General features: G+C 37.6%; 1 protein-coding gene across 2 annotated transcripts; it reads right to left on the bottom strand.

Moving 5' to 3' along the window:
* Positions 1–1,239: 1,239 nt before the first annotated feature.
* TBC1D15 (TBC1 domain family member 15) lies at positions 1,240–81,057 on the bottom strand. 2 transcript variants are annotated; one of them, XM_005896795.3, is made up of 18 exons: positions 80,988–81,057; positions 59,081–59,179; positions 58,457–58,531; positions 53,441–53,579; positions 48,233–48,443; positions 41,116–41,218; positions 40,044–40,094; positions 39,533–39,730; positions 37,981–38,109; positions 36,890–36,993; positions 35,225–35,319; positions 18,564–18,680; positions 12,480–12,580; positions 8,206–8,305; positions 7,249–7,346; positions 5,207–5,323; positions 3,831–3,917; positions 1,240–2,562 (listed from the first exon to the last, which is right to left on the bottom strand). In XM_005896795.3, the coding sequence occupies exons 1-18, from the start codon at positions 81,015–81,017 to the stop codon at positions 2,341–2,343; spliced, it is 2,076 nt and encodes a 691-aa protein (XP_005896857.1). In that variant the 5' UTR covers positions 81,018–81,057; the 3' UTR covers positions 1,240–2,340. The 2 variants fall into 2 exon arrangements, with proteins under 2 accessions (XP_005896857.1, XP_070227110.1); XM_070371009.1 differs by lacking the exon at positions 40,044–40,094 and having other exon boundaries at positions 80,988–81,055.
* Between the last annotated feature and the right edge of the window lie 38,203 nt (positions 81,058–119,260).

A 119,260-nucleotide genomic window follows, 5' to 3' on the forward strand; every position in this document is an offset into this window, starting at 1 on the left:
TAAAGAATCCACCAGCAATGCAGGAGACCCTGATTCGATTCCTGGGTCGGGAAGATCTGCTGGAGAAGGGATAGGCTACCCACTCCAGTATTCTTGGGCTTCCCTCGTGGCTCAGCTGGTGAAGAATCCGCGTGCAATCCGGATAGACCTGGGTTCAATTCCTGGGTTGAGAAAATCCCCTGAAGTGAAAGGCTACCCACTCCAGTATTATGGTCTGGAGAATTCCATGGACTATCCATGGGGTTGCAAAGAGTCGGACACGACTGAGCGACTTGCACTTTCACTTTCAGTATTTTATGTGTTATTGGCAAGGACAGAGCACCTTGTGAAAATTAAAACAAACAATTCTTTTAAAAGTCAGACTAAGATACTTACCTGAACTATATCTATCTTAGCAATATCAACAGTTCAAGTTTACATGGTTATTTGCTAGCTGGTTCTGAGGAGCAGGATTAAGTCAGACTTTACTTAGCACTGTATTATTATTATTATTTACATATAAAAAATGGTCCAAAGAGAAATATTACATGTTTAGTAAAAATGTTTTTAACAAGTAGTTTTAAAAATAAAACTTCACAAAAGTTAAACTTACTAAATGTCTTAAGATTTTTTAAAACTCTGAAGTAGACATTATATTACATAGTTGGGGGAAAAAAAAAATCTCCCCAAAAGTCCCTGTCCAGGAAGAACAAGGACATCAAGATGTTCTCAGCAATTTCCTGAACAGCAGGAAATGAAAGGCTGGAGATACTGAGCTTTGATCCGTTTACTTTTTTTTCTGAATAGACTTACTCATTATTAACTGATGAAAGATAACACACATATGATATTAAAAACTACAATCTAATGGTTCTACTGTCATGATTGTCAGTTAAAGCTCAAGTAAGAAAAGTTCATTTGGTTCCCTAGTTCTCTGGGGTCGGAGGCAGGGTGCTGGGAATCTATCTAGTGGACCATTTTAGAACTATGTAACTTTTGTTTTACATTATTAACTTCACTTGTAGGAAGTTGCTTTACTGATTCAGATAATTATATCCTCCAAGGCAATACTATACTCAATTTCATGCTAATAAAAAGTTTCTTTATAAAAGAGTCATGTTTCTCACTTCTTTCCACAACTCATTCAAATGACTGTTTCAATCATATAAAAACACAAGATGCACTAGGGTCTATCTTAGGGTTTTCTTTTTCTGATGAAGAACCAGCAGATTATTTCCAAGTGCAATTTAACTGAAAACACCATTTCAACTTCAGATTTATTTTAATGATATGTACAGAAGTAAACAAATTACAATTAAAATGGAATCAGTTATGTTCATTACACATAACTTAAATCATGCAACACTGCATGGTAAAAACAACAGCTTCATTCATATACAAAAGAGCATTATTTTGAGACTCGTTATAGTATAGTGAAATTTTTGACGTAAGCTTTTGGTAAAGAGTATTTCATAAAAATTTAAAGACCTGATTAATCAGTTAATGCATTATTAGGAAAGATAGTAAACATTATTAGTAAAATGAGACTATAAGCAATTAACTTGAAAATTACACCAGGTATGGGGTTGAATGTAGTCTCCTGAAATAAATGTTTGGTTAAGAAAATAGCTTTGAAAAAGATCTCATACTGAAGCTATGTATTTACTTTGTGAAATCAGGTTATATAAATCAATAGTCAAGTTTATTCAGTTAAAGAAAATATGCCTATCCTTTCTTACACTCATAAATAAGTACTTATACAGTCTTTATATACAAGTGAAGAAAAGTTCAATGTAAAAAATATACTGCCAATCCACTTATTATGGTTGAAATAGCTCTTTATCTACACATTAAATTGCATTGATGAAAATGTCCAATTTAAATCACATTCAACCAGTGTAAATATTTAAGCTAAGTATTTTTGTAAACAAGAGAGAAAAATAAATTCTTTCATTTCATCACTGGGCCACAATCTACTTCTCAGCTTAGAAAGCTATAGAAAGGCTCAGCATTTCATCAAATCCAAACCTGCTAAACTTGGAGTAAACAAAGTGAATGTTTTCAAAGTGCATAATTTCCAACTCATCCACTTGTACTATTTTTCCAATTCCAGTTCATCAGCAAGAAAATAAAATGTACTTAGCTATAAAAAATACTAAGGAATGTTATTGAAAAGGAAAGGCTATTTGGTAGAAGTAACTACAAAAATAATTAGTTTAAATCTCTGTAAAGCTTTAATGCAAGAACATCAGTACACATTCTTTCCATAAACCTTAAAGCATGATCAATACCAAGATTTCAAATTTCCACCTTTCAAGTACTTGAAAAAGAGTTGTAACAAAGTGTCTCTTCAAAGAATGATCATGCAGGTGTTAATCTGCTGACATTTGGGGACATGGATATCTCTGTTGGGTTGTCATCTCTGCCTCCACTGGCAGTAAGGACAGGTAACAAGTTACTCTGAAATGCAGATGCAGGACAAATAGTCATGCCAGTATTTTCATCTTCCCCATTGTCTGAATCCGGTGTTGTAACTTCACTATCCTGAAGCCCCAGGATCTCACAAACTGCTTGTGGCAACTCCTGAATAAGAAGAACCAAATACAAAATCATTCACCATTGAGGAAAAGTAATCACAAATTAACACTTACTTTTTAAGATAACATCAAACATTTGTTCTAACAGTGCAATTGTTATGCACCTTCTCAGACCTTCCTTCTCCACTCGAAATGAAATCCAAATCACTCTTTTTAATAAGTGGTTTTCTGATCTTCTATTCTTAATTAGCCACTCCCCACTCTACCCCCACCCCACCACTCCCACAAACATACTGTTTTCTAACATTTTGCATTTATTTCATTCTCTTTCATTCTTTTCCCTCAATACACACACATTCCTTAAACTTGAAAAGTAGCACTGACAAGTTTTTAACAGAATAGCCATCAAATAAGTGAACTAAAATAGGGCTTCCCTGCTGCTTCAGTGGTAAATAATCCACCTGCCAATGTAGAAGCCATGGATTCGATCCCTGATCCGGATGCCATGGAGCAACTAAGCCTGTGCGCCTCAAGTACTGAGCCCGGGAGCCTCAATTACCGAGCCCATGTGCTGCAGCCACAGAAGTCCGAGAGCCTGAGCTCCCCAAACAGAGGAGCCCCTGCAGGGAGGAGCCTGCGAGCCGCAAGGAAGAGCAGCTGCCACTGTCCTCAACCAGAAAAGCCCAGGCAGCAATGAAGTCCCAGTGCAGCCGTTAAGTATATAAATATGTACAATTGTAAAGAAAAAAACTGAGCCAAAATAAATATTTGGAACCATGAACAAATGACACAAAGACTAAATAAGAATTCTCTTAAAAATCTGAAAACCAAAATACACCAAAAGTATAATACTTTGGTTTAAATTCAGGACACAACACCTCAAACTTGCCTTGTTTTTAGAGATAATTAAGAGCTTGACTGATATAAATGTAATAACACTGACCAAATAATATTCATTTAATTATTTCTGATTAGCATCTGTCTTTACTTGAAGACATTATATATTTAATATGAGGTCCTATTCTGTGTTCACTAATTTGATAATATATCAATGCTTCTACAGCCTCTTGTTGTTGCCAAAGTGTTTTCATTACTTTTATCATTCCGTCTTATTACTGTTTGTCTCCTAGCATAATTATTCAATTGTTTTCAATTAAGTGCTGTAAATCTATAATGGTAAACAAATGTTAGCCAATACTTTGTGTCTGCCATCAACTTACTAATTTAACTTCTTTTAAAAAGAAAAATTTTATGACCTCAATCCACCAAAATCATAGACAAAAAAATCTTTCCATTACTTAAAATACTGTATACCTTGCATTTTACCATCTGTAGTGAAATTGCTTCTGCCTTGCATAATACATCTTCCACATCAATTTTCATGGACAATTCATTGATATGCTAGAATAAATCAATAAAATAATTGAAACTGAAACACTATTATACTCTATTACACAATTTATTACTAGTTATATTCAGTCAGTTCAGTTGCTCAGTCATGTCCAACTCTGCAACCCCATGAACTACAGCATGCCAGGCTTCCCTGTCCATCACCAACTCCCAGAGTTTACTCAAACTCATGTCCATTGAGTTGGTGATGCCATCCAACCATCTCATCCTCTGTCATCCCCTTCTCCTCCCTCCTTCAATCTTTCCCAGCATCAGGGTCTTTTCTAATGAGTCAGTACTTCGCATCAGGTGGCCAAAGTATTGGACTTTCAACGTCAACATCAGTCCTTCCAATGAACACCCAGGACTGATCTCCTTTAGAATGAACTGGTTGGATCTCCTTGCAGTCCAAGGGACTCTCAAGAGTCTTCTCCAACACCACAGTTCAAAAGCATCAATTCTTTGGTGCTCAGCTTTCTTTATAGTCCAACTCTCACATCCATACATGACTACTGGAAAAATCATAGCTTTGACTAGATGGACCTTAACTGGCAAAGTAATGTCTCTGCTTTTTAATAAGCTGTCTAGGTTGGTCATAACTTTTCTTCCAAGGAGCAAGCGTCTTTTAATTTCATGGCTGCAGTCACCATCTGCAGTGATTTTCAAGCCCCCAAAAATAAAGTCAGCCAGCTTCCCCATCTATTTGCTATGACGTGATGGGACCAGATGCCATGATCTTAGTTTTCTGAATGTTGAATTTTAGCCAACTTTTTCACTCTCCTCTTTTACTTTCATCAAGAGGCTCCTTAGTTCTTCTTAGCTTTCTTCCATAAGGGTGGTGTCATACTAGTTATATTACACTGCAGATAAAATCCTCAAAACAAAATACCCTCAGACTACAAGTAAACAGGTAATTTAATATATCCCTCATTAGATCATTTCAAGTTTTAAAGCTAAGGAACAGCTATTAATAATAAGCTTATGGAACATTAAATCCAGCAGCTGTCCCAAGTTTACTATCTCAAAGTTATAAGCAAAAGTATTACTTTGTTTAGAAAAGTAAACAACATAAAAGAGCATTTGTTGACTTTGTTTCTCTAATTAGCAAGGAAAAAAAATAATTGGCCAACATGTTCAACTTGCTGAACTGTCATTCTCAGAGAACTGGTCCTAGTATTGATTACTACTGATAAAATTTTAAGTCACTCAAGAGATTCAACAACACTCCAAGGAAATGTTTGTTTTCCAACAAAAAGAGGAAAGAGTCAAAATATTAAAATCTAAATTAAAAGAAAAACTACCTTAAGTATTTCATTAAAGCCATAATGTTTTTCCATTATTTGTTGTTTTTCTGACTCCAGAATAGCACAACAGAGAAGAAGATGAAAATTTTTACATGGTAGTTCAGTCCACATTACCTATAGAAAACAGAACACATATTTAGTAAACTCTATCAATTCTAAAATATTTTCTTCATAGATATGATGCTCAATTCTGAATGACTTCTATGCAAAGCAGAAGTTGCCTAGATGGAGTAGTTCATTCTTTTTCTACTTAAGAAATGAGGTGTGGGGAATGAAAGTCTTACCTTTTTACCCACAAACAATAAATGAATTATGATGAATTTCAAACACATCTCTTTAGGTGACTACAGTTAGCACTGAGCCTAATCAATACTATAAATGGCTAAGGTGTAAGGGTTAGAGGTATTTTCAATATTTTCTGAATCTTCAGTTTTTCATTTTTAAATCATCTTCAGTCTCTGGGGGTGGAGGGAAAAGCTACATCATAGGAATAAAAATTATACACTACATGGAATCAAAAACATCCAGAGGTAGCTCTATATTCTAAAACAACATATTATATAATAAATCAGAATATCTCTAATTGTGACAAAAACTGAATCAACCACCCAAAATTTATACCCAAATGTGTACAACATTTGATCATTTCTTCCTAATCAATGTCCTAAAACTTAAAGTCTTAATTTCCTCTGGTTAATGTACTTACTATCTTTTTTAGAAAGATCAAAGTCTCATGTAAACAATATTATTAAAGTACCAGAAATGTTCTTACTTCTTTTACTAAAAATAAACCAAGTAGAATCATTTTCAGACTAAATCCATTTTTGAAAGTTTAATTATAATGCAATTAACCTCAAAGAGTTCATTAAAAGTCCTAATTTATTTGGTAAACACAGATTAAGGAGTTATTACAATTATTGAAAACTTTTAAAAAGAAGCTGAGATACTAATTTAATGAAATTGATAAACTTTAAAGTACAATTCTAGATCAAGAACATGTAAGTTTTCCTTCTAATTTCAAACAAAGTGCTCCTCCACAAAGCAAGGATCCTTCAGTTAGTGGATCACCTTCTCTAATGGGAGCGTAGCCTCCAAAAGTATAGGAATCAACCTCCAGGTGTAAAAGCCTCATGATACTCACTGCATATTAAGTTTACTTATTATTCAAACAGAGTATTTCCCCCATTCTTTCCTTGGCAAAGTTTCTGTCACCTTTACTTTTATAAAGATAAGGTAGTGGATGGTCATTATGCCAATAGTCTATTTCGAAAGCACTACAATCTGTTAACAATTAACAGATATATGAGAAGAAAATAATACTCTCTTGCTTTTCATCATGAGTTGCCCTGGGTACAAAATGGAATAAAAAGATACAAACCAAAAACATGATCATGAATACTCTCTAGAGTGAGGAAAAGGGTAATGGGGCTTGGGGTGGTGATTAAAGATCTAAGCTATATCTTTCAATATTTTTTGCCTTGGAAAGAAAGAGAAAAGACTACTGGATTGGCCAAAAAGTTCATTCGAACAAACTTTCTGGCCAACTCGATAGAAGTAAATAAGGCAAAATTATTACATACGTTGAATGCAGATAGTAGCATGTTTGTTACATTATTCTTAGTATTTTGCTCTAACTTAAATTTCTTTAAAAAGCAGAACAAAAGTCAGTTCCCTCCCAATACTCCAGACTACAAATAAAGTACCATCTTAACTGACTGGCCTGCCAAAACTTCCTTAACTATATTTAAATCTACACCCAAATTCAGCACAGTCTCACATAAAGTATCCCAAGGTCAAATGGTCTACACAACTGGTTCTGGGAAATCTCCTGGCCCCCAGTCTCACAAGGATGTGATCTACAGAAAAAAGCTCCCAAGACCACATATTCAGTTCAACATAGTTTTTAAGGAGAGACCAAAAACATCAGAATTTCAAAACTGCTTTAGAAATTTCAGCCAGGATACTATAATCCGTTTATAAAAACAAAATGGTTATTTCCATAAAAAGTGTTACATTTTTACAATAATTTAAGAACTTACCTCCCATAATCGAAGAATATCTAGAAAACTAAATTCCCTTTTAAATCTGATTAAAAGCCATCTGAAGCAAAAATAAAGGTATCCAGAGTCCTGGGACTCTACAAAAAAAACAAAAACAAAACACCTTACTTCCTCTTAAATTATCTCAGAATAGGGTACCTATTTCAAACTCAAATTTTTCTGTTCATCTTAGGCTTAGAAGTCCTATAAATTTAATTGTCTTCTACTAATTCAAGGAAACGATTCAGAATTGCAGCCTAACTTCTTTAAAAGCAAACCACCAAGTAATAGCTGACTCTCCATATCTCTTCAGGTCTGTGTCTGTGGATTCAACCAATCGTGAATGGAAAATATTTGGGGGAAAAACAAAATTCTAGGAAGTTCCAAAATGCAAAGCTTGAATTTGCTGTACTTGGCAACTATTTAAAAAGGATTTACATTGTATTTACAACTATTTACACAGCAATTATGTTGTGTGAGGTATGATAAATAATCTAGAGATGATCTAAAGTATACAGGAGGATGTGCATAGGCTATATGCAAATACTATGCCATTTTATGTAAGAGACTTGAGTCTCCTCGGATTTTGATATGGGGGTGAGAGTGTATGTGTGTTCAGTCACTCAGTCAGGCCCAACTCTTTTCAACTCTGGACCGTAGCCCGTCAGGCTCCTGTCTATGGAATTTTTCAGGTAAGAATACTGTAGTGGATTGCCATTTCTTCCTCCAAAAGATCTTCCCAACCCAGGGACAGTCCTCACAAATGAGAGATGACTCGTATTTCATAGTATGATTAAACTGTTTTAAGGCCGAACTGTACAAGGGGGACAGTTTGGTCCCAGTTTTATTCCTCAGAGGAACCCAGGCAACATTGGTGGGTTATACAGTCTTTACATTTTTTCTCTCTGCATATTACCCCACAATTTGCTGAGTATAGCTTTGTTTCACTCAACTCACCCAAGTAACTGCAAAATCCACTGTCCAACAACCGAAGTAAGGTACTCAGCTGAATAAGCTGGGTCTTCATGCCTTGCATCTGCTCTTCGAAATTTTGATGCTTTAAAAAAAAATATTCAGTAATAATAAATATTTTACAATACATAACCACTGATAACTGTGCCATTAAAATAAGGACAAATGTTGGACTTACACCATATTGATTATATTATAAAATCACAACTAATTAAAATGCTAAAAGATTATTTTTTCCCACTATTCAATTTTTTAAGATAAAGAATAATGCAGACAACAGCAGCTGTAGACTGACTGATATACTATTCTTATATCAAATAAGAAACCTGGGTGAAAGGAACATACATTTGGGATACAGACTTTTATCAAATCACTTTACTGCTAAGTATTTCTTCAAATTAACATAGGAAATAAAATTAATTTTAGCCTTAATATGTGTCCAGTGTTAAAGAATTAACTAATTATTTCTTATGATTTGATGACATTAAGGGATCTATGAAGTCAAAACCATTTTCATGACAACAGCAATACTAAAACAATCTATGCATTTTGCACTTTAAACTCTCCCATAATTGTAAAGGCTATAAAAAGGCTATATATTGCAATAGACTGCATACAGGAACAGATGTGAAAGTCAGCTGTCTCCTATTAAACTAAATACTACACATTAAAAGAAAATGAAAACTGGAAGATAATCCCTCTTTTCAGTAAATTCTGTTTTAGAAAAGTTATTTTTCATTTTTTAAAAATGTATGTAAAATTTCAGAAGGTTTATCTTTAAATGAATCTTATCTTTAAATGAATGTTATCTTTAAATGAATAAATAAATAAACATCTGGGCTTCCCAGGTAGCTCAGTGGTAAAGAATCCACCTGCCAATGTAGGAGATACAGGTTCCATCCCTAGATTGGAAAGATCTTCTGGTGAAGGAAATGGCAACCCACTCCAGTATTCTTGCCTGGGAAATCCCATGGACAGATGAGCCTGGTGGGCTATAGTCCATGGGGTTGCAAGAGTTGGATACAACTTAGCAACTAAACAACAAGATATTTATAAATTTCCTAGAACTTTTCATAACAAACTTCAACAGATATAACCCACATAAACAAAAGCTCTTAGAATCTGCAATAATATTTGAGTGTGGAGAGGTCCTAAGATCATAAAGTTTGAGAACTACTGTGGTTTAAATGTTTTAATCTCTGAAAGTGAGTAGATTTGCTACCAAAAGTTCAGTCAAGGTTTGGGGATGGGGAGAGCACCAAAATAAATGAAAGGTTTCTTATGATTATGATCCCTTTAACCCGCACGTTCTAACCCCTTTATGGTGAACTACTGCCCTAATCTTTGTGAAAAGCCTAAGAATAACATCCTTTCCCTCTCACATTTCTTTTAGTCTTTGAGACAATAATAGTGCTTTATTAGAAGTATCTATCAGATTAGTTGGTTAAAAAAAAATTTAAGGCTACTGATTCTCAATAAACTGGCTTCTCTTTAGTGATCTGAATAGTTTAATTAGTGAATGAAATGCTTTAATAGACGAACACAAGTTTTTGGGATATAGTTTCTTCACATTTCCCACAGAAAAATAAAAGGGAAAGGCAGTACGAACTCTTTGATTAACAGTATAATTTTTGCTGCGACATGGCCAAAAGCTTCCATTGTATTGGAAGTAACAACGTGGCACAGCCACTGCTACAAAAAGTAGTATTCCCAAAATGATAGAAGCCAACTTCAGAAAAGTAGCTATTCCTGCAGAAAGGAAAAGGAGGTCGACAATGGATACACAAAGGGCTTCAAGTCGAACTATAAATAAATGTGTATGTACATTACATATGTATGTACATGTGTGCATTATACACGTATGTATATGTACATATATACAGTTATGGGTAGTGTATATGGAAAGGGGTAAGAAGGAAGGGCAAGTGAAAACTATATGGCAAAATGAACGCTGGCTCTAAGGAAGTTCATTAGATCATTTTGCAGTTGCTTCTATAATATGGTGGTAACAGACAGAAGTCTATGCCTAGACCAACACTAGATGTGAATAAATACCAACAAAAGTGAATCTACAGATATTGGATTCAGCCTCCATAAAGTAGTAAAAACTTACATGAAATAAAGCTGTAAAACAAAAAGAAGGAATCAAACAGCAGAACAGATTCAAGAACACGAAAACAGTAACAATGCAGTGGAAATAATTGTGCAGACTATTTTGATTGTAACTTACTGCCCTTTCATATTATGAAATGTTTCATGTTGTGTTTCATATTATGAAACAAAAGGTGTTAGTAGACATTAAGAAATCTTTTTAGAATAAAGACTAGGAATATCCCCAGACCGTTGTCAATGAAAAAGGCAAACAGACAACATCTACTGTGAAAAAGACAGAACAAAGAACTTGAACCTCCATACACAAAAATGACAAATAGACTGTGAAATGTGTATTAAAGATGTTCAGAAAGTGGTCTTTACATCTGAGGCCTAAGTACACGCACACATATGCATGTATATACGTCTCTGGCACACAAGATAATGTATTTGAACATGCCGGTTTTAGCTCTTTATGAAAACTACTTCTGTAATGAGATGGTTAGATAGCATCACTGATTCAATGGACATGAATTTGAGCAAACTCCAGGAGCCAAAGGAATCTGGAGTGCTACAGTCCATGGGGTCACAGAGTCAGACACGACTTAGCAAATGAACAACAACAGAAAAAGTAAATGCCATACGTTTGTACTAATTCTGAGAAAATCTACTATAAGCTGAGATCTAAACTAAGCACTGGGGAAATATTCATGTATTTATTTTACAAAACTCTGTTGAACACCTCATGTCAAGCATTGGGAAAATTCTGGAAGCGTATCACAAAACGAGTTAAACAAAGACATGACCTCTTTATCATATTAGCTCTAGTGAAAAGAGGATAAACAACAAAAACACAAGGAAAACTTGTTTAAACAACAGTTTTTATACAATTTTTATCAGTTGTACAGACCTTCTTAACAAATGCCTCAGGTTTCTAGAACGCTTATGGAACTAAGTATATGGAACTAAGAAGGCAGGTAAAAATCAACCAATCAAAAAGGTAAGGAAGACAAACTATGATATTACCAGATTACTGCAATTAATCATCTTTCTAAATAATCCAAAAACATTAATTCATGATAAAGAACTATATAATTTGAATATTTATTACTTTAATAGTAAGAAAATATTTGAAAACTATCAAATCTTATTAAGTATGGAAAAGAACTAGGGGAAGTAACGATGAGTTGGAACCATGGAGGAGAGACTTGAGAAAACAGATAAAACTGAGACAAATTAGAAGGGGAAATAAAAACAGGCAAGCAAGAAAGGAAGAACAGAAGTCATCAAAAAACAGAAGCAATCAAAAAGTTTCACATCTGTATCCCAGACTCTATATTACAAGAAATCATTGCATATGATTACAGATTTGAAATCTTTATCCCCTTACAAGCAAGCCATTTCAATATCCGACCATCAAGGGCCAGCATTAAGAATATTAATTTTATTTTGAACAAGTACAGAGACCTATGTAGTCAGGTCTTTGGATTTCATACGCTTTTATCTGCTCTTAGCCCCTTTGCTTTTTTTCCCCTTCCACTTTCTAAAGATTACTTGAGAAGACTGTTCTATTTTATTTTCCTGTTAATACTCTCTGTGTACTATTGTCCTAGAACTCTGTCTCTAAGATATATCAATGATAATAGATAAAATGTTCTTTGTAATAATATGTATATAGACAGTTCAACTCTAATAATCACATGCTTATGAAAAAACTAAGAAAGTGTCAATGTTACAAATAGTTCAAAAACATCTGGAGAAAAATCAGTCACTATAATGATAAAATCTAAAATGTTCACAAAAGGTAAGGATATTACTTGGCATGACTAAGCTTTATCTCTGAAACAGATGAAATGAAACTACCTCACAAGAACTGAATCATCTACTTCATCAATATTCTATGATTCATTACCCGTCTGCAGATCATAAGCATTTACCAATATTAAATCCTGATTATTCCTATTCTATAGGCACTTACTACCTACTTTTTATATTAAAAACATTACCAGCATTTCCAAGCCTCTTGAAAAGAAACAAACAACTGAGCAATTTTTTTTAAGTTCTACCATGACTGCCTAAATATAAACATCTATTTTATATAATAAGATTATTATATAACTAAAATATTCAAAATTAGTTTGATTAACAGAAGGAATCTCTGTTCTTACCATTTGGTCCATGTAGGAGGCAAAGCACCAAAAGGCATCCACTTCATTTTCCATCACATATAACAGAGGTGAAAGTAAGTCACTCATTCCTTGCACATAGCCTTAAAAAAAAAAAAAAAAACAAGAAAAACTAATCTTACCTCTAAAAACCTAAACTTTCTGTATCCATCTATGCATATCTCCACCAACTCACTTAAAATTACACCTTTTTCAGGTTTCACAAACTTGTGTATACTGATGTTCTTAAACAATGAGGAGGAAATCTAGCAACCAGGTGAGAAATGGGAGGTGCTTGAGAGGTCAAAGCAGATAAGTAACTGCTGTGTGTCTCAGTGTAGGTATCACTATCAGGAGAGGATAATACTAAAAAATTATGCGCAAAAGCATTATGATAAAGAGGGATGATGGGAAACCCAGAGAAACATCAAACTGAAAAGAACACAGTCAAAGAAGATTTGTGAAAGAACAGTCAAGAGGAAAGGGGGGCGGAAAGCAAGGGAGAAGAATGTTGGAAAAGTTAAGGGGAAGGAAGCTGCAAGGTCAGAGTAGACACTACCACCAAACTGCCATGAATAAGCCAAGTGAAATAAGAACTAAAAGGGGTCCAACTGATTTAGCAACCAGATATTGGTAATCCACACAAAAATAACCACAACAAAATTAACTCTTTTAATTTCTCTTTTTTTTTTCTCCTTTTGCTGTTACTCTAACCCAACCAATGCTAGCAAATGGGCTTAAATCCGATCAATATTTTGTATCTAAAACTGCCATTTCAGCCATCTTTCTCTTGATGCTCTTACAGTTTCTCAATCATGAGACTAATTTAAAACCCTTGATTAAAAGAAAAATTGGAAAGTTAAAGAATCAGGTCCTCCCTTAAAAAACAGAAAGTCTGTTCTATACATCAGTGTCTCTTTTGCTGATTCTTGCCAGGCTTATGGACTCTGTGGGAGAGGGAGAGGGTGGGAAGATTTGGGAGAATGGCATTGAAACATGTGAAATGTTATGTATGAAACGAGATGCCAGTCCAGGTTCAATGCACGATGCTGGATGCTTGGGGCTGGTGCACTGGGACGACCCAGAGGGATGGTATGGGGAGGGAGCAGGGAGGAGGGTTCAGGATGGGGAACACATGTATAATTTTTTTTAATTAAAATTGAAAAAAAATAAAAGAAAAGAAAAGAAAAAAAAAAAAACAAAAACAGAAAGTCTTAGCTTTGCTTTTCACCAGACCATGTCAAAAGTCTTAAAAATCCTCAATTTTCTTAACTATTTTACAATTAGATTTCAAACTTAAAATACAGAGACCTGAATGAGCCAAGGGACAAGAGCTCTTACAAAGCCTTTTCACATACATATTATCATTCAACTTTGGTAACTTGTGTATTTGTTAAAGTTACACAGAGAAGTTTTTCCCCCAATGACAGTCTGAGGAAAACAGGCTTTCATTTACAGAACCAAAACTTACATTCTTATCATTCACCAAAATCTATGTGCACTGAAGTCATTTAAAACAGTATGCATATTTTTAAAGGAGAGGGGATATTTCTGAAGAAATTATGCATAATTTTACATCATTCTTCCTATTTTGGAAGAAAGCTTTAAAAATGACCCCAGGAAGCAGGTAAGCCAAAGTCTCTTAAGAAAACTTGGGTTAAAACTGTAATAAAGACACCCAGTTCACTTCGGGATCTCCCTACAAACAGAAGTCTAGTTCTGTCTGCTGTTAGCCTCTCCCTGTCATCTGCTGCTATGCCTAATCCCCATAACCTCACTATGCCTGCACTACACCCCGTGGGAAAGTACAGCTCCATGCACATTAGTGCACACGCACGCACACACAAACTTGGGTCCCTTATTACAGTGCTGAGCAATGCAGTAGCCAAGACATTTAGAGAAAAGAGCTAGAAAAAACGGCGTATGACGTGATACCTAAATGTAAGCATTCAAACAAATTTATTGCAGATGCTTTTAAAAAAAATAATACACACTTGTGATGATGAATCTTGTATGTCAACTTGAGTGAGCCACAGGATGCCCAGATGTCTGGTTAAACATTATTTCTGGGAGTATCTGCAAAGGTTTTTCTAGAAGAGATTAGCACTTGAATTGGTGAACTGATTAAAGCAGATGGCTTTCAGAAATGTGAGTGGGCATCATCCAATCCACTGAGGCCTGAATAGAACAAACAATGGAGGAAGACTGAATCTGCTCTCTGCCTGGTTGCCTGACCTGAGACATCTACCTGCCCTCAGTGCTCCTGGTTCTCATCCCTTCAGACTCAGGAATGAGACCTATACCACGGCTCTCCTGCTCTCAGAAGGCTTTAAACTACACCACTAGCTTTCCTGGGTCTGCAGCTTCTAGATGGCAAACTGTGGACCTGTTCGTCTCCATAATTACATAAGCCAGTATCTTATAAGCGATCTTTTTTTCTTTCTTTCTTTCCCTGGCTAATACAACATTTTTCTTAAGAAAAAAAGTAGGTTAGAAGGAAGACTAGGCTGTTATCACCAAAACTTTCCTACATAGCAATGACACAATGAAAGCAATGACAAACATAAAGGTTAAACCAATCAAAGCATGAAGGAAATTTATCTGAATTCAACAAAGTGCAAAAGAGTACCACTTTACTGGGTCTGACTATCTATAGTCTATAATAGAAGTATTTCAAAGTGTGCTATTCAAAAGATTTACAAAGCACCTTTCTTCTGGGGGAAAACGAGTTTTATTATAAAGTTATAATGAATAAAAATTTCTAAGAAGCTAATTTAATCCTTTAAGTCTTCAGCTTTCATACCAGATCAGTACTATATTTCTTCTGTAAGTTTTAGTTAACCCAACTAGTCAAATTATTCCTCATACTCTTGTTGCTTTTAATCTATTTTATTGTATACATGATGTTCTTTGGGGTATGTCATGAATTGTGGGGGTGGAATTAATGCACAAATTCCTTTTAATTAAAGAAAGATTAAAGCTGTTTAAATTAGCATTCAGTGGTGTTCAGACTCTGCACTAGTGCTGACTGATGCACATCTTAATCATCAGTGTCTGAAGAAGTTCCCCTATTTTCATAACAAAGTTGTTTCCATTGGGAGGTGTTAGAAATGAACTCATCATCCTAATGTACACATTCTTAAAGGAAAAAAGATTTCATCTTTACATAGGTCAATTTTCCAGGTTAATGAAGCTTATTCAGTTATTAGAGAATAAAACTTAAAAAAAAAAATCTTAAGCGTTGGAAATCATTTTTTTTCTACTGGACACACTCCTGCCTTCTTACATACAGTATTCTGAGTATAATTTAACCTTCTGTTGATTATTCAGGATTATGATTATAAACATACATTGTAGAAAAAAAATAGGTACCTCCCACAGAAACACCTTAGGTGTTCCATCTACACTAAGTAAAAGCTACTCTTCCTTGAGTTCTTCTGTCTGCTTTTGGTAATGTTTGTCTTCTGTCTGCTTTTGATGGTTTTTGCCTTCCTCCTCACTACTAATGAGATTGTATTAAATGCAAACACACCGATACCTCATCTGTGGGCTAAGAAGCCAAACAACTCAATAGGACAAAATCAACTACAAAAGTAAACGTACAGCCCAGGTTACTTTACTGTGAGTAAATAGTAAGAAGGTGGGGGGCATCCACCTGCCCAATGCATGAGACGCAAGAGATGCAGGTTAAATCCCTGGGTCAGCAAGACCCCTCGATGAGGAAATGGCAACCTTCTCTAGTATTCCTGCCTAGAAAATTCCATGGACAGAGGAATATGGCAGGCTACAATCCACAGAGTTGCAAAGAGTCAGACGTGACTGTCTGCTATTTCAAATCCATGTCAAACAGCAAGCAATTTGGTCCAGGGCTTTACGAAAACTACCCTGGCTTCTTTCAATGCCAGAGTTCTTAATAAAATCCCTGGGTATGTTTCAGATAACTTAAGAATGTGGGGTTAATATAGACAAATGGAAACAGCAATTTATCCAAATAGCCTGTCTGGGACTCAATGCCTGGAAAAACTGAGCACTCAGGAACGACTCCTGAGAATATACATTAATCCCTACCTCACAATTACCTTTGGAGAGGATGCCTCTTTTTTATCTCTACGATAAAAGCCCTATTTCCAACAGTGGTTAACAGAAACTGAAATGGCAATGGGTCGGGGTGCTGAACATGTGGAGGTAAGAATGCAGCCTGGAAAATGCCCTGGTGGTCCAGTGGCTAAGACCCTGCGCTCCCAAAGCAGGGGGGGGGCTGGGTTCAATCCATGGTCAGCGAACTAGATCCCATATGCCACAACAGCCAAATAAATAAATAAAAATATTTTAAAAAATGCCAGCCTGAAATAAAGAGCTGGGCCTCTACACCCAGTCCAGTATTTACTACTTATGCAGCCCTGAGTCACTCTCTAAATCAATATAACTTTATTCATACAACTGGGATTATTACTCCACTTCTTAAAAGAGAATGCTAATACAATCAAAATTGAGCAGGACAACACTCGGTCACCTGAGAAGCATTCCAGTCCCTAGTATTTTCAGTGATCCAATCTGGGGTTCATTATAACTGTGACCCAACAGGACTGGGCACATTTCACATTTTAAAGAGAAATCTGTGATATTCACTTACTGTCATAAGAGGCTGATGCTGCAAGATCCTCAAGGGTTTACATCTTTCCCTAACCCACATATAAGAAGCCAAGAAGAATTCTCGGTTCATAGACACAAACAGTGAAGAAAATATACTCACAGTTCAAGGTTCATTTGGGTTTAATACGACAAATACCCAACTGCCTTCTCCAAAAGAAAGTCTTAAGTTCTATTAAGGTAATCTGGAAACAGCTACCCTCACTATCCTCTACTTGGGAGTCACTAACATCAGTAGGTAACTGAGAAACTTGTCCACTCTTTATACTCACTTAAAGGTGGATGCTTAGGAGTTTGTTGGTTCCTTAAAGAAACAGTTCAAATCCTCTCGTCCCTTAAAATACTGTTTCCTCAGGTTTTCTAGCCCTTAGCATCACTTTTCCCATGCAATGCCCCAATCCAACCTCCAGCCCCAATCTTTCCAACCCATTCCTGGTAGAAAGCAGACTAACCAAGAAAAAAGAGTAAAGTTTCACATGCCCTAGGTAATTATCTGCACCTCTTATCTATGCTGTCAAATCAGCATTTTTCTTCACAAGGGAGAAAGTCTTATCAAAAAAAGGTTTCCAAACTTTCTCAGGTCACAGTACGCCTCAGGAATTTTTTTCCAAGGCATCCCAGGTTCAAAAATATTAATAACATTTCCATTTATTAAACATATCCAAACAACTAACGGAGAAGGCAATGGCACCCCACTCCAGTACTCTTGCCTGGAAAATCCCATGGACGGAAGAGCCTGGTAGGCTCCAGTCCATGGGGTCGCTAAGAGTCGGGCATGACTGAGCGACTTCACTTTAACTTTTCACTTTCATGCATTGGAGAAGGAAATGGCAACCCACTCCAGTATTCTTGCCTGGAGAATCCCAGGGACAGGGGAGCCTGGTGGGCTGCCGTCTATGGGGTCGCACAGAGTCGGACACGACTGAAGTGACTTAGCAGTAGCAGTAGCAAACGACTAAATAAATATGTATATCCTATGAACTTTAGGACCTGTTGGGCACCACACTACATCTCAAACTTTGGAATCCAATTGGATGCCACCATCCTCATCTATTTTCTCACAGTACTTGCTTATCACAGCAAAGTCAAAAACTCTCCTTTGTAAACACAACTTCATCAGAAGGAAGGAATGTGGTGATCTAGCGCTGAAACCCGGAACAACTCCAGCTAGTAGTTAGGGCAGCATCCTACAGATGTCCCTCTGTCTCCCTCACACATGGAGAACACCCGACACTGGTCCTGTCAGCCTGCTGCAGCGGCCCAGTGCTCTCTGCAGCACGGTCTGGGAACCACAGCCTTTTAAGTTTCCAGCCCCCAGGAGAACAACCCCTATAAAAACTAGGTCACAGAGCTTCTTACATACGTCTAGCAGTTTAAGAAATTTAAATTCTAAATTAAACATACATTTTTAAATGAAGGTATCAGAGGAGAACTTACCTAAATCAAAATCATACATACAGTAGGTCATCAAAATGTCATGAAGCAAAATCAACCCTGGATTATCTTGGCCTTCATAAAACTTGTTTGTTCGATCTGTTCTGTTAACATCTTTTTCTGAGAAAGAAAATCACATATTTGAAAACTTTTAGAATAACAGATTTTTATAAAGCTCATATCATACAAGTAGTTATTTTTCTTGTTATTAATTTTACTCTCTTACTAAGCTTTTACTTAACGAAAAAGTTCATCAAATTCCATTTCAGATAAGCAATAAAGCTAACATTTTGAAATTTTTTTCCCAAGTCAGTCCACCTCCTCTTGGGTATATTTTAAAATATTTTTCAATTTTTATCTAAACAGAAACCTTTCAATTGAATAGCAGGAAATATTTTTAATTAATTAAAACCAACACCAAGTAGTAACAGTTCACATTAGTTAGCAATAAAAACGCCAATCATGAATACATGTGATAGGCAGTAGTATTCGAAAACAGTAATGAAAAAAGTTAATATGCAGCCAAGTGTAATCAAAGAGATTTGTTTTCATAATTGCTTCATTCATTATAAGAAGTATTATCAATTTCTTTGTCATGTTCCATAATCATCTTTAGGACAAACTACTTCCGTATTCTCATATATACATTATTCAGTTTATATGAGCAATCTATTTTAATTCTGAAAAAATGAAAATCCATTTTTCTGGAAATGATTTTAAGACACTAAAAAAAGATCTGGAAACATCACCAGGAGGGTATCTCAACTACCTACTAGATGCATACTGCTGTGAAACACAATTAAAAAGGCATTCCTCAAACTTGAATCCCTCAGTAAATTAAGAAAAAATAACGTAAAGAAATTTACAGTGATTAACCTACTCTATAATCAGTTTTGTTTAAAAGTTATAACTGTTCTCTTCCCCATCCCTGCCCCAGTAAATGGAATAATCTGAAAACATTCTCAATTAACTGTTGTGAAGAGATGAGGAGGTATTTTACAACAAAGCAGAATCTAACATAGCATGAATTTAGACTCTGTAAGAGTGTTTAAAAAATCATAAGGACAATAGTCTAGCTTTCTGCTAAAAGATACTACACTTGATTCAATAAATATAAGCACCTATCTATAGAACACTGTGAATACACGTTCAAACAAGGAAAAGCAACACCAAACAAATCATGCTATAAATGTCAAATTTCATTTAAAAACAGCTTTCATTCTCGTATCATGGTTGATAAAGAGGCACATGGTAAGTTATTTTTATTAACTCAAGTGCAATTTACATAGTCATAATGCCAACATAGAATTTCTTCCCTTACAGGTTTTTAAACACAGTAAAAAATTATTTGTGCCCTCAAGAACTATCTGTATTTCGTTCCTCTTGTGTATTTAGTAGACATGCCAGGCAGAAAACAAAAAGGTATCAAAAATGATACAAGGGAAGTGTTTCTAGAAAGCAAATGAGCACTGAATTTTTTTTTAAAGTCCTCATTAAATCCAACTCTCTAACTTGATGCAGCGAAGACTGAAGAAAAGCACAACTACGCAGACTGCTCCGTTTTACATTCATCGTTACCGGCGTCGAGCGGACCCTGCCTGGCAATCATGCTCTACTTCTCTCATGTGCTCCCTTTCTTTTTGTATTATTTTACATCTTCTCCTCTCCCAAGCCGCCAGTATATTATCCTCCCCCTACACCTTATCTCTGAGGATCTTGCTTCCTATCTCTGAGAAAATGAAAGTTATCTGAAGAGAACTCCATAGATTCCTACTACTTTAACTACACAGCAGCCTCTGTCTTCCTCCTCTATCATATTGCTACAAAGCTTCCATGATTGTAGTTACAACTAAATGCCTCCTCTTGTGCATAAAAGCCATGCCCTATTGGCTACTCAAAGATAAGGTCCTAGTTAATTCTTGCTTCCTTCTCTAGTTTCATCCGGCATTCAACCAATTGCTTCTATCATCATAAAAATCTTTCTTAACCTCAGTCTTCCCTCTAATTGCGGCCCCATTTATTCTGGTTACAGCAAAACTTCCTGAAAGAACTGTATATATTGTCTCCATGTCCTCTCTTCCCATTTCCTCTGGAACTCACCTCCAATCAGGCTGTCACATCCACCACTCCACCAAAATTCCTTTTCCATCAAAATTTTTAGGGATCTCTTTATCACTCTGCTCAACAGTCAATCCAAGTTTTCATCTTACTTAACATCCCAGTCACTCCTTCTTGAAACGCTTTCAGCTAACCTCAGGACAAATTCTCACGTCTTCTCTCCTTTTTCTCTGGTTGTTTTCTCACCCTCTTTTACTGATTTCTCCTAATTGTTCCCTGGTGGCTCTGCTGGTAAGAACCCGCCTGCAATGTGGGAGAACTGGGTTCGATCCCTGGGTTGAGAAGATCCCCTGGAGAGGGAATGGCTACCCACTCCAGTACTCTGGGCTGGAGAATTTCACGGAGAGAGGAGCCTGGCGGGCTACAGTCCATGGGACGGCAGAGAGTCAGACACAACTGAGCAACTAACTCTCTCACTTTTCTTCAATCACGTACTTAACAAGAGGCAGTCTTGGTAAGACTCTACATAACTGTGCAGTCCATGGGGTCACAAACAGTCAGACACGACTGAGCAACCTTCTCTACAAGTTAAAGTGCCTCAGGGCTGTTATCAGACCCCTTCTTCTCTAAATGCATCCACACCCTTGGTAATTTCATCTAGTCTCCTACCAACAGTATGTTGCTGCTGCTGCTAAGTCACTTCAGTTGTGCCCGACTCTGTGCAACCCCATAGATGGCAGCCCTTCAGGCTCCCCCGTCCCTGGGATTCTCCAGGCAAGAACACTGGAGTGGGTTGCCATTTCCTTCTCCAAAGCATGAAAGTGAAAAGTGAAAGTGAAGTCTCTCAGTTGGGGCCGACTCTTAGCTACCCCATGGACTGCAGCCTACCCGGCTCTTCCGTCCATGGGATTTTCCAGGCAAGAGTACTGGAGTGGGGTGCCATTGCCTTCTCCAATCGATATGTTGATGATCTCTAAATTTCTATCCCCAGCCCCTAGCTCTTCCCTGAATTCCACACCTAATATATCCACTTTGGAGATTTGGTACTTACTAAAGATATAAGCATCTGAATGCAGAGTTCCAAAGAATAGCAAGGAGAGATAAGAAAGCCTTCCTCAGCGATCAATGCAAAGAAATAGAGGAAAACAACAGAATGGGAAAGACTAGAGATCTCTTCAAGAAAATTAGAGATACCAAGGGAACATTTCATGCAAAGATGGGTTCAATAATGGACAGAAATGGTATGGACCTAACAGAAGCAGAAGATATTAAGAAGAGGTGGCAAGAATACACAGAAGAACTGTACAAAAAAGATCTTCATGACCCAGATAATCACGATGGTGTGATCACTCACCTAAGACATCCTGGAATGTGAAGTCAAGTGGGCCTTAGGAAGCATCACTAAGAACAAAGCTACTGGTGGTGATGGAATTCCAGTTGAGCTCTTTCAAATCCTGAAAGATGATGCTGTGAAACTGCTACACTCAATATGTCAGCAAATTTGGAAAACTCAGCAGTAGCCACGGGACTGGGAATGGTCAGTTTTCATTCCAATCCCAAAGAAAGGCAATGCCAAAGAATGCTGAAACTACCCCATAATTGCACTCATCTCACATGCTAGTAATAGGCACTAAGTAGATATTTATTAAATCAATGAATATATGATTGTCTAAAATAATATGATTTCTAAAAAGACCCCTGGTGATTCTAACATGCAGTCAAAGTTAGGAAACAATGCTCTAAAGACTCATATTCCGGAGGGAGGAGCCAAGATGGCGGAGGAGTAGGACAGGGAGAACACTTTCTCCCCCACAAATTCATCAAAAGAGCATTTAAACGTTGAGTAAATTCCACAAAACAACTTCTGAATACCGGCAGAGGACATCAGGCACCCAGAAAAGCAATCCAACTCTTCGAAAGGAGCGTGACTGAACAAAGAGAAGAAATACAGCTCCACCCATCAGAACACCGACACAAGCTTCCCTAACCAGGAAACCTTGACAAGCCACCTGTACAAACCCACACACAGCGAGGAAAAGCCACAATAAAGAGAACTCCACAAACTGCCAGAATACAGAAAGGACACCCCAAACTCAGCAATTTAAACAAGATGAAGAGACAGAGGAATAGCCAGCAGATAAAGGAACAGGATAAATGCCCACCAAACCAAACAAAAGAGGAAGAGATAGGGAATCTACCTGATAAAGAATTCGAATAATGATAGTGAAATTGATCCAAAATCTTGAAATTAAAGTGGAATCACAGATAAATAGCTTGAGAGACAAGGATTGAGGAGATGCAAGAAAGGTTTAACAAGGACCTAGAAGAAATAAAAAGAGTCAATATATAATGAATAATGCAATAAATGAAATTAAAAACACTCTGGAGGCAAACAAATAGTAGAATAACAGAGGCAGAAGATAGGATTAGTGAATTAGAAGATAGAATGGTAGAAATAAATGAATCAGAGAGAATAAAAGAAAAACAAATTAAAAGAAATGAGGACAATCTCAGAGACCTCCAGGACAATATTAAACGCTACAACATTCAAATCATAGGGTTCCAGAAGAAGAAGACAAAAAGAAAGACCATGAGAAAATACTTGAGGAGATAATAGTTGAAAACTTCCCTAAACTGGGGAAGGAAATAATCACCCAAGTCCAAGAAACCCAGAGAATCCCAAACAGGATAAACCCAAGGTGAAACACCCCAAGACACATATTAATCAAATTAACAAAGATCAAACACAAAGAACAAATATTAAAAGCAGCAAGGGAAAAACAACAAATAACACACAAGGAAATCCCATAAGGATAACAGCTGATCTTTCAATAGAAACTCTTCAAGCCAGGAGGGAATGGCAAGACATACTTAAAATGATGAAAGAAAATAACCTACAGCCCAGATTATTGTACCCAGCAAGGATTTCATTCAAGTATGAAGGAGAAATCAAAAGCTTCTCAGACAAGCAAAAGCTGAGAGAATTCTGCACCACCAAACCAGCTCTACAACAAATACTAAAGGATATTCTCTAGACAGGAAACACAAAAATGGTGTATAAATTCAACCCCAAACAATAAAGTAAATGGCAACGGATCATACTTATCAGTAATTACCTTAAACGTAAATGGGTTGAATGCCCCAACCAAAAGACAAAGACTGGCTGAATGGATACAAAAACAAGACCCCTACATATGTTGTCTACAGGAGACCCACCTCAAAACAGGGGACACATACAGACTGAAAGTGAAGGGCTGGAAAAAGATTTTCCATGCAAATAGGGACCAAAAAAGAAAGCAGGAGTAGCAATACTCATATCAGATAAAATAGACTTTAAAACAAAGGCTGTGAAAAGAGACAAAGAAGGTCACTACATAATGATCAAAGGATCAATCCAAGAAGAAGATATAACAATTATAAATATATATGCACCCAACACGGGAGCACCGCAGTATGTAAGACAAATGCTAACAAGTATGAAAGGAGAAATTAACAATAGCACAATAATAGTGGGAGACTTTAATACCCCACTCACACCTATGGATAGATCAACTAAACAGAAAATTAACAAGGAAACACAAACTTTTAAACGATACAATAGACCAGTTAGACCTAATTGATATCTATAGGACATTTCATCCCAAAACAATGAATTTCACCTTTTTCTCAAGTGCACATGGAACCTTCTCCAGGATAGATCACATCCTGGGCCATAAAGCTAGCCTTCGTAAATTCAAAAAATAGAAATCATTCCAAGCATCTTTTCTGACCATAATGCAGTAAGATTAGATCTCAATTACAGGAGAAAAACTATTAAAAATTCCAACATATGGAGGCTGAACAACACGCTGCTGAATAACCAACAAATCACAGAAGAAATCAAAAAAGAAATCAAAATTTGCATAGAAACGAATGAAAATGAAAACACAACAACCCAAAACCTGTGGGACACAGTAAAAGCAGTCCTAAGGGGAAAGTTCATAGCAATACAGGCACACCTCAAGAAACAAGAAAAAGTCAAATAAATAACCTAACTCTACACCTAAAGCAACTAGAAAAGGAAGAAATGAAGAACCCCAGGGTTAGTAGAAGGAAAGAAATCTTAAAAATTAGAGCAGAAATAAATGCAAAAGAAACAAAAGAGACCATAGCAAAAATCAACAAAGCCAAAAGCTGGTTCTTTGAAAGGATAAATAAAATTGACAAACCATTAGCCAGACTCATCAAGAAACAAAGGAGAAAAATCAAATCAATAAAATTAGAAACGAAAATGGAGAGATCACAACAGACAACACAGAAATACAAAGGATCATAAGAGACTATTATCAACAATTATATGCCAATAAAATGGACAACGAGGAAGAAATGGACAAATTCTTAGAAAAGTACAACTTTCCAAAACTCAACCAGGAAGAAATAGAAAACCTTAACAGACCCATCACAAGCACGGAAATTGAAACTGTAATCAAAAATCTTCCAGCAAACAAAAGCCCAGGTCCAGACGGCTTCACAGCTGAATTCTACCAAAAATTTAGAGAAGAGCTAACACCTATCCTGCTCAAACTCTTCCAGAAAATTGCAGAGGAAGGTAAACTTCCAAACTCATTCTATGAGGCCACCATCACCCTAATACCAAAACCTGACAAAGATGCCACAAAAAAAAGAAAACTACAGGCCAATATCACTGATGAACATAGATGCAAAAATCCTAAACAAAATTCTAGCAATCAGAATCCAACAACACATTAAAAAGATCATACACCATGACCAAGTGGGCTTTATCCCAGGGATGCAAGGATTCTTCAATATCATAAATCAATCAATGTAATACACCACATTAACAAATTGAAAAACAAAAACCATATGATTATCTCAATAGATGCAGAGAAAGCCTTTGACAAAATTCAACACCCATTTATGATAAAAACTCTCCAGAAAGCAGGAATAGAAGGAACATACCTCAACATAATAAAAGCTATATATGACAAACCCACAGCAAACATTATCCTCAATGGTGAAAAATTGGAAGCATTTCCTCTAAAGTCAGGAACAAGACAAGGGTGCCCACTTTCACCATTACTATTCAAACATAGTTTTGGAAGTTTTGGCTACAGCAATCAGAGCAGAAAAAGAAATAAAAGGAATCCAAATTGGAAAAGAAGAAGTAAAACTCTCACTATTTGCAGATGACATGATCCTCTACATAGAAAACCCTAAAGACTCCACCAGAAAATTACTAGAACTAATCAATGATTATAATAAAGTTGCAGGATATAAAATCAACACACAGAAATCCCTTGCATTCCTATACACTAATAATGAGAAAACAGAAAGAGAAATTAAGGAAACAATTCCATTCCCCATTGCAATGGAAAGAATAAAATACTTAGGAATATATCTACCTAAACAAACTAAAGACCTATATATATAAAAAACTATAAAACACTGGTGAAAGAAATCAAAGAGGACACTAATAGATGGAGAAATATACCATGTTCATGGATTGGAAGAATCAATATAGTGAAAATGAGTATACTACCCAAAGCAATTTATAGATTCAATGCAATCCCTATCAAGTTACCAACAGTATTCTTCACAGAGCTAGAACAAATAATTTCACAATTTGTATGGAAACACAAAAACCTCAAATAGCCAAAGCGATCTTGAGAAAGAAAAATGGAACTGGAGGAATCAACCTACCTGACTTCAGGCTCTACTACAAAGCCACAGTTATCAAGACAGTATGGTACTGGCACAAAGACAGAAATATAGATCAATGGAACAAAACAGAAAGCCCAGAGATAAATCCACGCACATATGGACAGCTTATCTTTGACAAAGGAGGCAAGAATATACAGTGGATTAAAGACAATCTCTTTAACAAGTGGTGCTGGGAAATCTGGTCAACCACTTGTAAAAAGAATGAAACTAGAACACTTTCTAACACCATATACAAAAATAAACTCAAAATGGATTAAAGATCTCAACGTAAGACCAGAAACTATAAAACTCCTAGAGGAGAACATAGGCAAAACACTCTCTGACATACATCACAGCAGGATCGTCTATGACCCACCTCCCAGAATATTGGAAATAAAAAAAAAAATAAACAAATGGGACCTAATTAAACTTAAAAGCTTCTGCACATCAAAGGAAACTATTAGCAAGGTGAAAAGACAGCCTTCAGAATGGGAGAAAATAATAGCAAATGAAGCAACCGACAAACAACTAATCTCAAAAATATACAAGCAACTCCTACAGCTCAACTCCAGAAAAATAAATGACCCAATCAAAAAATGGGCCAAAGATCTAAATAGACATTTCTCCAAAGAAGACATACAGATGGCTAACAAACACATGAAAAGATGCTCAACATCACTCATTATCAGAGAAATGCAAATCAAAACCACTATGAGGTACCATTTCACGCCAGTCAGAATGGCTGCGATCCAAAAGTCTACAAATAATAAATGCTGGAGAGGGTGTGGAGAAAAGGGAACCCTCTTACACTGTTGGTGGGAATGCAAACTAGTACAGCCACTATGGAGAACAGTGTGGAGATTCCTTAAAAAACTGGAAATAGAACTGCCTTATGATCCAGCAATCCCACTGCTTGGCATACACACTGAGGAAACCAGAAGGGAAAGAGACACGTGTACCCCAATGTTCATCGTGAGCACTGTTTATAATAGCCAGGACATGGAAGCTACCTAGATGTCCATCAGCAGATGAATGGATAAGAAAGCTGTGGTACATATACACAATGGAGTATTACTCAGCCATTAAAAAGAATACATTTGAATCAGTTCTAATGAGGTGGATGAAACTGGAGCCTATTATACAGAGTGAAGTAAGCCAGAAGGAAAAACATAAATACAGTATACTAACACATATATATGGAATTTAGAAAGATGGTAATGATAACCCTGTATACGAGACAGCAAAAGAGACACTGATGTATGGAGCAGTCTTATGGACTCTGGGAGAGAGAGAGGGTGGGAAGATTTGGGAGAATGGCATTGAAACACGTGAAATGTCATATATGAAACGAGATGCCAGTCCAGGTTCAGTGCACGATGCTGGATGCTTGGGGCTGGTGTGCTGGGACGGCCCAGGGGATGGTATGGGGGAGGGGAGGGAGGAGGGTTCAGGATGGGGAGCACGTGTATACCTGAAATTTTTTAATTTTAAAAAAAAAAAAAAAAAAAAAAAAAGACTCGTATTCCTGCCTCTCTTTTTTCCCTAGGCGATATCTTCCATTACCATGGATATTTACATTAACAATAACCAAATTTATATAACCTATCCAGACTACTGCAGATTACTGCCACTTGACATTCCATTTGTATATCCTACCTTAAGATATATATGTAACATCTAATTCAATTTCACTATACTCCATGCCAACAACAACACTATACTTTGCCAACAAAGGTCTGTCTAGTCAAAGCTATGGTTTTTCCAGTAGTCATGTATGGATGTGAGGGTTGGACTATAAAGAAAGCTGCAAGCCAAGAACTGTGGTGTTGGAGAAGACTCTTGAGAGTCCCTTGGACTGCAAGGAGATCCAACCAGTCTATCTTAAAGGAGATCAGTCCTGGGTGTTCATTGGAAGGATTGATGTTGAAGCTGAAACTCCAATACTTTGGCCACCTGATGCAAAGAGGTGACTCATTTGAAAAGACCCTGATGCTGGGAAAGATTGAAGGTGGGAGGAGAAGGGGACGACAGAGGATGAGACAGTTGGATGGCATCACCAACTCAATGGACATGAGTTTGAGTAAGCTCTGGGAGTTGGTGATGGACAGGGAAGCCTGGCGTGCTGCAGTCCATGGGATCAGAGTCAGACACGACTGAGTGACTGAACTGAACTGATACTCCATGCATCTCAGTAAGTAGCACCACCAAATGATCAATTTCTCAAGCCAAGAAACACAGTCCCATCCCTCATTTCTCACAAAGTCTTACCAATTTTATCACAAAATATAACCTGTATCAATCTACCTCTCTACATCTCCACCACCACCATCTCTTGTTTTGGAGTCATTCCTACTAAGTGGTCTCCTTGTTCCTACTCTTATCTTGATTCAATCCAATTTACATACAGCAGAAAAAATGACTTTAAAATATAAATAGGGTTTTACTTCAAATACTTCAACAGTTCCTCTTCATATTTAAAATAAAAGTCACCTTCTTGCCATGATCCACAAGGCCTACAGCTTATCTGCATTTTTTTTTTTTTAATACAGAGAATTCAGGGCTTCCCTGGTGGTCAAGTGGTTATGAATCTGCTTTCCAATTCAGGAACACAGGTTCGCAGGAACACAGGTTCGATCTCTGGTCCAGGAGGATCGCACATGCCACAGAGCAGCTGCTCTGTGCCACATCTACTGATTTCATGCTCTAAAGCCCGAGAGCCGCAACTACGGAAGCCCGTCCACCTAGAGCCTGTACTCGGCGACCAGACAAGCCAGCATGGTGAGAAGCCCACACCCAACAACAGAGAAGAGCCCCACTCCCCACAACTAGAAAGAGCCCACGCGCAGCACCGAAGGCCCAGTGCAACAAAAAGGAGTACATTTAAAAATAATACTTACAGAAAATTTATACCAAACAACAACAAAGAGCTTTTGGTAATTTTTTCTAAAGTCCTAAGGAATATTTTTGGGAAAAGGTATGACAGGAAAAAAAATGCTTTTAAACGAATGCATTATATACTTGTATTTGTAAAAAGCACAGTATAGTTGAAAGATCTGATTAGGAAAGAGTCTATGCTATGCAACGATCCAGATAGATGACTTAAGATAATTTACTAACCTTTTCTGAGCTTCCATTTCATTATCTGCTAAAAATGAGAAAATTACAGTAAATTTTGTCTCAATTCAAATTACGTAACAGGCATTTAAAACATCTAAATTTTTCTTTCAATTTCATGGAAACTGAAAACAGGACACAGGAAAGAGTGAGATCAGTCATCACCGCTGCTGCTTGACAAAGGGAAGAAAGGACGGCATGTGGAAGGAAAGGGCTTAAAACACTGGGTTCGTTTTTCTCTAAGATCCCTTTCACTCCCAATGTTTCTAAGCAGAAGGAAGAGTACATTATCGTTTTCCTACTGAAACAGAAAATAGCAGGAGGCTTCAGGTGGAAACTTCAGATAACCCCATTCCTCAAGATCTCCAAACTTTTGCCTTAACCACAGGAAGGATGTGGTTTCCTCTGGTCTAATTTATTTTTCAGGAAAATAAAGATTTTTTTCAATCAAACAAAGATCTCAGCATTTGTCTTTATGTATACAAAAGCTGCCAAATCAGTCTTTTACGCTGGGATTCCTATGATTTAGAGAAATTTTTCTTTCATGGGATGATAGTGATGATCATGGTGGTCAAAAGCATCCCTCAAATCTTTATTTATAAAGCTTACAGATACACAAAACCAAATATAAGAATTTTACAAGTAAGTTTCACTACTATCAAAAACTATCCTAAAATTATATAGAGGCCAGGCAACAAACAGTAAGCGTTAAAACTGGGTACTGCTCTTATTAACTACATGACATTTATGCTCTCAATGCTTCAGTTTTCTTTATCTGTAAAATGGAAGTTATGAACTGAACTTTTCAGGTAAACATGTATAACAGTAACTACACACCTTCAGTAACTTATACCAACCTGGCCTTTATCATAAGAGCCAGACAATCCAGTAACTATTTGGTAAAAGTAATTCTTTTAATGTAAAATTCTATCAAGTATCTCTTCTTCAGAGAATAAATATTCCCAGATGAAGTTACGCAGTTCTTAAATACTGATAAAGATTTACTATCTGGAGTCATTTATTTGATTAAAAAACAAAATATATGTATATTTAAAGAAGGTCTTGAAGGATGTAAGCCAAAGCCTCTTAACCATTGCTGTTTTCTTTGAATGACAGAAACAAGATTTTTATCTCATTCTCTTAGGCTCATCTATAGTTTCTAATTTTTCTATAATAAACAAGGTATTTCTGTAAGGAGGAATACGATCATTTTTTAATGAAATTAACAAGCAAATAAAGTTAAACATTTCTTTAATTCATTTCTGGAACTCAAAATATATTAGTACTTATACTGGCTGCACTCATATTCCTATTGGAAGAGACAACCAAAAATATTCAACACACATTTTAAAACATTTTCCATTCTGATTTCTTTTTTTAAACTATAATTGACTTACAGTATTAGTTTCAGGTATGTAACATAGTGATACTATTTTTATATATTATACTCCATTTAAAATTACTACAGAATAACAGCCACATTTCTCTGTACTGTACAGTATATCCTTTTGCTTATCTATCTTATGCATAGTAGTGTGTATCTCTTAACACCGTACTCCTATCTTGGCCCATCCCTCTTCCCTCTTCCCACTGATAACCACGAGTTTGTTTTCTACATCTATTATTCCGTTTCTGTTTTCTCATATACATTTGGTTCACTGTATTTTTTTATATTTCATATATAATTGGTAATAGATTATTCATCTTTCACCTTTCTCTTATTTGACCATACATAATACTCTCTAGGTCCACCCGCACCATTGCAAATGGGAGAAATTCATTCTTTTTTTATGGCTGAGTAAGGTCAGTTTTCATTCTAATCCCAAAGAAAGGCAATGCCAAGTAATGCTCAAACTATCACATAACTACACTCATCTCACACGCTAGTAAAGTAATGCTCAAAATTTTCCAAGCCAGGCTTCAGCAACACAAGACCTATGAACTTCCAGATGTTCAAGCTGGTTTTAGAAAAGGCAGAGGAACCAGAGATCAAATTGCCAACACCCGCTGGATTATCGAAAAAGCAAGAGAGTTCCAGAAAAACATCCATTTCTGCTTTACTGACTATGTCAAAGCCTTTAACTGTGTGGATCACAATAAACTGTGGAACATTCTGAAAGAGATGGGAATACCAGACCACCTGACCTGCCTCTTGAGAAACCTAGATGCAGGTCAGGAAGCCAGTTAGAACTGGACATGGAACAGACTGGTTCCTAATAGGAAAAGGAGTTCGTCAAGGCTGTATATTGTCACCCTGCTTATTTAACTTCTATGCAGAGTACATCATGAGAAATGCTGGGTTGGAAGAAGCACAAGCTGGAATCAAGATTGCTGGGAGAAATATCAATAACCTCAGATAAGCAGATGACACCACCCTTATGGAGGAAAGCAAAGAGGAACTAAAGAGCCTCTTGATGAAAGTGAAAAAGGAGAGTGAAAAAGTTGGCTTAAAGCTCAACATTCAGAAAACGAAGATCATGGCATCTGGTCCCATCACTTCATGGGAAATAGATGTGGAAACAGTGGAAACAGTGCCAGACTTTATTTTTGGGGGCTCCAAAATCACTGCAGATGGTGACTGCAACCATGAAATTAAAAGACACTTACTCCTTGGAAGAAAAGTTATGACCAACCTAGATAGCATATTCAAAAGCAGAGATACTACTTTGCCAACAAAGGTCCGTCTAGTCAAGGCTATGGTTTTTCTAGTGGTCATGTATGGATGTGAGAGTTGGACTGTGAAGAAAGCTGAGCACTGAAGAATTGATGCTTTTGAACTGTGGTGTTGGAGAAGACTCTTGAGAGTCCCTTGGACTGCAAGGAGATCCAACCAGTCCATTCTAAGGCAATCAGTCCTGGGTGTTCTTTGGAAGGAATGATGCTGAAGCTGAAACTCCAATACTTTGGCCACCTCATGCGAAGAGTTGACTCATTGGAAAAGACTCTGATGCTGGGAGGGACGGGGGCAAGGAGGAGAAAGGGACGACAGAGAATGAGATGGCTGGATGGGATCACCGACTCGATGGACATGAGTTTGGGTGGACTCCGGGAGTTGGTGATGGACAGGGAGGCCTGGCGTGCTGCAATTCATGGGGTCACTAAGAGTCGGACACGACTGAGCGACTGGACTGAACTGAATGGTAGTTCTATTTTTAGTATTCTGAAGGCCCTCCATACTGTTTTTTATAGTGGCTGCACCAACTTACATTTCCCATCAAAAATGTACAAGGATTCCTTTTTAATCACATCACCAACATTAGTTATCTGTCTTTTTAAGTGATAGCCTTCTGTCAGGTATGAGGTAACATCTGTGGTTTTGATTTGCATTTCTCCACTGGTTAGTACTGCTGAGCATCTTCCCATGTGCCTGTTGGCCACTGGATGTCTTCATTGGAAAGTATCTTATTCAGGTCTTCTGTCTATTTTTTAATTGATTTTTTTGAGCCGTTTATGTATTTTTGGGTGCTAACCATTTAAAGGTCCTATCATTTACAAATATTTTCTCCCATCCAGAAACAGGCTTTCATTTTGTCAATGGTTTTCTTCTGCTGTGAAATAGCTTTTAAGTTTTTATTAGTTCCATTTGGTTACTTTTGCTTTAGTTTCCTTTGCCTTAGGAGACAAATCCAAAAAAAACAATGCTATGATTTACGTCAAAGAGTACCTTGCCTAAGTTCTCTTCTAGGAATTTTATGGTTTCACGCCTCACATTTAGGTATTTAATCCATTTTTAGTTTACACTTTTATATACGGTGTGAGGAAATGTTCTAATCTGTTTTATACACAGCTCTTCAGTTTTCCCAGCACCATTTAATGAAGAGACTATCTTTTCTGTATTATATATTCTTTCCTCCTTTGTTGTAGATTAAATAACCGTAAGTATGTGAGTTTGTTTCTGGGCTCTCTATTCCGTCCCACTGGGACCTATGTATGTTTTTGTTTCAGTACCATGCTGTATCCATAACTGTAGCTTTGTAGTATAGTCTGAAGTCAAGAAAGCATAATACCTCCAGCTTTTTTTTGTCTCAAGATTACTTTGGCATTTTGGGGGTCTTCTGCAGTTACATTATTAATTTTAAGATTATCTGTTCTAGTTTTGTGGAAAATGTCATCCATTTTCAACCTCCGCCCCTTCTCCTTCTGGGACTCCCATAATGCAAATGTTGGTATAGTTCATGTTGTCCCAGTGGTCCCTTACACTGTTCCTTTTTTTTTCTTTTTGCTGTTCTGGTTAGATGATTTCCATTATTCTATCTTCCAGACCATTTATGTGCTCTGGATCATCCAGTCTACTATTAATTCCTTACAGTGTGTTTTTCATTTCAGTCTGTATTTTACAGTTCTTTTTTCTATTTTCTGTGTTATTACTCATAAAAACGCTTTGAATTCTTTATCTGGTAAACTGCTTATTTCTGTTTCATTAGCTGTTTTTTCAGGGGTTTTCTCTTACTCTTTCAGTTGAAACAAATTCCTCTGTCTTCTTGTTTTGTTTAACCTTTACCTAATTTCATAGAGAAACAGTTTATGGGTGTCATTACGTGGGGAAATCCCTATACAGTCAGCATGTGCCCATGGCTTTGGAGGGAAAGCTGGATTAATCCTGAACACAGGTCACATTTTCCCTGAGAGCATGATGGTAGCTATCACCTTGGTAGGAGGTGTGGCTCAAGATGGAGGGGCTAGGGCCAGAGCCGGCTATGAGCTGGCTGTCTGACCCTCTGCTGTCATCTCCCTTTCAGGGACAGGGTCAGGACTCAAATTCCTGGAGCACAAGGCCCAGGGGTCAGTCTGAGTGGGTTCTCTTCCCTCTAAGTATGTACCCTATACACCTCTCCCAGTGGGAACACTGGTAGAACAAGAGGTGCTAATCTGGGCACTCCAAGTGTGGGGGCATGGGCTATGGGTCCTGCAAAGGCCATAGATCCAGACTGCTTCTGATATTCTGCCTGTAATGGGTGCCCCCTACCCTGTTCATATGCTGCTTCAGGCCTGAGTTGCTTCTGTATCTCACAGCCTGTCTCCTAAACAGGACTACAGAGTGTCTGTTTAGCTCAGGCCAGGACGGTGCAAGGGTGGTTAGCTTTCGATCCACCCTCTCCACCCCGCCTCAGGTAAGTATGTGCACCCTCCTCAAGAGCAGAGTTCAGGCTTCCTACAAGCCTCCTGTTAGGCCCACTCGCCCTCCAACCAGCCAAGGAGGCTCATTTTTCATGTCCTGGACCCCATGACTGTGGTACCTAGTATGTGGCTCAACCCACTCAGTCCTCAAGGAGGACCTCTACCCATGTAATTTCCTGAGTCCTCTCCCAGCGACACAAGTCCCAACCTCATCACTTGTCTTCCTTTCCTATTTAATATCATGTATATCTTTCTCTCAGCTTTGACTGTGCAGGACTCTCTTCGCTAGTCTCCAGTTAGTTTTCAGTGAAAATTGTTCCACGTGTAGATTTCTGATGTGTTTAGGGGGAAAGGTAAGTTTTGCATCCTCTACTCCATCTTCTCTCTCTGAGACACAGCTTTATGACCTTATTATCTGGCCCAAGTTCACAACAATGTTAGTTTCCTCAGAAGGCTACAGAGCCAGAGAGAGGCTTGCAGCTAGAAAGAGCACCTAAATCATATTCCAAAGGCTGTCCTAGGAGGTTTGAGGTATTTTCATGGTAAGAATCTTTACCATAAGCTTCTGATTTTTTATTTGGGCCCTAACTCTCACTATATATCTTCATTTCTTAAATCTCATCAAAACTTCCATGCAATCCTTTCAAACATTTCCAAAATTAAGAAAAAATTACCGATAAGACTTCTATAATCTCTTAACCTCGAATTTCTTTTCTCTTGTTCCTCGCTGACAGATTTCCACTGCAGTTTCATTCTGAAGTATTCATCACTGCAAAAAACAATTTTACACCAAAAAAAAAGTTACTTGAACACCTAAAAAAAATTCTAATGTATCAAAGCATTTATGATGCTGCTGCCGCTGCTAAGTTGCTTCAGTTGTGTCCGACTCTCGGCAACCCCATAGACGGCAGCCCACCAGGCTCCCCCGTCCCTGGGATTCTCCAGGCAAGAACACTGGAATGGGTTGCCATTTCCTTCTCCAGTGCATGAAAGTGAAAAGTGAAAGTGAAGTCGCTCAGGAATTTGCCAGGCAAGAGTATTGGAGTGGGCTGCCATGCTAATGAGATATAAACTTACAAACGACAGTGAATGTTTCAAGTTATGATAAATTAGTAAAAACAAAGGAAAAATAAAATAACCTTATGTCATAAGCTTTGTTTAAACTACGTGATTAATTTACGTGAGATTTTAAGGAAACATTATTTAAATCCTTAATATCAGACCTAAACTTATTCCTGTCATTAAATACTTTATAACCACTAGAGTTTCTGAATAATGACAAATATTCGGTTGGCCAAAAAGCTTGTTTGGCCAACCCAATATAAACTTTTTGGCCAACCCAATATAAACCTAAGGAAAAAAAAATTCTCTTTTCTTTAATGTAACATAAGAGTGCCATTTTCCAACCAGTTAACTGCAGAAATTTGTTGATGTGAAAATGTCTAAGAAGTTCTGGCAAACATATTGAGATGAGAAAGGACTGTGTGAGTTTGAATATATATATAATGACTGAAAATGAGCTTTAAATTAAAGGTTAGACTGACAAACTGGGAATAAGTAAAACTGGACAGTTGGTCTGTGTTTCTTTTTAAGTTTTTTTCTAATTAAGTTTTAACTACTTAAAAATAGAAACACACTTCCCAAAAAAAGAATCAAAGACCAGTTTATAAGAGCACCAGGAAAATAATTTAAAGGCAATTAACCTAAATATCAAATACTCTAATGAACCATTTTTATAATTTCATAATAAACTATAAAAATGAATCAAGATAAATGAGATATATTTAAAAATCTATATCTAAGTTTGTTTAAAATGTAGATACAAAGGAACTAGAATTTTTTAAACCATCTTTCAATATATTCACCAATGTAATTGCAATAAAATCTCTCTAATAAGCATTTCTGGTTTGAAATTAACTACTGCACTCATAACAGAGAAGGCAATGGCAACCCACTCTAGTACTCTTGCCTGGAAAATCCCATGGATGGAGGAGCCTGGTAGGCTGCAGTCCATGGGGTCGCTAGGAGTCAGACACGACTGAGAGACTTCACTTTCACTTTTCACTTTCATGCACTGGAGAAGGAAATAGCAACCCATTCCAGTGTTCTTGCCTGGAGAATCCCAGGAACGGGGGAGCCTGATGGGCTGCTGTCTGTGGGGTTGCCCAGAGTTGGACATGACTGAAGCGACTTCACAGCAGCAGCAGCAGCACTGCACTCATAATATTTAAATTAAAAAAATGAAAATAAGAACATACTCCCATATCCCAGTATATTACACTTTATATGGGTAAGTTACTTGGGTTTCTTTAGTAAGCATACAAAAGACCATTACTTACGTCTTTTGTTTTTGTAACTGAGTTCTTTCCTCTTTGGTACTGTCCCAAGGAAAATAACCCAGAAGAAATTTCCATGCTTGTTTTCTCAATGCATGACTAAGTCCCTGAAGAAAATATGCATATTAAACACACTTGTAAAAAATGAATGCAATATTTTATCTTACAAAACTCGCATATAAACAGAAAAACTAATGATTAAGAGATAGTTTTATACAGGCATATCTCATTTTACTGCACTTTGTTTCACTGCATTTCTCAAATATTGCATTTTTGAATTCAATTAAACATCTGTGACAAGCCTGTGTCAAACAAATCTATCTTTGCAATAATTTTTTAACAGCATTTGTCATTTCATGTCTCTGAGTTGCAATCTGGTAGTTCTTGCAATATTTCAAGCTGTTTCATTATTATTTGTTATGGTGATTTGTGATCAGTGATCTCTGATGTTACTGTTATTAAATCTTTTTGTTTTGTATTTTTTTAATTAAAATATGTACATTTTTCCTTAGACATGACACTGTTGAACAATTAATCAACTAAATACAGTACACAGCATAAGTGTAATTTTTATATGCATTGGGAAATCAAAAAATTTGAGTGACTTGCTTATCTACAATATTCACTTTACTGCAGCAGTCTAGAACGCACCCACAATATCTCCAAGGTACGTATATATATATATGAAAATAGCTCAATTCAGTGAATACTACCTTGTTTTTGACTTTGAGATTCTAAAGATGTAAGCAGCTGCCAGAAAACAAACAATGAAGAGTATACAGGAGACTATACAGCTGACAGTGGAACTGATTAGTCTTCCTAAACCCAAACCCTACTGGAAAAGGCAGCTACCACAGAGAAACACATCACCTCCTTCATATCACCCACAGAACTTCCAAGTAAGAAAGAGTGCCTTTCCACAGGCTTAACAGTATATCCCTCCAACCCAACCCTCAAGGACATCACAAGCACCTCACTCTGTCCTACTGATGATATTTGAAAATATCATTCATCAAAATGGAGTTCATCTCTCCAACATTTCAAAGAAAAAAGAAAACTCAAATACCAACAATTTAAAATACTAAAGTAATTACCCCTCTAAATATCATCTGCTTCATATTATCTACATTTAAAATTCTTCCTTCAGAATCAACGTTCTTAGTCCATTCTTCCAATGATACTGGCTCTCTCCTTTGAACAACAGGTCTTTCGCCCAAATCAATCTAAAATAAGATAAGCAAAAAGGACACCTTTCACAAGTGAAATGAAATCAAAGTATATAGCAACTAAAACTAAAATACTATTACTCACACATAAGTTCCAACATTTCTAATATTTTCCCTTAGTTTCCAATATTTAGTTTATAAACTGCAATAACACTACATACATTTTTCTCTCCTACTAAACACACAAATAACTGAGTGATAAATTCAGAAACAGAAAAACATTGGCTACTTTGGGTTTCAATTACCTAAGTATAGAATATTCAACATATAAATTCTAAAACAAACCCTTCAAACTAAATGGTATGCTATATTATTTTTAAAAAATAGAGTACTATTCCATTCATATTCTAAAATTAACTTTTCTTCCAAACTAAAATTGGTAGCTCTCAGAATTGATTCATGATTCATTAGCTTCACACTGCATTTTATACAGTTTTTTATTCAATTAATGTTGGTAATTTTTAAATGCCATTTGTAAGATAAGTTCTTTAAGTGTATGTGTGTGTTGGTTGCTCAATTGTATCCAACTCTTTGCAACCCCATGGATTGTAGCCCGCCAGGCTCCTCTGTCCATGGGATTCTCCACACAAGAGTACTGGAGTGGGTTGCCATTTCCTTCTCTGTTAAGTACTATAATTTAGATATTTCATAATGTTCTGTGTGGAGCCTAGAATTGTAACAAATTCAAGTCTTGTTGAGCAAATGTAAAGATCTGACATAATTCAAAGCCAAAATTAATCTTACTTATAAAGAAAATATTCACATAAGAATGAAAGCCCAAGAGTAGTGTCCTGACTAGCTGCCTGCGTAGAGTAACTGAGAAACAAAAATCTGGAACAGAACTATGGGCAACATGCAAGGCTTACTATTTACTCACTCCTGTGCACTCAGTGGACTTCCCTGGTGGCTCAGACAGTAAAGAGTCTGCCTACAACACAGGAGACCCGGGTTCAATCCCTACGTTGGGAAGATCTCCTGGAGAAGGAAATGGCAACCCACTCCAGGTATTCTTGCTTGGAAAATCCCAAGGATGGAGAAGCCTGGTAGGCTACAGTCCATGGGGTCACAGAGAGTCGGACACGACTGAGCGACTTCACTATGCATTCAATGAAACGAACAACCTATTCATTATTATCAAAAAGTAATCAAAGAAAAGAGATCTAACACTGATGAATAGAAAAGGAAAGCAGTATAGTTGGTGAAGAAACAACCAAGAATCTGGTGGCAGGACAAGCCTGAATTGTTATCTGTCAGCAAAAAGTTATAAGAAAGGATTGTGAGAAAGAAGCCAGGTATGACCAAAACTGAGTTTCTATATATCATTTAATTTCTATATTTCTATAGAAATGCATTTCTGTAGCATTAAAAAGCATTTCTCTTGCTAAAATACAAGAGCTATATTAACACAAACTCCACTCACCTTTGTGATGACTTCAAATCCTGGTTCTTCTTGTTGATTTATCTTTAAACCTGGAATAGCATCACTAAGAAAATCTGCCATCTCTGAAGGTGGTCGCTGATGCACAGAAGGATCACTGCCTCTTAAACTATCAAAAATGTAGTTTGTGACTTTGGAAAATCCTACCATAGTTGCTGTATAAGGATCCTTTTTAATTTTCTATGTAGTAAGAAGAAAAATATTGGCACAATTAATTCAAATAAACAATAAAAATACTTCATGATAAGATTAGCATAAGAGCCAAATTTTTTAAAAGGGGGAGGGAAATCAGAACGAAAACAGTATTCTAAGATTATTTTAAAATTTCATTTCTTTCTGGGAAGAAAAATTTAAATTTTCTAAGCCAATATTTTCATTTGGTTAAAATAGCGTATTAAATGACAAGCTAACACTACTGATTGAATTGCAGATAAACAAATGATTTGCAGGCTTCATTCAATCTGCATACACCAGAAATATATGCAGTGCTTACTTTCCACTGATGAATGGCCCACAACAGCTTTCTTCTGTCTAGTAGTCCTGCCTTCACAAAAAAAAAATACTTCTTAAAGTGTGCAGTACCACACTAATACAAAATATCTGACAGCTAAGTTTAAACACTCACAATATTTAAATATTAGTTGACATATACGGGTAACTCATGCCAGTAGAGTAATTTGTTCTGGACAGTGCTGTCCTAGAAAACAGTAAAAAAACATTTTTCTACTGCAAAAGTTATTTCTAAATCCAAAACTGCCTGCTTATTCATATTTAGCAAAACAGCTACTTCTTAAAGGTCTATCTTTAAAATGATTATTTTTCATAATAAGAAAAACTGCTCCCTCACTTTTTATTTTAATCAGCATTCAAGAGCTCTCCTGTCCTCCTTCCTACAAAGTCCCCACTTTATCGTCAGAACCAAGAAAAGAACATCTAGGACAAAGTAAGCACTCAAGCATTTGTTGAATGAATAAACAAATGAGTCAACAAAAATGCCATTAAGTTTACATAGAAATCTGAGTAAAAAATTATCTTTAGTGAATAAACAAATGAGTCAACAAAAATGCCATTAAGTTTACATAGAAATCTGAGTAAAAAATTATCTTCAGTTCTGCCTGTGCTTTTTAGCCAAATTCAAGGATATACTCAAATACTTGAAGAGAAATTAGACTAACCTGACCCCAAATGAACCTTCTTAAATGGAAAATAAAAATTCAAACTAGATGATACATACTATTTCTATAGGATGATACATACTATTTCTATAAAATTACAGAGAATAGTTCCATAAAGTTTACACACAAACAGACATGTGCCTCATTCTGTATCTCTAAGAAAGTAAGAGGTAGCATATATATAAAATAATGGGGTCAGACTAACAGATTAATACAAAATAGACAGAGGATGAGATAGCTGGATGGCATCACCGACTCAATGGACATGAGTCTGGGTGAACTCCGGGAGTTGGTGATAGACAGGGAGGCCTGGCGTGCTACAATTCATGGAGCTGCAAAGAGTCGGACACGACTGAGCGATTGAACTGAACTGAGACTTAAGAAACATACTTGTATTAGACCATATGCTGGTTCATCAAGAAGATTTTCAAAAGACTGTGAAAGACTCTTATTCTGACAATTCACAAGAAGTGTTCTTTTGTCCTGTGGAGATCTGTAATAAAAAAAAAAGGGATTTGTAGAAAACAGTAGCACACTTTATCAGTGATACCTGCGTAATTACTAATGCATAGTTATTTTTCCTTAACAACAACAAACCTTAAATGTCCAGTTCCATGACAATTTCCCATCAATACAGTATTAGCAACTATTTAGTAACTATCTTAAGTGAGTTCCAAAACTACATGAAACTACTAAATTAACAAATAAAAAAGGATGAAGTGTATTTCTATTTTATTTTATTCAAGAGAACTAAATTATAATGAACCCAAACCCAAACTCTTATTTAGAATATAGTAAAAAACCCTTACAAATATATCTTCCCTTATTATAAGAATATATTTTCTCTTATAAAGAAAGTTGAAGCACCCTTCAGGATTCATTGATATATGTAATATGTACACTACAGGAAAACATCCTATTTTGAAATGGACACTTCACAGCTTGGGAGTATTTCAATATAAGATGTTAAAAATATAAGATACAAAAGATTATCTGTTAAAGATCATTAATTATGCAAATAATTATCATAACACACATGGCTGTAATGTACAGTTCATATAACAGTGTACTTTTAGTTCTTGCTTACTAAGGTCTGGACACAAGTTTTTCTTCACATTTCCTAGTAACTACAGAATAAACAAAATGCTTTCCAAAAAGAGACCCAATTTGAAGTAAACGAATTAGCCAGTCTTTTTCTATTCAAAAGTTTTATAAGTTAGTAAGCCAGCTGTAATAAATCCACAACTTTTGTATTTAAAAACAAAAATTAAATGCACTGTTTTGCTGCTATCTACTTCTAGTTTATTATAAAAACTTGAGATAAGAACTTCAGTATCAGTTATCTCTTCTCAATTCTTACATAAGAGGATGCAACAGCAATGATGGGGGGACATGAAATCCAAAACAGATTTTACTCTTAGTCAGAACTCACTCCTCAAAGACAATAACAGCTTAATAAGCCCCTTGGCTTTTTAAAAGAGTTAAGGTTGAGTCATTTGAAGTAGTGGAAAAAAATCACTTTTACATGTTCGATTTTCATTAATCACTTTTCTGAATCTCTCCTGGGGGGTGGTTCATGCTTAACATGAAGACCTACAGGTTCTCACAAGCCATTTCTAAGTGATAGCTCAACTTGTAAATGTAGCATCAGAAAAAGAAAATAATTAATACAGGAATGTATTTTTTCCTAACACAGTGGTGCTGGCACTATGGTTATTTGTCTCTAAACATAGTTTAAATCAATTTTTTTCTTTAACTACAAATAAGTGATCATGAAAGTCAAAACACTGGCTTATGCATGTTGAAGGGGAATACATATGCAACCTTCAGTTATCTGTGCCCAGCCAACTATTTGGCTCCAGATGTAAAACTATGGTCACAAGACTGGAGATCCAAAGAAGAAATCACTGCTCAACCAACGACCAACCACAGACACTTTTATAAAAGGAAGAATTTCTTTTATTTTTTTAATAACTAATTCTCTGTGGTGAGGGGCTAGAGGAAGTCACGTTATACTTGTTTGCCCCTAAAGAAATCAACAAAGCATTTTTTTCAAGCACATCAGCAAGAGGACAGGTGATATGCTGTTAAACAACTGCAGAGTTCACCAGAAGGAGGCCTAGCATTCCAGAACACTGTCCCATTTCCACCTGACAGATTACCATACTGAATGAATCTGGAAAGAGTAATTATTATATTTACATATTCTGGGGTATTATAGATTCTGGGAAGTTGCTCACTCATAACAACGTTATTCAAGACTTTCAAAACCTCACTGCAGCAGTAAGATAGAACTTTTAATGATGCTAACATCAGCAATTCTATTAGATCCTACTAAAGGACTTAAAGAAAACCACTGTCTAACATCCTAACTATAGATGCATAATTACTGAAAATTCAGAAGTACTTTAGAGTGAGCCTCTCTCAAAGACTTCAGAATTCAGAAATTACAACAGCTGAAGAATGTTTGCACACTGAGATGGAACAGTAACTATTTTATATTGCTACTGATATCAATATGGAAAGCTAAATAAATAATAATGTTGCAAAAGATACAAAGGAGAAAAGGTTAGTTAAAAGGTACAGAATATTTACAGCAAAACTGTATAGTTTAATCCTATTTATATAATTTCTATATAGGCTTCTCTGAGGGCTCAGTGGTAAAGAATATTCCTGCTAATGCAGAAGGCGCAGTTCAATCCTTGGGTGAAGAAGATCCCCTGGAGAAGGAAATGGCAACCCACTCCAGTATTCTTCCCTGAGAAATCCCATGGACAGAGGAGACTGGTGGGCTACAGTCCATGGGGTCACCAAGAGTCGGACTCAACAGCAACTGAACAAATGTGTACATATGTATGTACGAATACACACACACAACACACATAAATATATCTCACAAAGAGAATATATAAGGGTCAAGAACCTAATCTCGTAAATGGCTGGTGTTATGATACAACCAATTTGGCTTTTTAAGGAAATATTTCACTGTTTGGATATTTATGTATTAATTTTTAAATGGCCTAATATATAAAATAATTTTAACAGAACCAATAACCTTCACTGACATCCTAGCAACCAACTTGGTTCCAGAAAAATAACAAGAATGTGTCTGTGGCTCATTCTTTGATCCCACTAAATACGATGTTTTAAATGTTGATAAGTCAAACAGTACAGAACATCAACGAATAAGACAATTTGTTTTTCCCAGTAGTTAAGAAAACTAGTTGAGAAACTAGTTAAGTCTCAAGAAGCTGGCCTACTTTGTGCTGACTGATCCACTTGCTAAAACTGAAAGAAGGAAACGTGCATAGCTGCCCCAGCCTTTGTCTCACTAGCAAATCCGCAATTTCCTTTCACCTGTATGGTTAAGGCCCTTAATTCATTTCAGGGAGTATTAGGAAGACATCACAGCCAAAGATATAAGCCACATTCCTTAATGTATGTTAATCAGAGAAAAAAGATAACGTAGTCTGATTCTACCTCTACTGATGTTTTGAACTCAGAAGATAAGAAGGATGACCTGGCAACACAGCAGCCAGGATCTCAGTAAAGCTGCTGAAACCAAGCTTTTCCTGGCCTACTCTCCTTCTTCTGGTCTCTACAATTTGTGACCATAGGAACATGCCTCTGAAAACACCATTTTGCTTAGGATAACTGCTCCACAGACAGGAAATGAAACCTAATAAAGTAAAAAATGGGGGATAGTTGGGAATTTTCATTTCTTTGGACTTAGTTGGAAATTCCATTTATTTGGATCCTAAGTTGTGAACATAAAAAACAAGAACCTTTAGTATCTCCCTAAGAATTTGATAATAGGAGATAGCTTATACAAATTTGTGACTTATTTTTATACTGGTGACTGTTTATCTGGAATTTCTAATATCCTACCACCTGGACTCGGCATACAATCTCTGGTAACCTACATGACACAATGTAATTGGGTACAATTTATGATGGGAAAAAGATTAAGGGGTGCTTATTTTCTGCCTGGAATACAGAGGGGCCTTGAGGATAAAATTTTTGATGTACATTTCAGGCTATTCAGGGGCAAAGAATAAACTGGCCCCCAGTGTCACAGGAGAATACACAATAGAGAAGTGGCTGGTATTAGGGATGTAGCTTTTAAAGGACTCACTTTACACTGCTATCTCCTCCCCTAGAAACAGTCACATCTTTGGTTGACCATAAATGTGATAAACCCTGGCGGGCAGAGAGAAAACAAAGTGTAGGGAGTCAGACTCCTCTGCTAGGGTCTTCCCTTTGACCAGGTCATTAAAGGCTCTAATTAATCACTTAAGCTCATTCTGTCCCATTTTATCCTCTCCTTAGTTAATCTCATTCTCTCTCAGAGCTTTACTAGTAACACACACACACACACACACACAAACTTACATATTACCCTATTATATGCTATATTTCATTGTGCTAAATTTCTAATTCATAGCACTTTAACAGCTGAAATTTTACATTTATTTGTATAAGCAATGTTTGTCTTTCCTGCAAACAATACAAACTCCGTGAAGACAGAGGTCTTATCTCTTTGACTAAGTGCTCCTTTCCACCACTTAGTACGACGTCTAGGACATGGTGGGTCCTCAACAACAACAAAAAAATACCTGTTGAATGAAAAAAAGAGGGGAACACCATTCCCATGGCTTCTTGTTTCCAGGTGGATGCACACACATCTAATAAAGACATATCTAACTGCTGAGGTCAGAAAAGAGGAAGGTGCACGTGTGGCATAGCCCCTTCCAGGCTCTCTTTACCTCTTGGATCCACCTGCCAAGGGAGAAAGTGGCTTCTAGCCTGCTCTCATTCATGTCATAAGTGGTCTGCCCTCACTAGGGAGAACTGTGATTGCCCAAAAGTGGTAGCTGGATGAATTCAACAATGATTGTTTTGGGCTGAATTATTATGAGGCTACATATACAAGCCTCACCAATAATGATATTTTTATCTCCATCTATCTGATTCTTGTATTACTTCTCTCTTGTTTACAAATACAGAGAAGGAAACATAGTTTCACTTACAACCTTCATTAAAACATCAGGAACACATATTTAAGGTACATATTTTCTTTTAAGCACCTAAGTGATTGTTGAGTCTGTCCTTGAACTCATCCATCTCTTAAGCTATTTTCTTCTAATTTCTATTTTGGAGCTATTCCCTTCTAATTTATCTATTTATCTTTGGAGTCCAGTTTATTTAACAATGCTTTCAAAATTATTCGTAGAACTGGTAAGTATCTTGCCATTTATTCATGCAACTAAGATTTACTGCACAAATACTACACGCCAGGCACTCTGGTTAGGAATTCAGGAGAAAATGTAAATAAGATAGATACAATCCCTCCCTTTAAGGGCTTGTATCTAGAGTAGAATATAACAGAAGTAATCAGACAAAAGTATTTCATTCTGTTAAGGGCCATGAAGGAAGCAAACAAAGGAATGAGAAAGCAAAAAGGCACGGGAGTGGGAACCTACATTAAACAGGAGACTAAGATCCAAAAAAGCCCCTCTGAAGAAGTGACATTAAACAGACCTCAGAGATAAGAAAGAGAGAAGAAGAATCTAAGCAAAAGAAACACATACATACAGGACTTAAGAAAGAGTTTAGGGCCTTTCAGGAACTGAGAGAAAACCATGTGACTAGAATACAGAAGAGAATAGCATGAAATGAGGTTTAAGAAATAAACAGAGCTAAGATACGGCAGGTCACTGAGCACAGTAAGAGGCTTGGGTTTTATTTAATGGTACAGCATTAAACTCTTCTTCTTTAAGTTAAATCCCCACATCCTTCTAGTGTTTTTCATGATATCATTTTGATCCCTCTCATTATACTAGTCATCTTTTCCATGTAGTATAGTTAGTCTAATATATTTAAACACAGTGTTTAAAACTAAGCCCAGTTCTCCAAAATACGATCTTACTAGGATAGGGAGGGACTACCACTTCACTGTAGGGAGTATGCGTCAATCAACAGTCTCAGCTCACCTCACTCTTAACAGTTATATCCCAACAGTGAGCGAAAGGAGCTTGCTATGATGCTAAAACCCCCAAAGAGCCAACCAAGCCTTCTGCCCCAGTTATGACCATGCTCCTTCTGAAATCCACTTAACCTCATGGGTGGTAGCCTATTCACAGTTTCTCAGTTCAAGACCACATTCCACCAACCAGATTTGACTTTTCTCATGGTTACAGGTACTCATCAGCATGCCCAGTGCCAGCCAGAGGTGGTCAACATGCAAGAGAGGAGAACTCCATGCCGAAAACAGTATCTCTCAGCTTCTGGATCACTCCTAGCTTTATATAATCTACATTTAGGCATGATGTTTCTCTATGAAAGTGAGGGCATTAATAAAGTTAACAATCACCCTTACAGCTTCCCAAACTAAAAATCTCAACTTCTCCCTTCTTTCACCTCCACATATCCAATCAATCGCAAACTCTAACACTAAATATACCTCCAATACTTCTTTCCTATCGTTCTCCTAGTTCATGCCACCATTAACTCCTCTAGATGACTGGAACAAGCTGCTAACATGACTGACAAGATCCTTCACTCTATGGCCTGTACTCAGTTCTCTGACCTCATCTTTAAATCTGGTGTCCTCCCTTCCCCCACTATGCAGACCTGTGATACTGACTACACCCTGTTCCATGATTACAGCATGTTGTATGTTCTTCTCTCCATCTAAAACATCTCTGCTCTAAATATCGCCTTTCCTTTCATGCTAATGCTCACTCATTTGTCAGGTTTCAACCTAAACATTACCTCCTCCACAAAGTCTTCCCTGATACCTACCCAACTCCCCATCTGAAGTACCGTTCCTCCCTTCCTTGTACTTCCTCCATCTTAGTTCTTGACTTTTACTGCTATTTACTTATCAGCCACCTTCACTAGACCATAAACTCGTAGATATCCAGGAACATGCCTGTTTTGTTCACTTAGATTCTAAATATCAAACAACCAGCACAGTGCTCAGAACATAGTAGGTATCACAAATGTATTTGTGGAGAGTGACAGCCAGAAAAACTATGTGTGCACACACACACCTGCATAAATAAATTCAGACACAAGACTTTTGGAAAGTGAGAACGCCCTAACTTCCACACTTAGAATAATTTTATAAAGGCCTTAAATTTGCCTGACTTAAATCTGTAACATTACAAACGAAACTCTTAAAGAGAAACTACGTAGAAGGTAAAATTGGTAAATATATAACCCCTTAACTAGTGATGTATCATCATTCATTTAAATGTGTATTAAAAATACGGGACCATTTTTTTCTTTAAAGCAGTAATAAGGTGATACACTGCAGACCCAAATTACTGAACTGGCAAAATGTTATTCACTCATCCAAAACAGTCAGCACCCCAGAAAGAGCCAAGCTGCTTGTCCCCTAACGTGCACATGGGTCACTGATGCCCAACACAGGTGAGAACAGCTTGCCCGGGACCAACACAGCAACCCAGTTCCAGGAAGCAGAAAACAGCTGGATACTTACTCACATAATGCCACGTATTTTTCAAGAGAGTCAATCAGCAGTTTGCTGTCTCCTTGATGAAAGTGCAGGGCAGGGAGAACGACGTCATCCTTTAGACAGAATACCAAATATGACCAGCCCATACCCTCTTTGTTTTGCTTGATTGATTTCAGGTCTGTCAAACTGAACAGGAATGACCATTTGCTTTTCCCATTTCTATGACTTGGAGCATCTTAAAAACAAGAAAGTGGGGCAAAATATTTTTTTTCACCTTTTTAACAGGTACTGACAGCACTCTTCACAACTGCCTAACAGAAATTTGCTGAACCTAGGGAATGACTGCAGCGTTCATATTACCATGTCTTCCACCTGTATTAGAAATGGCAACAAACATTTTCTTTAAAGAACAGTCTTTAAAATAATTATCTTACTGCATACAAATTTGAAAAAAATGCTATCCTTATTTAAAATATCAGCTTTGTCCCAAAATGATAGTGGCTTTAGAAGCAGGTAGGCTGGATTCAAACTGCAACACCACCATCTTACTAACTGAATTATTTGGGGCAAATAATTGAATCTCTCTGAGCCTTAGTTTCTTCATCTGTATAATGGAGATAACTATACTTACCTCCCAATGTTATTCTAAGAATTAAAAAGAAAATACTTGTCAACTAACTACTATGGTGTCAAGTACAGAGCAAATAATAAATATTCATCCTCTCCACTTCCCTCAAAAACAAATCAAACGATGCACTTCAACAGTGCGTTTAAAACAAAATGCATTTAAAACAAAAACCAACCTTTATTCCTCACATCCTTTTGCAATTATTTTTAGCAGACTACACTGAGTGAAGGTAAAAGTACGCCAATATAAAAAGTAACACTGGAGTGAATACACAGACTAACATTTGCAAAAACCCACATAACAGTGGGAAATTGAGGATAAAAAGGTAATCAAGTTGTGAATGCTTCAAAAAGAATGAATACATTGAATATCACTGCTAAAATCAACCTTTTACTAAATTAAGACCTCAGTTCAAGTCAAACTATAGCTATGTAAAATAAAGCATTTCCTAGTATTTGGGCTCTTTAGAGAGACTTAAAATCCTAGGTTTGTGAATAATATCATAATCAATTTAAAGATTATCTATTTAAATAAAAATGTAAAGAACAAAGGAAAAAATGCTATCCAATACTTATAATTAATTTCTTATCTAAAAATGTCATTTTAACATTTTAACTCGGACCTTAAGCAGGAAAGATTCTGAAATCTTAAAAAACCCTTTCTTGAATGTTATTTCATAAGAAGTGTCATACTATCCTGTTATTAAAAATCGTCACTAATTCTGTCCCAACACTATCAATTCCACAAAGATAAACCACATAGATAATATTTGCTTACAGAACTTAATCAAAGGGTAGATCAGTCGGTACTGACCTGAATGTATGTCACCTTCCTATACAGTCAGGAACATTACAGCTCCATCACCTCCAAAAAGATCTCCTCAACTGACCCAGAGGAATCTACACCTTACAGAAACCTCTACTTGCAGGGAATGCAGACACCATCACTCTTTCACGGACATGTGGTCAAGTGATACCTTTAACAAGTATCACTTGAAAGAAAGTCCAGAAAGGCTAAAGTAACTTATCTATGCAGTGACCTGCCGACTTCCTGTTCAGATGGTGAACTATATCCAAGGCTGATAACAGATTTAGTACTATGACTACACATCAAGTTTCACTGGAATTTGTATTACAGGGCTCATAACACCATTACAAACGAACAGCAAAGTGAGAACAATTCTAGAATTCCAACATGTGTCACCTACATATGAATGTATCTCGACTACCAAAAAGAATTCATACTACTAGATTATCTACAAAGACAAAAATATTTTCACAGCAAAACAACAGTGAGAAACTAGATACAATTTTTAAATTAAGTTCTTAAATTACACAAAAAGTATTTAATCCAAAGTAATGCAAGAATATCATATGAAGAATATTAAATAATATATGCAGACTATACGAACTATCAGAAGTTTGTGCATATTCCCAAAGTAAAAATTTTACACAGATTTTCTCTTGTTAATGGAAGAGAAACACATTTCATACTAAATATGACAGAAAATGCCTCACACATTTCCTCACTTAAAGCTCTGATAAACGATGAGAGAAACATTACAAGTCAATTCTAGAAGTCCCTTTACTAGAGTATAAGTTTTAATTCCATTCACAGCTATATGCCCAGTGCTTAGAAAAGTGACTAGCACATAGTAGGTATTCAAAGGTGTGTTAAATAGAATAACAACCTAGTAACAAGTCAACAGAAAAGTAATGTGCAATCTGGTCTACCAACACAAGCTAGCCAGAACTAGAAAATGTCACAGAAGAAAACTAACAGAACCCGAGTTAACCCCAAATTTCCTTCTTTCTCCTTAGAGAAAGGTAAATGAAACTAATTAGTTCTGATGAACTTATCATGTTACCAAATACATGTAAAAAATACCTCCAACACACTGACAACAAACTGGCTACAACAGCAGAAAAGTGAATAAAATAGTAAGTCTCCGTATGTCTTAAACAGAATTAACATGAAGGTCATGACATTTTACTTGAATAGGTTTCCAGAACATCATGGCAGTCTGTTGTTCTGGAAAGATGTATTTTCAAAGCATCTGATCTAGAACATAAAAACAAAGACTTAGCAGTATATTTCCTAAGAAATATAAACTTAAAAAAAGTTTTCAATAGTCAACTTTTTTAAGGTTTGCCCCAACTTTTCCTCTGTAAATCACACCAAAAAAGTAAAAAATGTGAAGGTTATAATAATAAAGTTAAAATTTTTATTTGAAAAACTGCTTTTCAAAAACGAACAAAAATTTAATGGCCTAATTTTTAATTCTGAAACATTAAGATCAGAAAATGTCTTAAGAAGCAGTTTTTATGAAACATGACTGGATGAGGTTAAGCCAAGGATAAGCTGAGATGGAATGGGAAGAAATGGAATACATGTACTTCATTAACTCCTTGTGCTGTTAAATATGTACATGTGTTTGCACACTGGGCCACACGGTGCAATATATTTCTTACTGCTATCATAAAATTTTTTAAGTAGTGGAGAGAATAGAGAAAAAGAAAACGTGTCCTTAACTTTTAATAATTACTAAATAAAGGCTCTTTACAAGCCATCATACAGTGCCAAGATATACAAGCAGCATTTATGTCTGTTTCTTGCTAAGCTATGCAGTACGCAGTTACACAGACATTATCAACTCTGAACACTAAAATCACCAGAACTTCTGAGAAATACAGGTGCCTGGGCTCCATCTCCAGAGGATGATTTAATTTGCTGCATGAAACCCAAGCACTGGTACTTTTTTGATTTTTCTTTTTTGCCATGCAGCACAGCATGCAGGATGCAGGACCTTAGTTCCCCAACCAGGGATCAAACCTGTGTCCTGCAGTGGGAGCACGGAGGCTTCCAACCACTGAACCACCAGCGAAGTCCCAACTGGTAGTTTTTTTAACAGCTTAACTTCCCCATGTGATTTCAATGCACAGCCAAAGTTAAAAACCATTAATCTAAAAAGATGTTTACTGTCAGATACTTTTCTCAAACATGTAATGCTTCCTTTTTGAAATTCTGAAAATTCACTCATTTTGCTCATTTCTGTAACTTTTTTCATTTTCAAGGATTTAGCAATAATATTAGGCAGTGAAAAATAGCAATTCACATAAACCAATTCTGAAGGTCTGATCTAGAGAAGTTAAAAATCTCTCAAATGCTAAATATACTAAAATTCAGTGGTTTTCTTTTCAAAGCTCTTTCTTGAGGTTTCAACCCACTCATTTGGACCACTGTATTTCTATAAGAGAAAGCTAGCCCTAGCTCATAGGCTTCCCATGGCGTTAGTGGTGAAGAACCTGCCTGCCAATGCAGAAGATGTAAGAGAAGTGGGTTTGATCCCTGGGTTGGGAGGATCCCCTGGAGAAGAAAATGGCAACCCACTCTAATATTCTTGTCTGAAGAATCCCATGGACAGAGAGCCTGGCAGCCTACAGTCCATGGGGTCACGAGAGTAGGACACGCCTTAGTAACTAAACCACCATGCATGCATATATGCTTTTTTTTTGGCATTCCTATTCTACAGGGAAGGTTCTTATCAGAACAATGTAAAAATGTTATGAAAAGAAAACCACAGGATTTTAGTATATTTAGCATGTGAGGGATTTTTAACTTCTCTAGATTAGACCTTCAGGGTTGGTTTATGTGAATTGCTATTTTTTGTTTGCCTAATATATGCATGAGCTGATTGTTAAAAAAAAGTTTGTGATTTACTATTTATTTCTTAATTGCTACTGTTCCCAAGAAATGATATAGTACAAAGTGTATATGAGAATGATTCCCCAGGCCATACATGAAAATCAATTTTACTTATATTAACATAGCAACACATATATTAAACATAGCAATACATATTCTAGTAAACTTTGGCTAGCCTTTTTGACTATGGTAAATGCCGATAAATCCTAAATTCAGACTAAAATCATTAAAAGATCAAATATCCTATTAGTTATAAAATACAAAGAAATCAAAACCAAAAAAATGTAACTCTAATTTAGAGTGTTTAGTATTTTTTAAAGAGACCTCCAGTAAGTTGGCCACATCACAGACAGGCTAGCGAGCTTGTATCTGGGATAGTATACGTATGTGTTCTACCAGACTGCTGGCTTGGCTCTTTCTTGTTATCTACATGTAGACAGTCACCACACAGCAAACATAAATTTATATATAAAGGAGAATAATCACTGAACATATATATAAAGGGGAGACTGCAATGAGCTGTGATGATCCCAGTAAACACTGAAATTAGAACAATATGCTGTAGCGGTATCCTCCATCTCCCCCTGGTGCTTTAAGGATGAAATAACATGACTTTTTTTTAATTCTACAGGATTTATGAAAAATATACATGAGAGACAACCAAAGCAATTTTTAAAGTGCTTCTATTTTATGCCATTAATAACTTAAACAGAACAAGTACTTTATGAAGTCACAACCAAGGCAACAAAAAGATGATAAAGGAATAAAAACGTAAGAGTTATACATATTAATCAAAGCAGCAAATCCTCCTTCCTCTAAGAAGCATGAAACCATTTTCTTTGCACTTTTGTTTATACTGTAGCAAATCAGTTTAAGATTTCAAAAGACTGAAATCATACCTCCATTAGTATGTGGTTTCTTTTTAAATGACACTGTATTAACCATGTCCCACTCTGCTTCGTAACTGTTCAGATGTTCTGCGACTCGATGAGCTCTTTCTTTGGGGGCCTGGGTCCATTCTACAACTGAGCTGGAGTCCTAAAATAATTATAACATATAAAATATTTAGGGACTAAGACTAGAATTTCATTTCAATCAATAATGTCTTCTCAGCTTCTATATAAATTAAGTTTGTAGGTTGTGGCAGACATCACTGATGGCAAAACTGAACACTGTTTCCTACCCTTTCTCCCTTGTTCAAGTTAACAAAAAAAGAAAAGCGTGTCCAGACTCTCCTACAGACAGAGTTATCAGTGAAATACAAGCTAAGACAACAGTAGGCCTTGGGAATGCTTTGATACTTCCTGCTTTCAATGCAGCTATGTTGGTAAAAATGTAACAGCCACCTTACAACCATAGAGAAAAAGCAAGAAAAACATTGCAAAGAACTCCAAACCTCCAGACTTCTGGAGGAAAGTTATTTGAGGAAAACAGCCAACAGCAGCCACTTATGGAAGTCATCATCATTGGCTGCTATATTTCTCTTAATCAAAATAACCTAAAAGCTACAAATAACATATCTACATGTTTAGTCCTAAAGAACTTTCTTTTAAAAGAGACTAAAACAAAAAAACAACCAAAAACCTAAAAAAAAAAAAAAAAACCAAGTCTAAAACGCAACATTAATAATTTGACTAAATCAAAAAATTTAACTTCTAGTCAACAAAAGATACTACACATAAGTTAACGATAAGCAAAACTTGTGAAATCTTTCTAAAATACATAGAAGATGACAGGAAAACATGCAGAATATAAAAATAACCCCTACCAATGTACTTAGAAATCAACAAATATCAGAAAGAGAAAAGGAAATGGCATGAACAAGCAAATCAAAGAAGAAAACATGAAGTGACAAATAAAGATGTCCAACTTCAGAAATAAAGAGAAGCAAGATGAATTTCAGCTTTTATGCACCCTTCAATTAAAAAATAGAAGACAGTGTGAGGAAACGCTATCTCCCACTGTTGATAACAGGGATAATCAGTACTGACTGAAATGAAAACTGAGTCATATTTATTAAAATTTAAAATATGCATATTTCACAATAACTTTATCTACATTAAGAAATACACATGTATACAAAGAGGCAGATATAAGAATCCTCATCATAACATTGCTTGTAAAAGTGAAAAGCTGAACATATCTTATTAGCCATCAATGAAAAAGTAAATAAACTAGGGGTAGCCAATAAAATGCTATGCAGAAGTTTAAAGATTGATATCTGTTCATGTGTATTTATGTTCAATATGTAAAAGTAAATAAAAGGAAATCCTGAAACAATGTATGCAGCGTTAACAACTGCATGGAACACACACAATGAGAAACACACTAGAGAAAACCAGGGACAATGGACGAATGAATGGATATACACAGCTACACAGATAAGGCAGGAAATGTGTACTGATAAGTCTGGAAAGATACACAGTAAACACGTGAGGGATGGGGTTCTAGTCAAGGAGGACTTCAACCTTCTATTATTTGAATTTTTACAATATGGATTACTAGTGTAATTCTATTCAAAAATGGAAAAAAGATTTTATAGGAACAGGAATATATTATAAAGAAATAGAAACAGACTGAAGAATAGGGCAGAAAAAAACTGAATGAATGAAATTATAAAGTGGAATGCTTTTTCCTCAGAGTCCTTCCACAAATGTCACTTCTCAGGGAGTCCTCCTTGTTTGCCCAATTTAAAAAATGCAACCTTTACCACCATCACTACTAATAAAGAGGAAAGCTAAACAGCATTTACGGAATCCAACCCCACCCGCAGGCTTGGACCTGGTGAATCACGTACTTATGGAAACTAGGATAAAGGTCAAGCTGAAAAAAGGACTACTAACAAGAGTCCAGAAGGCTGGAGGTTTATTCACTGGAAAAGGTAAAGCAGATTCTCTCTGGATTACAAGCAACCAGGGACACTGAGCAAAGAGATAATAACTGAAAACAGGACAATGAATCAAAAGTTCATGAAATGAGTGGCAAGACTCCCAGCTCTCTTCCTCCAATCAGTTCCCAGAACAGTAGAATCCAGTTTTCCCTCTTGAGGCAGAAATCTGTACTCTTCTCTGACACATGACCAGTCCAAGAAAAAAGACCCAGGTTTCAACATCAGGGATTCCCCAAGGCAACAGCCTAGCCAGGTCACCCTGAGTCCCAACTATCAACAAACCTATCTATACACTGAGAGTATGATCAGTTTTTCATATGTGCTGTTTATTAGCACCACAATACAACCATCACCAAACAAAGGCAAGTGTCTACATAAATGATAAAAGTCTAAATGAAACAGGGGGAAAGATAGTGAATTAGAGAAAGTGGACTATATACAGAAATGAAAACATCTAAAAAATTATCCTTAAATTCCTCAGATACAAGGGAATCATGGATGAATAGCATCCATGAAAAACAGGATACAATTTTTCTTTTAAAGGGGGGAAAGGGGACAAAGAAAGCTGAGCACCGAAGAATTGACACTTTTGAACTGTGTTGTTGGAGAAGACTCTTGAGAGTCCCTTGGACTGCAAGGAGATCCAACCAGTCCATTCTAAAGGAGATCAGTCCTGGGTGTTCATTGGAAGGACTGATGCTGAAGTGGAAACTCCAATACTTTGGCCACCTCATGCGAAGATTTGACTCATTAGAAAAGACCCTGATGCTGAGAGGGATAGGGGGCAGGAGGAGAAGGGGACGACAGAGGATGAGATGGCTGGATGGCATCACCAACTTGATGCACATGAGTTTGGGTAAACTCTGGGAGTTGGTGATGGATAGGGAGGCTTGGCGTGCTGCGATTCATGGGATCACAAAGAGTTGGACACGACTGAGCGACTGAACTGAACAAGATGCATTCAAAATTTAAAAAACAGCAAAGATGAAAATGACTCCAGAAGAACTGAAACATAAGACTAAAGAAATTTCCTAGAAAATAACATACACATATACAAAGAATTAGAAAATAGTAAAGTATTAAAATACTGGAGAAGGCAATGGCACCCCACTCCAGTACTGTTGCCCGGAAAATCCCATGGATGGAGGAGCCTGGTAGGCTGCAGTCCATGGGGTCGCTAAGAGTCAGACACGACTGAGCGACTTCACTTTCACTTTCCACTTTCATGCATTGGAGAAGGAAATGGCAACCCACTCTAGTGTTCTTGCCTGGAGAATCCCAGGGATGGAGAAGCCTGGTAGGCTGCAGTCCATGGGGTCGCACAGAGTCGGACATGACTGAAGCGACACAGCAGCAATTAAAATACTATAGGACCGATATAAAACATGTAGAGGGTTCCAGAAAGAATCAAAGTAGAAAATGGACAGGAAGAAGAAACCACCACTAAAACAATTCAAGAACATTTTCTAAAAACTTTTTGATAGAAGTTTTCACATTAAAAAGGCCTATCAAGCATCCACACAGAGGATAAAAAGGACCACAAGGGCACATTTCCAGGACATCTAGAATACTACCAACAAAAAGGTAATTCTAAAACTTCTGAACAGGAAAAAAATATAGCAAGGATCAGGATTCAAATACATTAGACTTAACATCAATAAAGGAAATAAGAGAAATGTAAAGATAGTAACTTCCAAAAATATGGGGGTAATTTCTTTTCAAATTATAATTCTATGCCAGCCAGTCATCAATTCAGAATTGATAGCTCAACCCAAATGTTCACAGAAGGATAAAAAAAGTCTGAAAATAGAGATGTTTTTGGTCTCATACATGCTTCTGAGGAAGCACTGGAGGTGCACCAAAACTAGAGAGTAAACCAAAAGAGAAGACAGCACAGGAGACAGGAAACAGGGATTAAACTGTGGGAGAGAGGCAAAAGGAACCCCCAGGATAACTGCTGCACAGCAAACCAAGAGAGCAGCCAGTTCAGAAGGAACTTGGAAGAAAATTCTGCAAGAAATGTCTTTAAGAAGATAAAATTAGATCGCCTATGTGATTAATACTTTGAGAAGAAATGTACACAACTGAGCCATAGTTTCAAGGTGAGTTAAGAGATAAGACAGAGCTAAACCCCTTCCATAGCGAGAACTCAACACGTTAGACACAGTAAACATAAACTAATCCAACTATCCCGTTCCTAGGTTTTCAAGGAAAATATGTCCACACAGAAATTTGAACCTGATCATGCACAGCAGCATTATTTATATTAGCCTGAAGATGGAAACAACCCCAATGTTCATCAACTGCTGCTGCTGCTGCTGCTGCTAAGTCGCTTCAGTCATGTCCAACTCTGTGCGACCCCATAGATGGCAGCCCATCAGGCTCCCCCGTCCCTGGGATTCTCTAGGCAAGAACACTGGAGTGGCCTGCCATTTCCTTCTCCAATGCACGAAAGTGAAAAGTGAAAGTGAAGTTGCTCAGTCGTGTCTGACTCTTAGCAACCCCATGGACTGCAGCCTACCAGGCTCCTCTATCCATGGGATTTTCCAGGCAAGACTACTGGAGTGGGGTGCTATCAACTGATGAACGAATAAACAAAATATGGCACATATCCATAAACGCAGTATTATTCAGCAAAAAGGAAAGAAAGGAAAGAACAGACAGGTGCTAGAACATGGATGAACCTTGAAAACAGTATGCTATGTGAAAGCAGCCAGTCACAAAAAACTACGTTATATGATTCCATTCAGACAAAATGTCCACAATAAGCAAATCCTCAGAGACAGACAGTAAATTAATGAGTGAAGAGTACTGGAGTTAAGTGGGAATGAGAGGTGACTGCTTTTTTTGGAATAGAAATGTTTTAAAGTTGGTTATTGGTGAGGTTATACAATTCTGTAAATATACTAAAGAAACTGAATTATGTCCTTTAAAACAGTGAACTTTATGGTACATGAATTATATCTTAATAAAGCTTTTATTTAAAAATGTCATTCCTTTAGTCAGATATTTCTTCCTTAAATACCTTGCCAGCATAGAGAATACTAGAAGAATCTAATGCATCATCCAATGGTCTCCAGTCCACTATTACTTCAGCATCCTAGGAAAAAAATTATTAACCATATTTACTCTTCAGCAATATCTTATTTTTCAGTCACCGATAGTTAATTCCCTGGGGGGCTGCACCACAAGGCATGCAGGACCTCAGTTCCCTGACCAGGAATTGAACCCACGCTCTCTGCGGTGGAAGCTCAGATTCTTAACTACTGGACTACCAGGGAAGCCCCCAAAATCAATTTTTAACCTCTTAAATTTATTAGCACCTTAATATCCATACCATATGTAAACAATCACTATTTGACAACAAACAATATGCAGATTTCTAAATTCCGATTTTCATTATAAAAAATTACACTACTGTAACTTTTACTAAATTTAAAAATATTCCACGCCATTTTACTGACTTATCTGAAGAATTTTATTTCTAACATCACTTTGATGTCAAATTTACAACCACTGTCAATTATATAATTTTATGTTACATGTGAAATTCAAACTTCCTGATAATGTCCCAATTATTAATTTAAACAATTATTTTAAAAAATTTATTTAAACAATTGTTAAATAAAGCCATTTACTAGAAACATACCTTTTCTAAAACACGTAATATTCCTGAAATCAAGCTGTCCTGGTCATTGGTCTTTCCCAAAGATGAGTGAATATAGACCCCTTCCTGTTCATATATGATCTGAAATAGCAAAAATAAGATTAATCAAACCATTTTTATGCAGTATGGTTTCAAAATTTTTCTTAAAATATTTGAGATGTTTTTCTATAATGCCTGAATCAAGTTTTTGATTATTTCATATAAAAGTGTATTATCTGAAAAATATTACTGAGACTTAAAAACACTTCAAACATAAACTAGAAAGGAATTTGCTTTGTTACACATGCAAGGCTGGTGATATGTAATCACAATCTTGATCTTCTCCTTCGACAAAGATGTCAGGCTAATTGTTATGTGACACTATATGCAAATTTCACATAAATATTTTTAACAAACATTAAGCAAAATATTGGGTTCAACCAGAAAATATTAAAAATAAGGAATATGAAATATAATAGGAAATTAATGATTTCTAACTATTTCTATAACAGCATATGTTTTTACTGTAAGTTTATTTTGGTGTGCTTTTTATAGCACAATGGCCCAGAAATTCATGGAATAATATGGGAATATTAAAAAGCAATAATGAGGCCTTCTTGGGATGATCAGAACTAGTTTAAGTTCATAAACACTTGCTGAGTGCCTCTATATGTAAAAGCATATAAAAAGGTAAGTGTAAGGCTATGAGAGGCTTCCCTGGTGCTCAGACAGTCAAGAATCCGCCCACAATGCAGGAGACCTGGGTCTGATCCCTGGGTTGGGAAGACGACCTGGAGGAGGGCAGGGCAACACACTCCAGTATTCTTGACTGGAGAATCCCCATGGACAGAGGAGACTGGTTGGCTACAGTCCATGGGGTCGCAAAGAGGTGGACACGACTGAGCGACTAAGCACACAAGACATGGTCCCAGTACAATGTCCTACAGGAATACAGGGGAGACTTAAATTAATTCCTACGTAAATTGAAATGTTTATAAAGTTAAATCTTATTTGCTAAAAGCATTATCTGATATAGTAAGATTCTATTTCTGGGACCCATTTCAAACCATTAGAAATTACTTTTCATTATGAAAATAAGTAAAAGGAAAATAAAATAGTCACTCCCAGACCTAAGTAATTTTGACATAAGTTTGGAATACAGTCTACTTTCTATTTATGTAGACCTTTTATCAACACAATCACACTATTCAAAATAGCATTTGTTGCTGTTGTTCAGCCACCCTGTTGTGTCGGATTCTTTGCAAACCCATGGACTGCAGCACGCCAGGACTCCCTGTCCCACACCATCTAACGAACGATGTTTGCCCAAGTTTATGTCCATTGCATTGGTGATGCCATCCAGCCATCTCACCCTCTGACACCCTCTTCTCCTTCTGTCCTCAATTTTTCCCAGTCTCAGGGACTTTTCTAATGAGCCGGCTATTCGCATCAGATGACCAAAATACTGAAATTCCAGCTTCAGCACTGGTCCTTCCAACAAGTTTTCAGAGCTGATCTCCCTTAAGACTGACTGGTGTGATCTCCTTGCTATCCAAGGGACTTTCAGGAGTCATTTCCAGCACCACATCCGAAGGCATCAATTCTTTGGTGTTCTGCCTTTACAGTCCAGCTCTTACAACCATACGCGAGCACTGGGAAGACCACAGTCACGATTATCCGGACATGTGTCACAGAGTAGTATCTCTGCTTTCAACACACGGTCTAGGTTTGTCAGTTTTCCTGCCAAGAAGCAGTCGTCTTCAGATTTCATGGCTGCAGTCACTGGCGCAGTGATTCTGGAGCCCAAGAGGAAATCTGTCACTACTTTCACCTTTCCCCTTCTATTTACCATGAAGTAATGTGGGCCACATGCCATGATCTTAGTTTTTTTAATATTTAGTTTTAAGCCGGCTCTTCACTCTCCTCCTTCACCATCATCAAGAGGCTCTTTAGTTGATCTTCGCTTTCTGCCATTAGAGTGGTATCATCCGCGTATCTGAGGTTGCTGATGTTTCTCCCGCCTGTCTTGATTCCAGCTTTAGCTCATCCAGCCTGGCATTTCTCATGATGTGCTCAGTGTATAGGTTAAACAGGGTGACAGCAGGCAGCCCTGCCGTACTCCTTTCTCAATCTTGAACTAAACAGTTGTTTCACACACGGTTTTAACGGTTGCTTCTTGACCCACATACAGGTTTCTCAGGAGACAGGTAAGATGGTCTGGTATTCCCATCTCTTTAAGAGCTTTCCACAGTTTGTTATGAGCCACACAGTCAAGGGCTTTAGCGTAGTCAGTGAAACAGAAGTAGATGTCTTTCTGGAATTCCCTTGCCTTCTCTATAATCCAGCGAATGTTGGCAATTTGATCTCTGGTTCCTCTTCCTTTTCTAAACCCAGCTTGGACATCTGGAAGTTCTTGGTTCACATAATGCTGAAGCTAAGCATGTAAGATTTTAAGCATGACCGTACTAGCATGGGAGATAAAGGCAACTGTCCAATGATTAGCACATTCTTTAGTACTACCCTTGTTGGGAACTGGGATGAGGATTGACCTTTTCCAATCCTGTGGCCACTGACAGGTCTTCCAGATTTGCTGACATACTGACCGCAACACGTTGATGCCTAAAGGCATCATGCTTTAGGGTTTAGAACAGCTCTACTGGAATTCTACTGGTCTTCCCTGGTGGCTCAGACGGTAAAGAATCTGCCTGCAATACAAGAGAGCCAGGTTTGACCCCTGGGTTGGGAAGATCCCCTGGAGAAGGGAACAGCAACCCACTCCAGTATTCTTGCTTAGAGAATTCCATAGACAGAGGAGCTTGGCGGGCTACAGTCCATGGGGTCACAAAGAGGTGGACAGTGCTGAGCAACTAACACACACACTGGAAATCCATTGCATCCACTAGCTTTATTAACATCAGTGCTTCCTAAGGCTCACTTGACTTCACACTCCAGAATGTCTGGCTTTGGGTGACTGAATAGCATAGGGACCAAGAATGTAGGACGAGCAACAAAGCTCACCATTATCACTCCCCAGAGGACATTTATGGAACATTTATGAACCAACAATTCCATGTTATAGCTTAATCCTTACAATAATCATAGGTTCTATATTATTATAACTATATCATTAGGATGAGGAGAGCATTTATGGGCTGAGAAATCTGAAAGAGGTTAAATAACTTGCCTAAGGTTGAAGATACATATAGTAAGGAGTGGTTAAGGAGTGGTGCAGAGTCTGAAACCCAGGCAGTCTGACACCAGAGAACCGTTCTCTTAGCCACTGCACTATAAAGTTCCCACATTAATTTATTACTTCTCCTGTTATGTTAATCGCTTCTGATACAGACTTACATCAAGTCAAAAAAGAGTCCTTTCAGTAATCAAGATCACAAGAGAAGTTCTGATTTCAAAAATCTTAGATGGCCTTCAATGAAACAGCTGTTAAACACCAGACTAGCATTAAGCAGAAGGCAAAGACTAGGGACAGCCTGAGTTAAGGAGTGGTGGGAGACAAGTCTGTACTGTTTGTATAGAAATGAAAAATTACATTTTAAAGCATACAGATTTACTCACAGATGTACACAAAGATATGCATAAGAATATTCACAATACTATTATTTATAACATGGTGGGTGGTAGGGCTGAAAGGAGGAAAAGGAAAGTATGAACCTAAATGACCACAAAAAGAAATTATCAAATACAATCTGCAATATTCATTCTTCGGAGAACAGTACTCAGAAGTTGAGTAGATTAAACAGATTAAACAGGCATACATGGAAAGAACTCCCAATTATATATAAGATAATGACATTTATATTTTTTAAAAGTGTCTCTGTGTGTGCTATGTGCGCTAAGTCACTTCAGTTGTATCCACTCTTATTTGTGTAAAATAACAGACAACAAGCTCTGGAAGGACACACTTTAATGTTAGCAAAGGCTACTTCTGAAAAAGAGAATGGAACAGAGAAAGGTTGAAAGAGAAACTGTAACTTTCTATGTTAATGCTGGACTTGTTTGAATATTTCAAAGTGCAAAAATAGTGTTATATTGCTTCTTAAATTCTGTGGTACTATTAACACTAAAGAGATTCTGGAACTTCAGTGAAATAAATGAGCCCTAAAGAATCACATGCAACGTGTCCCCTAACTGAAGCACATCAAGTGGCTCTTTCTTTCCCATATGCATGTCAATGAAGTGTAGCCTTACTCTTTTTCATTTAAGAAAAAGTTGTTTCCTAAGTAATTCAGTTGGGAAAATATTTTAAAAATACTAAAGCACCAGGCACCTCACCAAAAAAGTCAAATCTGTACCCATCTCATGTTCTTAACTTTTTAGCACTTTCTGAGGGACAAATTACATGTCCAAAATTTGACAATTCTAAACCCTGACTTGTACTGTCTTTAGAAAGCAGTTATGTTCAGCTTTCTGATTTGAAAAGTATGATGTTAACCAATACAAATTAATTGTGCAGAAGGAATAAAATTTGTAAATTTACCTTCATGCCCACTAAACTTCATTAAGTCTTATTAGACTCAAAGGCATACAAACATAAATAATCATTACATTAGTACATAATTTACTTCAAATATAATATTTAATCTTATTACCTCCATTTTTAAAGAATTAACTGAGACACAAAGCTGTTAAGTGACTTTATATCAAAGAAAGAAGTGGATTTCAGATTTCCTGGCACCTTCACTCATTAAATCTCAATGAATACTGCCTCAAGAATCTACCAGAAAAATCCTACATAGCTTCCTTAGAAGATGGTTTCTGAAATTGCTTAGATGCAGAAAATAATGCTGCTTCAAGGACTAAAAACAAAACAAAAAAACAGGTTTTTTTGGCTGCACTTCTCAGCTTGTGGAATCTTAGTTCCCTGACCAGAAAGTGAAGCCAGGCCCTCAGTAGTGAAAGCACACAGTCCTAATCACTGAACCACCAGGGAATTACCTAACAACAATTTTTAAATGCCTTTAATTTATAGATCAATGGAACAGCTAACTATTTAAGAGTTTGGCCTTAAACAAAAACCCTTCATTTCTCCCCCATCTGAAGGCCTAAACATTTCACAAGAGAAGTTTAGCCCCTTGTATAGCACCTTGGTTTGAATCATTTGTTTTAATATGATAACCCTTTACTCTACTTTTTTTGAGGGCATGATTTTACTTATTTTCTATTCACAGCATATATATGTTCATCACCACAGTTTATGGGTACATGCATATAATAAAACACAGTTGTATCAACTACTTGAACAGTTCAAAATACAGAAACTAAAATCCAATTAAGAATTTGATCTTAGGGAATTCCCTGGCAGTCCAGCGGTTAGGACCCCACCCTTTTACCACAGGGGCCTGGGTTCAACCTCTGTTTGGGGAACTGAGATCTGCAAGTTGTGTAGTGAAGCCAAAAAAAGAATTTGATCCTCTGACAACAGCTGCTAAGTCGCTTCAGTCATGTCCGACTCTGTGCGACCCCACAGACGGCAGCCCACTAGGCTCCTCTGTCCCTGGGACTCTCCAGGCAAGAACACTGGAGTAGGTTGCCATTTCCTTCTCCAATGCATGAAAGTGAAAAGTGAAAGTGAAGTCATTCAGTCGTTCCCGACTCTTAGCGACCCCATGGACTGCAGCCCACCAGGCTCCTCCATCCATGGGATTTTCCAGGCAAGAGTACTGGAGTGGGGTGCCATTGCCTTCTCCACTGACAACAGCATGAAAGATGATATTTCTTCATTAAACTCCACAGTGAATTGATTCCTGAGGAGGATGAGACTGCCACAGGACATTCTGCTTCCTCCATTTACCAATAGTAATGGTTAATATCTGAAAAGCTATCTCTAAGCTTGTTTGATATGAAAAATTATTTTGTAACAGGGAACAATTATGATACCAGGAATTTCATCTAAGGTAATGTTCAATACTTTTAGTAAAACATGCTTCCAATTTCCTTACTCTGGTTTTGTTAATAATTTCTAATGTAAAATAAAAAGAAAAGTTCAAATGCTATTATTGGCCATGTAATACTTTTACTATTCCTTACTTTACAAAGCATTTCTACATTACCACATTTGATCCTCACAATTCTATTAGATACATGTTATCATTCCCACTTTGCAATTGAGGGGAAAAAAAGGCAAAGAGTAATTTTTTTTTTTCGGTCATGCAGCATGCAGGATCCCAGTTCCGTGACCAGGGACCACACCCATGTCGCCCACAGTGGAAGCACAGAGACCAACCACTGGACCGCCAGGAAAGTCCCAGAAGTGATTTGATCAAAGTTCTTCTATTACTCTACTTTGGCCACCTGATGAGAAGAGCGGACTCACTGGAAAGGACCCTGATGCTGGGAAACACAGGAAGCAAAAGGAGAAGAGGGTGGCAGAGGATGAGATGGTTAGATAGCATCACTGACTCAATCAATGGACATGAATTTCAGCAAACTCCAAGAGATAATGAAGGCCAGAGAAGCCTGGCATCCATGGGTCACAAAGAGTCGGACATAACCTGGGAACTGAACAAAAACAACAATTTCCATTATTCCGGGATTGAGACTCATGTCTGCTCGGACAAGTTTTATTTGTCCAAAGAGTACATAATGGAAAAGACAATCAATTTAAGGCTTAGCATGTGTGAACACTGTTCTGGTATTAACTCTTTGTGACTCCATGGACTGTAGCCCACCAGCTCCTCTGTCCATGGAATTCTCCATGCATGAATACTGGAGCAGGTTGCCATTTCCTTCTCCAGGGGATCTTCCCAACCCAGGCATCAAACCCAGGTCTTCTGCACTGCAGGCAGATTCTTTACCATTTGACCACCCGGGAAGCCCCTCATCAGTGCAGGAAAACTAACAAATCACAGGGCACTAGGTAGATGCTCAGAACAGTCTTGCCTCAGCGGTGGGCACTGTTGGTCTTACATGAAATGCTGTACTGACAAAAACAAGGCCCTACTGTATAGCACAGGGAAACATTCAATATCCTTCAATAAACCATAATGGGAAGAATGTGAAAATATACATATAAATGAATCCCTTTGCTGTACACTGCAAACTAACACAACACTGTAAATCAACTATACTTCAAGAAAGCAAAAGCTGTGCTGACCACATCTCACAAGGCTTAAAAGCAAGTCCCAAAGGCATGAAATCGTTTCCACACAAGTGAGTGTCTTCTAGGGTAAAACTCAAGAATATTTTACAGGAAAAAAAATTATATACATATATAAAATTCACAACATTGACATTTGGCTAAAAAAAAAAAAACAACTACCAGATAGATTTTGGCATCTGGTACCAAAAAAACAATCAGAAAGATATGACTCACAATAAGGGGGAAAATCAACCAATTAAATATGACACAATTAATAACACAGGGAAAGACATTAAAACATTATTATAACTAAATTCTCTATTGTTCAGGACACTCGAAACAAGTTACAACTTGCTAAGACATCAAAAATATAACAGATCCAAACGAACTTCTAGAGATGAAAAATACAAACTCTGAGATAAAAAATACACTTAATGGGGTATTGGCAGATTAAATATTTTAGAAGAATAATGAACTTGAAGTTACAGCAATAACTATATAAAACAAAACACAAAAGGGGAGGGGGCTGAGAAAAAAAGTGAACAAAGCATCAATGAGCTGGAGGGAAATTTCAACTGATCTAGTGTATGTATTAACATAACTGATGTACCTGAAAGAGTTGACTGAGAAAAGAAACAAAAAAAACCTTTTTAGATAAAATAATTGCAAAAGTTTATTCAAATTTGACTAAGACTGTAAACCCATAGATATACATACCAATGAACTCCAAAATGAAAGCAAGAATCAAAGAAATCATTTAAAGGCACACTGTAATCAAACTACAGTGTATTAATCAAATTACAATGTATTATGAGCTTCCCTCATAGCTCAGTTGGTAAATCATCTGCCTGCAATGCAGGAGACCTGGGTTCGATTCCTGGGTCAGGAAGATCCTCTGGAGAAGGAAATGGCAATCCACTCCAGTATTCTTGCCTGGAGAATCTCATGGACAAAGGAGCTTGACAGGCTACAGTTCACGGGATCACAACAGTTGGAAACAACTTAGTGACTAAACTACGACCAATCAAATTATGCAAAATCAGTAACACACAGAAAATCTTAATGAGCCAGAGGGGGAAAAAAAATTAAGCATAGTGATTATAGAAGATTCCTTTTAAGAAACAATGGAGATCGAAAACAATGGAGCAATGCTTTTTTTAAAATCACTTTATTGGGAGGGAGGAGGGTTCAGGATGGGGAACACGTGTATACCTGTGGCAGTCACGTTGATATATGGCAAAACCAATACAATATTGTAAAGTTAAAAAATAAAATAAAATAAAAATAAATAAATAAAATCACTTTATTGAGGAATGACTGACATATAAGAAGCTATACATATTTAACACATACATCTTGGTAAGTTGTGTCTAAGTATATACCCAGGAGACTATCCCCATCAAGCCACACACATATCCATCACTTCCCAAAGTTTTCCTCCTTCCTCCTTGGAGGAAGACCCAGTGCAACAAAGACCCAGCACAGCCATAACTAAATTAAAAAAAAAAAAAAAATCTAAAAGAGAGAGAAAGACTTTTTCAGATATATAAAAGCTTAAAAACTTCATCACTAACAGACCTACATTACAAATGTTTAAATAAGTTTTTCAGGAAGAACAGATTACATTAGAAGGAAATGTGGATCCATACAGAAATGAAAGGCACCAAAAATGGTAACTATGTGAATAAATATATATATTTTTGTTAATCAAATCCCTTTGTTTAAAGCCTAAATAAATCAATACATGTGGGGGCTTCCCTAGGGACTCAGCTGGTCAAGAATCCTGCAATTTGGGAGACCTGGGTTTGATCCCTGAGTGGGGAAGATCCCCTGGAGAAGGGAAAGGCTACCCCCTCCAGTATTCTGGCCTGGAGAATTCCATGGACTGTAATAGTCAGTCCATGGGGTCACAAAGAGTCGGACACGACTGAGCCACTTTCACTTCACTTTCATATACACGTGGACTTCCCTGACAGTCCAGTGGTTAAGAATCCGTCTGCCAATGCAGGGAACAGAGGTTTGATCCCTGGTCTGAGAGATTCCATAAACTGTGGGGCACCTAAGCCTGCGCACTGCCGCTACTGAGCCTGCGCTCTCGAGCCCACAGGCCACAGCCGCTGAAGCCCGTGCACCCCCGAGCCCGTGCTCCGCAACAAGAAGCGCCACCGCCATGACAGGTCCAGGCATCTCTACTAGAGAACGTCCACGGTCAGCAACAGAGACCCAGCACGGCCGAAAACAAATACAATTTTTTAAAAAGAAATGAATCTATGTTTTTGTTAAGTTTGCACTATATGCAAAAGTAAAATAAGAAAAATAGTACAAAAGTCGGGAGAAGAGAAATGAAGGTATATCGTTCTAGGTTTTTATACCTTTTGTGAAGCAGCATAACTCCTGAAGGTAAATGTCATAAGCTAATGATGATACTACCGGCCTTAAAGCAACCACTAAAATAAGAGTTAACGGTTAATTGTCAACAAAGGAAATAAAACTTAGAATAATGAAAACCACTTGATTAGTCACAAAAAAGGCAGAAAAAGAAAATGGAACAAAGAAGAGATGGCACAATAAAAATTAGCAAGATTGTAAGACTTAAATTTAACCATACCTCATTAAATACAAATTACCTAAAGACTCCAACTAAAAAGAGTATCAGATTGAAAAGTAAGCCCAATTCTATGCTACCTGCAAGAAAAGCATTTTAAATATAAAGACACAAATAAGTTAAAAAGAAAAAGGTGAAAAGATATACTAACACTAATTAGAAAAAAACTAGAATGACTATATTAATATCAGACAAAAATAAAACTTCATGGCAAGAGAAATATTACTGGTTAGAAAGATAATTTCCTAATGATAAAGTGGTCAATGGTTCAAGATGATCTAACAATCCTAAATGTTTATGCACCTAATATGACTTTGAAAAAACATGAAGCATAAAGTGACAGGACTGCAAGAAGAAATAAACAAGTCCACAATTACTGCAAAATTGCAAACCCCTCTCAATAACTGATCAAATGATAGAAAGAAAATCAGTAATAATATAGAAGACTTGATAACACCATCAACCAACCGGACCCTAATTTATGCTTACAAAACATTCCATCCATCAGTACTCATTTGAATACTTACTTGAACGCGTATTCATTTGAATATTTGAAAGAATACTCATTCTTCCAAATATACACAAAACATTTGCTAAGACAGATCAAAAATTGAGCCACAAAAAAAAAAATTTGAGCCATAAAACAAATACCAATAAACATAAAAGAATTCAAGTACATTCTGTGACCACAATGGAATCAAATTATGAATCAGTAATAGGAATATCTTTGGCACATTCTCACATATCTGGAAATTAATGACATATTTCTAAATACCCAAGGGTCAAGAAGAAATCAAAGGGGAATTAGAAAGTGTTTGAACAGAACCAAAATGCAAGCTTATCATATTAAAACCTGTGCGTGTCTGTGCGATGCCAGTAAACCAGTGCTTAGTGGGAAACACACAGGGTTCCATGCCTTTATCAGAAAAGAAAAAAGGTCTCAAGTTAATAACCTCAGCATCTACTTTAAGAAACTAGTAAAAGAAATGCCAATTAAACCCAAAGAAGGCAGGAAGAAATAAAGATCAGAGTAGAAATCAATAAAATATAAAAAAGTTTAAATAAAATACAAAAAAGTTTAACCAGTTTTAAATAAAACTGGTTAAAACTCTAGCCAAACAGATGAGGAAAAAACAAACAACACAAACTACCAATATTAGGAATTAGAACTTTAACATCACTACAGATGTACACAAGTAAAAAAGATACCAAGAATATTTATGAAAAATTTATACTCATGAATTTGACAAATTAAAACAAATCTAAGAGACATAGCCACCAATACTCACCAGATGAAAAAGATAATCTGCCCTTAGTACAGTATAGATTAAGAAAATTAAATTTATAGTTTTTTTAACAGTGCTCAAATAAATGGATACCTATGTACAAAAAAATAAAACTTCAACCCATACATCACACTACATACACAAATCAAACAGAACAAGACTTAGATGTAAAACTTAAACCTACAAAGCTTTAACCAGAAAATTTATGTGGCCTTGGGTTCAACAACAACAAAAAATTTAGAAATGATGCCAAAAGCATAAAAGACTGGTAAATCATCAAATTGAAAACTTCTCTTCAAAAGACATTAAGCAAATGAAAAGTCACAGCTCAGGTGGAGAAAATACACGCAAGTCATGTTGTATGTGCAATAAAGGACTTATATCCAGTTATTTTTATAAATAACTCTCAAAATTCAGTAACAAGAAAATGAACAAAAAATTTTAAAATTAGAAAAAGGGCAAAAGGTTTAAACAGACACTTCACCAAAGAAAATATAGGGATGACATAAAATCACATGAAAAAAATGCTCAACATCGTAAGTCGCTGTTGCTGTTTTTAGTTGCTAAGTCATTAGGGAACTGCAAACTGAAACCATCTATTAAAATGACTATAATTTTTAAAACTAACATGCCAAATGCTAACAAAGATGTAGAGCAACTAGAACCTTTATACACCACCAGTGGGAATGTAAAATGGTCTGGAAAATAGTTTGCCAGCTTTTTGAAATCCTAAATATCCAATTTACATTGTGCCATGTGCTCAGCCTGAGTCTCTGTGACCATGTGGACTGTAGCCCACAAGGCTCCTCTGTCCATGGGGTTCTCCAGGCAAGAATACTGGAGTGGGTCGCCATTTACTCCTCCAGGGAATCTTACTGACCGAAGGATCAAACTTGCGACTCCCGTGTCTCCTGTACTGCAGGTGGAGTCTTTGCCTGCTGAGCTATCCAGGAAGCCCGAAACTAACGTTATGATCCAGCCATTCTACACCTAGGTATTTGCCTGACAAAATACAAAGCATATAGTCATACAAAGATTCATACATCAATGTTCACAGAAACTTTATTTGTAAAGCCAGAAGTGAAAAAAAAAGTGTCCATCAGTAGATCAATGAATAAACCCATACACCTATAGGACAGGATACTACTTGGCAATAAAAAGGAATTATGAACTAATGATACATGCAACAACATGAATGAACCTCAAAATAATTATGCTGAATAAAGAAAGGCCAAAACTAGAGTACATGCCATATAATTCCATTTATATAAAACTGCAGAAAGTACAAACTAATCTAGTCACAAAAAGCGCTCAGTGGTTGCCTGTGGACTGGATGATGGTAGTGACAGATTACAATACGTCAAGAGGAAACTTTTGAGTGGTAGATATGTCATTATCTTGATTTTACTGATGGGTCTATAGTGCATTAAAAGTTATCAAATTATACACACTATGTGCTACTTACTGTTTGTCAATTAGTACCTCAATAAAGCTGTATAAAAAACAACTTACAGGAAAGTCTGTTTTACACCGCAAAACCCTGTATAAAAGTGAACACATGGCAGAAGTACCCTACTGGGAAAAAAAAAAAAGCTGATCCTGCTGCCAAAATTTTTTTAAAAATCACACCCTATCTATTTTTCTTTGGGGATTAAGTGTCCACAGCGAACAGAAAGTATCAAGCACATTCAAAGACTTGCCACTTGGTGGTGATAAATCAATTATCTAAACTTAATTCAACAAACTTTTATTGGGCACTTATTATGTGCCAGACACCATGGAGAGCAGAAAAAATAAACAAGATAAAAGTTCCTTGCCTGTATACCTGGTACTTTTATAAAAAGGGTAAAATCTTGACACAAGCTAGAGCATTCTAACTGCTTCCCACCCTCTTGGGGGTGGGAGAGGGGGAGAATTTCTAAAGGTACTAAAAAAGGAGAAAAGTTCTCTATTTGGAATAAAATGGTCTTAAATATTTGCTAAGATGCCTAACTAGGTAATTATATTTATAAAACCTCCAATGACAGCCTGCGACAGAAACTGCAGATTTTTTTTTCCTTTACCAAAGAAACCATGTCCCACACAACTCATTAAAAGTACTCTGGGAACCACAGCAAATTATTTAGAATAAACTTACTGACCTCTTAATTTAGCAGAAATTAGAATAAAGTTGCACAATACAATGGCAGATAATTTTTAATTTTGTTCCTTACTGGAATTGGATTTTTATCTGTATTATTATAATCTCTATTTTCAAAGACTAAAGATAAAACATTCAACTAATATTTGAAATTTAGGCTTTAGGGACAAAATCCTTGCCCTAAATCTCTATCCAAAACTGGAAATCCAACACCTACTATACACAACATACATTCTGAGCTTTAGCAACTATGAATTTTTAAGCTAAATTTAACAACAAAAAAAGTTACAAAATTCAGTTTCTTTAACACTATTCAGCATATAAGTAATTTAAAGTTTTTATCAGAGATGTTATCTGCAGGAAATGCCAGAATAAGCCCAGAAACTCTAATGAGAAATATGTAAGCACCCACTGGATGTCTCCACTTGAACCATCCACAGACATCTTACACTCAGTATGTTTTATCCTAAATCTGCTCCTCTGATATTCCCAACTGTAAGACAACCCCTCCACCCAGTACCTAAATGTCTCTTTCACCATCCCCATGCTACCTCCTAAAACCCCTCAAACCTTCCCCTGACACTGACCCTTCATCATTTTTAGCCTGGGTTACTAAAATAATATTCTGATCACTCCTCCCCAATCTAGTCACCTTCCAATAATCTGTGTAAACTGTATAGTATATAACAACTGACAAAAATGACCTTTATAAAATGTATGTCTCACCATACCACACCTGAGCTTAAAAATCTTCTGACTCCACCCTTTCCTTCTACAACTATGCAACACCTGTCATTCCTCAATACTTCGTGCCTCGGGCCCCTCTGAATTTCCCTGTTCCTCAAAGCCTTGTGCCTTTGCGTGCTGTGTGCATTCTGTTCCTTCTACCTAGAACACCCTTTTATACCTTCTCTGTGCAAACAACTTCTACTAAGTCCTTCAAAAGGACACAAGTAGAGCCTATCCAAACACATCCAATCTGCATTCCATCTAACCTGATTTAAGTTTCTTTACTCATTCACATTTACGTAGCACCAACTAGATTTGGAGATAAAAAGTGCTGGTGGAAAAACATACATCATAAAAAGTGTCTGACTAACTAGTAATGTCATGTAAGTCAACGATCATAGAAAACTGTGACAGAAGTGTACACAGGATCTTGTATGAGATGTCAATCACAGTTATTTCTTCAATAGTTATATAGTGAATGCCTGCACAGTGCCAGGCACTGAGCAAGCTTCTGGGTACAAATAAGTAAGATTCAGTCACTGTCTTCATAGCAATCTAATTGGGGGTTAGGACAAGGAAACAGATAAAAGCAACGTATGATTTAATAAATATGTAAACAGTTGCCAAAGCAGACCCTAAAGGAGATGGCTACCCACTATAGTCTTCTCACCTAGAGAATTCCACAGACAGAGCAGCCTGGCGGGCTACAGTATACGGGGTGGCAGAGTCAGTCGCACATGACTGAGCAACCAACACTTCCACCCTACATGAAAGGGGTCAGGCAGGATGAGAAATCAGAAAGACTTTAACTAGAGTGACATACAGCCCGAGACCTGAAGAATGGCAATGTTACCTCAAAGAGGGTGTATGTTCTTGGCAGAGGGTATGTGTTCTATGCAGAGAGTAGTTTCATTAATGGCTGCAACCCTGATCGACAGTGACTAACAGTTTCGACACAAGAGCAGGAACCAAATCAGATGATGTGTGTCAGTCGCTCAGTCGTGTCCAACTCTTTGCAACCCTATAGACTGTAGCTCACCAGGATCCTCTGTCCATGGAATTCTCCAGACAAGAATACTGCAGTGGGTTGCCATTCCCTTCCAGGAGATCTTCCCAACCCGGGGATCGAACCCAGGTCTCCCACACTGCGGGCAGATTGTTTACCATCTGGAAAGCCCCCAGTGACTACAATGTTTTTAAACCATGCTCAGGAATTTGGGAGTTTGGAGTTTACCCTGAAGACAATTATTTACCACTAAAAGTCACTAGAAAGTTCTAGCAGAGGAATGCCATGTCAGACCTGCCTTTTCAAAACCAACACACCAGCTGGAGAGCCAAGAAAGAACAGCTGCAATAATCCACAGAGGAAGCAATTCATGGTGGCTTGAACCAAGGCAGCGGCAGTGGGATGAAGAAAGGCAGATGGCTTAGAATGCTAATTTCAAGGTCAAAATGACAGGACGTCATGACTGATTAGACGTGGGAGGTGAAGGGAGAAGACTCGAGGACAAACCTGAGTGTATGTGGTTACTCACCGAGAGAGAGAATACAGAAGGAAGAATGTAAACAGTGAGTTTTATTTGGGGCATGTTAGTCAGTCACGAAGGAGAAGGCAATGGTGCCCCACTCCAGTACTCTTGCCTGGAAAATCCCATGGACAGAGGAGCCTGGTAGGCTGCAGTCCATGGGGTCACTAAGAGTCGGACACGACTGAGCGACTTCACTTTCACTTTTCACTTTCATGCATTGGAGAAGGAAATGGCAACCCACTCCAGTGTTCTTGCCTGGAGAATCCCAGGGATGGCGGAGGCTGGTGGGCAGCCGTCTATGGGGTTGCACAGAGTCAGACACGACTGAAGCGACTTAGGAGGAGGAGCAGCAGCAGCAGTCAGTAATGACTGTGTAACTCAGAGAAATGTAACACAGGTGGTTTTAAGAGTAACAAACCACACAACTTCTGAGAGTGAAGACAGAGAGACACTGAGGATAGTACAGCTCTCAATAAAGGGCAGGCAGAACTACTAATGCTTCTTAAGTGCATCAGTGTGCCAAACCGTGTGAGACAGGAAGGCAGTACAGGAGGTATAACGAGGATTTAATGAAGGACTTCTCTTATGCCAATGACTACAGACACGCCACAGACTGTGCAAGAAACAGTAAACAAATTTCAAAAGGATTTCCTTCCTTTCATTTAGTCTCAGCAACTAAAACCCATCAAAGCAAACAATATTTAAATTCTTTCCCCAAGTCATGTTTTTATTAAATCACAGATTGAAATGACTTATTAAAATGGCAAACTACTGTGCTGTGTCAAGAATAAAGAACTCAGCACACAGAAAGTACTCAAATGTTTGTTAAACAATGCCAGAAAAATAAGGAAGACATATTCATTGTATCCTAAACCAAGAAGATACTACCATTTAATAAGATCTAGTCTAAGAAAAAGACTTGCCTGTAGCTCAAACAGTAAAGAATCTGCCTGCAATGCAGGAGACCAGGGTTCGATCCCTGGGTTGGGATGTTCTCTGGAGAATGGAATGGCAATCCACTCCAGCATTCTTGCCTGGGGAATGCCATGGACAGAGAAGCTTGGCAGACTACAGTCTATGGGGTCACAAAGAGTCAGACATGACTGAGCAACTAACACATACACAGTCTAAGAAAATTCTCCAGGGAAACCTACCAGATAATAAGAATATCAATCTTTCTTAAGCACAGGATTTCACAGGACTATAAATGTATCTAAAAGGAACTGGAAAGGGCCAAATTTAAGCTACAAAATAAATTCTTCCTAAGAAAACCATTAAAAAAAAAAAAAACTCAGGAAAAAAAAATAACAGGTGATTTCCCAATTGTTTCAAGCTATTTTCAACAGAACCAAAATCTACCACCATCACAGTAAAAAACCACAGGCCTAGAGAGAAATGCAAATATACTAACACAGGACTTTTCAAGTCCAAAACTAGAGCGCTTTCAGTGAACCCATCACTCTTCCTCTAATCCCCCTTCATTTTATTTTCCCTCTATTTTCTTGCTCTTTCCTCCTCAGTGAATACATACTCTGTGACAGCATCTATGCCAGATACAGGTGAAACATTTCAGACCTTGCCCTCATGAGGATGAGTCTAGTCTACAAGCCTCAAGAAAACAAACATCAGTATTAACAGCACCAGTTCAAAAACCTGAAACTCACTGAATTTATTTAAACACGATAAGGGGGTGGATTTTAGTGAATATTTTCCTTCTGAAAAACTGAAATCTGTCATTTCCAAGGTAAGGACTATCTAATGTATCCTGAATGCCTAGAATAGTGCCTGGAAAAAAGCAGGTGTTTAATAAATATTCTGTAAATGAATAAAAGAAAACTGCAACCCTCATAGGCACTGGGTATAAAGGCCAAAACCTACTTCTAACGATCTCTTTTCTCCTGCCTCTTTTGTGATAAGTCAACTTAGTCCATTAATTATCCTAAAGCAGGACAGCTTTTGCAGGGAGTGGCCCTATTTCTCCCCTAAAAGTTCACAACACAATCTACGTGAGAAGATCTATCCTCATATAGAAGGATCTATATGAGAAGAAGAGTTAGCTGAACCTACTGTGGTAATCATCTCACAATACATATAAATCAAACCATCAGGCTGTGCACGTTAAGCTTATATAGTGATATGTCAATTCTTTACTTTCCTTTTGCCTTTTTTCCCTCCAATTTATTTTACATAACTATAGTGCTTTAGTATTTTGGGGCAGCTTTAATCTCTTTGTAGAAAAAGGCAGCAAAAAACAAATACTCAACTATTTCCAAACAAATAATAACCTTACAACTTTAAGACAGTCTGAAAGATCTTCCTTAACAATAATAATAACAGCAGTTAATATTTATTAAGCACTTATCTGATACCAGGCACTATTCTAAATGCCTTGCAAATATTAACTCATTTAATCCTCTCCACAACCCCATGATGGAAAATAATCATTAGCTCCCATCCTACATCATTAGCTCCTATTAAATCATTAGCTCCCATTTCTCAAATGAGAAAACTGGTGCACAGAAAGTTCAGACATTTGCCCAAAGTAACACAGCTACACAGCAGTGGAGCCCAGTTCTGGACTCCAGCATTCAGGCTCCGTCTCCTTCACCACTGCCCTACCGTGATGGCTTCTCATTCATCACAACCACATGACTTTGGAGGGGGCTGGCCACACTATGCAGCAACCCAGTTCCCCAGCAGAGGAAGCACAGAGTTCTAACCATTTGACCCCTAGAGAACTCCCTGTGACTTCTAAAACAAGGTATTTTTCAAATTCTAAAAAACACTGAGAATTAGAATTTAAAACTCAACATTCAAAAAACTTAGATCATGGCATCCAGTCCCATCACTTCATGGCAAGTAGATGGGGAAACAGTGGAAACAGTGGCTGATTTTATTTTTCTGGGCTCCAAAATCACTGCACATGGTGACTGCAGCCATGAAATTAAGATGCTTGCTCCTTGGAAGAAAAGTTATGATCAACCTAGACAGCATATTCAAAAGCAGAGACATTTCTTTGCCAACAAAGGTCCATCTACTCAAGGCTATGGTTTTTCCAGTGGTCATGCATGGATGTGAGAGTTGGACTACAAAGAAGGCTGAGTGCCGAAGAATTGATGCTTTTGAACTGTGGTGTTGGAGAAGACTCTTGAGAGTCCCTTGGACAACAAGGAGATCCAACCAGTCCATCCTAAAGGAGATCAGTACTGAATATTCATTGGAAGGACTGATGTTGAAGCTGAAACTCCAATACTCTGGCCACCTGATGAGAAGAACTGACTCATTTGAAAAGACCCTGATGCTGGGCAAGATTGAAGGCAGGAGAAGGGGATGACAGAGTATGAAATGGTTGGATGGCATCATGGACTTGATGGACATGAGTTTGAGCAAGCCCCAAGAGTTGGTGATGGACAAGGAAGCCAGGCGTGCTGCAGTCCATGGGGTCACAAAGAGTTGGACACAACTGAGCAAATGAACTGAAATTCAAAAATGAATTTCACACTCATACCAAAAACCATATTCTAAACCTTCAAAATTCTACCATACTTAACTACTGACTTGCAGGGAAATCAAGATGATGAATAACACCTACACAGGATCTACACACTATATGCCAGGCTTTGTTCTAATACATTTCCTTATGAATCCTAAAAATTCCATGAAGTACATACTATTATCATCCCTGTATTACAGATAAGGAAACTGAAACAAAGAGACATTAAGTAATTTGACTGATGTCACTAGTAAGTGTGAAGTTAGTTTTTGAAACTGGCTTGGCTCTCCAGAGTCCATGCTCTTACCTGTTATCTTACACTGCTTCTCCATATGACAGACATTAACTTCCTCACCACATGACTTCCTAGAATCAAAGCTTCAAGCAAGTAGACTCAGTAGGAAAGTTACTCTATATCCTAGATCTCAACTCCGTGAGGTTCTAATCAATAGAATTGGGCTGTGACCCAGCATCCATAGTTTTAAAAGTACCACACGTGATTCCTAAGTCTTGGTTAACATTCACTGCCCTAGGTTTCTAATTAGACAGGTCTTAGCTGAACCTTGAGAAGGCAATGGCACCCCACTCCATTACTCTTGCCTGGAAAATCCCATGGACGGAGGAGCCTGGTGGGCTGCAGTCCATGGGGTCGCTAAGAGTCGGACAGGACTGAGCAACTTCACTTTCACTTTTCACTTTCATGCATTGGAGAAGGAAATGGCAACCCACTCCAGTGTTCTTGCCTGGAGAATCCCCAGGACTGGGGAGCCTGGTGAGCTGCCGTCTATGGGGTCGCACAGTCGGACACGACTGAAGCCACTTAGCAGCAGCAGCAGCAGCAGCTGAACCTTTGGGGTGGGGATGGGGAATAAATAAATACAGAGACACACATATACACTCTCTTTCACAAATATACGTGTGTGTTTTCTTTCCTCTCCCCCTTTTCCCAAAGAAACAAGACTGAGAAGTAGAAAAGCATAAGATAAAGCCAGAAAGTCAACACAGATTTTTAATGCCATGTTAACCAGCCTTGAGTATTATTTTAATGGTGACAATAAGAAAATGAAGACTTTTCTGTTTGTTTTTTTTAAAGAAGAGACAATCAGACTCGTGCATTAGAAAATAACTCTAGTGGTTGTGTAGAGAGGAGACTTTGGGCAAAAAGACTGTAGAAAAGAAGAAAAATCTGCAGAGAACTCAAGACTAAATGTCTGAATGAAGAGGATGCAGCAAATTTAAGAAATCTCTTTAAGGTAAAACTGGTAGGATCTGATTAGTCCTACCATCTTATTGACTAAATGCTGTTACAGAAATGGACATCTCCAAGTTTGTTTTACATGCAACCAAGTAAATGATGATGCCATTAACTAGATCTGAATTTGCTGAAGGAGGAATAAGCAAGTTTCACTGGTCACAACAGAATTATTTGAAAGATGGGCAGCCTTTGGCATGAAAAAAAAAAACAAATTTAGGTGCAGTGATGAGAATGGTGTAAGTTTGCAATATGTGAGAATAAATGCGGTTTATAAATAAAGTAAGTAAAAGACGCAAATTATGAAACGTAGTGAGTGCCTGGAAGGAAAAGGTGAAAAAAGTCCTATTTCACAACTCCGCTTCATCATCGCAAAGGTTCTATCAAAATCAATCCACACCTGAAAGACTGAATGTAGTTCAAATAGAAAGGATCCCTTCTTGTAAAGTCCTAGATTGGATCAGTCCAGAAATAAAATCTTACTACATGTAATGAGTCAACGAGAAGATCAGCACCCATCCTAAAGACAAAAACAGACAACCAAAGACCGAGAAAACTCGAAAACGATGACCAACCCATCATTTAAAACATCCAGTATGCAGAAGGACGTGCTTTCTTAATGCTTGTATCATTTCATATAATCTTAACTCCAATGCAAGAAATAATGACTAGCACCACATCCATTCTGGAGATAAAGACCTTGAAGGACAGAGAAGTCATGCTTCCTCAATTTCGCAAGGTCACAATTCAGAGTAAAAGTAGTGTGTTATTCTGCCTAGTAGTTCATACACTAAAGCACAAATGCTGTCACTCAATTCAAAATGGTATGCAGAGGGCAGCGTAAAGAAAATGAGTGAAATCAAGGAACAGGGGTAGCTATCCGCGGAAAGGAAATAGTCCTTGGTATAAGATGAGTCATTACCCCACCCAACTGTTTACGAAATACTCCCGCAACTGTAAATGTTGCCAGTAGTATGCCACAGTAGTACTAACAGGCATTAAGACGTTCCCTTGGAACATGAATAGGCAGTATGCAATGCAATATCCTCCGCACCTAATCCTAACTCCTAACGAAAAACGAAGCGGTCAATGACCAACTCCGTAAAAATGCAGCACAGTCTCCCACGGGAACATAACAGCTTTGCGTCCGAAATAAATACCGTAACGAACGCCTTCCTAAACAAGGGTGGGATGCTGTAAATCTCCAGCTCCCTGAGAGGAAACATCCCTACTGCTCACCATCACCAATCAACTCGGCAATCTAGTAAAATAGATCCAATGCGCTCTTCTAAGTGCAGAGCTGCAAAGCACCTGTTTTCAGCTCCTCCCGAAGAGGACAAAGATGCCTTACCAGAGTGAAGCAGAGGAAGGCAGAGGTGAGTCAGTGACGCCTCAAAGGAAGACAGAAAAATCCCTGGAGTCCGAAGAGTGACAGAAAGAACGACAGTCAGAGAAAATCGAGCCAGAAAAAGAACGGAATAGAGCAACCACCTGTCTCTTAGATAAGGCAATACAGATAAAAGCCTCTCGCCCTGGGGCAGAGCGGACCAAACACGCCAAGGCCTAGCTAGTCTTGGAATAGGAGCCAGGTCTCTTAATTCCCGGGCTGAGCCGGCATTCTCAAGAAAAACAGCTGACAACTAGGCATCTTCTCCTACATCCTCTACACGCTGTTCCCGATACAGAAAGGCCCTCGCATCCCTCCCCAGCCGGCCTCCAAACAGCAAAAGCAGCCCTACCCGGAGAAAAACTGGAGTGTCCCTCCAGGGCCGTTACCTACCTTCCCGCTCACAACACCCGCCGCCGCCATGTTTCCTGCGCGTGCCTGTGATGACGTAGCAGTGCCTCACGTGTCTCCCGGACTCACAACAACATCCGGCAAAGCTAGACAGACATCCGGGCGGGAAAGGGGCGGGGAGAGGCGGGAAGGCGGAGGAGTGAAGGGGCGGGGGCGGGAGGAGCCGCCTGACGCATGCGCGCTGAGTAGGACTCGGAGGCTGCTTGGGTGGAGTCTCTGGCTCAAGTACCAGTTTAATTTTCCTTGGCGAGTATAGAAGTTGAAGTGGTCATATTTTGGGAGTTTGTCTGGGAGCGAGGCTGTGAGCTGTTCGCAGGCCTCTTCAGCTTGCTGAAGAGAACACCATATGATGGAAAGAACACCATACTGGGACCCAACAAACCTATGACTTTGTGACCATAGGCAAGTCACTTCCACCTTCAGCTTCAAAGTCTCATTTGTAAAATTGAAATAGGGCTGTAGTGAAGTTAACAGAATCCAGCCCTTTATCCGAGGCGCACACACAGAGACTTTTCGCCTTCGTGTAGTTTCTGACGTTGAGTCTGGTGACTGCCACTGACATATGACCAAGGTATTTTGATAGGAACTGCGATAATACCACGCCCTCGTTGCTCCAGAGTCCAGCGCACAGTATCTCATAACTCCTACACAGTTGACTGGAAACAAGTTTTTAAACTCATCCAAGCTTCAGGATGGAAAATTAGAAATACTTATGGAGTGGTTGTAAAGATCTCATGGGACAGTGCATATGTGGTGAGATGATTTGTTGAGATATTAGGATAATAATTTGTTTTGTTCTCAGTGTTGGAGAAAAATGTCAGAGAATGATAGGATTCTACCCCTAATCGCTCTGGCACACAATACGGGACTTTCCTTGCCCCTGGATTGAGTAAAAGTTCCCTTTGTACACAAAACACCTGTGCGCATTGAGGTACTTCTCTCTTCCCACAGTGGAGAGAGGTTGGAGGCTTTCGAGGTTGGTTGAGTGAGTGGTAATCAATGGGAATAACAGAGGAGAGGGGTTACTACTTCTGGGAATGCTGCTGCTGCTAGGTCTCATCAGTCATGTCCGACTCTGTGCGACCCCATAGAGGGCAGCCTACCAGGCTCCTCCGTCCCTGGGATTCTCCAGGCAAGAATACTAGAGTGGAATATTGGAAACTTAATGGGTGAAGGAGGTCGCAAGACCTTAGATGGGAATGGATGCAGTCCTACTACGAGGAGGACTGCATCAGAGAGACCACCCATGGCCAAGATTCCATGCCCAAGCTTGGTATTCAGTAGGCAAAACAGCTCACCCACAAAGTATGAACAAGCTGGGGAAAGGAGAATATTAGCAGTAACCAGCATTGAGTCAAGACTTGAGGGCCTTCTCTAAGAGTACTGGACTAAGTGTGACCCCTGGAAACTTCATGCAATCCTAGGTGTGATGTTGAGCCCTAATCAAGACACAGATTAAGTTTTCCATCAGCTTGGAGTAATGGGGTGTGGTTAGAGAAAAATTTTAATGACATCTCTTATGCCCTGTGTTTTGGAGAAAATTGAAGCCCTTAGTACAGTACTCGGAATCCAGTACTCAATAAATTGTAGCTATTATTGATATTTATATAACAAACTTGGGAATTAAAGGCTTTTCATTGAAAATTTGGTTCATCTGCTACTTTATGTTCTTAAGCCTCATGACCTCCGACTGCACCTTATATTACGATGTTACCTTGGATTTCCTTGGATTATCCTTGGACTTCCTTCCTTTTTTCCAAAAGCTAATTCTGTAATAATATCTTGATCTGATATCATCACCTTCTAAATGTTGATCATTCCCAAATATCTCAAGTCCCAGTCTCTCTCCCTTTTCTAAAATCTAGAGCCTAGATATACTGCCTACTGGAACTTTTAAGTTGAATGGCCCACTCACACCTTAAAAAATCCTAAATCTTTACTAACTCAAAGTGTAGTCTGCAGACAAGCAATACCATCATATCCTGGGAGCTTGTTAGAAATGCAGACTCCTACATCCCACCCCAGATATACCAAATCAAAATCTGCATTTTAACACATCCCCAGGTGATTTGTGTATATACTAAACTTTGAGAAACATGGTCTTAAATAAAACTTAAATTTTGCTTTTCTTCTTTGAAAATTACTACCATTTACTGAAGTAGAGATGCAGTCAAAGTCCAGTTTCTCCAGGAAAGTATTGCTATCATGGTATGCTTTTTTGGTTTGTCTTCTGGGAAACATCCCCATCATGTTGCTCCTTCCTATCCCCACTACCACTCCTGCAGGTCAGGTCTCTCATTTGAACAACTATTCTGGCATCTTCATTCATTCTCTTGCTTTTGTCTTCATCTTACCCCATCTTATCCTTTGTATTCCTACCAGATTAATCTTTCTAAGCATAAACATGATCATGTGAGCTCCCTGCTTAAAAATCTCTTAATGGCTCCCTATCTCTTCAGGAAAAAGTCCAAATTCTCCAGCATAGCTAGAAGCACCTTCATAAATTGTTGCTGCCTACCATTTTAGCTTTACCTTCCCAACTCAGACCCAGTTCTCCAACCACAGCCAAATAACTGTGGTTCCTCGAATGTTCCATGCTGTGTCCCAAGATTGCTTCTCACTGTAGCAGACTGACTTGGTTTGGATCATGGAATTATCATTGAACTGATCACAGTGACCCAAAATATATAATGTTCTGATTGGCCAGATTTGAGTCACATACCCACAGCTCCAGTCAAAGTACACGTAAATAGCAGAATAATAATTCTCAGAGAAAAATCCATGAACCATTCCAAAAAAAATGACTGACTCCTAAGCATGCAAGCAGAGATTAACTAAAGAGGTTCCATTTCTGCACTTTCATGGTGTCATGCTGGAAAATACTTTGTGGTTTAATGAACTGCCTTCCTTTCCACACTAGGCTATGAATTACTGAAAAGCAGGTACAATGCTTTTTATATGTGTTACCACTGCACCTGACACAAATGCCTGACCCATAGAAGATATTAAATAAAGGTTTAACATTAATATCAACTAATTCCCCACTTAGAAATGGCACAGCTATATTTTACATTCTAACACCCAAAAAGATGTCCTTTTTGCTATAGGGGACTGGAATGCAAAAGTAGGAAGTCAAGAAATACCTGAGTAACAGGCAAATTTGGCCTTGGAGTACAGAATGAAGCAGGGCAAAGGGTACTAGAGTTTTACCAAGAGGACACACTGGTCATAGCAAACACCCTCTCCCAAAAACACAAGAGAAGACTCTACACATGGACATCACCAGATGGTCAATATTGAAATCAGATTGATTATATTCTTTGCAGTCAAAGATGGAGAAGCTCTATACAGTTAGCAAAAGCAAGACCAGGAGCTGACTGTGGCTCAGATCGTGAACTCCTTGTTGCCAAATTCAGATTGAAGAAAGTAGGGAAAACCACTAGACCATTCAGTTCAGTTCAGTTCAGTTCAGTCGCTCAGTCGTGTCCAACTCTTTGCGACCCCACATTCAGGTATGACCTAAATCAAATCTCTTATGATCATACAGTGAAAGTGAGAAATAGATTCAAGGGATTAGATCTGATAGACAGAGTGCCTGAAGAACTATAGACGGAGGTTCATGACCTCCCTACAGGAGGCAGGGATCAAGACCATCCCCAAGAAAAAGAAATCCAGAAAGGCAAAATGGTAGTCTGAGGAGGTCTTACAAATAGCTGTGAAAAAGAGAAGTGAAAGCCAAAGGAGAAGATGAAAGATACACCCATTTGAATGCAGAGTTCCAAAGAATAGCAAGGAGAGATAAGAAAGGCTTCCTCGGTGATCAATGCAAAGAAATAGAGGAAAACAATGGAACGAGAAAGTCTAGAGATCTCTTCAAGAAAATAAGAGATACCAAGGGAACATTTCATGCAAACATGGGCACAATAAAGGACAGAAATTGTATGGACCTAACAGAAGCAGAAGATACTAAGAAGAGGTGGTAAGAATACAAAGAAGAACTATACAAGAAAGATCTTCACAACTCAGATAATCACAATAGTGTGATCACCAACCTAGAGCCAGACTCCTAGGACGTGAAGTCAAGTGGGCCTTAGGAAGCATCACTACCAACAAAGCTAGTCAAAGTGATGGAATTCCAGTTGAGCTATTTCAAATTCTAAAAGATGATGCTGTGAAAGTGCTGCACACAATATGCCAGCAAGTTTGGAAAACTCAGCAGTGGCCACAGAACTGGAAAAGGTCAGTTTTCATTTCAGTCCCAAAGAAAGGCAATGCCAAAGAATGCTCAAACTACCACACAATTGGATTCATCTCACACGCTAGTAAAGTAATGCTCAAAATTCTCCAAGCCAGGCTTCAGTACGTGAACCATGAACTTAGAGATGTTCAAGCTGGATTTAGTAAAGGCAGAGAGGATCCAGAGATCAAATTGCCAGCATCCACTGGCTCATTGAAAAGGCAAAAGGGTTCCAGAAAAACATCTACTTCTGCCTTATTGACTATGCCAAAGCTTTTGACTGCGTGGATCACAACAAACTGTGGAAAATTCTTAAAGAGATGGGAACACCGGGCCACCTGACCTGCCTCTTGAGAAATCTGTATGCAGGTCAGGAAGCAACAGTTAGAACTGGACATGGAACAACAGACTGGTTCCAAATAGGAAAAGGAGTACGTCAAGGCTGTATATTGTCACTCTGCTTATTTAACTTCTATGCAGAGTACATCATGAGAAATGCTGGGCTGGATGAAGCACAAGCTGGAATCAAGATTGCAGGGAGAAATATCAATAACCTCAGATATGCAGATGACACCACCCTTATGGCAGAAAGCAAAGAACTAAAAAGCCTCTTGATGAAACTGAAAAAGTTGGCTTAAAAGTAAACATTCAGAAAACTAAGATCATGGCACCTGGTCATCACTTTTTGGCAAATAGATGGGGAAACAATGAAAACAGTGACAAACTTTATTTTTGGGGGGCTCCAAAAGCACTGTAGATGGTGACTGCATCCATGAAATTAAAAGATTCTTGCTCCTTGGAAGAAAGGTTATGACCAACCTTGATAGCATATTAAAAAGCAGAGATATTACTTTGCCAACAAAGGTCTGTGTAGTCAAAGCTATGATTTTTCCAATAGTCATGTTTGGATGTGAGAGTTGGACTGTGAAGAAAGCTGAGTGCCAAAGAATTGATGCTTTTGAACTGTGGTGTTGGAGAAGACTCTTGGGAGTCCCTTGGGCTACAAGGAGATCCAACCAGTCCATCCTAAAGAAATTAGTCCTGAATATTCATTGGAAGGACTGATGCTGAAGCTGAAACTCTGATACTTTGACGACCTGATGCGAAAAGCTGACTTATTTGAAAAGACCCTGCTGCTGGGAAAGACTGAAGGTGGAAGAAGAAGCGGACAACAGAGGATGAGATGGTTGGATGACATCACCGACTAGATGGACATGAGTTAAGTAAACTCCGGGAGCTGGTGATGGACAGGGAAGCCTGGCGTCTTGCAGTCCGTGGGGTCACAAAGAATCAGACACAACTGAGTGACTGAACTGAACTGAAACTTTACATTCAAGAGGAAAGAGACCATTTTCAATGATATCCTCTGCCTGTATGCAAAGGGGAAGCAAGAATGTCAGAATATCAATGTAATTTGTTTCCTTTGTAGGAGTTTACTACAGTAGAAGGAAAAAAACATAGTTTATTTATGTATAACAAGTGTACATTCATAAATTTAATGTAAATAAAGTCAGTGTTTCCTATGACTTAAAATAATTACTGTCTTCATGGAATTGAGCAATTTTATAGTTTCTAAGTTCACTCTCATAAACTACATAGCCATTCACTAATTATAACTTATCACTCAAAATAATCATATAATGCAAAAGAATCTTAAGAAGCACCTTAAAGAATCATTGGACGTGGGTGGAACTTTAGAGAGAATCTCCCAGGTTTTTCAGCTGAAGAAATTGAGGCTCTTAGAGATTAACGGTTTGCCAAAGTCATGAACTACTTTATGGCTGTCAAGAAACTTCATTAGAGATATGTGTCTTAGAAGGCTGTGCTACACTTATCAACTGAAAGTGATCACTCCCCTCTCTAAACTACAGAATTTAATTAACTGTTCAGTTTGATTTTCACGCACCTCAGTTTGACTGGCCTGTTCGTCTTTCATGGGTTAGTCCCTGTCACACATCATGTATTACGATCTCCCCAATGTTGTCACCATTCATTTATCCCTACCTTGCCTGAATTCTTATAACAGTCAGACTAAAAACTTTGTTTTCATGCTTAACTATACAAGGTAGTGGGCTTCCCAGGTGGCTCAGGGGTAAAGAATCTGCCTGCCAATACAGGAGAAGTGAGTTAGATCCCTGGGTCAGGAAGATCCTTTGGATAAGGAAATGGCAGCCCATTCCAGTATTCTTGCCTTGAAACTCCTATGGACAGAGGACCCTGGCAGGCTACAGACCACGGGTCACAGAGTCAGACACGACTGAGTAACTGAGCACACACACTAGTATGCACGCACGCACACAGGGTGGTGCCATGAAGAAAGCATAGACCGGTGACTGGCAAGAGATTTCTGCCATTCTCTTGGGATAAATTGGCCAGCTGAAGAAATCAGACCTCTAAGTACTGACAGTTGGGAATCTCCACAGAAATGACCCAACCACATCATTCTACCATGAAAAACAAAAATCAACAGGCCCCACCTTTATACCTAAAACTTCCGATCAGCTTTTGGTTCCAGTCTCTTAAATATGAACAGATAACTATGGATCACTCCACATTTGAAGAAGATCTTTAAGCAGAAAGGCAGAGACCAAAATGAACAAATCAACAAACAAGCAATTCAAGACAAATAGGCAATGCCCAGAAGAAAATGTTTTAATTGTAATAAATTCCTTTAAGAGATGAGAGAAGACTTTGTATCCATGAAACAAGAATAAAAGGCCATGTAAAGGAATGTTTAGGAAACCAAAATAAGTTTTTAGAAATTAAAAATATGCTAACATAAATTCAAAAGCCCATAAATGGATTGAAAGATAATCTGAGGAAATGTCCCAGAAAACAGAACAAAAAGAGAACACTATGAAGAGAGAAAAGTTAAGAAAATTAGTGGAGTAGACAGGATATCTTAAACACAAATAAACGACAGCAAGCAGAAAATATGGAGGAAAGGAAATTACTAAACAAAATAATTAAAAAATTTTCTCAGACATGTCAGATGCGTATTTTCAAACTGAATCAGCACACCAAGCACCCAGCATAGTGTAACAGAAAGACTAACAGCAAGGGATGTAATTGTAACATTTCAGGACAATGAGAATCAAAAGATTGTAAAAACTTGCACAGTTGGGGAAAAATATGTTGCATGAAAAGGACAAGAACAAATATATATTTGAACTTGCTAGTAAAAGCATGGGAAGATGCAAGACAACAGAGTAAATTATTTTGTCTGATTCATATTTCCACCTGAAAGGTTCTCCATGTAAGGACTCATGAGACTAGATTAAGTCCACCTAGATAATTCCTGACACTCTCCCCATCTCAAAGTCCATACCTTTAATCACATCAGCAAAGTAACTTTGCTATGCAAAATAACATTTTCTTGAGGTTCTGGGGATAGTGGCATAGTATGTTTGGGAGGAAACTGTTCTTCCTATCACACACATAAACACACATTTCATTGAAGACATAAAGATGGCAATATGAGCACCTAAAGGATGTTCAACTTCATTAGTCATTGCTGCTGCTGCTGCTGTTAAGTCGCTTCAGTCGTGTCTGACTCTGTGCGACCCCATAGACGGCAGCCCACCAGGCTTCCCCGTCCCTGGGATTCTCCAGGCAAGAACACTGGAGTGGGTTGCCATGAAAGTGAAAAGTGAAAGTGAAGTCGCTCAGTTGTGTCCTACTCTAGCGACCCCATGGACTGCAGCCTATAAGGCTTCTCTGTCCATGGGATTTTCCAGGCAAAAGTACTGGAGTGGGGTGCCATCGCCTTCTCTGTCATTAGTCATTAGGGAAATGCAAAGTAAAGCCATAATGAAGTATCACTACCTACTTATTAGAATGGTTAAAATAAAAAAGTATGGGTAACACCAAACCTTTTAAGGATATGGAGAAACTGGATCACTAATACATCGCTTGTGAGACTATAAAGTAAGACAATCACTCTGGAAAATACTTTGTCAATTTCTTATAAAATGCACTTACCATATGATCCAGCAGTTGTTCTCTTGGTCATTTATCCCAGGGAAATGAAAACTATGCACAAGTCCCTATGGACTATGGACTCCAAGGACATCAAACCAGTCAATCCCCAAAGAAATCTACACTGAACATTCATTGGAAAAACTGATGCTGAAGCTGCAATACTTTGACCACCTGATACGAAGAGCTGACCCACTGGAAAAGACCCTGATGCTGGCAAAGACTGAAGGCAAAAGGATAAGGGGCCAGCAGAGGCTGAGATGGTGAGATAGCATCACCAACTCAATGAACAAGAATTTGAGCGAACTCTCTCTGGGAGATAGTGAAGGACAAGAGAGCCTGGCATGCTGCTGTCTATGGAGTTGCAAAGAGTTGGACAGGACTCAGTTACTGAAGAACAACAAAACTGATAACATGCAACAACTTGAATGGATGAAGAGAATTATGCTGAATGAAAAAAAAAGTCAGTTCCACAATGGTTAATGCTACATGACTCCATTTATATAATGTTCTTGAGATAGCAAAATTATAGATATTAAAAACAGATTATTATTTCCAGGGGTTAGGGATTAGGGAGAAAGGGGAAAAGGATGGGAGTATCTATAAAGGGAAGGAAGCTTTGTGGCGATGGAACAGATCTGTATCTTGATCAGAGTGACAGTTACATAAATTGACACGATAAAATTGCATACTATATTCAGTGTTCACATACATAGACAAATAAGTGCATGTAAAACTGGTGAAATCTGAGTAAATTCTGTGGATTGTATCAAAGTCAATTGCCTGGTTTTGGTATTGTACTAAAGTTCTATAAAATATTATCATTGGGAAAAAGTGGGTGAAAAGTATATGGAAATTGCCCATCCTTTTTTTTTTGGCAAATTTCCAAAGTTTTTGTGTATATTAGATATTTGAAATTCAGTTATATATTTTTAAATGTGTATTAGGATAGCCAACTTTGGCCACAAGTAGCAAACAATCCAAATATATATATATATATATATATATATATATATAAAAAGAGGAGGTTAGATCAGGATGGGTCAGACAGAAAGTACCTGGTGAGTAGTTGGAGACATCAAGTGCAGACAAAGGTCATGAGAGGGTGTGTGGAGAAGGAACTCTGAGAAGGGGCTGGAAGGTCAGAGGCCCATGGAGCCAGGATGGGAGACTCCTGAGCAGGCCTGTCTGCCGAAAAGAAGGACCACCGCCTGGGAGAACCTTATACTGGAAGCAGACAGGGTAACTGCAGAGGCAGAGTACTTGGGGAGGAGAGGTGATGGGTCCAGAGCAGGAAGGGTGACACTTCTCAAGGGCAGATGCCCCACTGCCTATGCCAGCATGAAGCTGAGTGCAGAGGCTGCAGCTCCAGAGGCACTGGGGTGTAGGGCTGGTGAAGCTGAAAGAGAGTCGGTAGGCAAGGGGAAAAGTGAAAGATTCCAGAGCACAATGTTTGAAAGTCATGCTGAAAAATTATGCTGTATCATATTACTTTATGCTACTTTGTGTCAAAATTGTGACAATTCCTGTGCTATACAGTATGGGCCTTGTTAGTTGTGCACTGGGCTAAGTCACTCAGTCGTGTCCAACTCTGCGACCCCAGGGACTTAGCCACCAGGCTCCTCTGGCCATGAGGATCCTCCAGGCAAGAATACTGCAGTGTGTTGCCATTTGCTTCTCCAGGGGATCTTCCTGACCCAGGGATCGAACCCTGTCTCTTACATCTCCTGCATTGGCAGGTGGGTTCTTTACCACTAGAGCCACCTGGGAAGCCCCTATTTTACTATAGTGGTGTGTGTCTATTCAATACTCTGTAATGGCCTATACAGGAAAAGAATCTAAAAATGAGTAGATATATCCATGGTACACCTGAAACTAACACAACATTGTAAATCAACTATACTCCAATTTTTTTTGTCACAAAAAATGTATTATAAGTGGATTTTGTTTTGTCTCACAAAGCAAAAATTCAAAAGATAGTCAGGGTTGATTAATTCATCACTCCAACTAGGTCATCAAAGACCCAGCCTCGTGCTGTATTTCTCCCTCTTCATTTCCAGAATGTTGGTACCTGGTCTTAAAACTGTCCACTGAATCTCAAAATGACTACAGCAGCCCCATTAATCACATCCTTCTATAAAAACATGCAAAGACCAGGAGAACGTTTCTTTCCTGGGTTCCTTTTTTAAGGCTAACGAAAAGACCTCAGGAGGTTTTCTGTAAAATCATTGGCCAGAATTGCATCTTATTCCTAAATTAGTATGGCTCTGGAAATGTAGTATGGTCCTGAGCATACGGTTCTCAATACTAGAAAGCAGCAAAGAAAAAGGGAAAACTGGTTATTGGGTAGACAGGCTGTATGTCTGTCACAACATATGTACAGTTGGGATTAAAATTTTGTTTAACCCTTGATACAATTGAAAAGTAATAGCCCTATCATTACCCGTTATATCTGAGGACACTGTCATCACCCCCATGAATAAGTGCAGCAAATACTCCCTGCCTAAAATATTTTCCCTTCTAATCCTTTTCCTACAATGAGGCTCAGTGATCTTCTTAATCTTTCCTTTTCCCCCCCTTAAGTCACAATGTCATTAATCCCATAAATCATCCACCAATTTTTCATCAACATTGATGGAATGAAATTCAGGACCCCTTCTTGACCCTTCAGCCTATTTCCCATCATTCCGTGCAGAACTTGATACTCTAATGACCCCAACTATTTAGGTTCTCTGAACACTATGCTATTTCTTCCTTTGCTGATGTGCCCTCTTCAGCCTGGCATGCCCTTGCTTTCCATTCCCAAACCTATAAATTTCCACTAGGAAATGCTCCTTATTCTTTAAGAATCAACCAGGGTATCAATCCTTCTCCTGGAAGGCTTCTCCACAATCCTTCATCAGAGTGGTAATAGACAAAAGAACCTCTACTAATAGAATTATAAAAGTAAGCTAGAAAAGCAATAAAGAGCAACTGAAAAACTAATAAACAAAAACTTCAAACCTGAGGCATGGTTATATATAAGGAGTTTTTGAGTGTCAACTGTTTCTCAGTGGCAGCCTGTACATACAATATTTTTTTCTCTGATGTTATGATGCTTAGAAATTAAAGACCCCTGTTAGGCAAATAATAAAAAATAGCATCCCAAACTGCTGATTATTCATAAAATGTTTCCATTTATTTCAGAAGAATAACATTGCTAACTACTGAGAAATGGAGTTATTGTTGAAGCCTGAGGAGGTATTCTTGTTTTCTCCTATCAGGACACATATTTCCCAATATTAAATGTTTCCTTCTCAGCTTCATTGCTTACCCACTTACATTTTTCTCTCCTTTAATGTGTCATAGAGATTTATGTTTTTAAATGTTTTTTTTTAACTATAATTGGAGGAGGAAAACAAAATTTATTAGCTATTTGGGGAGAAAAAAGAATATCAATGTAATAATCATTTAAATTATATTGGTATGAATCTACAGCATTTAGCTTTTGTGCTCTGATGAAGGTAATGGAAAACAAAACTAGTACATTCAGATATTTGCATAAATTGAACTCTTGAAAATAACAGTTGCTACAGTCTACTACTGCATCCACAGTTTGGGGGATGTATTTCTCTACAAAAGCTGGAAAGGCATTATTGCAAATGTTGCCTACAAATAGCATGTGCATGCATAATTGAGTCCATATTAACAGTGAGAAAAGACATACAGTATCCACGAAACATGATTTCATTAGCTGATAGATTCAGGAGTCCTGCCTGCTAATCCTGTTACTGGAATTTAAGGATGCTTCAGAGCCCACTACTTAAGTGAACTATTTGGTTTCCTTACCTGTTAAGGCATGAATGAGAACAGACAAAAGACCCTAAGTGTCTGCAGTGCAGATTCTAAACCAAACACCAAACTCCTGAGAGAGTCAGAGGAATCCCACTTTCTACTTTGAGCAATTTGTATTGTCTAAAATTTTAAAAACCAGTTTATTTTTTCCCCCTCATTGTTAGAAAGTTCTTGTTCTGTACAAAAACTGGATTCCTTGTTGTCAGTTTAGTTCAGTTCAGTTCAGTCGCTCAGTCATGTCCGACTCTTTGTGACCCTATGGACTGCAGCACGCCAGGCCTCCCTGTCCATCACCAACTCCTGGAGTTTACACAAACTCATGTCCATTGAGTCAGTGATATCATCCAACCACCTCATCTCTGTCATCCCCTTCTCCTCCCACCTTCAATCTTTCCCAGCACCAGGATCTTTTCAAATGAATCAGCTCTTCCCCCAGGTGGCCAAGGTATTAGAGCTTCAGCTTCAGCATCAGTCCTTCCAATGAATATTCAGGACTGATTTCCTTGAGGATGGACTGGTTGGATCTCCTTGCAGTCCAAGGGACTCTCAAGAGTCTTCTTCAAAACCACAGTTCAAAAGCATCAATTGTTCAGCACTCAGCTTTCTTCACAGTCCAACGCTCACACCCAAACATGACTACTGGAAAAATAATAACTTTGACTAGACAACCTCTGTTGGCAAAGTAATGTCTCTGCTTTTTAATATGCTGTCTAGGTTGGTAATAACTTTCCTTCCAAGGAGCAAGCATCTTTTAATTTCATGGCTGCAATCACCATCTGCAGTGATTTTGGAGCCCCCAAAAATAAAGTCTGACACTGTTTCCACTGTTTCCACATCTATTTCCCATGAAGTGATGGGACCAGATGCCATGATCTTAATTTTCTGAATGTTGAGCTTTAAGCCAACTTTTTCACTCTCCACTTTCACTTTCATCAAGAGGCTTTTTAGTTCCTCTTCACTTTGTGCTATAAGGGTGGTGTCATCTGCATATCTCAGGTTATTGATATTTCTCCTGGCAATCTTGATTCCAGCTTGTGCTTCTTCCAGCCCAGTGTTTCTCATGATGTACTCTGCATAGAGGTTAAATAAGCAGGGGGTTTCTCAAGAGGCAGGTCAGGTGGTCTGGGATTTCCATCTCTTTCAGAATTTTCCAGTTTATTGTGATCCACAGAGTCAAAGGCTTTGGCATAGTCAATAAAGCAGAAATAGATGTTTTTCTGGAACTCTCTTGCTTTTTCCATGATCCAGAGGATGTTGGCAATTTGATCTTTGGTTCCTCTGCCTTTTCTAAAACCAGCCTGAACATCTGGAAGTTCACGGTTCACGTATTGCTATATTAGGTATTACCTTCTATGAAATGCATAGCTTACAAATATTTTATCCTATGCCATAGGTTGGGAATTGTGTTCATTGTTTCCTTTGCTATGCAGAAGCTTTTTAGTTTGATGTAGTGCCACTTGTTTATTCTTGCTTTTGTTGCTTGTGCTCTTGGAGCCATACCAGAAAAATTCTTGCCAAGACCAATAACAAGGAGAATTTTCCCTGTTTCCTTCTACTAGTTTTATAGTTTCAGGTCTTATCTTTACACATTTAATCCATGTCAAGCTAATTACTGTGAGTGGTATAAGGTAGGGGCTGTTTCATGCTTTTGCATATAATTACCATTTTCCCAATATCATTTATTAAATAGACTATCATTTTCCCATTGAGTATTCTTGGCTCACATGTCAAATACTAGTTGACTGTGTATGTGTGGGATTATTTCTGGGCTCTCTGAGTCTATTCCATTTGTCTACATGTCAGTTTTTATGCCAGTTCTACACTGTCTTTCTGTCTATAGTTTTGTATTATAGTTTGCAATCAGATGAGATCAGGAATATTCAAGATGGTATGGCCATAGACTATAGTTTGTAATCAGGAAGTGTAAAGGTTCTAGCTTTGTTCTGCTTTCTCAGAATTTCTCTATTTGGGTTCTCTTGTGGTTACATTAAAATTTTAGGATTTTTTTTTCTATTTCTGTGAAAAATGCTATTGGGATTTTGAAAGGGAGTGCACTGAATTTATAGGTAGCTTTAGGCTGTACGGATATTTTAACAGTGTTAATTCTTTCCATCTATGAACACAGTGTGTCTTTCCATTTATTTGTATCTTCTTCAATTTTTTTCATCAGAGTCTTGTAGAAAAACGAATTAAGCTAAAAGTTAGTAGAAGGAAAGAAAAATGTATCAGGACAAAAATAAAGATAAAATAGAAAAAATGATCAAGACAAGGAGACTGTTTTTTGAAAGGACCAAGAAAATAGCTAACCTCTTAGCTAAACTAAGAAAAAATAAAGAAGACTCAAACAAAATTAAAAAGGAAGGAAGAAACAGTAAAACTGATGCCACAAATAAAAAGATCAAAAGACAATTAGAAGCAACTATATGCCAAAAAAATAGTTTAACAGAGAAGAAATGAATAAATTCCTAGAAACATACAACCTACCAAGATTAGATCTTGAAGAAATAAAAATTCTGAACAGATCTGTAACTACTGACAAGACTGAATCAGTAATCAAAAACCTCCCAACAAGGAAGAACATAGAACAACATGGCTCCAATGATGATTTCTACCAATATTTAAAAACAAGTCAATATATCTCAAACAATTCCAAAAAACAGAAGAAGAGGGAGCACTTCCAAACTATCAAAAACAAAACAAAATCAAAAGGAACAAATGTTGTTGGAGAAATTGGAACTCCTGCACACTTGATGGGAATGCAAAATGGTAGAGCTGCTATGGGAACAGTATGGACAGTCCTCAAAAATTTCAAAATAGAATTATCATATGGCCTGGCAACCTCACCATTGGGTATTTATCCGAAGAATTTCAGTCAACATCTTGAATAAATATTGGCACTCCAGTGTTCTAGTCAGTTCAGTTCAGTCGCTCAGTTGTGTCCGACTCTTTGCGACCCCATGGACTGCAGCACGCCGGGCCTCCCTGTCCGTCACCAATTCCCGGAGTCCACCCAAACTCATGTCCATTCAGTCAGTGATGCCATTCAACCACCTCATCCTCTGTCCTCCCCTCCTCCTCCCGCCTTCAATCTTTCCCAGCATCAGGGTCTTTTCAAATGAGTCAGCTCTTTGCATCAGGTAGTCAAAGTATTAGAGTTTCAGCGTCAACATCAGTCCTTCCAATGAACACTCAGGACTGATTTCCTTTAAGATGGACTGGTTGGATCTCCTTGTAGTCCAAGGGACTCTCAAGAGTCTTCTCCAACACCAAAGGTCAAAGCATCAATTCTTAGGCACTCAGCTTTCTTTATAGTCCTACTCTCACATCCATATGTGACTACTGGAAAAACCACATCCTTGACTACACAGACCTTTGCTGGCAAAGTAATGTCTCTGCTTTTTAATATGCTGTCTACACTGGTCATAACTTTCCTTCCAAGGAGTAAGCGTCTTTTAATTTCATGGCTGTAATCACCATCTGCAGTGCTTTTGGAGCCCCCAAAAATAAAGTCAGCCACTGTTTCCACTGTTTCCCTATCTATTTGCCATGAAGTGATGGGACCGGATGCCATGATCTTAGTTTTCTGAATGTTGAGCTTTAAGCCAACTTTTTCACTCTCCTCTTTCACTTTCATCAAGAGGCTCTTTAGTTCTTCTTTACTTTATGCCATAAGGGTGGTGTCATCTGCATATCTGAGGTTATTGATATTTCTCCCTGCAATCTTGCTTCCAGCTTGTGCTTTATCCAGCCCAGTGTTTCTCATGATGTTCACTGTAGCACTGTTCACAATAGCCAAGATATGGGGAAACACTGGAAACAGTGTCAGACTATTTTTGGGGGCTCCAAAATCACTGCAGATGGTGACTGCAGCCATGAAATTAAAAGACACTTACTCCTTGGAAGGAAAGTTATGACCAACCTAGATAGCATATTGAAAAGCAGAGACATTACTGTGCCAACTAAGGTCCGTCTAGTCAAGGCTATGGTTTTTCCAGTGGTCATGTATGGATGTGAGAGTTGGACTATGAAGAAAGCTGAACACTGAAGAATTGATGCTTTTGAACTGTGGTGTTGGAGAAGACTCTTGAGAGTCCCTTGGACTACAAGGAGATCCAACCAGTCCATTCTAAAGGAGATCAGTCCTGGGTGTTCTTTGGAAGGAATGATGCTAAAGCTGAAACTCCAGTCCTTTGGCCACCTCATGCGAAGAGTTGACTCCTTGGAAAAGACTCTGATGCTGGGAGGGATTGGGGGCAGGAGGAGAAGGGGACGACAGAGGATGAGATGGCTGGATGATATCACCAACTCAACGGACGTGAGTCTGAGTGAACTCCGGGAGTTGGTGATGGACAGGGAGGCCTGGCATGCTGCAATTAATGGGGTCGCAAAGAGTCAGACACAACTGAGCAACTGAACTGAATTGAACTGAAGATATGGAAACAACCTAAATGTCCACTGATAGATAAGCCAATAAAGAACATGTTGCATATATATACAGTGAATACTATTCAACCTTAAAAAAGAAGTAAATCTGATATATGTGACAGCATGGATGAACCTTGAAAACATTATTCTAAGTGAAATAAGCCATCACAGAAAAACAAATCCTGCACAGTTCTACTTATATGAGTATCAGAAATACTCAAATGCATAGAAACAAATCCGGAATGATGGTTTTCAAGGACTGGTGGGGTGGGGGTAAAGAGGGAATTATTAATCAATGGGCATAAAAGTTTCAGTCAAGTAAGAGAAATAAGCTCTAGAGATGTGGTTATACAATACTGTACTTATAGTCAACAATAATATATACTTCAAAATTTATCGAGGGTTGATCTCATGTTGCGTTGTTATCACACACACACATACAACGTAAAATAGAGGCTACGCATACTCTGCAGCCCAGAAAGCCCACTTCTAAGTATGTTTCCTAGTGAATCCTCCAAGTATATGAAGAGTCATATACAAGAATGTTTACTGCAGCGTTATTTATTGTGGTAAAAACCTCTAAACAACCTGAATGATCATCAGGGAGAGAATGTCTGTGGAATGCTGTGTGGCAATTCATATGAATAAACTAGAGTATCTGTACTAGTATGAGTAGATTCTACAAATAATGTTAATTTAAAGAATATTTTTGTACTGTTTGGTATAAAAGTGTTTTCTAAAAATCCATGGCTCACTTATTTTTATGCACTGCTAGAAAATTAAAGTCATTTTTGTCTTTTTCATCCTTAATTGAATCCTCTACTTCTTACCATCTCCTCCTCTTTTCATTTGTTAAGAAATCATTTTCTTGCTGCTATAATAGGAAGAACAATGCTTGTTTCCTGCCTTGTTACAAGATTGTATTTCCATTCACAAATTCGTCATGGTATATTAAAACACAAATGAGGTAGCTATAATCAATGGCAGTGGAATTCTGAAATACAATTACAGTGCTTCACAATTTGACTGGAAGTGACAGATTGTAATTTGGATTACAGCGTATTACAATTAATGCTAAATTGCCAACAGCAAATACATTTAACCCCGCTTCACATTTGTAATCAGCCATGCATCAGATAAAGCACATCAGGGAATACAAATCATTACAAAATAAAAAATACAGGCACTTGAAGAATTAGTGCAATATCCATTTCTGTTAAACTCAACTATCGTTTAATGCTTTTGTTTTGGAATGTAAAAGGCAATCCTTGTGGTAAACTATTTCATCAAATTTACTCAGTAGCACCAGTTAATCTGAAGGGAAAAAATTTCTACTGTATCTTATGAAAATAGCTTACTCTTTACAAAGGACTGGATTATAACTTATCCTTCTTTACAGAGAGTTTTGCTGTCATTGAGATGTATTTTCATAAAGAGAATACTAAGAAAAACAAGATACTCATGGCCAAAATTATATAACTTTTGATTAAGCATACTTACCCGCTAATAAATCAAATGTGGTTAATTTGTGAGTATGCCTCAGGTGGTGCCTGTAGCATATATTTATCCTGAGTCTACACTGAGTCACAGAATAATTGGAAATTTCCCTTGGGAATAATACACCACCAAGAAACTCATATACTCCCTTTTCAAGATACTAAGTTCCACTTTATGAAATTGAAATTGCATTCCAAGTACAAATTTTCCTATGCATTGAATTGTGCCTGCTATAAAGGTTATCAGTCTACATACAATTATACAGAATTGCTCAATATGCAAGCTCAAAACAAAGATTAAGTTGGCCTCTTTGTGGGGAAAAATGAACAACAAGATACCATTTAATAAGAAAAATTAATCTAAAGTACCACAATCTGCTAATGGAATTCGTGTGTGTGTCTGTGTGTGTGTGCATGTGCACACACGCGCTCAGTCACTAAGTTGTATCTGACTCTTTATGACCTCATGGATCATGCTCCTGTTTCTAATTCACCCTCTGGAAGTAATTTAAAGGTTGAAAGAGCTGGTGTATAATTAACCTTTTAGAAAACTTCAAGGAAGAATGATTTTTTTTTCTAATTTTTAGTGGCTCTTAGTGGCCCATAAAGTAACTGTTTAGTACTTGGTCTTGCTCTTATGTCCCCTCCAGTGTCTGGATACAATTACTGGTCATAAGCACAGAAAATCAGTGACAGGGACTGCCTCTGGCCCAGTGTTACTGGAGAGAAACCTAAGCAACCATCAGGGGTGTTTTGCTTCTCTCAATAGACATTCTTCTTCCCTGGTAGCCTCGCCCCATTTCTTATAGATTACCTATTTCAGCGGTTCTCAACCCTGACTGTACATTAGAAACATCTGAAGAATTCAGAAATAGGTCTATGCTCAGTCCCTCGCCCTGATCAGTATTTCTGGGAGTAGGGTCCAAATCAATATAGAAATTCCCCAAGTGATCTGAATGTGGATTTAGGCTTGAGAACCATGTCCTCTGTCCTTCCTTCATACTTCTTTCCCTCCTCTATCTTTGGTGGCTACCATTTTCAAACTTCCTTGGCAATGGAACAATGTTCAAGGAATTTTCAAAAAGCTTTAAATTATTTATTTATTTTTGGTGGCGTTGGGTCTTCATTGCCACCCAAGGGCTCTCTAGTTGTAGCGAGAGGGGCTCCTCGTCATTGTGAAGCCAGGGCTTCTCGTTGCAGTGGCTTATTTCATTGTGGAGCACAAGCTTGAAGTGCATGGGCTTCAGAAGTTGTGGCCTGCAAGCTTTGTTGCTTGGCAGCCACGCGTGGCCCCTGTATTGGCAGGCAGATTCCTATCTACTGTGCCACCGGGGAAGTTCAGGAATCTTAATAACACAAATTAAAGGGATAAAGAGCATGACGGTTAATTTCCTGTGTCAGTTGCCTGGATAAAACACTATTTCCGAGTGTGTCTGTGAGTGTTTCTGGATGAGACTAGCATTTGCTTTGATGGACTCAGTAAACTACTAATAGATGGCCCTCCCTCACTGCAGTTGGGCATCCAAGCCATTAGTGGCCTGGATAGATCAAATGGTGGAGGAAGGAATTCCTCTTTTCTCCAGTCTTACTGCTTTAACTTCTCAACTCATCCTCTGTCCCAAATCTGGTACTTAATCAGCTTTCTTGGTTCTCAGGCCTTCAGATTCAAACTGAATTACATCACTGGCTTTCCTGGGTCTCCAGCTTCCAGATAGCAGACTGTAGATCTTGTCAGCCTCCGTAATCACAAGTCAATCCCTCATAATAAATAGATGAGCACAGATAATTAGATAATCTCCCATCGGTCCTGTTTCTCTGGAGGCTGCTGATGAACGTAGTTTCTTTGTTTTTGTTGTTCAGTTGCTAAGTTGTGTTCGCTCTTTGCAACCCTATGGACTGTAGAACCCCAGGCTCCTCTGTCCTCCACTGAGAGTTTTCTCAAATTCATGTCCATGAGTCATTGTTATCTAACCGTCTCATCCTCTGTCTCACCCCTCTCCTCCTGCCTTCAATCTTTCCCAGCATCACAGTCTTTTCCAATGAGTCGGCTCTTTGTATCAGGTGGTCAAAGTACTGGAGCTTCAGCATCAGTCCTGCCAATGAATAGTAAGGTTGACTCCCTTTAGGATTGACTGGTTTGATCTCCTTGCTGTCCAAGGGACTCTCAAGAGCCTTCTCCAACACCACAACTTTAAAGCATCAATTCTTCAGCGCTCACCCTTCTTTATGGACCAACACTCACATCTGTACATGACTACTGGAAAAACCATAGCTTTGACAATATGGACCTTTGTTGGCAAAGTGATGTCTCTACTTTTTAATACACTGTCTAGGTTTGTCATCGCTTTCCTTCCAATGAGCAAACATTTTTAAATTTCCTGACTGCAGTTACCATCTGCAGAGATACTGTAACTGAAGAAAAGAAAATCTGTCACTGCTTCACTTTTTCCCCATCTATTTGCCATGAAGTGATGGGACTGGATGTCATGATCTTAGTTTTCTGAATGTTGAGTTTTAAGCCAGCTTTTTCACTCTTCACTTTTACCCTCATCAAGAGGCTCTTGAGTTTCTCTTCACTTTCTGCCAATAAAGTGGTAACATGTGTGTATATCTGAGGTTGATGATATTTCTCCCTGCAATCTTGATTCCAGCTTGCGATTCATCCAGCCTGGCATTTTGCATGATGTACTCTGCATGTAAGTTAAATAGTTTCTTTAGGCAACTTAAATTTCCATTGTTTACAAAATCCTAGTATTAGCTCATTGGAACTCTAGGGTTTCAGAATTTAAAATTACTTTTTTAGGCCCTGGAGTATCATCCAGAAGCATTTACCAAAAGTATTGGTACCATAATGACTCCAGTACATTTGTTATACTCACTGTTACCTATGGGTCAGTTGCTAAACTAATAGGGCTAATAAAGAGATTAAAAAAAAAACACAAAAAACCAGTTCCAGTATTCAAAGTAGCTCCTGATCTAATGTAGAAGACATTAATAGATCACCACAATTCAGTGCTCATTCATTCAAAACATATTTAGTGAATACCTATATTCTGGCATTATTCTAGGTGCTGGGTATGTAGCAGTAAACAAAGCAGACAAAATCCCTGTCCTTCCTGATTTTACAATCGAACCAAGCAAAACAGATAAAAACAAAATAAATAAGTAAAAATTATACTATGTTAGAGGGAATTGCTGTTTTAATTGCTCAGTTGTGTCCAACTCTTTTGTGATCCCACATACTGTAGCCTACCAGGCTCCTCTGTCCATGGAATTTCCCAGGCAAGAATACTGGAGTGGGTTGTCCTTTCCTTCTTCAGGGGATCTTCCCGACCTGGGGATTGAATGCACATCTCCTGTATTGGCAGGCAGATTTTATTTTTTCTTTTACCATTGAGCCACCCAGGAAACCCCATTAGAGGGAATAGGAAGTGTTAAAAAATTATAATTTTCAAGTGGATGGCAGGTCATGGGGTACAATGGGAAAATGTACAGGAAGCATCTTAAAAATAGTTGTGCATGATCCAAAAGCAATTTTGTGGAGTGATGGGGTCAGGTACCAAGATTGCAATAGATTAAGGAATAGAAAAGAGGTGCCCATGTGAACTTTCAGTAAATTTGATTACAAAACAATAGAGAAGAGATGCTCCCAATTATGGATGGATTTTGGGTGGGCAGCTCTTGCGCATGTTTATAATTCTAGGAAAAGGGCCAGAATGTTGAATATGCTATGGGAAAAATGAAACCATCTATGAAGGTGGGACACAGTTTGTGAGAAGTATTAGGCTTGGGTGAAATGATACAAGCAAGATCTTCTACTAATAATAGTACAATTTCTAATATTTATTTAAAACTCAAATGTATATAGATATTCTAAGCACTTTATATGTAATAATTCATTTAATATTCTCAGCAACCTTACAAGGTACATACTGTTACTATCATTATTTTATAATTGAGGAAGCTGGGAAACAGAAAGTTAACTGCTCAAATCACAAAGGGAAACGTAAAGTGAAATTTCAAACTCAGACATTTGGCTTCAGAGTCTTTGGTTTCCATTCCTATCCTGTACTGATAAGTGTGAAAGGGGAGGAAGACTGGAGGTCAAGGGGTTTGAGTAATGGTTTGAATCTTTATCGAAATGGTTATATTTAGGAGTGGGCAAAGGGTTAGGGTTTTTACGAGTGTCAGACTGAATCTGTACCCAGAACTTTGAAACAAAGGGAAACATGGGGTTGCTCATTTTGTTGAAGCCCAGAGGTGCCCACTAGACTAAAACCTCTGCCAGAAAAGTCATCATGTCCATTTGGCTCACAGCTAAATGGATACACACGCAACACCTGGCACGGGGTCTAGTGAAGAGCAGGCACTCACTGAAGGTGTCTGTCAACCAGTTAAGATAACTGAAGGCAAGTACGTGCCTTGGATTGCGTGGGTATTGGAGTGAACCATATGAAATTGCATTTATGTTAGTCTTAAATCTTCTGCAAAGCCCTCCTTTATCTAACTTTTTCTTCTCATTTCCCTTCCCAGGCCCAATGCCCCAGTCAAATTAATTTGCTTGCTAAAGTTTGCCATTTACCATTTTCATGCCTTTATACATATCTTCCTCTCAAAATATCTACTTCACTCTCAATTCATGTCTCTCCTCTTTCAAAGTTTACTGCAAAGACTACCTACTCCCAAGTATTCTTTAAAGATTCTTAAATATTTCAGCAAATCTTTGCTAATTTTTAACTTTGTGATCTCTTGTGACCCGTTCTTAAGATGTTTCTTTACAGAAATGTTCAGTACTTTAGCAAATGATCTGTTTATACACCTAAGTTTTCTTATTTTCTGGAATAGGCAATATACAGACAGTCCCCAACTTAGGATGGTTCAACTTACGATTTTTTGACCTTAGGATAGTGCAAAAGTAATACACGTTCAGTAGAAACCATACTAACTGTGCACTGTGATCTTTTCCCAGACTAGCCATGTGTGATTCTCTCTTGGGGAGTGGATGAGCCACAGCTACCAGTCAGCACACACTCACAAGGGGAAATAACTGATAAGCTTACAACCACCATTCTGTACCCAATCATTCTGTCTTTCACCTTCAGTACAGTATTCAATAAATCACATGAGCTACTCAAGCACTACTATAAAATAGGCTTTATGTTAGAGGATTTTGCACAACTGTAGGCTACTGTAAGTGTTCCAAACATATTTAAGATAGGCTAGGCTAAGCTATGATGGTGGGTAAGTGAGGAATTTTAAATGCATGTTTTTGACTTACAATATTTTCAACTCTTGAAGGGTTTATCATAACCCCATCATAAATTAAGATTTGTATCTAATGGCTCCTATATTAAAATATACCAAAAAGTGTCTAGTAAGAAGTTTGCTTCTCAAGAATAAAGTGAAAAAAGAACAAAACAAAACAAAAAAACCTATAAAAGAAGTTTGCTTCTCATCCCTTTCCCCATCCAATTCAGCTTTTCTCCTCAGAAGCAACCAATATCATCAATTTTTAATGTAAGTTTTTGGAGATATTCTAGGTTTATAGAGGCAAATATGTATAGTTACCCTTTTTTTATTTTTCAACAACAAAAGGATCAGGAACAAGACAAATATATCATTTCTGACCACTTCTATTCAATATAGCCAGTGCAAGAAGACAAGAAAAAGAAGTAAAAACATCCAAATTAGAAAGGAAGAAATCTCATTGTCTTCATTCACTGAAGATGTAATACCTATATTAAAAAATCCTATGTAATCTACAAAGAAGTTATTACAACTAATAAGTGGGCTGAGCAAAGTTGTAGGATGCAAGTTCAATACAGAAATACCAAATATTTCTATATATTGCTGCTGTTGTTGTTTAGTCATTAAGTCATGTCTGATTCTTTGCGACCCCTCAAGGACTGTAGCCTGCCAGGCTCCTCTGTCCATGGGATTTCCCAGGCAAGAATACTGGGGTGGGTTGCCATTTCCTCTTCCAGGGGATCTCCCTGACCCAGGGATTGAACCTTCATCTCCTGCTTGGCAGGCAGATTCTTTACCACTGAGCCACCTCGGAAGCCTTGTTTCTATGTTAGCAATGAAAAATTAGAATTAAATTTAAAATATTATTTACAGTACCATCAAAAACATGAAATACTTAGGAATACCTCTGGTAAAAGACCTGTACACTAAACACTACAAAATGTTGCTTAAGGAAATTAAAGAACATCTAAATAGAGAGCTATACTACCTTTACGGATTCAAAGATGAATCATTACTGGACGGCAACTCTTCCCAAATCAATCTATGAATTGACTGCAATCCTAATAGAATTCTAGTAAGATTAAAAAAATTTTTATAAAAATTAATAAGCTGATTCTAAAATTCATATGAAACTGAATGACTCCCCTCAAAAAAAAAAAAAAAAAAAGAAGAATTTTTTAAAAAGATAAAAAGGGAATGAACCTACAATGGACAAAAACAATTTTGTAAAAGAACAAAGTTGGAGACTAACACTACTTGATGTCAAGACCAACTATAAAACTACAATAATCAGTACAGTGTGGTATTGGCATTAAGAGAGACAAATCAATGTTCAGAAGTAGAACCACCCATTAGGTGGACAACTGATTTTCAACAAAGGTATAAATAATAACAGTCTTGTCAACAAATAGTAATGCAATAAACCAACAAAAAACTTTAATATTTACGTTGAACCATATTAAAAAAATAATTCCAAAGGAATCACAGGACTAAATGTAAAACCTAAAATTACAAAACTTTTGAAGAATATATTGGAGAAAAATCTTTGTGACCATAACTAAGCAAAGAGTTCTTAGGAACTACACCAAAGCACAATCCAGAGAAGAGTTTAAAACTTCTGTTCTTTGAAAGAGAATGAAAAGGCAAGCCAAGCCAGGAGGAAGAGTTTGCAAATCATGTGTCTGATAAATGACTTGTATCCAGAATACATAAAGAACTCTCAGAACTAACTAAATAAAAGATGGGCAAAAGATTTGAATAGACATATAACCAAGAAGATATACAGAAGTCAAATAAGCATATGAAAAACATTCAACAGCATTTGTCATTACCTATTAAAAGGTATATTTAAAAAATTGACCATATATCAAGTGGTGGCAAGGATGTATAGGAACTGAAACTCTCATACTGGTGGTAGGAATGTAAAATTACTTTGGAAAACACTTTGACAGTTTCTTGAAAAGTTAAATACACACCTACCAAATAACCTAGCCATTTTACCCTGAGGTAAATTCCCAAGAGTAATAAAAGCATCTATGTTTACAAAGATTTGTATGCTAATATTTATAGAAGCTTTAATAACCACAAATGGAGAACAATCCAAACGTCCATCCACAAATGAATGAATAAACAAAAAGTAGTACATGCATACAAAGGGATATTACTTGGCAAAAAAAAAAAAAAGGAATAAACGCAACATGGATGAGTCTTTAATTATGCAGAGTGAAAGAAGCCACACTCAAAAGTACACACACTGTTTGATTCCATTTATATAAAACTCTAGAAAATTCAAACTAATCGGATTACAAAGATGCATAAGGGAACTTTGGTGGGGGTGATGGGTATATTCGTTGTCTATGTGATCACGGTTTCTAGGTCAAATGTGTCAAATTGCACACTTTATGTATGTATTTTGTGTCTATTATACTTCAACAAAGCTAATTTTTAAAAACAGTTTACACAATTCTGCCCCCTGCCTTTTTTTTTTTCCCAAATAATATACCCTGTTGATCTCTTCAAGAAAATTAGAGATACCAAGGGAACATTTCATGCAAACATGGGCGTGTTATGGACCTAACAGAAGCAGATATTAAGAAGAGGTGGCAAGAATACACAGAAGAACTATACAAAAAAGATCTTCATGACCCAGATAATCACGATGGTGTGATCATTCACCTAGAGCCAGATATTCTAGAATGCAAAGTCAAGCGGGCCTTAGGAAGCATCACTACAAACAAAGCTAGTGGAGGTGATGGAATTCCAGTTGAGCTCTTTCAAATCCTGAAAGATGATGCTGTGAAAGTGCTGCACTCAATATGCCAGCAAATTTGGAAAACTCAACAGTGGCCACAGGAGTGAAAAACATGTTTTCATTCCAATCCCAAAGAAAGGCAATGCCAAAGAATGCTCAAACTACCACACAATTGCACTCATCTCACACTCTAGTAAAGTAATGCACAATTCTCCAAGCCAGGCTTCAACAGTACATGAACCGTGAACTTCCAAATGTTCAAGCTGGATTTAGTAAAGGCAGAGGATCCAGAGATCAAATTGCCAACATCTGTTGGCTCATCAAAAAAGCAAAAGAGTTCCAGAAAAACACCTACTTCTGCTTTATGCCAAAGCTTTCGACTGTGTGGATCACAACAAACTGTGGAAAATTCTTAGAGAGATGGGAATACCAGGACACTTGACCTGCCTCTTGAGAAATCTGTATGCAGGTCAAGAAGTAACAGAACTGGACATGGAACAACAGACTGGTTCCAAATAGGAAAAGGAGTACGTCAAGGCTGTATATTGTCACTCTGCTTATTTAACTTCTATGCAGAGTACATAATGAGAAGCACTGGGCTGGAAGAAGCACAAGCCGGAATCAAGATTGCAGGGAGAAATATCAATAACCTCAGATATGCAGATGACACTACCCTTATGGCAGAAAGTGAAGAGGAACTAAAGAGCCTCTTGATGAAAGTGAAAGAGGAGAGTGAAGAAGTTGGCTTAAAACTCAACATTCAAAAACTAAGATTATGGCATCCAGTCCCATCACTTCACGGCAAATAGATGGGGAAACAATGGAAAACAGTAAGAAACCTTATTTTTTTGGGCTCCAAAATCACTGCAGATGGGGACTGCAGCCATGAGATTAAAAGATGTTTGCTCCTTGGAAGAAAAGCTATGACCAACCTAGACAGCATATTAAAAAGCAGACATTACTTTGCCAACAAGTGTCCATCTAGTCAAAGCTATGGTTTTTCTAGTAGTCATGTATGGATATGAGAGGTGGACTATAAAGAAAGCTGAGCACTGAAGAATTGATGCTTTTGAACTGTGGTTTTGGAGAAGACACTTTTAGAGTCCCTTGGACTGCAAGGAGATCCAACCAGTCCATCCTAAAGAAAATCAGTCCTGAATATTCATTGGAAGGACTGATGCTGAAGCTGAAACTCTGATACTTTGGCCACCTCATGCAAAGAGCGGACTCATTTGAAAAAACCCTGATGCTGGGAAAGATTGAAAGCGGGAGGAGAAGGGGACAACAGAGGATGAGATGGTTGGACGGCATCTCCAACTCAATGGACATGAGTTTGAGTAAACTCCAGGAGTTGGTGATGGACAGGGAGGCCTAGCGTCCTGTAGTCCATGGGGTCACAAAGAGTTGGGCACGGCTGAGTGACTGAACTGAACTGATACCCTGTTGATTGTTTCTTTTAAACACACAAAGCTTTGTAAATTCCTTTTTTTATAGCTAGCTACCCATAACTCTATTATATACAAGAACTATAATTGATTTTACAATTCCCCTATTGATGACGATTTATAAATAATGCATTGGAAAACCTTGTACAAACTCATTTCCCTCATATACAAGCATATCTATAGGATATATTCCTAGACTAGGTCAAAAGGAAATGCCCTTACAATTCTTATTGCTACTACCAAATTGATCAATCACCAAATTGATTCAATGCAGCAAACAGAAACCATTCTAGATACTTAAAACAGGAAGGCATTTGTTATAGGGAATTTGGTGCTTACAAATTCAGTGGAAGGGCTGAAGAAGCAAGGTCTGGGAATCTAGGTTGAGTTTCCCAGGATTAATCCCACCTTAATATAAAACAAATTCACCAGGGGAGCTACTATCTCTGCAATCATACATAATTTTGCAACATTCAAAGACCTCCAGAAGATGGCCTTTGCCTCATTTCTCTTTTCAAATCATGCAGAGAACATTTAACTCAGAAAACCTGATTAGCTTCCAGAACCCTAGCTACACACACACACACAAAAATCTGGGAAATGTATTTATCTATCAACTTCTCTGATTAGGTAGGCAAACTGGTGGTTGAGTGAGTTTATCCAAGAAGGCTTAGCACACCATCCTCAGGGGTTGTTTCAATTTATACCTCTACCAGCAAAAATACTTGTTCCTCAATTCTGACCAATGATATCTAGGATATAAGAGTGTTTTATAAACATTAAAGTCTTTCTTGTTCAAATATGTTAAAAAAGTTTCTTGATATAGTTTTATTTTGTATTTCTCTTAATAGTGAAGCTGAACTTTTTTTTTCCAGTTTAAGTCATTCATATCCCTTTCTGTGAAAACTGTTTACAGTTTGGATCTTTTTTCTTTTGGACTGGTGAACATTTTCTTATTGAATTATAGGAGTTCTTTATATATTAAGCAAAGCATGACATGATTTGCAGATATTTTTTGTACATTTGTCATTTTTCTTTACAGTGGGTTCTGCCATGAAGAATTTATTTTATATAGTGTATGATTTATCAGTTATAAATTTATAGTGAAAATCTATCTTTTTATATCAAATTTAGAAAAGCCTTCACCACACTAAAATCTTTTAAAATTTCCTCATGATTTCTTCAGGTACTTTAAACATTTCAGTTTTACATTTAAAACTGGGTTTTATTTTGGTATAATATGAGATACAAATCCAACTATTTATCCTCCAAATAGCTATCAGATGTCCTAATATCTTTAATGAGTTAAACCATATTCTCCCCCACTGAAATGAAATGTCATCTTTGCCTTGTGCTAAATTACCATATTTGGGTCTGTTTCTTACCCTTCTATTCTCTTCTAAACATCTGAGTAGCCATATGCCAGTGCCAAATTCTTCTAATTATTAGTGCTCTCTAGTTTAAAATCCTGTAAGACTAGTCTGCCCTCATTGCTCAGAGTCTTATTGGCTAGTCTTGCTTCCTTTTCATGGGAAGTCTGGAATCAGCTTTCTAGTTTTAGAAAATCCTGACAGTTTTCTTGGGGTTACATTAAGATTATAGAATAATTTACAAAGAACTGGCATGAATGACTTTAAGTCTTCCTATCCAAGAATACGATATGCTTTTTCATGTGCTTGAACTTTCTTTTCAGAAAAAACATGGTCTTTTTGCAGTCTTGCATACTGTTTATTCCTAGGCATTTAAAAGGGGACTTTTCTTCAATTATACCTGTGAACTGCCTATTATTTGTTTAAATGAAAGCTTTTACTTTCTGTGACTAATTTTATACCCAGTGACTTCATTAGTTTTAGCATACTCCTTTCAGTTGACTCTCTGAAGCCTTTTCCTATCTTCTATAAATTTACTTCCTCCTCCATTTTTAATGTCTCTGAATGCCCTCACATCTGTTACATAATTTTCCCCTAGATTTTTAAGTTCCTTGAGGACACAAATTATAGTACTGCATTTGTACACCTTTCAGAGCACCAGTGAAATTCTCTGCATAGAACGGTTTACGGTTCTTTATTATGAAAACAAAAACATGAAGTGCCTGCTAAATTCTGAATCTGTCTCAGTGATTCACTCATATCTCTTTTTCCAGGTCTCACCCACAAATGAAACCAAAACTGATTTCCTTCTAAAAAGAAATTTATCAGTTCTACCCATTCATGGAATCTAATTCCCTTCTCCTACCACAATAACTTTTTAAATAAAATGTCACATATATACTTTGCAATAAAATAGGCCTTTCAGCTTGTAAGATTTTTTCTTGGATTTACATATGAAATTGCAGACAAAAAGTAAAAATTTTAGTTTCAGTTTTGCTTAAACATCCTTGATAATATTCATTCATTGTCCATAATAGTTTTCCTAAAGGTATGTATGATTTCATGTAACAGCTATACACATTAGGTATAACATGATGGGGGAAATGGTCATTAAAGCTTAATATCACATAGATCTAAACCAAAGATGTTTACATGCACAAAACAGAAGATTAAATTCTATATACAAGAAAATCAGTCTTCTTTATAGTTAGAGATCTTATTAAAATATTTCCAAAGTATACCAGTTACCTGGATATCAGAAGAATAAATCAGTCATGTGTCCTTCTTAAAAATACTACACAAAATCAGAATTTCACATGATAAAGCAAATGTTCCTTCCCCAAAGCATTTTCAAATGTGGTTAAAAATTCTAACTTCCAAATTAAAATTTTCATTAGGTGAAGTAAAGTAGCAATAATTGTATGATACAGTGAAATAAGATGAAAATTCAAGAAAGTATAGACAAAAAGCAGCTTTTTGGTGGGGGGAGGGGGGTTGGAGGGCATGCCACATGACTTGTGGGATCTCAGTTCCTCCGCCAGGGACTGAACCTGGGCACAGAAGTGAAAGCCCAGAATCCTAACCACTAGACACTAGGGAACTCCCCAACTCCCAAAAAGCAGCTCTGAAAACTGCCCAACCAAAAAATATATAAAGCAGTTTCCATATGTTTAATATTTTAAGTAGCTCAAATGCTACTATAGATAAAAACACACATCCAGGAAAGAAACATAAGATTAAATACATGTGTGTATATATATATATATAATTGAATCACTTTATTATACACCTAAAACTAACACCATATTGTAAATCAACTATACTTCAATAAATAAACTTTAAAAATAAAAGAAACGAACCAAAAAAACACTGCCCAGCCAAAATGAATAAATATTTGTAGATTTTCCTCAGAGTCATAAGATACTATCCCTCAGCTTAACTCTAAGGCTCTTCTCAAACCTCATGATGAGGTTCTTTCACTTCTTCAATAATTGATTCTTCCTTGTATTTTATAGTAGACTAATATCCCTTAGATCTTATATTGACTGTATATATTTCACACTCCCAACTCCTAAAAACTGAGGCATAAATTTTCAAATGTGCTAGTATTCTAAGACTATCAAAGACCATTAAAGGTAGGCAATTGAGATTTGGAGATCTAACCAATGCATTCATAAGCTCAAGATATGAATCCCGACCACAACATTCAAATAATATAAGTGCAATTAGTTTTCATTATTTCTTATTTAGATAAATACAGGCATACCTCAGAGATATTGCAGGTCCCATTCCAGACCATCAAAATAAAGCAAATATGGCAATAAAGTGAGTCATACAAACTTTTTGGTTTCCCAGTGCATATAAAACTTTTTACTCCATACTATTAAGTGAGCAATAGCATATGTCTAAAAAAAAAACTACAGAATAATTTTAAAATACACCAAAAAATTGCCAATAGTTAACAAAGATCACTGATCTCAAATCATTGTAACAAATATAATACTGAAAAAGCTTGAAATAAGAATTACCAAAATGTGAAACAGACACAAAGTAAGCAAATGCTCTTAGAAAAATGATGCTGATAGACTTCAACACAGGGTCGCCAGGAACCTCCAATTTGTGTAAAAACAAAAAACTTCTTTGTGCAATAAAGCAAAAGCTCACTAAAACAAGGTATGCCTGTAGATAAATGTCCATCTACAAGGCTAATCAGTGTAAATGACAACCTGAGACTATGACTCGTTTATTTTACCTTCTGCCTCTTTTCCTGTCCATTCACTGTTTAATTCTCAGTTGGGATGGGGGGGGGGGGGCGCCTATCAGGTACATGCAAACTTTCCTTTTAGTATTTCTTGGTGTGTACATTAAAATAGCATAAAAATTCAGTTAATATAGTAAGTGTAGTGATCTGCTTTGAATATCCCATTAAAATGTACTGAATTAATTATAAGTAACTGGCATGTGCATTTTTAACTGCAAAGTAACCAGGAAACAGCAGCTAAATCACCTTGAAATACTGAAGAAGCTAAAAACATTAAAAAAAATATTTTTCTATTAGAAATTAAGAATTTGGGGATACTAACTTCCACCCAGTTTTTAATATTAGGGCAAAAATGGTGAGACATGGTAAAAGTTCTCTAGTTCAAGTGTTTCCAAAAGATAACAGGCAGTGCCATAATCAGCTTCAAAAAGACCCTGCCATCACCACCACCACCAAAAAAACAAGAGAGCAAAACTGGTCAGGAAATTCAAGGACAGCATTAGCAGAACTTGTGGCATATGAAAAATTTGGGAATTCATTGCAGAAATGCCAAGTAGCTGGAAGCTTCTGTGTAATTTATCATGGCGAAAGACTGTAATTGGGGGGCAGGGAAGAGCTGACTAAGGTATTAGTTAATCTTACTAACTAAAGGTCATAGAACTTATCTCAGTCTTCCCTAATATTAAAACTGACTTTAAATATTGTTAGTAGAAGTTATTATTAGGCGAGGGACATACTCAAATGTCTCTATCATTATTAAATGCAAGCTTTTTTTTCTTTAAAAAGAAAAAAAGCAGAGCTTAGCTTAGAGTTTCTTCCTTCCTTTTTTAGCACTGCCACAAATATTCTGATTCTTTGATGGTATGTTTTCAAGTGGCTATTCTTGCATTCTTGACTTTTAATACTCTGAATCACAAATCTTGCCAAATTTTATTTCTCTAATTAAACTCACCTATATTCCTAGATTGACTGTTCATAGAAAAAGACAACTCACTTACCAGACTGAATGAAGCTCTTGATCAACACAACTCTTGAACTTTAGCTCTTAGTTCTGTATTTAAGATAATTCCCCCTTTCTGCCCCCATATATTAGTCATATTTTGTTAAATCTTTCATAGATGAGAACTGCTCATGTATGGTGATTATTTTGTAAATAACTCTATATCCAGTTAATAATTTTTAAATTTTTTATTGGAAGAGGCACAGCTGTAGTTGTAGCAAAGCAGTGAATCAAATGCTGAGGAACTAGAACTGTCACATGACAACCTCAAGGCAACCTACTGAAGATTAAGTTCTCAGTAAATGAACAATGCTATACCTGGCAATTTTCAATAAAGTTCATCCTGGATTATATCCTTAATAAATAAATTTATTGTGCCACTACTGTTGATCTTTGACAGGGAGGAAATACTAAATGCCACTTCTTCAGCTAAAGTACGTTTTCAGGTTTCATAATACCAACATGGGACTCAAAATGGGGAGCGAGGAGCTTATATTGCATAGTATTTGGATAAGAGGAATAACTTTGTTACCCAGGAGACAGCCAGAAGTCTCAAAGCCTCTTGTTCTTATGATATAGTTTTTCCTTTACAGGCTTCTTACGTTTTGAAGAGCTGTCACTAGATTATTAAAAGTATTCACGTTTTGTGAACTAGTGGAGATGAATTAATGAAGATGAAAAGAAGTTACTTCTTGATAACTGGTTCATGGAACAGTTTTTCTTTTCTTTTCTTTTTTTTTTTGGAATAGTTTTTCTTAAAAACAAGTCAATAAATTGACTTTGTTTTCTACCCAAGAGGATCAAGAAGAGACATAGATAACTTTAATAACACACTGCAGTATCAAAAATATTCTTAAAAGGCACTGGAAAGAGTATTAGGAAATCCTGGTATTCATGAAGCTGTCTTTCTGGCCTGTATCTTCAATTTCAGGAAGGAAAAAGGCAACCCATACTCCTAAATTGGAAAGTGCCTTTAGAAATAGATGTTATGGAGTTCCCCGGTGGTCAAGAATCTGCCAGCCATCGCAGGGAACACAGGTTTGATCCCTGGCCCAGGATGATCCCACATGCCACAGAACAACTAAGCCTGTGCACCACAGCTACTGAGCCAGCACTTTAGAGCCTGAGCCACAACTGCTGCAGTCCATGCCCCTTAGAACCCGTGCTCCACACCAAGAGAAGCCCCTGTGATGAGCAGCCTGTGCACAACTAGAGTACCATGCGCAGCAGTGAAGACCCAACACAGCCAGAAGAAAGAATACACGTCAGCACGCTACCCTCCCCAAAGGGGTTTACTGTCACTCGGGAATGGACTGTGTCCTGGATTACTATCTGACAACAGGGGACATCTGTCAAAGGCAAAGAAAACAACTGCTTTTTTAAATACATTTTTTTCAAGATTAAAGAAAAAAGCTGTGTAAACAAGCAAAAGACATCTGTTTCTTCAGTGCTACCACAAAATTTGGAAAAGTAATAAGAACTTGAGGACTTAATTGCCACTTAAGGCTAGAAAACGTATTCTATTTTAATCTGGCTAGAAAATGTACTGTTTGCAAGACCCAAAATTCTGTTCAGCTTTACTGCAAATTCACTTCTCAACTTCAACTACTGTCATTCTCATTACTGCACCTCACAAGTTTGACCAGTACCTATCTATGTGATCAAACAGAATGTTAGCATGTGCTTGGTTGATCTCATATCCACAAATAAACCATTTATATCCTAGACTGTGGGCAATAGTAATCAGTTCCCCATCTCCAAGCTCTAACTATAAAGTCTGGTTCCCGTTTGCATGCTCTGGGCACTCAATGAATGAATGAAATTGATAGTCATGATGAACAGAGAACATGTTTAAATTTTTAAAAATACCATATGGAAACAATTAACAAAACCATGTAAACTTGTGCTTAACTTGCTGTCTGAATTGTTTTCATTAAAAGTCAAATATGAATAAATCTGTTGTTCTGGAGTACACATATTTATGTCTCAGTACATACGCTTAGCTATAACCTTAACAGTGCAGAGAAATACTCATAAAGTAATTGTTGGGGACATTACAATGCTTCCCAAGCAGGAAGCGGGAAAATATGCCAAAAGTTACACTGGTATCAAGGACTTTGGACTCCCTCATCCCTTTTTCCCAGCCCTATTTCCATAGGGGGCAAAACCAATAATTTTATGGACTTCCCCAGAATGCTGCTGCTGCTAAGTCGCTTCAGTCGTGTCCGACTCTGTGCGACCCCATAGATGGCAGCCCACCAGGCTCCCCCGTCCCTGGGATTCTCCAGGCAAGAACACTGGAGTGGGTTGCATTTCCTTCTCCAATGCATGAAAGTGAAAAGTGAAGTTGCTCAGTCGTGCCCAACTCTTCACGACCCCATGGATTGCAGCCCACCAGGCTCCTCCGTCCATGGGATTTTCCAGGCAAGAGTACTGGAGTGGGTTGCCATTTCCTTCTCCCCAGAATGCTGCTGCTGCTGCTAAGTTGCTTCAGTCGTGTCCGACTCTGTGCGACCCCAGAGATGGCAGCCCACCAGGTTCCCCCGTCCCTGGGATTCTCCAGGCAAGAACACTGGAGTGGGTTGCCATTTCCTTCTCCAATGCATGAAAGTGAAAAGTGAAAGTGAAGTCGCTCAGTCGTGTCTGACTCTTTGCGACCCCATGGATTGCAGCCTACCAGGCTCCTCCATCCATGGGATTTTCCAGGCAAGAGTACTGGAGTGGGTTGCCACTGCCTTCTCTCCAGAATGCTAGTTACTCCTAAAGGAAATGTACAACATCTTCAGAGTCAGGTACTTAACTTCTAGTTCAAGAACTGTCATCACTGATTTAACTTTCTTTTAAAAGGTATGATTCTGATTTGTTCTTGCAAAGTTGGTCATTGAGGGCAGAATTTGACACAGGGTAGAAATTGCTTTCGACTCAGCAACTAACACTTTCAGTCGTGTCCAATTCTTTGGGACCCCATGGACTGTAGAAGGGGGTGACAGAATGAGATGGTTGGATGGCATCACTGAGTCAATGGACAGAAGTTTCAGTGAACTCTGGGAGACAGTGAAGGGCAGGGAAGCCTGATGTGCTGCAGTTTATGGGGTCACAGAGTCAGACACGACTTAGCAACCCAACAAGAAACTGCTTTCAGGGAACTGAACATTTATAAAGGCCAAAAATAAACTAAAACATTTATATATTAGATAGAGACACATACCAAGTTGTTAACAACAGTTACCTCTAAAGAGGGATGGTTGGGGAGGGGAAGACCTGAAGAAAGATTTTCATTTTTCATTCTGTATTAACGGCACAAATTAACCAAGTTTTCAATTTTTGGTAGCATGAAGTCTTGTGTTATGTAACGCTCAAAGCTGTATAAAGACCCATTTTAGTTTGTCCTCTTTTTCCTACCAATTATACCTTCCCTTTTTTCCTTCTTTCCTTAAATAAAAGCTTATTCTGAATAAAGTTCATGGGGTTGCAGAGTCGGACACGACTAAGTGACTGAACTGATACCTTCCCTTTTTGCCTTCTTTCCTCAAATAAAAACTTATTCTGAATATAAGAAAAATCTGCTAAAGTTAACTCCTGAATTTTATGTACTAGTCAGTCAACAGTAGGCCAAAAGTAATACTTCAAATGAATTGTAGGCAGATGTCTAATTTCTTGATTCACACGCTTAAGAGAGACCCCGATTCTAAGTTAAATCCTGCCTTGCATTTAAATTATATGATTCTAATGAAATCCACATAATTGGTCAGATTCCTATGGGGAAGATTTTTTTTTGTTTTCTTTTAGGCCATGTGGCATGTGGGATCCCAGTTCCCTGACTACACCAGTGACCTAACATGTGCCCCCTGCATTGAGAGCGAGGAATCCTAATCATCGGACTGCCAGGAAAGTCCCTGGAGAAGGTTTTATGGACAGCCAGAAGTTATATAAAAAGGCAAAATATACCCAAAGAGATTGGAAGAAAATGAAAATCTGTATATATTGACGTAAAATCTCCTAGACATTTTGGTAGGAAAAAAAGCAAGTTGCAAAACATATGCATAGTAAGACACAATATGTAAAAATTTTAAATGCACAAAATTATGTATTTCTACAGGTAAACATATATGTATATAAATGCATAAAGAAAAGGTGATTGAAGAGTATACACTCTAAAGCAACAGTTAACAGTTTCCATTTTGGAGAGGGTATCCCAGTGGCACTTTTACAATATCTGTATTTTTAATTTTTTTCCTAGAATATAGTCATATGTAATTAAATAAAAAACGAGGAACTTTTATACTTCTAGGAAGTACTTCATACGATGGTTTCCTTAAAATAGCTTGCTACCACTAAAGATTGTTGAGTTGTTTAGTCACTAAGTCGTGTCCGACTCTTCGTGAGCTCATGGACTACAGCAGGCTAGGCTCCTCTGTCCATTGCATTTCCCAGGCAAGAATACTGGAGTGGGTTGCCATTTCCTTCTCAAGGGGATCTTCCTGACCCAGAAATCAAATCCGCATCTCCTGCACTGGCAGGCAGATTCTTCACCACTGAGCCCCCAGAGAAACCCACCACTAAAGGTATAGTTTACTAAATACCACTGTTGTCTGTTTTTCATCATCATCATCCTTTACCCCTGCTATCCCACACCTTTCTCTCATTGCTCCACACAAGATCAAACTTAAGGAAATCACATAAGCTTTTTCTTGAGTATTTGATAATGAAGAAATGATTCAGTTGCCAGGAAGTACCAAACTCAGAGAGAACCGATACCATGGCAACAAAGATCATTTAAGTAGGTGGGCTCATCCTTTGGCTTTAATCCAATGCACCTGGAAATACGTGCATTATTTTGGAGAGGACAAGATGCTTTAAGAATAAGATTCTTTCTGGGTGTTCCATGTACCATGCCATGTTCATTATTTACTGCAGAAAAAATGCTGCAGTAGAAAGGTTAACACCTAAAAGCACACTCAGCTTCCTTAGAAGAGAGATTATATATAAATCCCAGATAGCCCAAGCAGTGCTAAAGATCTGCCAAAGTGGTATTTGTTTAGAAGCAAAGCATTTTTGCTTAAAATTGCAAACCTTTAAGAGTATTTCTATATTTTTTCATTACATGTGATTAATACTAAAATACTTACATGAAAGTTTGCTGAAAATTATAGTTTTCTTGAAAAGGGAAAAGCTATCAAAGTCAGACATATGTGTAGCATGAATTTTAGCCCATAACACCAAATATATTCTTACTGTTTTAGCTGATAAAATATTACAGAACAGCAGCTTACTAGAATCAATGACTATTATGAAATCAAGTAAATGTACAAGTTCAATGAATCCCAGCTTTTAATTATTAAAATCTAGGTAATGCAATTTATAATTTAGAAAAGAACACTTAAGGATCTATTTAGTTTCTGTATCTTTAGAAATTATTGTAAGGTTCTTGCTCGTCATTACTATCTACCCCATTTTTTAGAGGATCTGCACATTTTAAATGGTCACAAATTAAGTATACCCTCTTTGTCACACTGTATCTACTTTAAAAAACATGTATCTTTTAGATATATATAATTTTAGATGCTTTTAAAGTATCTACTTTAAAAAACTATAATGGCAAACAGAAGTCAAAAGGTAAATTTCAAAAGTCAAAGGCATGATCAAACCCTTCCAGAATGTAAGTTATATCATCTGAAGTTAATATAAGATCGATGATCTAAGACCCCTG

The sequence above is a fragment of the Bos mutus genome, chromosome 5 (assembly GCF_027580195.1).
Source record: "Bos mutus isolate GX-2022 chromosome 5, NWIPB_WYAK_1.1, whole genome shotgun sequence".
NCBI classification, from domain to species: domain Eukaryota; kingdom Metazoa; phylum Chordata; class Mammalia; order Artiodactyla; family Bovidae; genus Bos; species Bos mutus.

Bases quoted from the DNA above. Each gene is read 5' to 3' on its own strand.
- TBC1D15 (XM_005896795.3), bottom strand. From the start codon at position 81,017: ATGGCGGCGGCGGGTGTTGTGAGCGGGAAG. The intron at 41,219-48,232 runs GTAAGTATCCAG...TTTTTATTACAG, and splicing joins AAATACGTGGCATTATGTGA to ATCTCCACAGGACAAAAGAA. The intron at 40,095-41,115 runs GTATGTTTCTTA...TTTTTTGTGAAG, and splicing joins CAGCATATGGTCTAATACAA to GCAGGACTACTAGACAGAAG.